This window comes from Cuculus canorus, chromosome 19, assembly GCF_017976375.1.
Source record: "Cuculus canorus isolate bCucCan1 chromosome 19, bCucCan1.pri, whole genome shotgun sequence".
In the NCBI taxonomy this organism is placed as follows: domain Eukaryota; kingdom Metazoa; phylum Chordata; class Aves; order Cuculiformes; family Cuculidae; genus Cuculus; species Cuculus canorus.
In genome coordinates, this window is record NC_071419.1 from 8,297,201 (window position 1) to 8,421,900 (window position 124,700).

Genomic DNA, 124,700 nt, shown 5'->3' on the forward strand with positions numbered 1-124,700 from the left:
TACCTACTAGCCACACATTCCCCTCAGTGCACTCCTTGCAGTGAGCTGCCACATCTCCCATCAACCTAGTGTCCTTGAAACCAGTCCTGCCCATCATCTTCCTTTGCATTTTATCACGTTCAGCAACCTCTCCTTTCCCTCCTCCCTCCCAGCCCAGCTTATATCATCAAAAAAATCACTTTGGCACCTTCATTGTCAGCAAGCGGCTGTTTATCTGCTATATCATTGGAAAGATCTCTAAAGCCAGGCTTGGAAAACAGCCTCTCTTTTTATTTGATGCAGGATCATCTGAAAGGAGGATGAGAAGCTGCGAGACTATGTTTTCCTTGTCCAGATCAATATGGCTTTAGCCTTCCTCCACAGCAGGGCCTGCCTGCCCAGCTCCTTAGCTCACGTATTTCTCCTTTCCTCCCTCTTTGCTCACCCTTCCTGCATTTTTGGTGTTCGCGGCACTTCTGACACACGGACCTCTCAGTCCTATATGCATCGGGGCAGAATTTCTGCCTTGCTGGAGCAGTTCCCTTCAGTCCAGGGAAAGGTTTCCTGGTCAGTCAATTCACAGACTCAGTCACTCCACAGATTTCAGGCCCTTTTTGCCTTCTCCTTGCTCCACTCTCTTTTACTGCTCATATTATATGCTGTAGAGAACCCCATTTTTGATCTCTTCAATTTCTCCTCCCCTCCTGGGACAGAAACAATAGTTTCCCTTCTCTTGTGCACCCTTCACCTCTGCCAGTGGCAGATTTACTCCTGCCTGGCTTCCTGGCAGCTGCTGCAGCTGCAACCCTAAAGAGGGGCTCCAGCATCTTTTGGTCCAGCTCTCACTGTGCTGCTTCCCCAGAGAGATCAGAAACAGAGAGGGCAGTTGTTCAGGTCCTACAATGCATCTCTGAAGACCGGTCAGAGAACAGCAAGCTCACTCTTAGGCAACCTTCAAAATAGACCAATATTATAATTTCATACACAAGGAAATTGAGGAATTGCTCGGTGGAAGGACCCAGACCTGTCCAGATGACCCAGATGTCTTCGTTAAAGGGGGAAAAAGGCTGAGACACGTCGAGCAGGCAGTTCACGAGGGTGGTCTGGGCTGCTTGTGTTTGATAAGCATCTGCTATATGAGCAGGAAGCTATCACCATACACCAGGGTTCAGCCTGTTGTTGGCAACCAGTGCCAAACTCATTTTTAAAAAAGGAAAAGTCTGAGTCCTTTCTCCAAGAAAACTCCAGCAGCCAATGCCAACCTGCTATTCATACTCAGAGACAGAGAAGCACTTCTTTCTTCTCAGATGGTGATGGGAGAGGGGGAGACAGGTTGTTATTATAATAGCAGTAAAGACGCCCACCACTGTGCTAAGTGATATATTTATATGCACGTATGTAAAGAGAGACTGTTCTTGTTCCCAAGGCACTGACAGCCTAAAGGAGAAATGCAAGCACCTTCTCCAAGGTCATTGAGTAGGAGGGACTGGCATCATGGTTTCAGATGGCACAGGTAAAAGTTTCACTCACTGTTCCTCTCCACCTTCTCTTCAGATGTAAAGTTCTTAGCTGACATCCTGAGCCCCTTGGTTAGGTAACCCAGACTTAGAGGGTTTATCCAGACAAACAGACACTGGGAACCAACACACATACAATCTGGTCCTTCACCCTCCATGCACGACCCTCTTCCTGCAAGAAACGAGCTGCAAAAGCATTGCTTCAAAGTTAAAAAAAGGAGCGAGAGGGATCCCAAGAGCAAAAAGGCAGTTTAAATTCTCACATAAAAAAAAAAATATGAAAAATAGAGCTGATGTGTTCTGTCCACGTCCAGCCAAACACCAGGTGCTGTCAGAGATTAGACGCTTTTCCAGATAAAAGCAGGTAATAGGGCCTTACTAGATAAGAACAATGAGAGGAGAATTAAGGGAGGGGGGGTAAGAGAGGTGAAAAAGAGGTGAAAAGACAAACAACAGAACAGATCGCAGCAGATCACACTGACAGATCCATGTCTGAGGCTGTGGAGAATCAGGGCTTTGGACCCAGGAGCTATGGGGAGGCACTTGCTACCCTGTAGGCACATGCCCTGACCTCCACAGCTCATGGGTTGTGCCTCTGTGCCTTCCACTCTTGCTGCTCCAGCATGGGACACATATGATACCAGACTCAGGATTGCTGCTGTCCTGATAAGTAAGGTGAACAAGCATCACTTTCTCTGGGTGATCCCCCTCTCCAAAAGGCCCAGCACGATGGCCACACTGGAACCACAGAAAGCAGCGGATGCCAAAAGCAGCCAGGGAGACAAGTGCCTCTAGCTGTTCGGCTGGGAGATATCCATCTCCTCACCGCCGAGAAACAACCATCAGTCAAGGGCGTTGTTCTGCACTGACTGCAGCAGAGTTTCATCAAGGATGACTCCGGCCTTAAAAGTCAAGTGCGATCTAAAGAGTTTACTGCTCTCCTCCAACTCCCCTTCTGCTCCCGCCTGTTCCTTTGCTCTCCACAGCCTCAGCTCGTTCTGCGCAGAATAAATGTTGCTCGCCTGCACTTCCAGGCACTGCAAAACAGCTTTGAGTCTCAGAAGCTGTGATTAGTGCCTAAGGGCAGCTGAAATGCCTGAGGGAATTTGCTGTACAGCAAGAACACGGGCAGCGGGTAAAGCTACAGGATTGCCGTCCCTCTGAGAGGCCTGCATCTTTTTGTTTGAAATGCTGTATGGAAATCCATCACAGCACTTTTGATACATCACTTTCTGGTCCCCAGGCTGTCTGTGATGATGTATCACCCCTCCATCCCTTCCCGTGCCAAGGGGGTCTCTGCAGGAACACACTGAACGTTCCTCTGCAGAGGGGATCTTAATGCTCTTACTTTGTTGAAACCTCATAACTACAACGACAGGCTTGGAGAAGGGTTGCCAACATGTCATTCCTTTGCAAGATCAGTCTCCCCACGTGAAGAAAGGACGAGGGCACTCGACTGCTCCCCAGGGCACACTGTGCTGCTTGAGAGCCAGGGCCCTGATATGAAATCCTCTGAATAAAAACAGGAGAGTGAGGAAGAAAGGAAAAACAAAACTGCAACATCATCCTCTCTCTCCTCACCTCCAAAGCTTCCCTGATCTGCCACAGGATGAACCAAGGCCTCTGCTCACCTTGCATTAGAGGTGGACCAGATCTGTAGCAATTGGGCTCCCAGACTCCTCACTGCGTGGTGCATCAGCACAGGGAGGCAGTTTAACTGCCACTCATTGCCGAGAGAAAGGGGTGTGTTCAAGTTGGCCATTTATCTCTCTGTTTCAAATGCCTGACACCTGGATGGGGTGCAGAAACTCAGCTGCATCCTGCAAGCTGCATAATAAACCCCAGGCTTGAGGCATAGCAAAGTGCCTATAGGGAATGCTCCCATGAAGGAGACAAGGGTTTAACTCCTTGAATACCCTGACTGTTGGTTCGTCTTCCTTAGCAGCTATCAATCAATTCACTTTAATTCTCCTTCTGCAACAGGCTGCCTTGAATTCGTAGAATCATAGAACCACCAGGTTGGCAAGGACCCATTGGATCATCGAGTCCAACCATTCCTAACACTCCCTTAAACCATGTCCCTAAGCATTTCATCTACCCCCTCCTTAAATACCTCCAGGGAAGGCAACTCGACCACCTCCCTGGGCAGCCTCTGCCAGTGTCCGATGACTCTTTCCATGAAAAATTTTTATCCCCTGATAAAGTGCCCTGATGAAGGATTCAGCAGGGAGCTTAAACTATTTATGACTGGCCTAAAAAGCTTCGGTGCTATTTGTGGAGGCACCATCCCTCCCTTGGACATGATGGGAGCTGAGAGCCCAGCACCTCTCACCGATTCTCCAGCATGGTACAGGATCAAGCTGTAAGCCCTGGCACTTCATTATGCCCATCATTCCCCCTGTATGTAACTGCGACTGCTTGGGAGTGTGATCTGTTGCTAATAGAGAAATATACGCCTCTTTCTGTGATTTATCTTTTGTTTGAGTAGCCTGGTAATTCCCAAATCTACTATTCTTCCTAATAAATGTAGAGTCCTCCTCACTTACCAGCCTCCTTGTTGACAACTTAATATCTGAGGCTCTGAAGAAGATATTGAAAACCTGGAAAGATCTTGAAAACCTGGAGTCTCGCAGCAAGCTGCAAGTGGAGAAAACCACTTTCAGAGGAGGTTTAAAACCCAGTCCTGGCCATTCATGGCTAATAAATCTTCTTTTGCAGTTTTTAGGAGGCTGATGCTGATGTCTCTGCCCCAGTAAAGTTTCTTGTTTTCTTTACTACCTTTTTGGTGGGAAGAAGGACTCAACAATATGAATCTGAAGGATGCTTTGCACAAGATGTCCTTTTACTGATGCTTAAACCCCACTGTAACCTAGAAATAACTGGGTTGGTACTTTGAGTGATATCCCTCACATGAGCTAGTGAATAATGTGAAAGAGAAAACTATCCCTGTATATGTCGCAGAGTACTAAGAGGTTTTCCCTTCACAGCCTCAAGGATAGGAGGTAGGTGAGAGGATGGTAGTGGCCACCAGGGGAGTAAGGAAGAAAACCTATAGGTCTACGAACTGAGCAAAGGCTACAGCTTCCAAAGTGCCATGGTCACAGCCTCCTCAACACAGCCCAACCCCTGCAGTTCGGGTGTGAGGATACGGGAGAGGGATATTGGCTGATGCCAAACCACATCCAAAGCAAACCTACTTTTGTCACTCCTTTAAGCATTCACACCTCAGTACTCAGAAGCTGATGCTGTACACAGGAAGAATTTCCTCTTTTGTCCCAGCAAATTCTCACACACTTCAGAGCAATTAGGGTCCTTGTTCCGTAGCTGGAGTCATGAACAAAAGGAAGGAGGAGGTAAAAAAGACTTCCAGGACTGTCATTAACCATCCCAAATCTACCAAGGGGTCAACACCATTCCAAGTCCATATGGGCCACAAGCACGGCTGGAGCCAGAGTCTGGGTTTTAAATGACTTTCATCTTCCCATGTTCACATAGAGGCTTTTCTCTAGCTGGGAAAGACAGAGGCCACCGGCACGTGCAGCATTTGACAGGAGACCCAGGTTATTGATTCACAGCTCTACTTCCCTGAACTTTTCTGGAGGAAAACGGGGCTGCTTTGCATAAGGCAGGCATATGTTGCAGCTTTGGCACAAGGAGAGCCGGTTGGCATTTCCTTGCCAGACTTTTCTCACCCTCCTCTGATACCATCTGCCTCCGTGAAATGCTGAAACTCCCATCTGTCAATTTTACTGTAAACACACAATTATCCAGGCTGCTGGGGAAGAAGAGCAGTACGGTCAAACCTTGTCCATCCGTGGAAGGGACTGAGTTGAGATGCGTGGCCCCCTCATTGTCCCACCAGATATCTTGGTGGAGGAAGCCATGCCTTGCGTTTTCATCACTGCAGCACTGGTTCTCTTCTCCCAGTGAGGGATGAGCTGTTGATGCCAATCCATCCGTGCTCTGGGCATCCAAGAGCAGCATGCAGATCTGGAGCTCAACTGGAGGCTGGTGTGGATCTCCAGCTGTTTTCAGCCGGCAGGTGATTGTAGGCAAGTCATCATGTTTCCACCGTTTTCCTTTTCTACTATGCCACACCAGGGAGGACAGCCCAGGCACAGCCATTAATGATCCCTACCTAGATCCATGCTGTATGAAATATCAGCCTTGCAAACATCGCAGGAACAACATCCATCCCAAAAACAAGGTCAGCACTGGAGGAAAAGTCTTGTTTTGCCAGTTGATGTCAGCAGTTGTGACCAACTCTGCCTGTTCCTCGCCTCTGGGTTTCATCACAACAGTGCCCAGATCCTTCAAGCTTAGATGCCAGAACTGCAAGGATTTTGCTGTGTTCTTGCTGGAAATTTCCCTCTTTGTGGCTGGGGGCAGCTTTCTCTGACCACAGCAAACAGCAAAGTGCTGACAGCAGCTCGTGGCATGAGCTGAGCCCTGCCAGCCCAGCCATCAGCAGTCAAAATAACTCCATATCATTGCCCTGAGTTACTTTCAACCCTTCCAGGGACAGAAAAACTGAAAGAGTGTTTGAGCTGAGACACACTGTAGGATGAGAGCAAAGCGTGGGAGCTGATTTGGGGCGGGTAGGAGGTGGCTATGTTTTGTTTTATTCAAGATTGGTCCCTGTGTGGTGTCACCAGCCCAGAAACCATCTCCACCACATGATTTATTTAGCTGGGAAGAAGGAGGGGGCCATCGGGTGGCGGGGGAGCTGGCAGATGGCATGTGTTGCCGGAGATAACGTAGGGCTAGTTCAGAGGTTACTAATTGGGTTTCTGCTTGCTTTTCATACTCAATGCGAATCAAAATGAGAACATGTGGTTCAACACACACGCGCCACCCTCCTTCCCTGAGGATGCTGCCCTCCACCCCGTTCCCCCGCCTGCTCCCAGCATGTCCTCACCCAGAAAGCCTGAATCAAGGAGGTGTTTACCATTCATTCACAAGCCAAGGCAAAACAGAAAGTGGAAAAATAGAAATTAGGTTAGTGAAGAAGCAATTAACATATTTCTCACTAAGGGTGGACCCTCAGGCCTGCAACCAGCCCTTCCACTCATGCAAGGCTGTTAGCAAGATGCTACTTCATGTAACCAGTGCGTGAACACTACACGTGTTAAGTGAGGTGGCAGCAAAGCCACCTTGCAGAAAAGAGCATCATGTGCACAGGAGGCCAGACTGATGGATCCTGCTTCCAGGATCCATCCTGTACACCACAGGTTCCTCTCAGTGCCCCATGCATCTCCGTTTGTTGGCTGACCCCGTGCGCTCATCTTGTTGTCAAGGTCCTCTTCCCACTGTGGTGTGGAATGGGCTTCAAGGGCAACATCTAGAGATGATGGCAGAGCTGCAAAGGAGAATCCAACCAAGGCACTTCCAGACAAAGCACGTGACCCTGTCATTACCATTGTCCATCCCAAACCTTCACCTCTGGCATAGAGACACCCGAGAAGGGCCGGTTTGAGGATAACAAGCTCAAAACCCTTAAAGGTAGCGTGTCTCGAGACATGCTTCAACCTTGAGCGAGGGAGAAAGGCTCACACTCACAGAGCTGAACTGTTACCCTAGTAGTACTCTGGGAAAGTTCTTCTTATCCTGCAGCCTCCTGAGTTTATGGGGTGTCTCATGTATATTTTGTGCTGAGATGCAATCTCAGCGTCAGAGGCAGGGAGAATCAGGAATAGAAAGCAGGAAGTGCGCACATGTTCTTGGAAGGGGGAGGAAGATGGAAGTTAACTGAGAAAAACAGAACCTTCTTCGGAAAGGAAAAGAGAAAAAAAAAACCCACTCTTTTTCAAAGCTTTTTGCAAATATTGCTTTTTCTCCCCTCCCTCATTTTCTGACAAGCTGCAATCAGCATTCAATATTGTCGCTCAGTGCCCAATTTCACAGGGGATAGGTATCCACAGAGCTCTTTAAATGAAATAAATAAATACATCTGGCCACGTATCGCAGGGGTTTAGCTGGGAGCTGAGCTTTTCTGAAAATCTGGTCAATCAGGGTGACATTGATTTCAGGACAATTACTCCTGATTTACACTGGTGTAAATGAATGGAATGGCATTAAACTGCTGACTGGGGAGTCCATACACAGGCAGAGCTCATCAGGAAGCCGAGTTCCTATTCTGTGAAAGATTGAGATCAGCTTCCCCATCCAAATCAGCACAAAAATGGTCTATTTTTCTTAAAATGGAACAGAAAGAGGGTGAAAAAAAGTCACTTGGGCTCAATACAAACTTTGGTTTTGAATGTCTGGCATTTATCAGTTTGACTTTTCAAACTGTTATTCATATATAATAAAAGTAGGCAAGCCAACTTTTCCTGGTGTCATAATGAAGCTATTGGCTTTGAGTTTTCTTTTTGCCTAACTAAAACCTAATTGGGGCTAGGGAGGACAGAAATCTGGTTTTTACTGAACAATCAGACTTTCCCTCCACCTCTTTTTCCTCCTGCATTTTCTACCGTCAGCCTCTGTTGGTGAGATTCTGTTCCCAAGCTCATTCCCACAGCAGCCGGGCTGCATCCCTTTGTGAGCACAGCCCTGCACCATCGCCCTGGCACGAGCAGGAGGCTTTGGAAGAGGCATCTTCAGCAGCGTGCAAGGCAGGGTGGAGAGAGGGAGAGGCAGGAAAAGAAGTGTCAGAAACCTTTAAAAGTATTTTTTTTTAGGGATAGAGGGGCTTCTCAAATGAAGCAACTGCCTGTTGTAGCACTGAGGCAGTGAGGACAGATGTGGAAAGGAGGGAAGGCTCCCTCCCACTGTGTCACCCCTGCATATTTTTAACCGTGATTAGTTTATGATGAAGGAAAGGAGCGGAAGAGGCTAAAGCTCTTGGAGAGCCCCTTCCTTACTTTTTAAAATACTTTTTACCTGGATATATGCCCCAGACATAAATCACTGTTGCTCAGGATAAATTGAAGCCCATAAGTGCCATGAACACTAATGACAACATTCATCAAACACTGAACCGCTCCATATTGCACCAGTCTCCAGGATGCCTGCGGACATATGGACCGAGCTCATTCCAACAGCCCCCGCTCCCCCCTGTACCCCTTCGCTCTTCGGCAACAGGCAAAGAGCTTCAGCCTCTCCGCAGCCAGCTTGGAGCAAAAGCAGGAGCAACCATCGGACAGTCGTGCACCATCTCCTCAAAAAAAAAATAACAGTACACAGAATAGCTCCCCTTGGATCCCCATCCCTCAGCATCTTCCCTTCCTATTGCTCCTGAGCCAGCTGCACTCCAGATTGTCCCAAATCAGGTCTCTATCTCATGAGAAAAGAAAAACTCAGCTTCTATCAAAAGTCAGCAACGCGGGGCACATTCTCTGAAGCAATCAAGTTACCAAGCTTCCACAAGACAGTCGCTTGCTGGTAATCCTGCTCCCCTGCAAAGTGAAATGCATTAGCTTAATTGACAAGGAAAGCCGGGCAAAGCTCTGAGAAGGTGGTTTGAGCTAACAAGAGCTGCTCTATAGCAGCAGCTGGCTGATACCAGGCAGAGAGTCAGTTGCTACAGCTTGGCTGGCTGATGTGAACCTATTTATCTCACTCGGTACTAAAGTGCCTCCTGTGGGATGGGGCAGTTTGGCAAAATATAGTTTTCATAGTTCAGTATCAGCACTGGGGCTCTGAGGAGACATTTAGAGTCCTGTAGATTTAATTCAGGACAATCCCATAACTAGTGATTAAAAAAAAAGAGAGGGAAAAAGGGGCTGTCTCTGAAAATGTGGGTGGGGGGAGTGTTTTTGCACGTGAAATGTATTCCATGGTTCTTGCATGACAAGCCTGGAGGGAAACACAAAGTTCATAGGTCCAACATTTCACAGCACAGCCTGAATCATAGAATCATAGAATGTTTTGGGTTGGAAAGGACCTTAAAGACTGTCCAGTTCCACCCCCCTGCCATGGGCAGGGACACCTCCCACTGGATCAGGTTGCTCCAAGCCCCATCCAACCTGGCCTGGAACACCTTCAAGGATGGGGCAGCCACCACTGCTCTGGGCAACCTGGGCCAGGGCCTCCCCACTGTCACAGGAAAACCTTTTTTCCTAAGATCTCATCTAAATCTCCCATCTTTCAGGTTAAAACCATTCCCCCTCATCCTATCCCTGCAGTCCCTGACCAAGAGCCCTTCCCCAGCTTTCCAAATCATTGAATAGGCCACTCTGCAATTACTTACATTTACCGAGAAATTTATTAAACTGAGATCTTTCTGCAGACAGGTTTCAGGTTCAAGAGACAATTTTCTCAAGGTGGAATTACTGCTGAAAACTCAGAAGGACGAGCAGAAACCTTACAGGATGAGGGAAGCCAGGTAATATCCGCAGCGTGATTCACAGCAGGTATCTAAAACTGGGTCTCTCTCACACCCTCAGCTGAGGTGATTTCTTGCTAGACCGCACTCTTTCCCTCTGAACAAGTTCTTATTTCAGCTCTGGATAAAAAAAAAAAAGAAAAGAAAAGGAGATCTGTAGCCTCCTCATTTCCCAGCTTTGAGCTTTAAGAACAAGGTGTACAAGTGATTTCCTCCGTTTCCTAATTTAGTTAAGTAAGTTGCAAAACCTGGGTTCGGTTTAAACACAGAATAGACGGCTACATCTGCAAATGACATAGTTTCTCTAGAAAAGAGGGTAAAATGTACCGCTGAAATAGCGTCCTAAGGAGGGAGTAGGAGATTTTGTTTTCTTGTTCACTTTTTCTCTTAAAACCTATCAAAAAAAAAAAGTTAATTTTGTGTTCGAGCTAAAGCAATTGTAACTGAAGCTGTTTTTTATAGCTATCTTGCTGCTTTCCCATGGGCACGGAGGAAGGCACATCAGTATAGACGGAGAGGGAATGCGGTTTTACCCTAGTGAAAATCAGCATTAGTTTTGGACGGTGCTCTGAATCCCTCAAAATATTCATGAACAGGAACATTCACTCAAATGGAAATAAATAAAAGTTTATTGAAATATGAAATTGCAAATAGAAATGGCTGGTTTAGGCCCTTTGCAGCAATTATGGGGGAGATATTCATTTCCTAGCTTTTAGACGCAACTAAAAAAGATGCTTTAACATAATTTTATAATTTATTTACTCAGGGAAATCCCAGCTTAGATGCAGCATCTGTTTTCTTTTTCCTCCTCTCTCCAAATCCCAATGCAGAAGATTTTTCTTGTTTCTTACTCAGTTTCTAGTTATGAGCTAGAAGAAAGGCAGATGATGCTCCTGAGGTCATGGTGGCAGCCAAAATCACCCACTGACTTAGGAGAACCTCATTGCTAAGGCTACATTAAAGTGATCTCTTCATATTATATTGCCTTTAGAGCTGTCAGATGTAGGATAGGGTTGGTAAGGGGATGGTACGTGGTGGCCAAAGGTCTGTTTGAGGAAGGCAGGATGGAGTAGAGAACTCCTCTGGAAGCCAGGGGGGTCAGGGATGCAGGAGGGAGGAAAAAGCTGTGGCCTGACAGGACAGGATTGGGAATTAAGGGCCACCTTTTGCCAAGTGTTGGGCAGACACCATATCTGTCTGGAAGAGATTGCATTTTAAACAGGCAGAGAGAAGCAAAAGGAAGCAAAAGCAATACTAAAGGCTGGTCCAGGACAATGCACATCACTGGCAGAGCTTGAAAAGTGGCCTTGAAACCCTAACGCAGCAGCAACTGCAGCTTCCATGGGATATGGAAGGAGGAGCTGTAACAGCCATGTATTGCCTGGGGACCAGACACCAAAAATCAATCTTCTGAGCACAGTCAGTGGGGAGAGATGAATCCTGCTCTCACGCACTGACTCCTGAGCTGTGCTGCTTTTCCAAGCCAGAGATTTGGGTTGACAAAAAAGGAGTTATTGGGATACATGCCTTCTTGAATCAGAACTGCTGCTGAGGGAGGAGTTAGAGAAGTAAGAGATGCAACATAAAAGTCCTTCAGACTTCAGTCCAGCTGCACCACACAGATAGTTTTAAAATGTACATATAGGTGCCTACCGTGTACCTTCATCTTATTAGACTGAGCCAAGTCAAGCTGAGTTCTCAAGACAGTAAATTTCATAATTCCCTCATTTCATGGGTGAATTTCATGCACAGAAAAGCGAAGAATTAGCAGTATGAGTGTGCTTTGCAGGTATAAGACCAATCAGATCTCAATGGAAGACACCTTCTTCCATGAAAAATGTCAAGTTATTTTTAAATTTTTAAGGGGAAAAATAATTCATTCCTTCATCCTGGAAGGTCAAATATTTTATTAAAAAGTCAGGAGAATAAATTCTTAGAAAAAGAGTGGGTTTATGTTTCTACTTCAGGGAAAGTTTAATAACTTTTTAGCCATGCTCTTCTCCCGCCCCTCTGAGTCCCCTGTTCAGGGATTAGAGTCTGTCTGTCCCCAGGCCCGCTCTCTGCAGAAAAGCATTACCTCCAAAGGGGTCTGGGCTTGCAAACTGCTTAGCAAGCCAGTCCCAACAGGCATCCCCAAGGTGGTTTTGCAGGTATGTAGGAAGAGTGAACATTGCGAAGATTAAAGTACAGCTAGTTAGCCATATGGGGGGTGGCCAATGTCACTTGGTCGGTTCAGCCTGGAGGAGACCTCATTGCGCTCTGCAGCTTCCTCACAAAGGAGGAGGAGGAGAGGGTGCTGAGCTCTTCTCTCTGGTGACAAATGATAGGACCCGAGGGAATGGCAGGAAGACTTGCCAGCAGAGAGTTAGGCTGGATATCAGGAAAAGATTCTTCACCCAGAGGGTGGTGGAACACTGGAACAGCTCCCAGGGAAGGAGTCACGGCACCAAGCCTGACAATATTCCATAATCATTTGGACAACATCATCAGACACAGGGTGTGAATGTTGGGGTCATCCTATGCAGGGACAGGAGCTGGACTAGATATTTGTTGTGGATTCCTTCCACCTCAGGACATTCTATGATTCCACGATAGCCATGAGGTCTTGTCCTCGGTGCAGGGATCCTGCTCCCATGCCACTCACCTCCACCTGCACTCTATTTATCTGTTTGTGGCCACTGTGGTGTGAAATGGCTGTCGAGCTGCAAAAAATAATCCAGCTAACTACATTCAGTGCAAATTTCAAACAAGCAGCCTTTCAAACTCGATAATATTTCAGGGGCCATTAATCATACACACAGCTCACTGCTACAGCAGGTGACTACAGGTTAATAAAAAGGGACTGGAAATCAAACCTAAAAGTGATGTGTGATCGGAAGCAAATGTTCCCTCTCCTCCTTGGGCAGCAGGAGCTGAGCAGTTCTGTTGGGGCAGACTATGGAGCTTTATTCCTTCAAACATGTGCCCTTCTGACCACCAAAGCATCCAACCTCCTATCCCCTCCCACCAGACTGGATGAGGCTGTCACCATGCCCTGGGCACCCTTCACTACTGTCTCTGCTCTCAAACCTCTTCGCATCAAAAGGAGATAACTCCCCAGGATGCAGGCTTCCTTTTCCTGTTTTGCAGGTTTTTCCTGTGTCCAGAGGTCTGTTTTATGCTTCCCTGCCTTACATGGTCATCTCTTTCCATCTAGAAGATCTCCTTCCAGTGTTCAAGATCCTCAAGCCTGCATCTAGCTAGACGGGGTTGTCCTCTTCTCCATGCCTCTCCCTCCAGCTGCAAACCTGTTCTTCTCCCAGTTACCACGGCTTTACCTATTTATTCCATTTCAAGCAGCTCTTTGTCTTATTTCATATTCATATGGAAAGGGTTCAGCAGGGGAAAGTCTTAGCTTTTCCGTAGGGGGCACGACCCGAGTGGGAGCCATCCCTGTCCCCCAGCTGATGCTCTCTGGCTGACCAGCCTGTAGGAGAAGCTGGGGAGAGATGACAAACGGGGGACAGGGGTGGTGACGCTGTGTGTGTGTATGTGTCAGCTCACATTTGTTTCATTGAGAACTGAGGAAAAGAGGAATTGGAAGGAAGGGAATAAATACATCAGTGGGAGGAAAAAAACCAGATAATAAAGAAATAAGTGCAAGTGACTGAGAGAGCACATGCAGGAGAGATGGCACTTCTGAACAGCTTGGACTCTAATCTCGTTGCTGCCTTCAGTTCAGGAGGCTTATATACCCCTGAGGACAGGTTGACATTTTGATGCTCCTAGTTAGGGAAAGCATGAACTAGGGTAAGCTACATTAACAAGCAAATAAATTTATGGTCGGCTGGCACCAAAATGAATCTTGCTGTTTGTTGGTGGATTTTTCTCAGTGATATATGAACAGAGTGAGCTCCCAGCAAAGCTTCCCTCCCAGCTCCCCCTCAGAGCCAATGCTTGGTAGCGAGGGAGAGGGAAGGTCATGGGATTTCCAGTGTTCCCATCATGCCAGGGAATGGGGCTTATTAAAACTAATTAAAAGTGAAAACTTAGGCCAGAGACAAGAGTATTTTGCAAAGGGCAATGCTGCTGACCTGGCACCCAGGGCAGCCCGAGCCAGGTGTGATGTACCTATCATGGAAGTGTCATAATCACCAAAATGAGACATCTTTGATTTATAGCAATAGTCTGCAATTTCAGGCAGACACCTCATTCACAGACAAAAGAAAGTCTCCCAGCATTTGTACTGATGCTGATCAGTACGAGTCTTACGAGGAGCGGCTGAGAGAGCTGGGGTTGTTTAGCCTGGAGAAGAGGAGGCTGAGGGGAGACCTTATTGCTCTCTACAACTACCTGAAAGGAGGTTGTGGAGAGAAGAGAGCTGGGCTCTTCTCCCAAGTGACTGAGGACAGGACAAGGGGGAATGGCCTGAAGCTCCACCAGGGGAAGTTCAGGCTGGATATCAGAAAAAATTTCTTCACAGAAAGAGTCATTGGGCAGTGGCAGAGGCTGCCCAGGGAGGGCGTCGACTCACCTTCCCTGGAGGTGTTTAAGGAATGAGTGGATAAAGTGCTGAGGGACATGGTTTAAGGGAGTGATAGGAACATTTGGACTCGATGATCCAGTGGGTCCTTTCCAACCTGGTGATTCTATGATGCTTGGAGGAGCATCCTGGGAAGCAGGCACGATGGGTTCCTGGCAGACCTTGAGGGGGCACTTGGGCTCATTCTGCCATCATTTTTCAGGCTCAGACACCTCACAGCGGGCTGGGAGGGGTTTGGGTGCTTTGGGTTCTCTCAGGGAAGGGGGTCCTCCAGGGAGTGTCTTTTCAAGAGGGGAATCAGTGGTCAGAAGGGAACACAGTGTTGGCTTGTAAATCCCTGTTCTTCTGCTGAGGTGGGCTGCTTTCTCCTCGAAAAATACCGCTTCAGAGGTTCTCACATCTTTACACAGCGGACAGGGGAAGAAAAACCCAAAGAGAACCAAAAAGCTGTGAAACCTGGACTTTCTCCACTCCCCCTCCAGCAAAGGAAACCTTTTGCTCTGAAAGCTTCCTCCAAGGCACCTTGTGCAGAACAAGGGTGTCAATCACAGGGTTTTGTCTTCCTCTTTTAGGATCCAGATCAAAACTCTCTGAAAACAAAATTCTTTTCGCAGGCATCTGTGTATTTTCTTTTCATTGCACTTTTATTTTCCATTTAGAAATATGATTGAATTAAACCTTCCAACCTCTCCACAAGGGAGAAAGAGAGGAACAGTGAGTACTGAACTGTCTCCCGCGTGCTTCAGGGAGAGAGACTAGCAGTAATTTCACACTACTCATTAGTACAGGAAAAAAAAGAGACTATGGGGTCTGATTCTCTTCCCACTTGCGTTGATGCTTATCTGGTGTAACTCCACGGACGCGATGGCAGTCCCATGGGCTAAGGGGAGAGTAGGGCCGCTCTATTCTTTCTACCTTCATAGGCATCGCTAAACACTCTCTGTTTTTCAACCAAGCTGTAGTGGGAATTTATAGAAATAATAATAATGATTAATCATGATTTGCACTTCTTGAGCATTTTTCTTCTCGGGAACTCAAAGCTCCTCTGAAACTGAAATTAATTATTCTTCATAACCCCTCTCTTGAGGTCAGTCAAGGACAGTTAGGGGCTGTTTCCACCTCCAACTGAAGCAAAGGGAATGCGTGAGCAGCTCAGAGCCGCTGGTCCCTCCAGCACAGGCTGAGACGAAGGACGTAGCACCAAGCAGAGACTGCGAGGGGCTCTGGGGAACAGCAAAGCATCATGAGCTGAGGCTGGCATGACCCTGAGATTCCCACTCTTATTCTAGCAAAAGGAGCCCTGGACTATAGTTGGAAGTGAATCATTTCTCTTGTGAGAAGCATAAAGTAATTACATTAACAATAATAATATTTATTTGTTGCCAGCTTGGATTTTAATGAGACCTTTTTAATTTTCTCATAACACTTAAGGAGGAGTTTTCTCCGCTACTGACCCAGTGTACTGGTGATAAAGAGGGATAGGCTGAATTGTGAAAGATTCAGATTCATTTCCACTCCTCTTCTAATTAAGACCAAAAATCTGAAGCCTATTCTCTTAAGTACCAGGTCAGCATCTCCCTCCAGAGCTTCTCAGCTGTTCTGCTCCCTCTTTCTCTCTTCTCCTTTAAAAGAAATTTAACCATAGAGATGAGAATTCTTTCCCAATAAAAAATCATCAAATCAGGCAGTCCTCCACAAGGTTTGGATCTTGGAGCCTGCATTTCACACCAGCACAGGAACGCTGAGCCTTTTCCCAGTCATTCCTCCTTATCAGGCCCCAAGTTACTTACCCTGAAGGAGCTGAAAATACACTACAAAACAGTAGCTTATTCAACAAGTGCTCAATTAATTCAGACTAAAAACAGCAGAAACCTCAAATATCACTGATCCTGTTGGCTGTGAAGGAAAACAACGCTATGAAACCAAGGCACGAAAGCTAGAAAGTTACCAGCGGGCTGAATCACTGCAGGAAGTCTTTGTGCCACAGAAGCTCAGCAAACCCCAACTTCTCTTCTCATCCCAGTTTCTATCTCCTCCCTCCTCATCCTGCCTCCTCAATTGCAGCTTGCAACACATGAATCCTTGGCAATTTTATTCAATTTGAGTTCATTTTCCCCGCTCGCTGGAAGCACAAGGAACGGGTGAGGTGTTGAATTCCAGGTTTCTCAATATCAAAGCCCTGGTGAGTTCAGCTGGGTCACAATCTTTTTGAGCATGAGAAGTACAGGAGAGAGAGCAGAGAAACACGGAGAGAGGAGGGAGTTGTAGTCCCAGGGAAGTCCCTGTGCAGTCTGTGAGGTTGCTGATGGTGGCATTGAGGTCCCTATCATCCTTCCCTGAGGAATCAGCCAGCAGCAACAGCAGCTCTATGAATTAATGGCATTGTACGGTGAAAAACTCTCATGGCACTCATAGTGTTACACCCCAAATCACATACAGACAATAAAGCTCCCCTTGGCAGCCTCACCAACAGCTCAGCACACCCACCTGGCCAAGGAGCTAGGGTTTGAATTGGGTAAACAAAGAAAGAAGCACGCTGAGCCTGCTCAAACTAAAGATGGACCAAACCTATGTGATAAGGAAGGATGCACTCCCATCGAGGTGCCGTGGATGTGCAAAACCAACTCCCAGACAGCTGCACAAGCAGGATCACACTGTAAACGTACACCTTTGCATGCACACTCTCAATCAGTCTTGCTTCGGAACACACCGATGGAGAGAGTTGGGGCACACTGTGTGTCTTTCTGGTGTCAGGGAGCCCTGGGAAGGGAAGGGAAGGGTGAGAGAGCCAGCAGAGTTGGAGGTGGCAGGTGTGGCAGAGCAACTTTCTTGATAAAATTAAGTTGATGGATGTTAGGGGACAAACCTTCATTTGGTTCATTATCAAGATCCTTCATATCTCTTGCCAGCAGTGCCAGTGCTGCAAAACTCCTTCAAAGAACTGTTCCTTGGGAAGACTCAGGCAGCTCCTTATCCAGTCTTATCAGCATGTCTCAGACCAACATACTTGCCTAGTGGCATCACTGTGTCAGCCAAGAGACCATGCCATGTACCTGAAAGAAGCAACCAGGGCTGAGCAAGGGCTCCCTTCTCTCCTTGCCTTACATAACAAAGCCCAAGAACATCCCTTTGCGTCCCTTTCTGCCTCCCACTTCTCCACTCCATCCAGTGTTGATGTCTTCTAGGGGAAGGAATGGGGTAAAAGAGCCCACGTAACAATTGACCAGCAGGGTATCTCACAGACATTATATCTGTTAAATCCGAAGTGGGCAGCTGAAATAATTAAGCTATACATCAATCTATAAATACATGCATGTTTATATGCAAATATTAACATATAAATATACATCAACTTATAAGTAATACTATAAATTACAATTCATTCTGACCTGAAAATTACGTACGCCTGCTGCTATTCCCATTGCAAATGAAAATCTAAGTACAGCTGGGTCAAAAGTTACTCCAGAGAAGATATTTCAGGCAGTGAATGGTATTCAATGAATGCAAAGTGGCTTTCAGAATTATGACAATTCCACTTATATCTTATTACTTCGATACAGTTCTACTTTGCCCTTTATTTTGGCTTCTCTTTTTGGACTCTCACCACATTATCACTTGTAAAAGACTCCAAAAGTCAAGATGGAAGTGTCAGAGTGAGCTTATAAGTGACCAAAGCCAAAACAGTTCGGTGCTGACAATAATCATTCTAAATGCAAATATTTCTCTCCAGATTGTTCTGTTTTAACACAGAAAAAATAAAAATAAAAAAGTTTTATTCTGCTTTGGAATGAAATAAGCTCTGGGAATTTCACAGGACATAAAATCTGAGTTCAGTTCTTTCCTACTTGCAAACTCCTGATGCAAACTTACCCCACACATTTCAAAACACCAGCCCCAAGTGCCATCCACATCTATTCCTGGGAACATTCAACTCCACACAGAGCCAGTGCTGTGAGGAAAACACTGAGGCTTCTGCCAAAATGCACCCAAGCCTGTATTTCATCCAAAATTTCATTTCTATATTTAGTTGTAGTGCAATTCTTATTGCAGCGGTTCTGGCAAAGTCCCTGCAGCTTTTCTGAAGTTGGAAATTAAACAGTGTTTTAAAAGCACCAGAAAGAAGAAAGAAGAGACACACAGGGCATTGCTACAACACCCCAGGACCTCTCTGTGTGAATGCTGCACAAAGCCAGGGACAGAGTTAAGGTGTGGGGGTGATACAGGGAGGAAACTTAATGCGCATTGCAGGAGGCTTTTATATTTTAGAAGCAGGATGCTTTCTCAGTCCGCTTCTGATGATTTTCCAGAATACAGATCGATTTAGCTGAAATAATATCCAACAGCTTTGTCTGCGTGAAAGGAGGACTGAAAGGGGGGAAAGGATAGCACCCCTAGGGCTTCCAGCTAGGGCAGTGCAAGAAATCCCAAGTGCTGGAGGAGCTGAGCCTCGGGTGCGGTGCAGAGCATCCCTGCATAGAGCATCCCTGCACGGAGCATCCCTGCACGGAGCATCCGTGCATAGAGCATCCCTGCACGGAGCATCCCTGCACAGAGCATCCCTGCACAGAGCATCCCTGCACGGAGCATCCCTCGGCCGCACATCCCTTCGCTGCTGCCGTGGAGCTGGGACGCCCCCTGCCGCGCACGGGGCTCGTTGAAAAACCTTCTCCGAAGGGCACCCAGCTCCGAGCAGCAGCACCCAAACCCCCACCCCAGCTCCTCTTTCAGGCAGTGCCGATGATGTGGTAGAGCTGTGGGGGTGAGGATGCAGCCCGTCTGCTCCTGGGGAGCAATGGGAAAGCATCGCAACCTTCCATTTCATACATCTGTGCATACCTACGTATACATATCAAGGAATCACAGAACAGTTTGGGTTGGAAAGGACCTTAAAGATCATCCAGTTCCAACCCCCTTGTGATGAGCAGGGACACCTCCCACTGGATCAGGCTGCCCAAGGCCCATCCAACCTGGCCTTGAACACCTCCAGGGATGGGGCAGCCACAGCTTCTCTGGGCAACCTGGGCCAGGGCCTCACCAGTCTCATGGTGAAGAAATTCTTCCTGATGTCTAATATAAATCTGCCCCTCTCCAGTTTATACCCATAGCCCCCAATCCTATCACTACAAACCTTTGTAAACAGCCCCTCCCCAGCTTTCTTGTACCCCCTTCAGGCACTGGAAGTTCGCTGTAAGGTCTCCTCAGAGCCTTCTCTTCTCCAGGCTGAACAACCCCAACTCTCTCAGCCTGTCCTCGTAGGGAAGGTGCTCCAGCCCTCGCATCATCTTTGTAGCCTCCTCTGGATCCATTCCAACAGCTCCATCTCCTTCTTATGCTGAGGATTCCAGAACTGGACACAATGCTCCAGATGAGGTCTCACAGGAGAGGAATAGAGGGGCAGAATCACCACCCTCAACCTGCTGGCCGTGTTTCTTTTGATGCAGCCCATATACATTATTTTTTTAGGGATCCAAAGGATTTCATTGACATCCTCAAGGAAATCAGTGGGAAGAGCAGATGGAGATCAGAAAACTATTCCGAACGCCCAAAGGCAAGGCTGGGTCTCAATTGAGGTGTGGGAAAACTCTTCTTGTGGGGAGCTCTCTCACTCTGCCAACCCATCTGCCCCCACACAGGGACAGTGGTCACTGCAGTGTGCAGGGTTATCCCTGTGCCACTCATGGTGTTGGTGCTGGGGCCAAGGGAGTCCCACAAGGAGAACCAGAGAGGCTGTGTCCGTGCAGGTGTTTTAGTCCATATGGGAAAGCAAGGGTTTCTTTATGGAGAGGCCTTTCCTTGTGATTTCTGCGCATTTGCTAGGCCTGGGTGGTTTGTGCACTTCTCTAAACTTTATTGCAAAGCTCTCAGCTTGGACAAGCCCATGACATGAGCACAAGTCTTAGAAGGAACAGCTGAGGGACCTGGGATTGTTCAGGCTGGAGAGGAGGCTGAGGGGAGGCCCTGTTGCTCTCTACAACTACCTAAAAGGAGGTTGTAGCAAGGCAGGTGCTGGTCTCTCCTCCTCCCATCTAACAAGTAATAGGATGGGAGGAAATGGCCTCTAGTTGCACCAGCGGAGGGTTAGATTGGGTATTAGGAAAAATGTCTTTACTGAGAGAGTGGTGAAGCACTGGAAGAGGCTGCCCAGGGTGGCATCACCATCCCTGGAGGTGTTCAAAAAAAGCATAGCTGTGTCACTTTGGGACAGTGGTGTTGGGCTGGCAGACGAACTGCTTGAGCTTGTAGGTCTTTTCCAACCTTAATGATTCTGTGACAGCCCATGGCACCACACTGATGTCTTCTGCTCATCCCCACACTGAAAAAATGAGCCAGTGAGAGCCTGGCAAGGGTTACTCTTCAAACTGGACAGGGAAAAACAGAGAAGCAGGATACATGTCTAACCCGCTTCATCCATTTTATTGGTGTAATATAGGCTATCTTGGGCTCCCACCTGAAAAACGTTGGGCAGCTTAAGTTGTCTGTACCCCATACACACTAGATGTGGGCAGCAGGACTTAAACACTTAAACAAAGCCATGGGGAGAGCCAGGGGTGGAGGCGGGAAGGACACAGGGAGCTGCTCAGCCCAGCCAGTGCCATGTGTGCGGTTACGCTGCAGCAGCAGGGATTAAAAATACAGAGAGGGCAAGTTTTAAACAGGTTTTCCCTGCAAAGAACAAGGGCCCTTTTGAAAGGTGCTGATTGAAATAGTTTGAGGTCAGCGTGTTTGAGCACCAGGCTCACTGCTCCGTGGTGCATCTCGCTCCAGCAAGGGCTGGCAGGGAGCAGCAACGCACAGAAAGTTTGCATTTGGCCAGTTTGTGCTAGGTTAAAGTTACAGCATGGTCCTGGCCATAGGTACCAAGAAATGGAGGGATCTTCACCACCATCAGCGTGATAAGCTTTGCAGGATCAGATCCTGACACACAGGGCACCTGGACATCCTGGCTGTGCTGCAGGACAAGTCTGGGATGTAGGGACTGTCTCCAGGGCAGCGGGTCAATTAGTTCACTGCATGGGTTTTAGAAGTCGTTTAGTTCTCATATTTGATGCAGCATTGATTTGACAGCTCTGAGGGGCTGCTCAGGACCCTCTGAATACAGAGGACCTCTCCTCTGGGGGTTCTGCTGCTTTCAGAGGAGGTAGAAAAGCTGGGTCAGATTGCATGAAAAATCCCTGCAGAGGCAAAAAATTCATTTCAAACCCAGAATTTGTTTGCAGTTTCTTTAGGAAGCCAGAGTTGGGGGAAATCCTGTATCCAAAGAAAAACCCTCACTGAAAAAGATTTCTTTTGCTAAGACGAGCCATTTTGTGCTTCATGATTAGTTTTGAAGGGGAAAACAACCCTAACCCAAGCCACACAGCAACCTGCCCAGCTCTCTGCACAACCTCTGTAAAACAGGGGATAATAAACACTCCTTTATCCGGCAGGCACATTAGTGAGGCTTCATTAATGCCAAAGCTCAATTAAAGTCTCTAAAAGGCTTTGAGCTGCTTGACCGAAAGGCTCTATGAAAATTAATTTAGTGCTTTTGTATCTGCTCAGCACCAGGGCAGCAGCGGGATGCTCTGTCCCCCAGAATGGGTACGAGGAGGATGTTGGGGGCGAGGGGATGCAACAGGCAGCTTGTCTGACTGCACGATGTGGCCGGCGGGTACGGGTTGACCGCAGCGAGGAGGGAAGAGCTCTGATTTTTAAACACCGGTTTTCCTCGGGTAGCTGGCTTGCAGCTGCAGGCTGAAACCAGCATGCTCATCTCTTCACAGCTGCAACGTTTGCCTAGCTTGGGAGCCTGATGAGACAGTTAGAAGTAGGAAGGGGGGGTTAATTGCACATTTTATGGTTGCTAAGAGTCCCCCTGAGCCAAACAGACTGCCTGCTGTACGGGCAGAGAGTCACGTCCAGGCTGAGTGGTGCACGGAGAATCCCCAGCCGAGCAAAGGGACTCTCAGATAAATGCTACTCCGCTGCTTCGGAGGCAGATTTACCAGGCTGTTTAGATCTCTGGTGTAAATCCAGTCACTTAGAGATAAACTGGGTCCATTGCAAGGAATTGTTTCAACAAAACGGGGCCTGTCAGGAGCAGGGTTATGTTGACAGAGTGGCAGTCCCTGCCGTGCCAGCTCTTGGCATCCCTCAGCTGGAGCCTTTATTTACACAGCTCTCTGCAAGGAGCACCATTCATCGGAGCATGTGTTGCGCCTTCCCAAAGGCAGCAGGAGATGTGGGAGAGCAGCAGCATCCTCAGGCTTTCCCAGAGAGCCCAGAGGAGCGCGGACACATCTGGAAAACCAAGGCCATCAGAGTGTGGTCATTTCCTCAGTTTCCCCATCTACAGCTAAACCTTGGAGTCCACCCAGAAAGTGAAGAGTCTGGTACCTCCACATACAAATAGGGCATTCACCAAAAAAATGGAAAAATGGAGGAGAATGAGGGAAAGGGAAAACACAAAGGGGAAATGAAAAAGAAAAAATGGGCACTGCTGAGACAATCCACTCTGAATTTAAATAAACTCCCATCTCTCTTCTCCTGCTCCCTGACAGCTCTGTCTAGAGGTTTGCATTCAGCATAGGCTCCTCGGTAAACAAATACAAGAGTTTTATGCAACAGAATAATTGTTTAGTATTAAATAATTCTCTCCATTTGTACACTTCAAGCCTCAGACACCTGGCAGAGCCGACAATTTCAGTCAGAAAAGGAAAAAAGCATTCAGCTACAGGGATAGCTGAGCTAAAGCCCTGTGGAGGAGCTCACAGCAGAGGCCAGAGCTTTGCTTTCTCTCCAGTTCCAACATAACAACCTCAGCGAACTGCTGAGGCTGGCAGGGAGCTCTGCGCATCGCCTTGTCCAGCCACTGCTGGAGCAGGCTGTGGATCCACCACCCAGCTGTGTCTTGAGGGGCAGCACCTCCTCCCTCTGCCTGCCGGCCAAGCTCTGCTCGATGTCCCCAGGTGCCTGTTAGATGTCACAAGGGTACATTGGTGGTTCATGGTCAGCCTGGTGCTCATCAGGACTCCTATGTCCTTCTTTGCAAAGTTACTCTGCAGCATGTGCTGGTACCTGGGGTCATTGCTCCCCAGGTAAGGAGCTATTCCTTTCCCGTTTAGCTTCATGGGATTCCTGCTGGCCCATCTTTTCAGCTCATCAAGATCCTTCTAAATGGTGCTGCAACCGCCTGGCTTATCAACCACTCCTTACAGTTTTGCATCATTTCCAACCTTGCTGAGGTGCCCTCTGTGCCCTCGTCCTCGTCATTGATGAAGATGTGAAGCAGCGCTGACCCCAGTGTTAACCTGTGGGGTGCAGGACCACTGACTGGCCTCCTCTCAGCCACCTCTGGGGGTTCACAGTGCCACTCCCCGAGCTTCTCACATCCATCCCCGGGCATCACCCGGCCAAAGCACTTGAGACCTTCCAGGTCAGATTGGTTTTATCCTCCCTGTTCTTAAAATGGGGGGGACTGGGACCAAAACTTTCCAAAGCAGTCATTCAGAACAAATAATCAGGGTAGTTCCCACCAGTCTTGGAGCCCCTGTCTCAGAGAACTAAGAATGGACAGTGCTTGACTCTAAACATCCCGCCTGGAAGAAGTTTCTCGTGCATTTTCCCAAACGCCAGCAGTGTATTAGTTGCGGAGCCAAGAAGTCTCTGCTTGTAGCTCATGGTTTAAACCAGCAGACAGAGACAGCAGCTCTTGAGACTTTAGCACTGTCTTAATAGAAGACACTGCAGTAAGGGAAATATTATATTAAATCTCTATATTTATATGTGTAACAAAAGTGGTATCAGCAAAATCCTACAGCATCAAAGCAAATCACTTACCTATTTTTAGCTGTTCGATTTAGTCATAGGCTCTGAGGAAATAAGGTCAGGTTCTTTGCAGTGTATCCCTTTCTCCCTGTCTCTCGCTATTTTTTTCCTGTCCTTATTAAAATTCTCCACCCTGCAGCAGAGCTTTACGACACGGAGACTTTGCGAGATCGTTACCATCTGCAGGGTCAAGCTGTAGCACTGTCCCAGTAGGAGCCTGTCCTGCTGTCAACGTCTCTGGATTAGAGGTAATGAAGGCAGGAGAGGCAGAGGCAGAATTTGCATCTCAGCATCTCCAACACTGCTGGGGGGCTCTCCAAGCTGGTACCTGGCTGGTCCCACAGTGGTGAACGGGAGCCACTGGCAAATGGCACCACTGATGCCATCAGGGACCTGGCGTGGGTGTGGGTGCGCAGAGGTGACAACGCTGCCTCCCTCTGCAGCCTTCAGCTGGTAAGAACTCACGCCCTGCCTCAGTTTCCCCACCTCCTGTTTCTTGGAATCTTCAGTTTCCCAAGCCCTTTTCCTACCCACCTGTGCAGCACCTCAACGTTATTAGCAGTAACAAAGAGGTGTGGGAAGTTAAAGAAATAAGAATGGCTCTTGTTATCTTCTTTTCAGTGAGATTTTATTTGTTCTGTTAGCAGCTACAAAATGATCTCATCTGGGAAGCAATAATATATTCATCTCACGATGCAGCTGAACTTTGAACTTCTGGGTCTGGCACACAATAACCTTATTACTGCTTCTTTTTCTGTTTGATAATTCACTATTATTTATAACTTCAACATTGACTGCTCTCTAATATATTTTTATTTTTGACCTGTTGAGCTGTGCCCATGATTTATACTCCTACTGTCCTATCAGTACAGCTCCTGAACCCCAAAAACCCTATTTTTGCTTTGCAAGTTGCTGTAACACACATAGAAAAGGTAAAATTCGCTCAAACTTGATTTCTGGACCATGTGAAACCAAGCTTTCAAATAAGGACATTTAAAAAAACCTTCATAAAATCAGTTTTTCAGTCAATCTGAAGTCAACTGAAATTTCCTTCATGTTAATAGTCTAAAATTAAGAATAATCAAAAAATAACTTTTAATTGAGAAATATTTGCAGTTGCGAATATTTGTTTTAATTCTGAGAATTTAACATAGAGGACCGTGATGCCACAATTTTTTTTTTTATTCAATTCCTCTGAGCAAAATGACATCAAAGACAATAGTGTCAATAAAAGAAATACTAATAAATAAAATAATTTAACTGGAAATATGAATATTATCAATAATGTCTTCAGAAAAGAAATGCCTCAAACACTATGTCCGGTTTTATATGTGCGATATGGTCTCTACCCCTTAAAACAAGCTATTTTACAGCTATGTGCTGATATTTGTTCACAACTCTAGATGCTGTTTTCTGTGTTTACCTCTTGGAGAATGTATTTTGTTTGCATAAATTACGTTGTTTTGGGTTCTGGGGCAGAGTTAAGGTTGTTGTTGAAACTTCAATCAATACCTTTGATGCTTTTTGGCCCGTGGGTTTTTTGACCTGCTGATGCTATATTTATTTTAAATCTTGCCATTGAATAACAACAAAAGGAATCCTACTGTTTTCATGAATAACTGCAAGGTACTAATTATACTCCTGTAAATTAATGGTCTATTTACTGCCTTAACCTATCTTAACGAAGAATTTGTTTGGGGATATATTACTAATGAAAAAGTCTTGACATCTTAACACTCTCCCGGGTAAATCGTTAGAATAGATTCCAAATGCAATTAAAGAAAGCCTTTTTTTAAACCACTGTATTAAGAGATAAATAGGCACATTCGCCCCTCTGAATGCTTGTTTGTAAATTCAGGGAATTTCCATTAACTCCATGCTTCTTGCCTCAAAATTGCTCTGCTGCAGGTGGACTGAGAGCGGCGGTTGAGACAGGAGTAGGTTTTTGGATTGCTTTTGTTTTCGCACACGAGGTGAAAAAATGAAATGAAGGAAATCCCCAGAGGTGGCAGCAAAGGAGGAACCTCTGGGGAAAACTGGAGGCAGAAATCTTGAGTCTTCTCCAGGAGAGCAAGGAGGACCCTTTTTCCATGGTCTTCAGCAGGGCTTTCTCCAAGCTAAGGTGTCCACATACCTGATTCAGTTCCTCACTCAAATTTGTAAAATATATTTTCAAAGATTGTGGCCAACTCTATGATCTTTTTTATAGTCTTGAGATCAGGGGAGAGAAGGAGGATTTTCTAGCAGTTTCTAATGGCTCACACCATGCTGTTTCGTTATGTTTCTTATGAAAAAGGAATTTTCAAATATTTGGAGTCTCCAAGAGATGTTGTAGAAAGCCAATCCTAAAATTACAGCAGTTTGAGAGAAGCCATGGTTTATTATTTAATCAATCTTAAATATTTTCTGACAAAGACACGGCTTAGGGAGGATCCAGCCCTTGAATTTGCAATGAAGGGAAATTGCTGGTTTTCCTTTTGAGGTGTCTGGATCTTTTCCTGACAGGTTTTGAGTCTGTACATCTCTCAAACATCTATCTTTTCTTTTCCTTTCACTGCATTTGTGGAGACAGGAAATATTTTGAGGGGCGAGGGTGTGAAAGGGAGGGGAACAGATGGGCATAGTCCATAATCCCGCTGAAAAGCCCAAGAGCTGTTCTACGTGCACACCCGGACGTGGGAAACGATCCTGTGCAGACAAGCTCCTGCACATCCCCACAGCCTGAACCACCAAGAAGAGGCTTCTTAGCATGGGGGGAAAACACTGAGACTATCAGGGCCGGGCAGGCCAGCTCTTCACAGGATGAACACACTGAAGCCATTTCTCATGTCTTCTCTCCACCTTCGTGCTCCTTTCCCCGTTTTGGTCATTTCCAAAACATGAACCTTTTCAAGGCAGGGTGGGGAAGACGGCAGTTGCTGCCTCTTTGCCACAGACTGGCATTCAGGCAGCTGAATTAATCCATAGTTTCATGCTTGCTGGTCTCTCTGATTGGACTTTTATAATTAGAACAATCTTGTCCCCAAGTGTTTATGAAAGGACTCCAGTGCAGATTCCCAGCTTTTTATTACAGCTGAATTTAAGGATATTTATTCAGCTTATTGCTACCATTCCCCCATCCTTATTTGCTAACAAGGGCTTTGTTCCATGCTGGGGATTTAAGAGGGACACAGGATTATTGCAGCCCACCACCCCTCCTCTCTCCGTCCCAGTTCTGTCTCTCCAGTGTGCACTGGCTCCACTGGATTACGGCATTGTGCCATGCTGCATCTCTCTTTTTATAAAGAGGATTGATTTACCCCTCTCAGCCCACTCGCTTTTCTCCCCACCTTCCTCCAAAAGAACAAACAGCATCGGATATGCCAGAGCTTCTCATGTCTCCATTAAGATTTAACTGTACTTTGCTAAACAAAAGCATGTAACTCGTGGCCGGAAAGCAAGAGTGACAAGCAGGAGGTTAAAATTCTTTCTGAACAAGAAAGAAGGGAAAACGAATTACAAGGGATGACTTTGCTTCGGGGCTTCAAAATGAAGCACAGCAACACCCAGGACTCCCTACTCTCACATCCAGAAGAGGGAAAGATGGGACACTCTCTCCTGCAAGTGTGTTTCTAGGGTAGATGTGGGTTTCCCATACGCAGGGGACCATCTTCCAGCTATTCAGCCCCCTCAGATCTCCCGAGTTGAACCTATCCTGTGTCAGTGGTCCTTAAAGCAGACAAGGATACCGCAGATGCAATAGCCCGGATCTTGCACCAAGCATATGCTGCCTGACTATGTTTTTGTCCTAATGTTTGCAGTTTCAACCCTCTGCAGGTTTTGAGTAGAGGAGGTGGTTGTTTTTTCTTTAAAAAGACAGTTTCAGCCTTGAAGAGGGCATTAGAAATCTCCATGTTTAGTCGTTGACTTTCTTCTTCTCGATTTGGTTTTGGTTTTGTAGATTTATTCCCCCCCTGGTGATTTTCCTGCAATTTAAATATGTGCCAGCAGTTTACAAGCCTTTTTCAACGCTGCCGTAGGCAGTATCGTGTGTTTTCACCTTCTCTGCCTTCAAGATTTAGCTCGAGGGTCCAGCCTCTGTGGTAAAATACCTGGCCCTTAAAATTCCAGCCTGCTGCCATCGATTGCAATGAATCGTCTTGGGCTTACTAGTCAAACTGAACAAACTCGAATCTTTAAGACACAAAATGCCAGGCCTATGAGTGTGTGGGTTCAGAGAGCTGAGGGGCAGGGGAGGAGAGAAAGAGAGGGGAGAAACTGGAGGGCAGAGCTGTGAGCACGTGCGCAGCCCCGTGAAGGGGCTGCTGGCTTGGCCACACGTGCACGCTGGGTGTTGATCGCCCCCACTGTGTTCACCCCACACAATAGATGAAGCCAGCTATTTCCAGCAGGTAGGTCATAAATCCCTCATTTATTGCCTTTTATTATGTTGTTTCAACAGCTCTTAAAGCTGGAACAGCGAGCGATTGATAGCTGCTTTAAATCTCTTTCATTTTCTACCCATATTTCTTTATTTTTCAGTGTGGGGGGGTATCCATCTTTTTTTCACCTTTCCACCATCTCTTTCCGTTCATGAGTCAAATCCCATCTCTTTCCCTTTACGAGTCAATTTTATAGATCCCCCTCTGCGGTGGAAGACAGCAGCGGCATAGAAACGCTGCGAGTGATTGGGAAACAGCAGTCAGGAACACGCATGGAAGAGGACACGGTGTTCATATTCACCAGGAAATGCATGTTGATCGAATTCTAAATCAAGAGAGAGGAGAAGAGGTGGCCAACTCAACAGGGAATGATAAACTGCAGTGGAATTAGGAGGGAGAGACCCACAATTAAAATACTGTAAGGTGATTATAGCCAAGATCAATTTTCATGTGTTCATTTGCAATTGTGTTCCTTCCTCTCCAATGACTGTCTTGTCCTACCAAGGAGACAGCAGCAAACACAACTTTGTGACAGTGTCTAAGGGTGCCAGCAGATCTTTATAGAGATGCCAGAGGAAAGTTATGGATTAAATCTCAGTATTTTAAGCAGCCCCTGTGCAGCCTCTAGCACAAACCCTAAGCTTTAGGGGCACCAGGGAGCTTTGAGTCACACCAGCAGCAACAGCGATGCCAGGGATCGTTGGGCCAGTGAGCCTGGAGGAAGGGATGTGATTGATGGCAGTGTTAGAGAATCTCAAGCATCGCGCATCTGAAGTCTGTATTTTTCCAAGAGTTGATCAAATGCTTATTATTTTGGTCAGGGTAGCTATCTACTCGCAAAACAGAGTTTTCTCATGAAAACATTTCATAAGGATATGTCCACAGCACTGAAATTTATGGCTGGGGAAAAAAAACCCGAGTGAAATATTTCAACAGTGTTTGCTCCAGTTCCCATTTTGATTACCTTCATTTTGACACGTATTTTAATATATTCATATTTTCATGCTTTGACCTTATCAGAACGAAATGCTTCATTCCATCTAAATGAAGGGATTACAAATGGGCTGGATGAAAACTCTTGGCTGTTCTGAATCTTGAAAATGTGACAACTTCTGTTCCAGAAGGAAGTTCCAAATTTCAGTGTCGCATACGCATTCAAAGCGAACTCCCCAAAGAGTGAAAAGGTCTTAAATAAACACCAATTAAAAGTCCAGGACCACTCACCAAACAGTAGCCTCTTTAGGCAGGTTTCCAGCCTTCATTAAGGCATCTAAGCTAAGCAGCTAATTTTTGTGCTGGATTCAGACTGGTCACGTCTGAGAACTTGCTTTAATTGTGTTTCTTACACATCTGGAAATTCAGTCCCAGGTTCTCCAGGCACATTTGATCCCTCAGCCCTCAGGACATCTTTCAAAACTCCTTTTCTAGCTGGAGGTGAGGGGTTTTAGGAGACCATTAGCTGTAAGCAGTCCCTTTGCAGAGGTTTAAGAAAAACACTGAATGAAAAAAAACCAAACCCTGTGCTTAAAAACCAAGAAAACAACCCGTCACAGCAATTAGCATCCCTTCCAGTGAGAGTCTCTCAGGGCTGTGGCTATGTGCTGTGAAAGAAGCCAGCCAGCAAGGTAACACACACCATCTGGGAAGCCAGCAAAATGTATCTCCAGGCTTCAAGGTTTGTGTATTTCCACACAGTGCAAAGGGATTTCCACCAATAATTCTCAAAGGCCAAGTGTGAAATAACTAAACCATTTGCACGTGCCAAATAGCGGGGGAGGGAATCTCCAGCCGCTTCAACCCACTGAACAGATTTCTCCCCATCCAAAATGAGAATTAACTGCCTTATTTTCTTTTGAAAATACCGTGAGGGCACATAAACCAGAAATTTTCGGCATGTGACTCCTAGTTTTACAAAAAATGCAGATAGATCTCATGTCTCGACTGGCTCCACCTCTTCTGATTTATGTGACAATTTGTTCTACTGGGAACTGTGACAAAATCTCAGCTTCTCTGATGGATGGGGTGTCACCAGTGAACAAGTTCTTACCTGGCAGCTTTTGAAGCAAGGAGCACTACTACTGTCCAACATCTTCATTTCAACAGTCCGTTATTGTATTTTTAAAGCATTCCTAGATAAAGGCCAAGTGTACACTTAACAGTTTGGCCAGCAGGAGCTGTATCAGTTAAAGAGGTGAATAGCTTTTTTAGTATTCTTTTGGGTTTTATGACTTAAATATGGCAATAAAACTCTTGGCCAATTATCCAGAGTTTACTTGCTGAACTGAGAGCAAATTAAACTGAGAAAGCATGGGTTTTTTTCTTCCAGGGGCAGAAGTTGGTGAAAGACCTGCTTTCTAGGAGAGCTGCCCAGGCAAAACTTTGAGCTTTGTCATAGATTCATAGAATCATGGAATGGTTTGGGTTGGAAGGGAGTTTAAAGATTTTCCAGTTCCGCGTCCCCTGGCATGGGCAGGGACTCTTCTCACTGGATCAGGTTGCTCCAAGCCCCATCCAACCTGGCCCTGAACACCTCCAGGGATGGGGCAGCCACCACTTCTCTGGGCAACCTGCACCCTGAGGTAGAGCTGGGATATGTAAAACTGCTTTTCTTGCCCTTAGAGAGACATCAATGAAGGTGCTCCCTTCTGAGCACTGTGGAGAAAAAGTCATCCCTGTCTGAAATGTCTCATTGCAAAGAATTTAACAGATGAGCTGAACAAATAAGAGTTAGAAAAGTTAGAATCTAATCTAAAGTAAATCTGTGGCCAAACAGGAATAAGGGAGGCACAGAACACCCAGCAGTTTCAGACTAAAACAGTCCAGCTGGACATTAAGTGTAGACTTCTGAACAAGTGAAAATTCAGTATAAAATGCCAATTCCACCTTTGTCTCCCCATCAGAATTAGTAATTATAAAATTATTGTCCTCAGCTAGGGAAATCTCACAGGGCTCTGCTTGCACTGAGCTGTACAAGTATGCTTCTAATCACAGTTGGCTCAGCAGGATTTTTTTGTTTAAGGCACAAGAATTCAAGTCCTCTCCATCTTGTTCCTGCCTGCAGTCTCATTTACACTTGAAAACAAGAGTTGGGCTGAGGGGTGTGTGAAGTAGGACAGCTGGCATGGCCCTGTGTGGCCAGGCCAGCCAATACCCAGCTGTGGGCAGCTGCATCCCAATCAAATCCCAAACCTCCTCTACATCCCATTCAAGGCACTAAAAAATAAGCAGTCCCAAGGTTTTGGGGGCTTTGGGTGTTTTTTCAGTACCATTAGCAGCAGGAGGAAAGCACTCTGAAAATGCTTGCTGTAAATCGTACAAGGAAAAGAAAAATACATGTGCTGGAATAAAACACATCTCAGTCAAGGGACAATCTCTGGAGTGCATCTGCAGATCCGCTTGCCTAAGGCAATGCCTGCATCACAGACTGTCTGAGCGACTTTACAGCAATGGTTTGAAGCCCTGTGCCTCAGTTTCCTCACTTGTGTGTTTGAGGAAGCAATATTCCCTGACTGCACAAACCTGTCTGCATTTGGAAGGTGGCACAGAGACCACTGGGACTGGAACCCTTGCAAAACTCAGACTATAGGATCCAGGAATACTGCTGTTTCGCATTGGCAAACTGTTATTAATAACCTCTGTCATGACAATCTAATATTGTCCACAGCAGCTTCTGCGGGTCTCCACAAACGATGACAACCTCTCAAAAAACTTCTCTCTTAATCCAAGTGCCAAACTGCCTGCACTGGTGACTCGGTTTCTTACTATTTCTGCCTTTAATAGCCGCAGCCCTGATTAGATTGCTTGGAGTAGCCCATGTTCAGCAGTTTAATGGGTGCCAGCCCAGACAGACTAATGGATCTGGAGACCAGGAAAGAGCAGGAAGGTGAGCTGAGTGGAGAATATCGAGGCTTTTAAAGCAGAAAAGTAGCAGCTAGACATGGGTTAGCTGACTCACGGAGCCTCGGTGGAGACAGATATCCTCGCTGATCATCCTCAGTCATTCATCACACTGCGACATGCCCATGAAAACCCGCTGCTTCTAGAAACAATTCACAAAATGCAAAGCAGATCTGGGAAGGGTTCCTGGGGCTCAGGGCCAGACACACAGTCAGGTGAATTACTGTAGAGTCTGAGCTCACAGGCTTTTTCCTCTCCTAAAGAAGTGCATTTCCTTTCCTGACATCTTATGTCACCACCTAGAAGATGTCAGTGCCTCAGAGAATAAAAACACCCTTGCTCCATCCAATATGTTCCATTTTTCTGGCTCTGAGAAGTCCAGAGATGAGATACCTGCTCCTCCTTCTCATAAGTACCAGTCCCTAATAAACAAGATCTTCCAGGGAGAGAGAGGTCCTGGATTCAGTCCTGTGCAGAGACTCACAAAAGAGTACTCCACCCAAGAGTATTGAAGGAACTGGCGGATGTCCTTTCCAAACCCCTATCCATCATCTTCCAGAGGTCCTGGCTGACTGGGGAAGTTCCACTAGACTGGAGGCTGGCTGATGTTGTGCCCATATACAAGAAGGGTTGCAGAGAGGATCCGGGGAACTACAGGCCTGTCAGTCTCACCTCAGTGCCAGGGAAAGTCATGGAACAGGTAATCTTGAGTGCTATCATGAAGCACACGCAAGAGAACCGGGTGATCAGGCCCAGTCAACATGGGTTTACAAAAGGCAGATCTTGCCAAACTAACCTGATCACCTTCTATGACAAAATCACTCAACTACTGGATGGGGGAAAGGCTGTGGATGTAGTCTTCTTGGACTTCAGTAAAGCCTTTGACACAGTTTCTCACAGCATTCTGCTTCAGAAACTGTCAGCCTCTGGCCTGGACAGGCGCACACTCTCCTGGGTTGAAAACTGGTTGGATGGCCGGGCCCAGAGAGTGGTGGTCAATGGAGTTAACTCCAGCTGGAGGCCAGTCACAAGTGGAGTTCCTCAGGGCTCAGTACTGGGTCCAGCTCTGTTCAATGTCTTTATCAATGACCTGGATGAAGGCATTGAGTGCACCCTCAGCAAGTTTGCAGATGACACTAAGCTGGGAGGAAGTGTCGACCTGCTGGAGGGTAGGGAGGCTCTGCAAAGGGATCTGAACAGGCTGGACTGCTGGGCCGAGACCAATGGGATGAGGTTTAACAAGACCAAATGCCGGGTCCTGCACTTGGGGCACAACAACCCTATGCAGCGCTACAGACTGGGGGAAGAATGGCTGGAGAGCTGCACAGAAGAGAAGGACCTGGGGGTGCTGGTTGACAGCCGACTGAACATGAGCCAGCAGTGTGCCCAGGTGGCCAAGAAGGCCAATGGCATCTTGGCTTGTATCAGAAATGGGGTCACCAGCAGGTCCAGGGAGGTTATTCTCCCTCTGTACTCGGCACTGGTGAGACCGCACCTCGAATACTGTGTTCAGTTCTGGGCCCCTCACCACAAGAAGGATGTTGAGGCTCTGGAGCGTGTCCAGAGAAGAGCAACAAAGCTGGTGAGGGGGCTGGAGAACAAGTCTTATGAGGAGCGGCTGAGAGAGCTGGGGTTGTTTAGCCTGGAGAAGAGGAGGCTGAGGGGAGACCTTATTACTCTCTACAACTACCTGAAAGGAGGTTGTGGAGAGGAGGGAGCTGGCCTCTTCTCCCAAGTGACAGGGGACAGGACTAGAGGGAATGGCCTGAAGCTCCGTCAGGGGAGGTTCAGGTTGGATATCAGAAAAAAATTCTTCACAGTAAGAGTCATTGGGTACTGGAACAGGCTGCCCAGGGAGGTGGTCGAGTCGCCTTCCCTGGAGGTGTTTAAGGAACGGGTGGATGAAGTACTTAGGGACATGGTTTAGGGAGTGTTAGGAACGGTTGGACTCGATGATCCAATGGGTCCTTTCCAACCTTGTGTGATTCTGTGATTCTGTGATTCTGTGAAAAGCTGGTTTTACCTCTATGTCATCCTTGGTATGTGACTGTTAGGTGACTTATCAGGGTCAGAGCCACAAAAGACAATCTTCGGTCTACTTGAAGATGCATTTCCAGACTATGCTGTCTGGGTTTGGGAAAAAAAAGACTGTTTGAGGCATGTGCCATAGAAGAAATAGACCAAATATGGAAGGATTTGCTAAAAATTGTTCTCATGCTCATTCAGTGAAACCTTTAGGGTCTTCATTTTGCTTTTTAATAAAAGAAAATCCTGATTACATAGGAAGGGAAGAAAATAGAAATCAGGGACACTGTGTGTCCTTTTGCAAAAATATTCATAGAATAATATTTATTGTTCCCGAACTGACTGTTAAGCAGATGACCTTTTGCCCTCTCCTCCCAGGTATTAAGTATTTGGAGCAATAAAGATGAGTTTGCATCAACAGGAATACGAACAGAGAACACCTAGAAATGGTTTGAGTAAACCATCAGTCGCCAGCAGAGAATGAAGTACCTCCTGGACTTCTCACTGCTATGATGCAAGGGAGGCCAGGAGGGGCAAGAGAGTGGAGAGAACATGAGTGATCCCATAATTAAACAAAAGGCTTTCTCTAAAGTCCTCACTGATGGATATCCTCCTACAGCCTGGGAAACAGCTTGTGTTGTTTGGTTTTGTTCCACCAGCCATAAATAACAGCTCTCCTGGGACTTGCGAGGAGGGTAAAAATGGCGTTTGGCAGAAAAATTGCAACAAGGACAAGGATGCAATGTAGACCTCGAGTAGGGGAAGCAGAAGCCAAGGTGGAGACAAATTGCCAATTTATCCTGACCTTCCCTTGGGGCATCCCTCCCCCTTTCCCAAATCTACAAAATGAGAAAGGCAGAAATCGATAGCACAGCACAGTCACAGGGACAATGAGGAAAGCAGCAGACGGACAGGATGGTAGATCAGAAAAGAAAACCTTGTAGGGAAACAGGCTTCCAGGGCATCGGATGTCACAAAGGATGCCATCCTTGTGGCAATACCTGGCTGGTTTTAAACCAGAAGATTTCTGTGCACAGTGCAGGGGGTGGCAAATCATCCTCTTGCTACTGGAAACCAACACACGGGGAAGGAAATATGTGCCTGAATCAGACAGAAAAATGCCGGGAGAATTTGGGTGCCCTGGTGATCCTTGACATCTTCACTCGTGCTGCTTAGTGCGCTGGTTTTGAGAGTTGAGCCCCAGAAGGCACAGGGCAAGTGATACCATTTAAGGAGTCCTCAGAGCCCTGGAAATCCACCAGCCCAACCAGCAGGGATGAAGATTTGCTGCTTTGGGCTTAGAGGAGGACAAGCGTGGTCTGTAGGGACATCTGTGGATCACAAACAGCCCAATATCAGAGATTTGCCAGGAAGACATCAACCAAGGTCCAGTCTGTGGAGGCTTCTCATACAGCAGCTCCACAGCAAAGTGGTCACAAGGCCAGTACAAGAGACCCTCAGACACTTCTCATCCCCCTTTATCACCCTTCCTGATTATGCCAACGTGTTTATTTCTGAGGCTATGCAATAAAACAGGAACTGGGTTTAAATCATGACCTGGATTAAGAATCTTTATCTCAACCTAGATGAAAAACCTTCATGAACACTGCTTCCCCCTACAACCCACAAGAAAAGGGGGGACCAAATGAGCAGCAATATTTCAGACACCAGGGAATAGTATCACGCTTTGTTGTCACTTTTCTGTCCAGTGAGAAGGTGGATTTTCCAGAAAATCTCTCTCTTGGGGTTTAAGTATTAAGATCTTATCTGCAAATGTGAACTCAGGCTTGCTGATTGCATTCCTCTGCATTTGAGTGATGTTGTTTTGGACAGAGATGTGCCCCTTCTCCTACAGATCTGAATCTCAGCAGCTAATGTCCTACAACAACTTTGTGCACCTTTTCACTTTAGTTACTTAAACCAAATTGCAAATTTAGAAGAGAGTCAGGTCTGCAAACCCTCCGAAGAAAAGCCATGATAGAATTCAATTTGTGTCAACTCCAACCTGGCAAGGATTTACAGCCGTGCTCGATCCAACACAATGCACTTTATTCTTTTTATAGTGTAGCCTGAACGCAACAGGGTAACAGTCACGTTAGAGGGAGTCCAGCAGAAACTAAAGAACAGGAAGGGGGTTATAGGTACAATAAGGTTTATATAGAGAGATGTTTCTCCTGAGTGGGAAGCAAGCGAATTTCCAAAAGCAACAGAATACCTCTGCTCTTCCCCCATTGCTTTTCACAGTGAGAGGAGTCTGCCATGTCCTTGAGGGTTCTTTTTATCATAAAACAGAAAGGAAAAGGAAGCAGCATTGCATTCCAGTGACTCAATGGCACAGGAGGTGGCCAGTGGTGCAGGCACTTTCATATGCCCAAATTCCCCACACATTGTCTTCTTTCATGGGATACAACTACCTGCTAACTTCAGGGATGATGAGGAGAAAGAGTTTAGATCTAGAAGGGTATGGTGGGAAACCAAGACCATGTCTGGATTTAGGACACCATGCCATGGAAACGTTGCTGCTCCTGTAACTGGTCCCATTAGAATATTAGAGCCTAGGGTGAGTCATTAACTGTCTGACCGTGACTGATTACAGAGACTGGTTGTCATCTCAGCCATTAACATGAGTTAGCAGGTGAGGAAAATGTCAGCTGAGCGTGTCCGCTCTTCCTGGGCATCACCACACAGCCAAGAATGACTTTTGCATCCAGTGCATAAACTGTTATTTTAACTGGAGTTAAATTTTCGCTTGGCTGCAGACGATGTCTGTGCAAAGTCTGGGGTGTCAAGGCGCTTCTTGCATGTCACTCAGATTCCTGTGGAGTCAAGATGCTGATATTTACCTATGAAATCCGTAAAGCATTTGGAGACTCTCAGATGTAAAGATATGTGCAGTAATGGTTCTCTGCTAACAACTGTACGTGAGAGCTGCTGTCCCACTCCAAAAGGCAGAGAAGCCTTGCAAGACCTCCACCATGGTGGGTCAGCGGAATATCCACAAAGCCACAGCTGGTTCAAAGTCAATTTTGGAGACTATAAGGGAACTCCTAGGTAGCAAGATATATTCCCAAGTCCTCTAAGTACTTTTGAGGTCCCCTGACTTATCGTGTGCCCCTCTGCACTGGCACAGACCCCTTGCGATGTCTCAATGGCCAAAGGTGTTGCACGTCTGTTAATTCCTTGCTGCCATTCTCCTTCCACAGCCGCCAGCTCAGTAGCTCCACTAGCTCCAGCCATGATTAATTGGAAGATCTCCTACAGATTCCTGATTAGCTGCTTTTGATTAGGGTTTAATGACTTCACTCGGCCCCTAATTCACAGGAACACATTTTGAAATGCCTGCGCACTTCTCAAACTGAATTACTTTTTCTCCCATCCTGGGGCCACTACTTAAGCTCTGTAGACACCAGCCCTGCTCCTGCCAACCCTGAACAACCTGCCACCTCCAGTTCTCCTCCTCTTGGCAGGATCAGGCAAGCCAGCAGCCATGGATGCCAAACTGTGACTCCTAATAGCTAGGGAAGAAGCTGGAGTGAAGTGTGAACAGAGGAATAGATATTTTAAAGCCACCGTGGAACTCAAGTAATCTATATAAAATTCTTATTTTTAATCTGGCTTATCCTCATAGCTAAAGCATGCCTGGAAAATTCAGGCTAGAGTAAGAATCATGAACCCTTGGGTGTCTACCCTAATGCATTATGGGAAGGATGTTCAGGGATGACCAAAGTAGACCTATAGTCCTGAATAACTTTGGCTCTCTCTCTCTCCAACTCCATCTTCCCTCTCTCTTTCCTCCCCATCCCCAAATGCTTCTTCAATGCCTGAAGAATATAGTAGACGATGGTGAGGGGGTTCTCTCTCGCAGAGAATAGAGGTAAGATCAAATATGGTCCAGCCATGTTACTCAGAGCTCTGGTACCCACTCTACTCCTTGGGACTAGGATTTGCATCTCAGCTTGACATTGGAGGCTCAGAAGAAGGTCATGTCATGCTGCCTGCCTGCCTTGTCACCAGCCAAAGAGGTTGTAAACACTGGTTTCAGAGGCTGCCTTGCCTTTTGAAGATCTGAAAGTGCATTTATCTTCTCAAGGCATGCATTAATCTATTAACTACCGGTGAAGATAAGGGGATGAAAAGAGGCTTGGGGGCAGGCAGAAAAAAAAAAAAAAAAAAAAAGAAAAGAAATGAAATTAAATGGAATGAAATAAAATGAAATGAAATAATATAAAATAAACCAAAATGAAACAAAATAAAAGGTCTATTTTCATCAGTAAGAAAAGGTTTGCAGGCCCTTTCGCAGTGCCTTAGGCACAACGTCCCATCACGCTGCTGCCTTATCACAGCTCTCCTCTGCACCAGACTCACCTCAACAGTGTGAGGTGGCAGCTCAAAAAGTGTCTGTTTCCCCTCACTGTGCCCCAAGCCCTGCAGCTGATCTCTTTAATCGCCACATCTTGGTGACAAGGCAAAAAAAGAAAGTCAACTCCCAGCAAGACAAATTCAAAGCAAGTTGTTTATTTTCTCCGCAGGCAGCTTCAACTCTGTGCCTGGGAAGAGCGAAGCAGGGTCAGATGTTGGAGCTTTGCAGAAATAACTCCTTGGTGTTGCTGGACCTCAGGTCCAGCTGTGGAGACAGGGGTGTTTAATAGAAAATATGCCTGGGTTATAATCCTGGCTATGCCAAGCAAGTCACCTCCTTGCTCCATTTCCCCAGCTGAGAGAGAAAGAAGAGAAGAGAAGAGAAGAGAAGAGAAGAGAAGAGAAGAGAAGAGAAGAGAAGAGAAGAGAAGAGAAGAGAAGAGAAGAGAAGAGAAGAGAAGAGAAGAGAAGAGAAGAGAAGAGAAGAGAAGAGAAGAGAAGAGAAGAAAATTAATGTTGCCCACCAGTGCAAAGGAAGTTGGAGGTAAAGGACCATTTGGGGTTTGGTTTGCATTGTTCTCTGTAGTCTGCTCCTCTGCTGAATTGCCTGCCCTTTGTGGCAGAAGCCTTGTGGATTCAAGTGCTGAAGGGTTGCTAATAAAGAGAACATAAGGGCACAAAATTGACTCATTTTGGAAGAAGGCACATTACAACTGATGGGAGGGGAAGACGGATCCAGCTGCCACCTTAACCTGGGAGAGAGACCTCCAAACTTTGTGAAAGAAGAACAGTGGGCTCCTCCATCGTGCATTGTAGAGATGATTTCATCAACAACACAATCTGGGGAGAGCTGGTTTAGGGGCTGTGTTTGCCCTCAGCTACATCTCGACAGCCTCAGGGTAGTGCCACCCCTTTACACCCAAGGTCTCCCCAGCTGCAGGGCTGGGGATCTTCAGCCAAACCTGGCCCTGAGGTGCTGGGTTACTTGTCTCACTAAGGCTGAAGATGAAGGAGAAATTAGGGAAAGAGAAGGGGAGGGGGGAAACGCCACGGAACTGATAAACAGCTTTGAAGAAGATGGGGAATTGAGTCAGGTCCACATTAAAGGGCAAGGAAATGAATGCTGAGATGAAGGCTTCTGCGATTTCAAATGTATCAAGCCAATAAATAAATAAAGTTAAAAGAATGACTTTCGATTACACTTAAATGAGAAAAATTCGGAGAGCTAGAGGGAACAACATACAAAAAAAACAGAGACAAACCCAACATTCTCTAGCATTGCACTTGCCTTGCTCCTCTCCCCTCTTGGGCCAGCCCAAGGCAGCCGGCAGCAACGGTACGGCTGCGGGTCCCAGGAAGATCAAACGAACATGTTTTTAATGTCTCAATTAAGGTTCATTCTGTTCAGCTTTAAAAAGTGATTTAGCCTTGCTAAGCTGCACCAGGTCAGAAGCAGGGATAGACAGCAAGTCTCATTTGAAAACCAAACACATGTGTTCCCATCATTAACAGTCCCTTCCTATTAATGAGAGTAATATTGTTGGCTTGTAATGTTGCTTTCATTTAACAACTCGGAGAAGAATGAAATGCTTCCCTCTGATTCTGGCCTGGCGCCAGGAGCTGCCTGTAAAATCCAGATAAGAGTTCTCAGCACAAAGTTCTGATAAGGGAATTAACAGGTAAACTTTAAACTTCGTGGAAGGAGAAGGCGAGGAGGAAAGTGGAAGCATTTATGATCTCTTCGTTGCTGTTGGCCCATCAGACTGAATCTCTCTAGTCCTGGCTGCCTTGCTCCCTGGATCGTCATCCCTCATATTATCTGTCTATACTGGGAAATAAGCCTTTTTCATAGCTAAGGCTAAGGCCTCATCTCCTTAGGGTCCTCTTTTCTTCTCTCCTTTATATTTTCTTACCCTCCTAGAGACCATACTATGCATAGCATAGCTCTTCTCTTAAGTGGAAACTAATTCCCAGTCAAATCTTTTTAGGTTTCTTTCATTATTTCATGCAATTTTTTATTTTTTTTTTTAAATCACTTTGCCTGAATGATCTACAAATTCAACCAGAGCTAAAAATGAATGTATTGACTCCAGATACAGCTCCACTTTGCAGATGCTGTGAAGGATACGCTGTCATGGTCAGGACAAAACACCTGGATGGAATGCCCTCTGGGGAAAGAGTCTTTCACCCTACTTGCTCACTTTGGCAGGGCTCAAGCTGGTAAATGCTAAAGGTGAGCCACCACATCTAGGAAATCCTGGGACATCCAAAACTTGGAAGAATAGGATAATACAGAGATCCATCAGTTCCTACTAGCAGTTCAAAGCTGTACATCCAGAGGACTCTTGGTTTAAGAGTGATAAATTTCATTCATCTATGGCCACCGTTTGGCTGGACAGGTTAACTTCAGTGATATTTCTTCCAGATCTCCTCTACAACAAAACGCTCATTCCACTCCCTGCGAACCTATGCCCAAGGGAGATTACACGAACAGCTCATGATCACAGAGCAAATTAAGGTCAGAAGAAGAGCAAAGATTAGAGCATCAAGTCATTTCTCTGTCTAGCACTGAATCTTCAGAGTGGCTCCTATCCAGGCCACTCCGTGCTTAAGACTTTTAAAAATAAAGTGGTGATACAATCAGCTGATAGGCAAGACAATTTCTATGATCCTCCTAACACTGAACGTGTGATTTTGCCTATATATCCCTGTTACCCTCTGTTGATGAAAAGGTGAGTAAAGCACAAGAGCAGAATGTCTCTTGACAGAAGCACCAAGGTTTAGCAAAATGTTTCTTCTTTCTACTCAAATACTAGAGTTTCCCTTCAGGATCTGCTGCCCGAGCCAAGAAAACCAGCTTTGGGAAAATAAGAGACAAATCCAGGCAGCTCAAATAGAAATATCTGAGTTTTTCAGAGCCTAAAAGGAATTTGATTAGTTTGCCCAATATTGCTGTTTCTGGGGTTTTATATCCTGAGAGGAAACACCAAAATAACATGTCAAAGGCCATTCACAACAAATTTCCTGCTTGCACTGGAGCAGGCAAGCTGGGAATCCCAGAGCTTCCATATGATCAGCAGCACTGACACAGTCTAAGTTTTAGGACCGATTAGGACCTCCAGGTCCTCAAAGTTGATAGAAATATAGAATCATAGAATGTCCTGAGTTGGAAGCAACCCACAACGACCATTGAGTCCAACTCCTGTCCCTGCACGGGACAATCCCAACATTCACACCATGTGTCTGAGGGTGTTGTTCAAATGCTTCTGGAATACTGCCAGGTTTGGTGCCGTGGCTGCTTCCCTGGGAACTGTTCCAGTGTTCCACCAACCTCTGGGTGAAGAACCTTTTCCCAATATCCAACCTAACCCTCTCCTGGCACATCATCTTGCCATTCCATTGGTTACCAGAATGAAGAGCTCAGTGCCTGCTCCTCCTCGCCCTGTGAGGATGCAATAAACTGCAACGAAGTTTTCTCAGTCTCCTCTTTTCCAGGATGAACAGACCAAGAGACTTCAGGTGCTCCTCATACACCTTCTTCTCTAAACCCTTCACCAACTTCATGTCCTCCTCTGGACCCTCTCCAGTAGCTTTATATCCTTTTTAAACTGTGGTGCCCATTTGGGAAACGCTGAAATCCTTATCACTCTTGGATATGGCTCCTTAAGGTTTACATTCTCCTTTTCTAACCACAGCTTAATATTGCCCCAAAACTTCTGTCCTCTGCACTGCCCATCATCATGCACGCCTGTCCCAAGAAACTCACTATTTCTGGAACAGCAAAAGCTGGGCGGGAAGATCTTGTTAAGACATCTATTATAGTTTGAAAAAGGCTGATTCATCTCAATTGAAATGCTTCACAGAAAAAGAGCCAGTTTGATGAATTTCTTCTGTCGGGAAAAAAATTGAGACTGAGACAACCTGTTTTAACTTATTATTCAAAGTCACTTTGTTTTGAAATTTAAGCTGATTATAACAAAAACATTTTTTTAAATGAAAAAGAGGTCACACATGAAACACTTTGATATCATCAAAACGCGGTATTGCAGGCAATTTTTTTATTTTTTTGTCAGCTCACGAAAGTCTTAGCGATTTTGACTTTTCATCCAGGACAAGGAATTTTAAGCCTCTCTGTTTCTTTCTGGGATGAGAAATCATTCATTGCTCATTTCTAATAAAAACAAAAAACAAAAACCACCAAGACCAGCCTTTCAGTTCCTGGTTCTGCTTTGAACTGAGACTGAGAGTTAACTAGAGTGATCCAAAGTTGTTAAAAACGAAGAGAAAAGCTTTCATATTTCAGACTTCAATCTCCCTCTGCTCCCAGCGGCCAAAGAAAATGCCATTAGCCTTGTAGGTGCTTTTGGTAAATAGAAAGAAGGGGGGAAAGGAAAGAAAAAAATATAAAATAGAAGAAGACAAGAAAGGATAGAGGAGAGAACAGTCTTTATCCTTTCTTTTTCTCTCGAATGCGTATTATAAACCATTTTCTCAAAGGCGTGAAAGTGTCTCACTTCTGCCCACAGAGTCAAGGGAGTCTGAGTTTTCAAAGCAGCATTTTGAAAGGGCCGAGTGGCTTTAAAGCCCGTCTCAAATGTCGTTTGCTAATACGGGGCGGTTCACACGGGTTCATGTAAATGCGGTGCTCCCTGCAGAGATCCCTTCAGCTCTTCTTATTAAGATTGTGTGAGAGGCTGAGGGAAAACAGCCCAACTCTGAGCCGGTTGGAAATCTCAGACGCTATTTGCACATCAATACCCAGAAGGAGGGGACAAATGCTTGCTTATCAGATCTCCCAGGCTTTAAGTTTCTTGCTACTTAGCTATTTATTTGAAAGTATTCCGGAGAGGGAGTTGTTCCAAGGAGGTGGGTAGATCCCAGGGTCATCCCTGCTGTCCTTCACTGAAGGGATCAGGGATTTGAGGAACTCACTGATGACTTTTGCTTTTATAAAGCCAGAGCTGCTGATGACATTTTCTACTTCCAGCTTTGCTGTCTAGACCACAGTGACAGAATTGGGAGCTCTACAGAAGCTGCTGTTGTATGGATTGGGAAAAAGCTATTTTGAGAAGCGTTGCCTGTAAATGAAGTTACGTGAGGAGTTCTCATCCGGGTCTCTAAATTTCTTGTGGATGACTGAATCCGTGCACTTAGAAGAAGCTGCCCTTTCACTTTGTTCTTAGCTGCCTCCTTGCCCCAAGGTGGGGTCAGTTACAGCTTCTCGGCAGAGATTTCTTTACCCTATGCCTTTATTGCCGCAAGCATCCCTTTGCCTCCACAGTGGTACCTGCCAAACCCAGAAAAAATAAACAAACGAACAAAAAAACCCTGAAAATCATCAACAAAACCAAGCCATTAATCAGCAGCCAGGCTAGACTGCTAGAAAATTCTATTTCAGGATAAGCGTGTCTCTGAAGGATCAGCCTCAGGACCAACACTGCAGGGCTGGGACTCCAGTCAACTTGGAAATGATTGCTTCCAACAGAGATGCCCACCCATCTCTGTGCTTCTCCCTGTGAGAAAACTCTCAAACTACAATGTATTCCATGAGACAACGTGGGCACTCGCATGATTTGGCGTGACCACGTGTCAGATTTCTTCAGTACTGAGACCCTAATGGACTTCTGATGGCAGTATATATATTTTAAATCAGTTATAAATTTCTGCCAGTCACACTATCCATTTGAATGTCAGTCTGCGAAGTCTATTCCCCTTGGGGAAATATATTCTCCATGACTGTTCTGCTAAACCATCTGCTGCCTAATATCTGCCTTGATATGCAACGAAATGCAGCTCCGGGAGGGATGGGAGCACATTTGGGACCAAAAGCATCATGAAACTGCGGAGTGCATTGCTGACAAATTGCACACAGGTACTTGCACCTTGAAGATTTTTGACAATGCTTTTGCATTGTGTGCTTGGAAAGTCACCTGTTTGCCCAAACCAGAAACTCTGTCTCCATACTGAAAGCATGGATAATTGTGCACTGTAGATTTCAGACTGAGAGGGAGAGGAGAGGAGAGGAGAGGAGAGGAGAGGAGAGGAGAGGAGAGGAGAGGAGAGGAGAGGAGAGGAGAGGAGAGGAGAGGAGAGGAGAGGAGAGGAGAGGAGAGGGAGAGGAGAGAAAAAAATCTGTCCTCTGAGTAATTATGAAGTGTTGCAAGTTTTATATCAAAATAAATTTGCTTCCTGATTGCAAAAAGAAAAGCAAGAACTCTGATTTTGAGTATTTTCCCCTATCAACCCTTATAAAAATTCCACTCTTAAGAAAAAGCTCCCTGGTCTCTTGCAGGTCCTGGTAGACACGAAAGTCTTTCCCAAGTCACACATGGGCTCACGTCTCAGTAACAGCTATGTCTAGGATCCCTTTCCAGAAGAGCTGGTCAGAGGCATTTAAAGTCACTTTAGGTAGCAATGATTTGGGAATAAGCACGTGTTCCACTGGAAAGTAACATTTACTACAAGGATGCTCCATTACCAGTCCAGGAGAAGCCCTCATGCATGGCAAGTGAAGGTCATAGTCACTCCACTTTGTGCCACGGTGCACAGAGGAAAAGGGAAGGTGTTGCGGTCTTCTTGCTATGTTGGAGAAGATCTGTGAAATAGCACCACAACTGAAACGTAACAAGATCATTTAGATGCTTCCAAATAAATGATTCCCAGAGTGAGGCATCTGCTTCTGACTCTCCCTGCTGAGTTCCTTAAAATGCTGGCTACACAGCATTCGGATTTGAAATCCCTGGGAATTTTGCAACTATGTTGAATTCAGCCTGGGATTTCACCCTTTCGGGGAAACTATTTGAAATAGCCAACCATTGCAGCGTGAGGGGAGCACGAGGGAGAACGGAAACCACAGAGCACACTTGCGCAGTGGTGCAGGAAGTTAGTTAACGTTATGGCTGGTTTTGCTGGTTAAGAAGGGGATTCACCTTCAGTGAGTTGCCTCCAGAAACCCAGCACTGGCAGCGCCACCAGAATCCTTTTTAAATGGAGGAAGCAATACAACTATGCTTCTCCTCCAAAAGAAATGTGCAGGAAAAGCATCTCAGAAAGGGCATAATGATTCTACATCTATCTGGTAGAACTGAAACACTGGTAAGTGTCAAGTTATGGCAAAGGTTCCACTGAAAATTAAGGTGGTTCTAGTGGTAAATGCTGTTTGCACCAGAGAAGACATTCCCAACCTCCAGAGACTCATCTGCATGCAGCTGCACAACAACTGGGCCCGGTAAGGTGGCCATGACTACTTCACACATCAGCAGCAGAGATGGGATGGATCTGTCCCACTGCAGCCATGCAGTAATTCCATCCATTTCTTCCTTTTCCTGCTATGGAGCATGAGCCTTGATAATAGACCTCCTGCAAAACACTGCTGATTTTGAGCCCTTGGGGATTCTCAGCCCCTTTCATGAATAAAGACAACTGCTCAGAAGCAAAGCAGCTCTGGAGTTACCGATGCTCCCGCACTGCAGTGCTCGGGCGGCATTTCTGTAGATATTTACAGTTCCACTCCTAGGGAGTCTAATAGTTCCATCTGGAAACATCAGAGCACAGAGGGGGCTGGAAGTGGTTGTGGCAATTTCAAGCAGCAGGAGATGGATGTATGGGGCTTCTTAAAAGCCACTGCGAGGGTATGACACAGTCCTCAGCCCTCCTTGCATCAGAAATGGGGGGAGAACGCAGGGTGGCTCCTGGAGGAGCGTGCAGGAATGGAGTTTTTGCACTGTGCCTGTGGAGCAGACTTAGTGTGCACATCCTCTGAACACATGTGTACACATACAAGTGTGTATGCAGAACACTCCGGGCAGAGCAGCTGCATCTGATCTTCCCGAGTCCCTGAAGGCCCCTACACTGGAAATGACATGGAGGTTTTTTTAGCAGGTGTGTTAGAAGTGCAAAGAAGTGCACTACAGGCATCGCAGAACTTCTCTGCTTGCTGTTTGTGCCAGGGGAGGGTGGAGGGTGGGCACTCGGCTGCTGCTGCTCTGGGCACCCCGAGGGCTTGGGATTGCACTTTGGAAAGGGCACAGGAGTGAGATGGCAACACTTCCACAATTTTTCTAGTCTCCTCTCTAAGGTCAGGTTGCTTGAAGCCATTACTTAGGCTGAGGGTGACCTTGGCTACATCGATCAAGTATTTCACATCCCTGTCAAGTAAAAGCTTCTCTGTCAGCAGCCTCCTCATGATCTCCAGGAGTACTTGCATAAACATGCTGCTTTACATCCTCGTTAGGCACAAGTGGATACCTCTCGGCACATTTAAGAGAGAGTCTTGACTATTAACTCCACCAGCCCACATCGACCAAGAGCCACAGTTCAATCCTTCACTTGCACCATTGCACCATAATGGGAGCACATAATGGTCACTGGAAACCACATCTGCATCCCACAGCACAAAAATGACATCTTTCCACACAACCAGCCATATCTGACCTTGCTGGTGGCATGCCAGACCAGGTCAAACTCCTAGTCATCCTATGAGAAGTCAGGATGATTATTGTGCTCTATTTGCAAGAATTTGCTGGCATGGGTGGAAAAGGGAAAGTAAAATCTTTGGAGAGTGACCCATATCTTAAGACACAGATTTTATCATCTCCGTTGGAGAGTGTCTAGTCCTCGCTGCTGTGCAGAGAGCCACCAAAGTTAAGACTGTAGTGGCTTTGTCAAGCCTTCTTGCACAAAAAAAACCCACACCAACTTTTAAATTGGGACTGTTCCCCAGGGCTGGTTGAGGTCAACCACAGCTCCCAGTTCTGCATAACAGGCTTAGGCTTTCAAAGTTTTAGGAGAACCACGAGACAGGTTTGAGCTGAAAAATTCTACCACCCTCTCATGGCTTTATTTTGGTTTGCAATCAGTCCAATCCGGAGGCAAATTATGATTAATAAAAGGAAAGGAGATGAAGGTGGCCTTTCCTTCTCAGCAAAGTGTGTGATAGGGAGCACCCTGGTGTGCCTGCTTAGCGGAAAGAAGCTGTGTTTCCCAGGGAGAAAATTGCAAGTGTTCTTTTAGGATAAGGCAGCCTAGTAAAGTACAGACTCCAAGTGGTCACTACTCCACCATGTTCCCCCAGAAGGCCTGCTCTTTCTGGGGCTCTTCCTTGTGCTTTCAGACAGCAGAAGACCTAGGACCTCTGACATAGGCTGATAGCCAGGACTCTGCTTTCCATTCCTTCTGCAGCGCTTCGGTTTTCCCATTCTGAGGATGTTGTGAAGGTGAATGCAATATCAGCTGAGAAGGGTTCTCAGATCCTCAGGACTGAGGACAAATATAATGTAAAAAGAAAATAAATTTAAAGCACAGAAATAGTAGGAGCAAAGCAAAAGAGGCTGTGCTATTCTGAGCAGGAACACGGAGCTGGTTTGGGACGCAGTACCAGCGGTGGGAACCCAGCAGCATCCTCCCCTGGCAAGATCAGGTAGATCAGAGCATCTGCAGGTGGAAAGCGGCAGGAGTATGGGACTAACAGCCAAGGGAAACAGGCTACTGTTGTGGCCTATAAGAATAGAAGTGCTAGATTCTTACTGCTCATCTGCATTGCAAAGGGCTGTCAAGATAGTGCTGATAACTTCTCCTAATAGGGACACAAAACCTGGGGAAAAAGAGATTCTTTTGCTGAAATGCATGACACATCACCTCTCCTCTGTGTCTGGCACTAGTGTAAGCAATAAAAGAGACTTTCTCTCCTTCCAGCTGCCAGTGCTTGTTCTTGCCTTCCCCCCATTCCCACAGTTCAGCACCTCCAGTCTGTTCCAGAACTACCAGGACACCAGTTCCTTGCTCCTCTTGGAGACCACCTACCTGCCAGCCCTGAGCATCCTTAGAGGGAGGAGCTGGATGTATCCAAGACCAGTTGTGCTATGAAGCAGCTCAAGTTCTGTGATTCGACAGAGACTTTTGGAGGCCTTACTCGTCTGTCAGCAAGGGACGCAGATTTTGTGATAGCAAAGAACAGGGTGTGGAGACACAGCCCTTGCTAGCAGAGCCAAATCACTCTTATCAGGAGATGGTTTGCTCCCTTCCAACACCAGCTTTGTTCACTAGGTTGTGCCAGGAGCAAACAAGGGCAAACCAGCAGGGAAACCCACAGCCCCCCACTGCCTTCATTCAGCCTGAAAAGCACTCGGAACTGGCGGGTTTGGCTGTTTCTTGATGGAAAATAAAATGAACAAAAAAAAAAAAAAGCGTCAGCAAATTGGAGGGGCTCCAGGAAAAGGAGATAAAGATGATTAAGGGTTTAGAAGGATTGACCTATGAGGAAAGATTAAAGGAACTAATTATGTACAGCTCAGATAAAGGATGAGTAAAGAGGTGATTTAATAACGGCCTGCAAATACTCAGAAAGGTGTCAACAGTGAGGAAGGGGGAGGAATGATTTAGAGTCCTTCACTGAGGAACAACACAAGTGGTGGAATGAAGGGGGAAGGTGACATGGGGCATTGGCATTGTGCAGACAAATCAAGGGATTGCTTTAGGGTGCAGGAAGTCAGTTAGGGGTACAAACCCTCTGGAAACACTCTGGCTTTCCATTCTTAAGTGATCAAAGAACGCATTTTCAAAGGTTTTAGGTATTTAAAGGTGCAGGGAAGTGCTTTAATAGGATTTTCAGATGCATCTAAGCAGGCTAGGTTTCAACGGGAATTAGGAACTTAAATAGTTTCATCAGTTCCATCAGTTGCTTACTTACATCTTTGCACAAGACAACTTGAAGGTCTGGCTTTAGGACTCATCAGAAATCCTCCAGCTGGAGAAGATTAGAACTGAATCCCAAGCTGCTGGAGCAGCGTAAAAGTGGACTGGCTGATGTGCAAGAGGAAGTTCTGTAAGAAACCATCTTGCCTTGTCAGGTCATTGTGCATTGATCTGCACAGTTGATTTGAAAGTCAATGAGATTTAGATGCCCAGGCCCATTAAAATAAAAATTTAAAAATGCCTTTGGCACTTAAGCACCTTGGTCAGACCGGAAGGTCTTTGCTGCAGAGACTGTGGAGTTACAAGAGCCCAAGGTGAACCCAGTCACAGTGAAAAAGCCTACTCAAAGCAGCATGTTCTCCCTTGTGCTCCAGTGGAGTTTGTACCCAGATCTCCAGGGAATCATATCCCATATTTCTCTGTGCTGCAATACATAATCTCATAGAATGGTTTGGAATGCAAGGGAAGCTAAAGATCACCCAGTTCCAAGCCCCCAGACATGGGCAGGGGCACCTTCCACTAGGAGTCAATTAAATCACCCATTGCTTTCGTGGGCACAGGGGACATCCTTGCCCAGTACATGGCAGGAATAATCATCTGGGTGGAGGATGGGTTGGGAAGGCATTAAAGGAGAAGCAGCATTGACAATGTAAATTGAAAGTCAAGAAGTTGCCAGAATGGATGCCCCACCAGAGTTTCCAGCTAAAAGCACTGATACCTATATGGAGGAAATGGCAAGTGTGGACTTATAAGACGATTACTGATCTGAAAGCTGTCTTCCAAGTGTGCCCCATGCAGGCATCACCCAAGACCAAGATTAATCCACTTCCCAAGGAGCTCAGCCAACAATACCTACTTGGTGGCACTCTCCAGTGTCATGCATGGAGATTCCCCATTGTGCCCGAGTCTATCCCCTTGGCTTACTGCACCTACCTACCCTGTCCTGGACAGCAAGGTCTCTGAGGACATTACTGTATTCCCACCAAACCTCCTCCAGATTGTTGGTTGGAATTCTACCCCTGCACGGGAGATAGTCATGGTGCCCAGAAGCACAAAAAGTTATGAAGTGCACTTGCTTTCTCACTGTTCCCAAACACACATGTAAATATTTAAGATAGGGAAGGGAAGGGAAGGGAAGGGAAGGGAAGGGAAGGGAAGGGAAGGGAAGGGAAGGGAAGGGAAGGGAAGGGAAGGGAAGGGAAGGGAAGGGAAGGGAAGGGAAGGGAAGGGAAGGGAAGGGAAGGGAAGGGAAGGGAAGGGAAGGGAAGGGAAGGGAAGGGAAGGGAAGGGAAGGGAAGGGAAGGGAAGGGAAGGGAAGGGAAGGGAAGGGAAGGGAAGGGCACAAGAATGCCAAAGTGTGAGCTCACCCAATACTGTCACAGCTGTCGCAGCTGCAAGTTTAGATTCCATATGAGAATTTCAAACACAATAATAATAGAAGGCAAGGTGAGAGGAGAGCATAGTGGTTGTGACTTGTTCTTGTTATCGCCCTGAAGGGTTTTTCAGGGCAAACACTCTTGAGACGGTTTTCATTAAACCACAAACTTGTCAATTTAGCCTAAAATACCTATCTGTATTTTGAAGTAATTTCTTAAAACTAGGGAGATGTTTGAAAGACTATTTTAACCCTTTCACAGCACTCAAGTCCACTTGAAATGATATGAAAGTTAAATACAAAGATAAATGCATAAATGGCCAGAGTTGCTATGGAAATGTAAGAGGATAGAAATTGAAAGTCAATAGAGGACTAAGTTACTGTTCAATTTTAAAAATAGTCTTTCTATACAGAAACGGAACATTCTTCAAATCTCTGTTGGCCTGTATTAGACGAAATGGGAAGTGGTTTTGTGGCTGGGTACATCTATTTAACGCTGCATGCTCAATCTGCAAACTGTGTGCTCAATGGCTCAGACTAAGCAGGACCTTTTTCTCAGGTTAATGCTAACCTCCATCACTGCTACAGAGCCCTGGTGATAAATGTCAGCCATGAAAAGCACAAGTATATGGGTCAAACTCCGTGGGATATAATGACAAATAATTTGTAGGGATTTCAGGTCGGGTCTGTTTGGTCTTTTTACACAGTTTCCCAACAAAACCAGGCTTATCTAACTGGGCTAGTTGGCCCACAGGCACTGCGTAATAGCTTACTAAACCTGCTGGCCTGCAATCAGATTTAATGGAACGAGAGGCATTTCAGAGGAATTAAGTTCTAACAGGCTTTATAAGGGAGGACATACTCAAATTAACACTTCTTCCCACGGCCCTTTCACTTTCCACCCCACTCCCAGGATGTATACAAGGTCAGCCACTCTATCAGACATCAGAGAACCCACATGGGGGACGACCAGAGGAAACCAAGCTTCCTATGTTCTACCACTTGCAAAGCGACTTGCTTTATTAAGTTAAATGTAATACACTTCTCTGGTTCTGTTCAGAGAGGGAGAGTGGATTATGTTTGAACAGTGTAAAACTCCATCCATGAGCAGCATATCAAGTGGCAAGTGGGGCTTTGCTTCAAACTATCTGCATTTATGCTCCCTCTCTATTGCCAGATGCTACTGAGGCTTGGTGATAGTTTTATTCAACTACAAGATGTCCGGTGCTGTTTTGGCATTGGCAGCCCAAAATTCACAGCTCATTGTGTCCTACATCCCAAGAGTGTGACTCTTTTAGCTCCTTGGTGTTCTCTATCCACTTGTAGTGGCTTTCCCCACATCTCACTCTGCAGCACCCAGAAGCTGTAGGCAAGCAGCTCGGCATGCAGCCCTGAATGAGAGAGCAGAGCATCATTGGGGCATGCTCCTGCCCACATTTCCCCTGGGATGAACCCATGTGCTCCTCTCATGTGTGTGGACATGTATTCAAAGCACACAAGTCTCACAGAGCAAGTTTCCGACAGCTGGAGGCATCTCATTGACTTTGGTACAGCGAGCCTAAAAAAATACTAACAGACGTAGAAGATGCTGAAATCAGCTTTCCAATGCGAAGAGCTGGCACAAGCTTCAGACTTGGCAAAATAATTCTGCCACTTCCTTTTTTCACCAAGTCTGGCTCCATCCTATTCTGCAAGGGGTTTGAAAGAAATCCACAGCACCAGCAGGATCTTTACCAGCCCCATCTCCCAACCCCGTTAGAAAAAGGCCTTTAAAAATAGTTACATGCTGCTGGGTGGGATTTTCTTCGGGAGGTGCTGTGCAATAAAGAACAAGATGAAATTCTAATCATAGCTCCTTCGCAGAGGGAAGGGTTCAGAGTTTAGCTGTGTGGCAGCAGCCTCATTTTCACAGCAATATCGTTATATTCGCTGGGTGTCAGGGGGACACATATTGCTGTCATTTCCCCGCACAGTGTTTGGATATCAGATACAAAGAGCAGAAGCAAAGCACGCAGCTATCACCACTTCATCTCACTAAGGCAGAGGAGAGCAGCCTGTTTGGTGCATCTGCCCCAAAACTCAGCTCTAACGACAACCATGGAACTCTTGGCCAGCTCAGCCCAATGGGGAGAAGGTCCCTCTAAAGGAGTGGGGAGAGAACGCTCCCCATCCAAACAGGGACTGCCAGAGAAATGGGAGCTCTAGGCTGCATATCCCCAACATCCCACCATGTGTCATAAGCACACTGACGCAGCTCTGAGCTCACTGCTGAGCACTGTCTCTTCCTCACCACATCCCCATGTTGTCTCATTAAAAATCCCCCACACCATAAGACAAATGGTTTTCCCCCAAATTAGTCAAATCCACTAAATTTCTCTTACAGCAATTTGCCACCACCCTGCTCAAGGTGTATGACCTGCATGTGAGTGCTCGTTTTCTCTAGCTCTATCTCACTGGGGTGCCAGCAGATGTCCCTGCTGAATGGGCTGTTCACCTTCTGCCAGGTCCCTTCACAAAAGAGCTGCCAATCCCCAGGAGGGTCAGGTCCCCACCAGAGCCTCAGCATTTGGATCTCTTCAATGGAGCAGCCTGGAAGCCTCACGGTATGGAGGGAGGATTTCTGACAAGGTGTCCCAACCTAGTCCAGCAAACATGTCCACCATCTTCTGGAGTTCACCTGACTTAAATACATGTAGGAATTGCATCGTCACTGCACAGCACAGACAATAGCTCCTTGTCTTTTTATTTTCCTCTTTATTTGGCACCATCTCTGCTGAGCTATGCCTACTGGCTTCTGCCAGCTCCTGCAATGAAGGCTGCAGCAGCTCTGTGACTGTGCTGTCTTCCTTTCTTCTCCATTGCCATGTTTTCAGCAGTTTAATTCTAGACAGTTACAATGTCCTGGAGGGGCATAAAAACTCAAGAAGGGATGTACTTTGGCCCAGCATTCATCTCCTTTCGTTCTTTTGCCTGTTGTTCCTTCCTCTCCAATATACAGTTTCTTCCCATGCCTCAGATTTTATGAGGATGCTTCACTTTTAGCCTTTCGCTACAGTATTAAGGTAACTAGTCTCCATGTTTTGCTCTAATGATGTGGAATCAGCCTCGGCACACTCAGTCCAACAGACTAGCATGACTTAGGGAAGGATGTGAACTTTTCGGGAAGCTTGGACCCATTCCAGGTCAATCTTGTGCTGGTTGGAGGGGTTCCCACTCTGGAGCATCTTTCAAGTTAGCACCTGCCCTGGGGTCCTGGCAAATCCATCCACGCTAAAATGTGCCTGCTGGGTGCAGGATCCCATCGAAAAGTCCAGTAAAATCATGGTGAGAGAGGTGACATTTGTCACCTGGACTGCAGTAGCCACCACATCATCCTTGAGAGAAAGTTTTCAGAAACCACAATTACCACTACGTCACTACACCTTCATGTGACCTACATCTTACCCACAGCCAGAAAACCAGAGATGACAGCAAAGTCACACCAGCGTGAGCACGTTGTTGTGACATAGCCTCAAATATGCACCTCCACACGCACAGATGTTTCCCCAAACGCATGACAGGGCTGGCAAACCCTGTTTCAGAGCTGTTGTGTAGTTACCGGCAGCAAAATGATTAAGCTCCCCTTGCAGCCCCATATGCATTCACTTCATGACCTTAATTGTGACAGCCCTGGTAAATTCTTCCTGAAAAGAAAAGAAACCTCTTGTTTCCCCTCCCCCTGAGCTACCTCTTCTTGTTAAATGCCATTAAAAGCAGAACCCACAGTAACATCAGTCCTTGCTGAAGGTTGAAACCACCTTGACTGTAATCCTGGTGTGGCACTGGATGGAAAAAAAAAGACAAAACAACAGATACTTCCTTCCACTTCTCTGTCAGCTCTACTTTGCATCAAAATCTCCTTTGTATGTCACACAGTTATTAAAGTTGTGGATTGCGGCTCGGTGTGAGTACGCGTGAACGTGTGTGTGTCTGTGTCTTGGAAACTGGGTCACCCAAGGAGCGCTCTGTGAAAACTCTGCCCTGACAAATCCAGGCTGGTAAGACTCAAAGATACCCCTTATAATGTTTTTCTGTCTCTCGTCATGCTTTGAAAGAAGCAAATAACACTACTTTCTCCTGTATTTTTGTATCTTTTATTCAGCAGCTTCCTGAGGTAAATAACCTCCGGCAGGCAAATCTAAGGGGATGCTCCTATCTTGCTTGCTGTCTGCTCACACCGAAATCATGATATTCTTTGCTTTCATGAGGCTTTTATAAAACATTCCCTCTTTTTCAAGAGGAACAACTATCAAGAGGGGCCAGCAACTTCCCAGATTTGTCTCAGGCTCCAATCCCAGTGGCTTGTCTCCAATCTCTTTGCTCTCCCTCACAGTCCCAGGGATGCCAGGAGGCCACTCTCCAACACACCACACACCCCCAGAACACAGGGAACCTCCGTGGGCATCTCCTCAGTCAGGGCAGGGAGCTGCTTTTCAGCCAGATAACTTTTCAGCAGTGAGTCATGCTTTTATTTCCATCAGGGCTCTGAAAAACACAGTTCAGGCAGTTTCTGTCTGAGGCTGAGGGTTGAATTCTGTCACCTACCTGCCGTCAGCTGCTGTTGGCAGTGAGAGGTGGGAGGAAACCAGCAAAGCATAGAGTGGGGCTGGCCCAGCTCAGCACCGGGCAAGCAAGGGGCTGCTAAAGAAGCCAAGGACAAGGAACTGAAACTTGCTGAGTCTGTGCAGGGCAGAAAGATGTGGGCTGCAGTCTCAGGAGCAGCAGAGAGGGGGAAGACTATGGGTTTTCTTATTACAAGTTTATTTTAATATTTACAGTGTGAGCGAAAGGTTGGCAGAAAGAAATACGTTGGCAGGAAGGGCTTTACTAGCAAGTCAGAACTGCAGAGGGTCCTGGGCACTAAATGCTGTTTTTTTCTTGTGCTACTGTCAGTGCACTTATTTCCCTTAAAGAAAGCAAAACTTCAATCACCAAGGAAAGGATTGGTGATAGGGAAGGTGTTGGAAGGATCTGGCTTCAGGCACACATTTACCGGCCTTAGGAGAGAGCTGGGGAGAGGATTTCAAACCCCCAGGATGGAGGAAATGGAGTTGAAGAACAGAAAGTGAAGGTTTCACAGGCTCTGATCCAGACTCCGTGTACTTCTTAGTGATTCACTCTAGAAAATCCCAGTGTGCAGGTTGTGATTCCTATTTTACAGGCAGAGAAAACAAGGCAGGACAAAGAAAACAGGCAGCACTTCTCATCAAAAGGGGCTCAGTAACATTCAAAGCCAGGTAGAGATCATAGTTTCTCCTTCCCAGAAGAATACACTGCTTGGAAAAGAGACTAGAGGGACTGCTTCCCCAGAGCAGGGAAGGGGACACAGGCTCCCACCAGATCTGTCACTGAGACAGAGCCTGTGAGAGAGGAAAGGAGAGCAACTTTCAGACATTGCCTTCTGAATCCCACAGTGTGGGAGCTGAACAACGGCACAGCATCCCAGCGCTGCCACATCGGGCAAATTTGGGTTTGTTTTGGGTTACTGAAAGAAGTGTTCACCCAGTAGAAGTGCTCTGGTAGATACGTTAAACTTGACAGCCAGGCTGGAGGGAGCAGGGACACGGGATAACAGTGTCCTCAATCTGCTCCATGTCCTCTGGCTAATGTATTCATCAGTGAGTTTAGGGGATCTCAGGAGAATGAATTGTCAGAGCGTTGGAAGCCAGCGATGGCAGGGGAATTATTGCTAATCCCTCTTGTGGGCCAAAACACTCCAAAGGATTTAAAGACTGTTTAAAAAAAGTTAAATAAAGGACACCCTTATCAGCCTCCCTTCTTTCATACATTTTGGGCTGGTCACTGGCTGCTGGCTCAGGGCTGAAAGTGAAGAGAAACTTTAGGAGAGGGAAAAGATGAGACAGAGAGAAGAAAATGATAAAGCCTGGAGATTAGATCTAGAGAAAAGCCTATCTTACCCTCTCTGGGAGTGTAGGCTGCAATTAAATCTCTTTTGCCTAATAATATCCCATTGTTATTTGCATAGTACTCAAGATGTGGTGATAAGAGAAGAAGGAGTTGCAGGCAGGGGAGGCTGCAGTTCTCTTATCACCTAGCTGCCAGCAGTGCTTGAAATCCTCTGGCTGGAGGGATATGGGCCTGAGCCCTAGAGGAAAGGATGATCCTTTACCTCTGCTGAGGATTTGGCCCACCACCAGTAATGAATGCTCTTTGAGCAGCTCTGGTGGGAGGATTTTGGTAGTGTGGATGTTGTATACCCTCTCCTTGCTACACATCTGATTTGTAGGCTTTCAACACTCTTCTTCATGTACTATCTCAGCCGTAGCTCAGTGAAGGATGCTGTTGAAGAGAAGAAAGGACACAGCAGAGTGCTGCAGGATACCTAAAGCCTTTTAGTAAGCAGAACCCCCAATTTACCCATCAATTCACAGCACAGAAACCCTGACTGAGAGGGGGGCTCAGCCAGGCCAGGAGGATGGGGGGGTACACGCTGTTGCTGGGAGGACTTAGATACATTGGTTAGATATGGCAAGCAGATGTCTGTTCCCTCTGGACTGTCTCTCCTTCTGTAACTTGTGTCCTGTAATTGAGAATGACTAGAAGCAGAATGATGAACAACAAATCATGACCTGGAGGATTTTCTGCATGTGCTGGTTCAATCCCACTATATACTGGGCAGCCAGCCAGGCACAAAAGGAGATCTGGGCTTTCATTCCACCACCTGCCCCAGTCAGCTCCCCAAGGACTGCCAGGCTCTGTGTCACCTGCAGAACAAGGCTGGTACCCATACGATGCTCATTCCCATCCCTTCCACACACAGTCCCAGGTCTTAAACCAACACCCGCTTGGGGGTACTGCAAGGACAGAAGACAAATTAATACCATAGCTAAAACAGCCCAAAGATACAATGTGAGCAGCTGGGAAATCGTGTTTTCAGGTGCAGATGTTTCATTTGCTAAAGCAGGAGAGTGTGGGGCAAAGTAATGCAAAAGGAATGTTAAGGGAAGTGCTGTCATGCTTCTCTGATAGAGCAACCAGTGACAGTAATAGCTAAAATTACACTTGTTGCAGACTGAGGTCATAGAAAGGATTGCAGAATTGCTTTAAGGCTCCCTTAATGTACACATGGAGACACGTACATAACAGGCTTCAAGGCCAGAGTTTCATCTGTATTTAAATATATTTAAATAGTGACACAGTCCCTGTCCCCCACATGGGTATGAACATGACTAATGCCAGTGGTGAATAAACTAGCCCAGTCTGAGCTAACCTCCAGGAACCACTCATCCTGGGAAAATATAGAGAGAAACATGCAAAGCACTGTTTTCATTCAGGATGCTTCAGAACGATGTTTCGAGAGGGCAAACCAGGCTCCCCCAGCAAGGAAGCACCAGGGTGAGAACCTCTCAGATCCAGAATCTGGGCTTTCACTAGCAGGGCTTGCTGAACAGAGTAGAATGATCTCTCTCTTCTGAGGAGCAGTTGAAAACACCCCACTGCTGCCTTGGTTGTTGTCTGTATTGGCACCAATATGCAAAAACTTGATTTAAAGCAACTTCTCAGAGGTACTGGTTTCAAAATGTTTTTTTATCACCATTATGCAAAAAGGTAACGCCTATAGACTCATTACAAAACTTCTGCCTTGTAGATGCTTTCGGCTGCTCGTTCTCAGCCTAAAGAAAAGAAGGCTCTCAGGACACCTTAGAGCAGCCTTCCAACACCAGAAGGGGCTCCAGGAAAGCTGGGGAGGGGCTCTTGATCAGGGAGTGCAGGGAGAGGATGAGGGGGAATAGTTTTAAGTTTAAAGAGGAGAGATTTAAATTAGATATTAGGAAGAAATGTATTGCTGTGAGAGTGGGGAGGCCCTGACCTAGAATGCCCAGAGAAGTCGTGGTTGCCCCATCCCTGGAGGTGTTCAAGGCCAGGTTGGATGAGGCTTTGAGCAACCTGATCCAGTGGGAGGTGTCCCTGCCCATGGCCAGGCGTTGGAACAGGATGGGCTTTAAACTCCCTTCCAACTTAAACTATTCTATGATTCTATGAAGCACTGGGACCAAGGCACCTCCAGCAGATGAGATTCACCCAGCATCTAAATTGTGGCTACTTCCCCCGAGACCCTGCACCACTCTCTTCCCTACTGTTTTTATTCCTTTTTTCTTGATTTTCAAGGCTTTAAATAGAGCTGTTCTCAATTATGCAATGTTCCTCTCTCTGTTCTTGTAGCAGCACAGGGAGATCCAGGCTGGCAGATTATTGACTTTGCCCTCTGCGTGACCTTGAAGCTGGGAAAGGTTCGTGCTGCTGCCAGATGGGCTTTTCGTCTGTAAATCATGCTTTGGTGTCATTTGTCTCAATTCACAGCATGAGCTGCGATGGCAAAGAACAACTTGTTAAGGAATTCCTTCTTCCCTACCATGTTCAGTTGCTCTCAGTCCAGGCAGTTATGTGTTGGTTGACTGCACACACTCATCATGTTTTGCAAAAGGCACTCAGTGAAATCCACTCTGGGGGTACTTCAATGTGTTTTCCTGCACGTAACTGCATGTATGCTGCAGCCAGGTGAGGGGTTTAACTTTCAGAGGGTCAGTGTAAGCGCTTTCATGGAAGTGGATTTTCCATTTTGTCAAAAGTTCTGCTTTTCAGCATGGTACCAAACTGAAAAATCATTAATTTTCTAACCAAATGAAATTTGTGGGTTTTAACTTGGGTAGGGAGAAACATTTTTACATTTTGGTCTTTTTTTGGATGCCAGTCAGATTATATAAACAGAAAGAAATGTCAAGACAATAATAGAATAATAGAATAGTTTGGGTTGGAAGGGACCAGCTTTCCCCAGTTTTCTTATAGGCCCCTTTCAGGTACTGGAAGGTTGCTATAAGATCTCCTCAGAGCCTTCTCTTCTCCAGGCTGAACAAGAACAACTCTCTCAGCCTGTCCTCATATGAAAAAGTATCCCATGAAACAACAGCATAAGCCTAAATCAAGAGGTTTTTGAGGTGATGTTGTGGACCAATTTAACTTTTACTTGAAATTCTTTTCTTCCAGCCTCTCCAAAACATTGCAGAAAATCACTGTTTCCATGCAAAGTGACTGCTCCGAGATTACAACCCCATGGAATACTAAACCAGAAACCCTGCTATGACAATTTCTGTTCCATAGATTCACTACGCTCCCTCATTAAATTACATAAACCACCTACAAAATAGCATTTCCCAAAGGACAAACAATCTTCCAGAAAAGTTTCAACTTGTTTCTGTCAAGTATCAGTTGGTACAGAGAAACCAGCTGTTTTTTCTTGTTTTGTTGATTTTTTTAACTGATATTGGAAGTCTGTGCTAATACTTGGAGAGGCCAAGGGAGCTTTCATGTGGTGCTGTTCCTGCAGCCAGCAAGATCCAGACAGGCATCAATGCAAATGGCTCTGGTTTTCAGCTTGTACATAATGGCTCTGCTACAGTGTGGAGACCACAAATGCGATCATGCTAATGAGGGCTTGCTCTGTTCAGAGCCTTCACTGCAAACCACATCTTGGCAATGATGCCGGCACATCATGACAGCCTGCCTTGAGACATCACCCTCTGCTACGCAAGTAAGACCAAAGCTTCATCTGCCCTGGCATTTTGCATGGGTGAAATTAAGTATAGAGTGAAATCAGGGCGCATCCCCATTACAAACGAAATGAAATAGCTTGGATGCAACAGCCCTTTGGAGCTTCATATCCATCTGTTTTTTATGACCTGGGCAAAGCAGATGCTTTAATAACTGGAACACATTCAGTGATTTACAGGAGGGCTAAATGCAGATCTGTATGAATGTTTGGTTGGCTGCTCATTTGTTCACCCAAATGAGTAAATAATATCACAGCTACCTGCTGTACAGTGAGCACTTTCAAACAACAATGAATGCCAACATGTTTGGAGAGATGAGAACATTCAGAGTTTTCCTTTGAAAATTTACTTCCTATAACAAAGGCAAAAAGATGTGTGTGTTCCTATTTGAACAATATTTTCCAGATTTAAAGTATTTGGGAAATTTGCTTTGTATCTTTCAGAAACAAATCTACCTTTTTTTTTCTGCTGGGTAAATGGTGGAAATATAATAGATTACCCAGACTTTTCCCTCCTAGACTCATAAACCATAAAATATGGAAGATGGGCACTTCCAGGACAGGTTAATGTACCCTTGGGCTGTGCAGAGGGGAGAGCTGGTAGCTTCTCACCCAGCAGAGCTCATGGCTGTGTGTGTGGCTATTTACACCACGCGGCTGTGCCTGGCATTTCAGATTCCATTAAGGGCTGTTCGTGTCACCAGTCACACTGTCCTCCTAAGCCTCATCGTGCCACACAGCAGAAAACAACCCATTGTCGTTCAGTCCCTGAGGATCTTGGCCATAAAAGAAATCAACTTGTGTCTTCAAAGTACCAACAGCAGCTGAGATCAAGTGAAATCTCTAAATGCATAGAGGGAAGCAGGAGGGATAGTGACTGAGAGGCTTGGAGAGGATGACCCTCTTCCGAACTCTCTTTTACTCTGAACATCGCAGCCTCCAGTCTCTGTCTCGTTGCAGCATCTCACCCTAACTTCCAGGAGCTATGATGGGTTTTGTGCTTTCTCTCAGGCAGTAAGAAAGTCTGGGGCGACTCATCTCTGTTGTGAAGACTGAATAAGAAGAGAAGAACAAGTGACTGATTTCTTTTCAAATTGTACAAGTGGGAACCTCCTCTCAGCATCACCCCAGCTCTTCTCCTAAAATTGCTTTGATGTTCAACAAACACTCACTTTTTAAACAATACTGTCCTAACCTCTTATTATAATGCCCAGAACCACTTGCTGGCTTTCTAAAACTCATTATTATAATCACAATCAAGAATAGGACACATTGTTTTGTGCCAGAAATATATATACACTGAATTGTTTGTAGAGGAGCCACAGTGAGAAAGAGTGAGGGAGAAATGCTGCTTCAGTGCTGCTCAATTCAGGAGCAAGAAGTCACACCCCATTTAATTTTTCTTCTTTTGTTTTCCAACTTAACTTGTAGTTTCTGAAATCCAGGCTAATATTTCCTTTGTCCTTCATGCTTTCCTTTGGCCTCAATCCAGAGAACCCCAGGCTGTGTCCTGGTTTACTGTGTCCTCCCCAGCTCCAGCAGCCCCTGCTCCTGGGTGAGGAGAAAAGTCTGCTGGCAAGATGCAGCACTCAGGACCCGTCAATCACAGCAGAGATAAGGAGCAACACACTTTGGAAACTGCTGCATCAGTACTGAACAGATGTAAAACAAACTCTCTGGGCAAGTGAACACAGCACTGAGCTTCGTTTTATTAAAGTTTCATCTCATGGGTCACAAAAAGCCTTACAGAGCGCTGAGAGGGGTGGGGGTGGTAGTGTTATCCCAATGTGCTACTGACACAACAGATAGAGAGGGAACTGTGATTCAGCTTTTGCCAGCACAAGCCCTGGAACTAGTTCTCCCTCTTTCTCAAGCAGTATCTGATGTTGATCTCACTTATCACTGGCTTCCACTGAGATGTCGCTGGCTGGTGCTTAGAAAAGTGAGATGGATCAGGTCCTTTCTTCTGAATAAATATCAGATCTGATTCACCACTCAATTGCTTCTGTTTCATCTCTGTAGAATGTCATTGATTATAAAAGGATTTGCAAGTTTAAAACTGGACTAATTCAGTGATTAATCCCAACCAAAGCTTTCCGTAAATAGAGAGCGATACTCCAGCAGTGTTCAATATTCGACACATCGACGGAGTGCTCTCTAATATGATGCAGTGGCATTTAGACTTCCCTTCCCTTTATTCAGGGCAGTGCTGGGATACATTTAATTTAGGTAACTCAGACTTTTCTCCTCTACATCTTCTCCTTCCTAAATGTCAGGCACATTCTCAGTGAAACAAAGGCAAAACTCTCCCATCCTGTCACTATTCTGTTCAAGGTAGCAGCTGGTCCCAGGGCCAGGCTGACCATACATGTTGAGATGCCACAGCGTGGCACCAGAGGCTGCCACAGCGTGATGGGAGGAAAGTAGAGGGATTTGCCCCCATTGCTAGGTCCAAACATATCTCAATTCCTTTGCAGCCCATGAGCAGGAGGCTCCTACTGCACCTTCCAACAGTGAATTAAGGCTGGTCCAGACAGTGGAAAAGTTTATTCTATAACTGAGTGGCTGTAAACATGAAAATACTTTGCTCAGGCTCAGTCTTGCTCATAGAGGGCAGTCCCACACAACCCATTCAGAAACACTGGATAAGGAAAAGCAGTTGGAGCAAAGAATTAACTTGATTTTAGAGGTGTAAAGTGTTTCTACAGATTTTTCTAGTCCCACTGATTTTTGGATCCCACCAGGAAACCTCACACCACTCTCCCAAAAGCCACATAATCTGGATATAAATAAGAGTTACAGCTGATGGAAGTAATTGGGGGGTTCAATATTTGGCCTTGGTCTAAAGAAAATTGAAAGAAACATGTAGGGGAAATTTTGTACCAAGAACAAACTCTTTCCACACTGATGCCAGAACCATTCAGCTTCACAGAGTAGCTGCCAGCTGGTCTGTGGCTGTAGAGTAGCCCATCTTCTTCTGTAGGGTTTTCCCCCTGAATCGTGGTGCCTAAGGAAGAGGACCCAAGAAATTTAGGATCTAAATCTTGTTTCTGTTACCTATCTCTTTTAGAGCCAAGAATTCTGTACCTTTTCTCTCCCCTGGAGATCCTGGGGTCCACTCGAAGAAACAGACCATGATGCTCCACTGGGTAAATAGCTCCAGAACCCAAATCCAGTTTCAGAGGCAGATAAATGATGGTAAGAACAGTCCATCTATTCACCAACCCACTAGCCTTGTGTGAATTCTGGACCAGCTTCAGTTGACAGCTACAGACAAGCACAGACCTCAGGCATGTGCAGCTTTTCTAGCTAATGTCTCTCCTTAGCTTGCAAGTTCTCTTGAGAAAGGTTGACCAGCAAGGCAGGTATTTCTGTAGTGCTTTTACAGTGCATACATCCCCTTCCTTCAACTCTGAACAGTCACAGAAGAACAAACTTCTGAGCACCAGACAACAGCCAAGTCCAGGATTGGAGATAGGAGAGAAGTGATCTCTCTCTTCACATAAGCTTCACCTCCTCATGATTCCATTTTTTGCCTTCTAGCAGGACTCCTGTTAGCTGCCTCCAAAAGACATGCCTGCTTATTTCATTGTTTTTCCACTCCAAATAGGTGTTCCTTCTCAGGTATCGAGACAGGCCAAGCTTCTGCCTCAGCAAGGACTTATTCACTTCTTCTAGTACAATCATGATGATTCCAGCCTTTCCCTCAACAAGCTGCCAGGACTGGGCAATGTCAAACTCAAAACTACACCACTTGCTCTCCAGAAAGTTAGTAGAGATGACTGCAATGACATTTCTGCTACTCAGAAAACCTTCTTGGATTATATTAGTGACAATGGGTACCCCTGGTATGAAATCTCTGTAGTAAAGACAAAGCTGGAAGGGAGGTGTTCCTCTTTCTAAGGGTTCCACCAGCTCTTTTATCACCCATTCTTGGTCTTTACTGGAGTGGATGACAAATGCATCATAGGTGTCACCCCTTTCTGCAGAGTGTTTACATCCACTGAGCAGTACCAATGAGTAGTATAGCTGGAAGTAGTACCTGTAAATCAGGAAAAGGAACAGTACTGCAGCGAGAAACACGATCACTGAGAATGCCACTGTGCTTGGATTGAGTTGACAGAAGGATGGATAGAGGACTGATAGGCTCGTGTTCTTCACGTATGCAGGCGTGTGGCATTTCATCAGCTCCCTGTTCTGCAGTAGCTCCTGATTTTCTTTGACCCATTTCAGAAAGTTCAGGTGTACACAAGAGCATTCAAACAGGTTCTGAGAGATATCTAACATGACCAGACTATCAGGCAGGATTTCCAGGGCGGAGTCCAACAGAACACTCAGTTGGTTATTGCTAAAATCCAGGGCTGTAAGGGCTTGGAGTGGCTTGTAGACTACAGGATCAAAGATCAGTAGCTTATTGTTGCTGATGTTTAGTTCTTTTAGTTCAGAGAGGGCATCAAATGTACTTTGATCCACCTGTACTAGTTTGCAGCTTGAAATATCCAAGGTGTGGAGGTGACTTAGGTTTTTGAAGTTGTTGGCTAGTTTATTGTTCTCAAAGGAATTGCCTGACATCTTGAGCACTTGCAAAGAGTTCAAGCCACAAAATGTACACTGGGATTTAACATGAGTACTGGTATAGGAAATATCAAGATAAATGAGTTTCTGAAGAGATAGAAAGACGGGGTAGGAGCCAGGGCCAAATAACTTTGTGTGCTGAAAGTCCAAATACAACAAATTCTTCATATTAGTGAAATCTCCAGTCACGCTGACGTCAGAATTAAAGCTTAAGTTCAAGTGTTTCAGATTTGGACACTTGTGAAACCTAGGGGAACAGCAGCTAGTGAAGGAAAGGCGATTCTGACTCAAATCTACAACCTCCAGTTTCGTTAGACTCTCAAAATTCTGTCGGAAGCTGTTGAGGTATTTGCTCTGGATAATACGAAGCACTCTCAACTCCTTGAAAAGAGACAGTTTCATGGCAGGCACTTCCTTAAACTTGCATTTCTTGCATTCTAGCTGTTTCACTTGAGAGTACATAGGAACCTCTGACACCTCTTTAAGTTGTATGTCCACCAACCGAATACTTGAGACATTCCCTATGCAGTTAAAAAGAGTGTCTGTGTTATTCTCAAATTCCTTGAAACAGATTAAGACAAACTCTTGCATCTGTACCTGACACAGTCCACTCAATAGTCCATTCTGAAAGTCTACCAGTCTCCGAGCATCGCTGAATTCTCCAACTACTAGTCTGTTGACCTGTAAACCAGCCAGGCCTTGAAGAGAAGTATGCATCACATTGAAGTTCTCAAAAGAGGACCTTAAAAGCAGCTCACCAAGGTAAATCTTCACAAAAGACCCTGGCTGTATGTATTTTATATTATTGAACGAAAGCACCAGTGTGAGGTTGAGCCTGTTTGCTTCCCTCAGGGCATCAAGGTCTCCTTTGGAGATATAGGTGATCTTGTTAGAGAGAAAGCTCAGGTGCCTGAGAGAGGTCATATTGGTGAAATACTTGGGAAGTTTTAGTGAAGCAATGTTGTTGTGGCCCAAATTCAACTCCTGTAAGGTGTGCAAATGTCCAATGGGTAAGTCAGTTAGAGAAGCTATGTTGGTTTCCACCAATACTAGTTTTTTCAGAGATGTTAAGCCACAGAAGGCTGCTGTCCCCAGGTACTGGATGGAATTGGCAGTTAAAATTAAGGTGGAAAGTTTATGAAGATCCTTAAAAGAGTTATCTTCTAGTGTATGCAGGTGGCACCTGTTAGGCAGGAAAAGGGCATAAATGTCCATGAAACACTGTCTCTTTCATTATACATTCACTAATGCTCTTCCTCCCTCTCAAAATCTGAAGTTCAACTACAAAGCAAGAGACTTTGAACTACAGTGAACATGGAAAATTCATGCAGACAGCAGGGCAGACGCATTTTAGCTTTCTGTTTAGGCCAAAGTAACATCATGACCATCACACCTTGCACCCTCGCAGCCTTCAGCCTTTCACCCCAGCCACATCTGGGCAGTCCTACAGGCACCAGCATGATGCAGCAGTGGCAAAGCTTGCAACTCTCTCAGCAGTTTTGCTGGTGATATCTGAGAGGGAACAGACTCCAGGCCATGCTGGCTTTAGAGGAGAAAAGAGAAGAAAAAGAGGGTGGCCACCTAAAGATGGTTTCATATAGAAAGATCCAGAATTTGCGACCCAAATCCATTCTGCTATGAAGTCAAGAAAACTCCTTTTCCTAATCCAGCTACTGCCTTAATGGCAAACCTGCTCTGCCACTCAGCCACTCTGGAGCTGTAACTGTGATGGGACTGAGTGACATTTTTCAGTGAAACAATTTACCCAGAGAAACTGTTGTCTCAAGTCAATGGAAATTATACATCAATTCAAATTTGCTAATAAGCCTCCCCCATCTCTTCCCCCAGATATGTGAGGAGAAAGGAAACGAGAATATGTTGATATTTTAAACAGCCTTTTAGAAAATGGATGTACTTTCATTTTAATTTTTTTTAAAACTGTGATTAGAAAAACAGCTCACCCAAGATGTTCCACTTCAGAGTTTCTGTAACAGTGAAAAGTCTGACATTTTTTTTTGTTCAGAGAGAAGTAAAACATCTTCTTCCTCCTTCTCACATCCTAACATACAAGATCAGATTGACAGACCCAGCCCTGCGCAGAGGGTGTGCACTCAGTAACTGGACTAAAAGCTGCACATCACTTGGCCATGGACACATGCACAGAGACAGACACAGGGATAAAGTCACAAGCGAAAGAATAAATGAACAGCCAAGACCAACAGACCCCAAAATAAGCAACTGTGGCAGCCCAGCTGGTGAAGCAAGATTAACTAGTATCTACTTAAAAGAGTTCATTACCTTGTAAGATCCAGAAGCTGCAGCTCAGGGACTGATGAAAAATAATTTGACCCCAGTGATTTCAGATTGTTAAAACTCAGATCCAAGCTCTGGGTAGTGTTTGGGACTTCAGCGGGAACTCCAGAGATATTCAGTCCTGTGCATCTGAAAGCTTTGTTAGGGATGACCTGTAACAGTGGAAGATCCAATCATGGTCAACACCTGCTCTTCATGAAATGCGAAAAAATTCCACTGTCAGGAAGGCAGGAACAGAATGACTCGTCTTGTAGTTAAGTTCTAAGTGAGCTTCCCTGAGTTTTGGGAAACAATCTTATGTGTCCTAAACATCCTTCTCACTTCTAATAGAACAAATCCTCCCCAGGAAGAGCTACATTTCGTGCTGATTAATGCAGGTGCAAAACCACAGGACAGTGATCCTTGAGGCTATGAGTGAACCCTCAGCAACCTTTGAGAAAGCTGGCAAAACAAGCACTCGAGATACATTGTGTGTCCAGGATCAGCTCTCAGCTTCGTTAGGTTGCCGATAGGCAGGCAGCTCTAACCAAAGTTATTCTGTAAGTAACAATTCTTGGTGAAAGTTTGTAAGAGGCAGTTGATCAGTGTCAGGTATTTGCCATACTGGTGAAATCACTCTACAGTACAAATCATTCAAAAATACTGTATTTTGCAGAAAATATAGACAAGCACTGGCTGCCTTCCTGAAGGGAAACATAATCAATTAGATTAACGGTACTGCAGTAACCTCAGAGGTACAGAAAGCCAAAGAGAAGAAATGGTTCATGCTGCTAGTTCTGTTTCTCAGATGTTTTTAAGACCAATGTTTAGTTAAAATAATTCAACTGCCTTGGTAACAACCCTGGAAAAAAAGATGGGCTTTCATAAGACCTCTAACACACAAAGGACTTGATGAACAATTCTTCCAAGCAGAGGGAGAAGTTGCACCAGAGAAACAGAAGGATTTCTTGCTCGCTTAGAGATTGCATACCTCCAAACAAGGATTGAGGAGACAGTCTGACAGCTGTGATGGGACAAGTGCCAGCTGCAGCAGCACCATGAGTGTCCTCGGAGGTAGAAGTCCTCTCCTGGGCATCTTCAGGAGTCTAGGCATGCAGGAAAAAGCAGCATGGGTATCACTCAAGGACCTTGATCGAGAAAGCTGAAAAGCTAAGAGTTGTGTTTCACCACTCCTGCTTCTTACTGCTCGTCACTGAGAGTTGCAGAGAATGGAGAAGGGAAGTGAAACTGGTAGCTGCCTGGTTTTGAGACATCTCTGAGTGAGCTGCTCTTCTTGCAATTGTTTTTAAAAAAAAAAAAGAAAAAGAAAAAAGGAAGTAATAAAAGGAATCGTTCGGACTAGGAATTAAAGAGGAATGCGGGCTGTATCAGTGTGTCACTTGATTGCCTCAGATTAGCTCAAGTCAAACAGGCAAAAAAAAAGGGAAACCTTTTTAAATCCTAAAGCCAGTTTCTGGACGCTTCACACCCTGTAATTCAAATGCACTGGACAGAGTGAGTGACTCTCCGCCTCTGTACCTCTGCCACAAGTTATTTATCACAAGAAGTTTATCTGTAGCTGAGCTCTTATGAACGAGCATCTTGGAGGGTGGGGAGGCCCTGGCACAGATTGCCCAGAGAAGTCATGGATGCCCCTTCCCTGGAGATGTTCAAGGCTCCTAGTGGGGCTTGGAGCAACCTGATCCAGTGGGAGGTGTCACTGCCTATGGCAGGGAGGGGTGGAGCTGGATGAACTTCAAGGTTTCTTCCAACCTAAACCATTCTATGATTCTATGATTTATCCACCTGGCTGGCCCTCTATATTGCAATTATCACAGGAACAAGCTGCACATAGTCAGGCACAAGGAATAAATGCTGGAGATTCATAAAGCAGTCAGAGCCCAGGATCTTACATCTCTCCACACCCTTCTCTTGGGTGAGGAGGGTGCTGGGAACAGCAAGCTTGGAGAGGCACAAACACCCCAACTGGGCTCACAGCTGCTATCTGCTTTGGTCATGCCTGAATCTGTGTTTGATGCCTTGCTACAAAAGTGAGTACATCTGAATAGCATTCTTAATTTACAGTGCAGACACGGCTATTGTTTCTGGAAGAGGCTTTGTAAAACCTTACAGTTAGCAATATTAATTTAAATCAGCTGTGGGGCTTCTAATAAAGCTCCCTGCCTTCATTTACTCTGATAAATGGTACTGCATTCATATATCTACTCCTGTCTCTCTGTAGATAACTAAAAAGCGTTATTGGGGATCCAGCCATAGGATTGCTGGGTATTATTAACACCATGTAGACTGAGAAGTTGCAAAAATGTGAGATGAGGATGGGATACCAGTCTAGCAGCAGGTGGAACAAGGATTGACTACTCATGAAAGTCTGTGAAAATCGATATTAAATAGAAGTTGTAATGTCAGGCCAGCTAGCAATCCACTGATAAAGAAAATTTTAAGGTGTGTGGGGGCGGGAAATTGGACTTCTTTGGCAGGTCAATAGAGGGGCACTGACAGACAGGGAAATCCTAAAATAACAGATGATCTCTGCAATGAAAAACACGTGGCAGCACAATGGGCACTAAAAACGACACTGTGATGTGCAGCCAGATAGTGCCCATTAACCAGCCGTCAAAAAAGTTTGTTGAAATTGAGCTAGTTCTACAAACTCCCTGTTCTAAAAAACCTCTTGTGATTGCAGGTATTGCCTTTTACAGATGGAATCAAAAGTGAACAGAAACAATCGCTGACTGCTTCTGTGCCTGGATTAAGGAAACTGGCAGAGCATCGTGCGTCTGAGGACAAATGAGTGCATCTTTTAGTATTCAATATGCAGAATGAAGCAATCCACATTTAATTTTTTTCTGAAGCTGAGATGAGCCTGAAGTATGCTCTAGAAATTACCATTTCAATGGAGACTCACTGAAGATGCTGGAGAGTTTGAGAGCATCACAAAATCCATCCAACAGCCATGCTCAGGGATCAAGTGGAAAGTACAGCTTGAAGGATGTTCAAAGAATATGCTGCTTCTATCAGAAGGGACAGTTTCGCAATACACATTGTCATTTGTTCAAGGACAAATTCACACAGAAACTGCAAGGGATGGAGCACGAGCAGAAAACTTGCAAGCCATCAAATCAAACTCAGCCACCAGTTTAGAAAGTCAATGTTGATTAACTTCATATTCTTCAGCTTGCATACAACAATGTGCAATGTCTGTAGAAAACCATAATGTCTATGTAATTGCCTCTTTTGGTTCACAAAAAACAAAAGTATTATTTGGAATCCTTTAAAGTGACAAGAATAACATCTAAAATGAAACATGATTCACTGTGCTGGCAATGTGATGTTGGGATCATCAAAGATCTCTTAGAAATAAGATATTGCAGAAAATCATTGTTTCTAAAAACACATGCCCAAGTAATCTTTGTTCTCCTGACCGTTACTATAATAGAAGTAACATGACAGCAGAGGGTATATGTTCAACGTCTGTGATCTCAAGCAAGGTATTACACAGCACAAGATGGCCACAATGTAGCTGGACTGAAAAAACATCTTGTACTTGCTTACATGAAAAGAAAATAATTTGTGAACTCTGGCCAAGAAGAAAAGTTAGCTAAAGCCTTGGACAAGACATCCGGTGACAGCCATGAAACCAGATAGGGCTGTCTGTATGGTGATTTCAAGGTCATGGCTAACGCACTGTCACAGATACAGCAATAGCTATTACCCAAACGATAGGATGTATATGCTCTAGTAGTCATCCTAAGCAGGTCCCCAAGGCTATCTGCAAATGGAGGCCGAGGAACACGGCAAGAACTAGTTCAATATTAACCAAGCCAGGTCTTATTTTAAGCAAATGGACCATCTGCAACAACTATTTTGTTGGGAGTCATGGATTAGATGGGAGAGAGCATTGCTAAAAAACTGCACTTACACAGCATAGTATTGTTGGAGCTAGAGATGGGGAGCACCACAAAAACTTCCAAAATGACTGGAGAAGCCCAGGCATGTTGTCGGGCTACACCAGCTGATCCAGTATTGCTCTTGGGTGGGTTGCAGTACTGACCATATGTGCCTTCCTAAATAGCACAGTATCAGCTAAAACAACATGCCTTAACACTCATCTGTGGTGAATCAAGTTTAAATCATGTCATGTTACAGCTGGGGTCTATGATAGGGTGTGTAGGCAGTTACGACTCCTTGAAGTTCAGCTAACACATCACCACTCCTTATACTCAGTAAGTCAGTCATCTACCCAAGTCTGAAAGTTTGTCTGAATGGATAGAAAAATCAAATGGAAATGACTCAAAACTTCACCAGCATTCTGAGTTTTCCCAGCCATTCTGCTGGAAAATAACAATTTATAGAAACCATAAAGAAAAATAGGGAAAAAAGTCTGAAAATGGCTTTAAGATCTTTTGCTGCAAATTCCACAAATACATTACTCCTGGAACTGGTGCATTGCCACCTCACAGCAACCCCTGGCTGACCTGGCAGACACTGGATAGAGACCGCACTGACTCACACACATCCTGTACAAAGGGTGGTGAGGAACTGAGAAACTGGTGTCATCAGAAGAGGTCCTTCCTAGAGTGTCTCGACACCTACAGCTCTCACTTGTGATTCTTTCCCATATGAAGTATGTGTAATAATCTCTCACTTGATGGAAGATCAGGCTGGAAGATCTATTTCTTCCGCTTCTGGATCTCGTATCTTTGAAGAAGAAAACAATGTCCAGATTGAGAGAGAAACTCTGCATTTAGTCTGGGGTGTTCAATAGTTTCACTGCTATCGGTCTGAGCAATGGCTGACTCTAGTTACAGACCATTTAACTGCTAGTTTCAAAGCAAGGAGCATCAGTAACGCAGGTTGCTTGTCATGGCTCTGACTGTAATTGACAGGTAAGGACATGAAGGTGGAATCAAGACAGTGTCTACACGCTATATAGCACAGACCAAGCCCCAGCCCATTGCAAAAGGTGTCTCCTAAACCAAACAGAATCCACCACAGGTAAGATGTTTCCCTTTGCAGAAAAGGACAGATACTGGTGTAGGTAAGGTAAATTAAAAACCACAAAACTAGTGTCCAAGTTAGTTGATGAAAAGCAGCCAAGCCTGCACTGAAGCAGGTAATGTGTGTCATCAGATGGGCTATTCCCCAAAGCCAAGGTCATACGAATATCCCAGAACTATTCAAAAGCTATTAGGGAAGAACTGTGTCAAGTAACCAGGGACAAGTACACAACTAGAAGAAGTGATTAATCAGTGTCAAGACAGTGACTATCTGTGGCAGCTACTCCATATGGACTATGTCGGGTCAGTTAGGAGCCCTGCATTGTACTGAAGGCAATGTTCAATCTAAATGGTTGGAAGGATTTCACACAGATGGTGGAGGCATCCAGACTCACTTGCCAAGAATTTGTGGGCAGGCAGAGAGGGACAGTGGAGCTGCCTTGACCTATGCTGGCACCAAATGACTCCTGCAGCTCCCTACCCTTCTGCCTCGGATACACGATGGTAGCCCCTCAGCTGGCCACAGAGCCGGGGATTCACTGTCCCCATTGATGCGAGGTTCTTTGCAGTGCCTTGGTAGGAAATGTGCTGTGCTTAGGAGAATGATTGCCTTTCTGCAGCCCTGAGAAAGGTGGATTTACCACCTCAGACCAATGCTAGCTTTTACTGCTGTAGTAACTGTAGGACTCATTTTCTTTTTCTTTCCCCCTCCATTACATCCTTATTATGGTATCTCATACTCTAATTTACATACGTTTTGTATTACTGTGGCTTTGCCTTATCCTACTTATTCCACTTTCTTTCCCCCAGATCTCTTGTTAATAATGAGTGTGCTGTAGGGCAAGGATTTATTCTGACTATCAAACACGAAGGGTGTGCAGGGCATGGAGGACTGCAGATCTCAGACCTCTTAAATTGGACACAAGGAAAGGTTGATTTGGGGATTCAGTGCCACCACCAAAGCATGGTTAAATACTAAGCCCCTACTGCATTGCTCCAACACTCTGGGAAGGTTTGAAACAAGAGGCATCTCTGAGGAGTCGTGGTTACCTGGAGAGATTACAGAATCCTGTTTTAAGGGAAAGACAGCTAGCTCCTAAGCATAAGAGCAAAGAGCTGTGTAGCAGACCTGCTTGCTGCAAGTACCAAGAGCACTGCTACAAGCAGTGACCAATGCTAAGCCTCTTGAGCCTCATATTTATGGTTTCACTGCTGTGACTTGACAATACACAATGGAAAAATGTTGCAAGAACTGTGGTGGAAAGTGCAAACACAGCTCTTGGAGCCTGCCACAAAGTTCCTGTATGTGCATTACCCAGAGAGAAAATGTAAACCATCTCCTGGGGTTAGTTCATAGCATGCTTTATACATCAGGTTTTAGGCATGATAATTTTTATGCCATTTTACTTCACCAGAAGAACACAGAATACTAATTGTACACATAGCTGGGAGCTCTCTTCCATTACTTACAAAGCAATAAATTCCAAAAGAGTGGTAGAGCCAGATCCAAATGTGTATTTGTGCGCATTTGGAACACTGTATCTTTAGAATCTTCAGAACCTGTGCGACTATTATGTGTTATTTAGAGAGTGAAGACTTATTTATGTGCAGAGTAAAACTGAAAGCCAGTGCTCAGCTGATAAATAGGAATTTATTAAAATAACCTTTTTCTCCCAAGGTCAGTTCAGTTCTGTCTGCCTGTGCAAGATTAGGTCATCCCCTTTCAGCCTTCAAGCAACCTTTCTCAGTCTGAGCTTGACCAAGGCCTCCAGTTCTTCCACCAAGAAGAACACATGCATGAATTGCATGCACCAACCACAACAAAGCCATCTCAGCTCTAATAGAGGAGGAACCATGAAGGCCAAAAGGGAATGTCAGTGGGAGCAACACAGAGGGTGTTAACACTTTCCAGATCATAAGAGACAAGAGATTACAGAAAGTCTTTAGGAGGCAGAGCTGAGCTGAGAGACTAGAAGAAAAGTTACCCAGAGAAAGCAGAGACGCAAACAGCACAGCACGTGCCCTGAAAGCATGACCCCAGTGAAGGGGAAGGAGGAAGGAAATGGGAGGGAAAGCAGAAGTGTTGTCTCCCATTGAAATAGCTTGCAGTTATATAGGTACTGTACTAATGCTCCCACACTCCAAATGCTGCTGCTGGACAACACACGCAGCCTGATGTAAGTTAAACTACCCCACTTTTAGAGTTTGCCCTCAAACAGCTATGCAGGAGGAGCCACCTTCCCAGTGAGCAGCAAGCTAAAGAGGCTGCAGCAAAGTGGTCATCCCAACATAGGCATCACCTTGTGGGTTTGTCATTGTAGGTTCTTTATTGTGGTAAAGGCAGCATTTTAGCGAGGCAGCAACTGAAGTGAACTTGTGATAATAACAGGCCAGGAAGAAAGTAGCTATGAAGGAAGTGAAGAAGGGAAATATGACATAGTTGCATTGTGGAAGGAAGCAGCAGAGAATGAGAAGATGTGGTTCCAGAGGTGCAATGTGGACACGAGCCAGCCACAGATAAGAGGGTGTTTGAGGTGGCTTCTTAAATGTGGAAGACCTTCAGCACACAAAGTAGATTTGGCAGGGTGGCTCCATGTTTAGAACAAGCTAGAAGAGACATTGAAAGTTCTTGACAGCATGCTGAGGGGAAAAAGAAAAAAAAAAATAAAAGGAGGGGATTACATGGGGTCATAAAGCCATGAGATCTCAGAGGAGCTGTTAACGTTACTCTCACCTGTCCTGACAAGAAATCCTCCTCCCACGATTCCTTGAAACCAGAACTGCATTTATTCTCAGGCAGAACAATAAAAGAAACCTTTCCTGTTTCCTGCAGACAGTAACATTCCCCAACAATTAGCAAGACACCGAAGTCTCTTTGTTCAACCTGGCCATTTGCCAAAGTGACGGGTATGACTCTCTCACTCCAATCTGCTCAGGAAGGCGCCTGAAATCCCATGGCAGGTATCACATCCTCACCCCTTCCCTTTCTCAGGGGCTGAGGACCAGCTTGGCGTCTCAGTTTGGTGCTTTTCACAAGTAACTGATGAGCACAGGGTAGCTGTTGACAAAACAGGAGGGAATTAACCAAGGCAGAAGGGTTGTGCAACAATCCACCCTCCACCACAGGAGTCAGCAGTAGAAACCAGAGCCCAACAGAAAAAAGGGCAAGTGGTCTGAATCTCAGGGACCCATCTCCCAGCCCACATACAAAAGGGCATGCTGTGACCTGCTCAAAACAACCTGGAACAAGGGCAAAGCCCAGCTGGGATCATCAGTAGTATCTAGAGAGGACAGCAAATAGCACAGCCCCCACTCAACAGTTCTAGGCCTGGAAGAAAGGGCTAGCTGTGTCAGCAATCACCTGCAGCTCCGTAATTTTCATCACCCAATTTCTCTCAGCAGTGATATTGTGCTGAAAGAGCTGCAAGGATAAGCAAGGCAAAGTTATAGATCATTCTTTACAATGCCCCTCATCCTGCCCAAAATGCACTAGATCCTGCCCAATACAATTTTACCTGCAGCTCCTTGCAGGACTTCACTGTACAGGACCCTCATCAACACACTAGGACAGATGAAAGGCACCCTGAAGGTGACAGCATCTGTGCCCAAGCTGCTGTCTGAGAATAAAGCATGTCCCAGCACGTCACCCTGGTATGTCCCATAGGTGACTCCAGTGATAGCCAGTAGATCCCTCAGCCGGTTGACTCCCAGCTTTGACTGGTAAGTTGCCCTGTGGAGAGCACATTAGTTTAAAGAAGAGGCATTTTCTACCTCTTCTTTTTTTTTTTTTAGCGTGAGTGACCCATATTGTAATAACGTATTGGTGTCGTATTGTCATGGTTGCCAGGGTAACCAAAGCCTGCAAGATGGACCTCTTGGCACATATGGAGGGCTAAGTTCAAAGCAATGATTCCCGTGGTGGCCTATCTCTGGGAAGAGAAAAGAGAGAACATCTGTTTAGGATTTCAAGCTCATATTTTTACAACTCTGACACCAGAAACACCTTTGTAGCTGGGACCAGTAGCTTTTTCCACACTCAATACAGGAAAATAAAAGTGTAAATAAAAGAGGGCAGGTGCATGAAAAGCACTCCCAAAACTCCAACAAGGAGCATGTTATGAAAAGGTGCTGCAGAAGATGAGAGCTCAAGAATGTATAAACTCCGGGTTGATAAAACAGTGCTCCATGGAAATTGAAAAGCTTTGACTGGAAGAAATCAGTACACTTTTTAATAAGTCCACATCCATGATAGAGGCTATAAAAGGTCTCTGTATCTCTCTCTTTTCCATGTGCCTCTGTGTATGTATTCCCTGCTGGCAGCCCTTGTGTGATACCTCGCTTTTAATCCACACATTAAATTCCTGTCCCTGGCCTGTGTGCTACAAAACGGCCTTCTGCTCACGTAAAGCTAACATGGCCAAGTACAAACTCAAACACTGCCTTAAAAGCCTTGTGATGGAGCAGCACGGCCACCGTGCTTGCGAGCAGCTGAACATGCTTTCTGGTCCCCCAAGCCTAACCGAGCACTTTGCACTCCACTCCTGAATTGTCCCACTTCACACTTTCCAAACATTTTAGCAGGGAAATGTGTTTTTTACGGCATTGCTTCAGCAGTCAGGAGACTTGGCATCGAATCTCAACCCCAGTCAGGAGTCAGTGCATGACCTTGGACAAGGTTATGCTACCACATCAGGCTTTCAAGCTTCTCCTGCATTTGTCTCAGATTATAAACATCCTAGTTGTGCCTGGCAGGCTTAAAGTTAATTAAAGATTGCACAGCACCACCACAAAGATCGTCAGGACCAAAGACAAAGTATCATTACATTCATTAATGAAATAATCCTCCATCGTGCAGCGAAGGGGAAATCTTTGCTCCAGAAGCAGTGGGTATGACAGCCAGCCTCGGGCCAGAGATCTGTGAGAATGGAGTGTTTCAAGGAATGCCAACAAAAATTCCTCCCATTTTATGCTAACTAATTATCAGTAATGATCTTCAGACAGAGAAATCACAGGAACATGTAAGAAAGAGCTTATATAGCACAGCTGCTCACCGCTGGAGAACCAGGTTTTCTGAGGCCTAGAACTACAGACAGAATTACAACTCTAAAAAGAGATTTGAGTGCAAAATGGCAGGTGGCGATGGGGCAGATGGGACTAAGAGTAACACTACAGTGCTGTGTAGGGAAAAGCCTTCCTTTTCTGAATAAGAGCAGGACTCCAAACCTGAAGCACCACGCTATAGCAAAAGACTGCATTTACTAGAGGAGGGGACTAGCTGATCTAATTAAAAGTGCCCTTACATGGCACTGAAGCAGTAAAGTATAAGATGAGATACAGAACACTTACAGTCATCTGTCTGCTCTCCAGTGCAGTATTATACCCTACATAACATGTTCAGCTGCAGCAGTTTGCATGTCACTTCATAGGTGACATACAGGCTGAGAACACATAGCTGAGAGATGTTCTAGTTCCACTCCTGGGGGATCTGGCACCAAAACTCCACCTTCATCTGCAGTAGAGAGATACCCAAGGCATGCTTGTGCACACCAGACAGTGCCATGATAGGTTTCTGTGTTAGCTGTGCTCTGGCTGGGTTCTCAGAAGGACCCTGAGGAACAAAATGTCTCTTGGTCTTTTCCACTTATTCCCGTAAACCTGTCTCCAGTCTGACTGGGACTGGGGTCTTTCTAATTAGTGAAAAAGAAGGTCTTGGGTGCATTATGCAGCTCATTAAATATTTGAAAGGTATATAATTATTAGAGCTATTGGATATGACACTACAAATAACCTGGTTTCAGCCTTCCCTCGTTAAAGACACTTCATCTTGTTTCTTGTTTTCAGCAATACTCCCCTCAGCCAGAGGAAATCCATGGACTTGACAGGGACAACCACCATCAGTGTATTGTTATTGTTTCCCGGAGAGTTGGGGAGAGCTGATTCAGGGAAGAAGAGACAGATGTTGGTTCTCTCGCCCACATCTTTCTTGTGTTCTTTTACTGGAGAACCGTTTAATGTGAGAATCAAAGCCAGAATTTGTCCAGTTTCAGTATCACTTGTTCCCAGCCATGGAGCAGCTGTGTGTTCTTAGATCCATGACTGTTGTGTGAACTCACTTGAGGGCACCAATACACATTATGGTATAACCTGGCAGCCTGGTTCCATGGCATGGGGAATCTCACACAGACATACCAATAGTTCCTCCCTTGTAATAAAAAGACAGACAGCAATTGTAGACCACCACTACTTTTTAGATAGAGAAGTCAGGCGCAAATAAATAAATATATTTCCTCAAGTCAGAGTAAAAATGTGTGTAGTCCTGTCGCACTGAGCTGAAGACTGCTACCTATACATCAGTACAGCTGCCCAGTACAGCATCTGTGAACGATGGTAATGCAGTGCCATCAACATACCAGTAAAGCTGTGAAGGATCTCTAGTCAGCCAGAGGATGCAAGATGCTAAAGAGACAGAGAGAAAGTCAGGTGTATACCCAGCTGACCAGTAACTGGGATGGGGGAAACTTCTGCTTAAGGCATGCAGCATATTGTAGACAGGAAGAATGAGAGGCCACAGAATAATTCCTCTAGTGAATTAGAGGAAAGAAGGGCCAAAATGAAGGTGTTTCCCAGCAGCTGCTACAGTCTACTTCACTTTCTGCTCTCCATGAATGTGCGCAGGCAGAATTGAGAGAGGCACCCAACTTTCCAAGTCCTGGACTGTCTCACTTGGGATGGAGTTAGAGCAAGAGAAAAGCAGATGGGATGGGCAATGCTGAGAACAGAGATCACGGTATGACAGAAGTTAAAGGGAGGGAGGTGTGATATAGCAGCTCAAGTTCACCAATATGAGAGCTGCATAAAAGGGCATGTTTAAAAGGGAGAGAATGAGAAACCTACTGAGAGAGGAGATGAACAGTGACAGGAGTGAGAGGCAGAGAGGGTGAAGGTGAGCACTAAGAGAAAGAACTTTGAGTTGCTGCAGAAACCAGGGCTCTACTCAGCATTCACTTCCCTCACACCAATACCCATCCCCAGTCCAGCCTCATATCAGGCAAAGGATCCAGGCAACTTCTGCTGTGGAAGAAGCTGCAATGTGGTAAAAGCAGAGAGAACTGGAAGACAAGAACCTGAGGAGTCAACTTCAGGGAAGAAACATGGCCCCACCACTGCCAGTGGACCAATTCTCCTTTTAGTTCTGCTGTAAAGAGATAGGTTTCATCCTTTCATAAAATGCCAGGACACTTTAAGAGGGAGAGCCCGCTCAAACACCACTCTTGTCACATCCATTTGCCCAACCCTGTCCAAATTGAGGTATCTTTCCAGGTAAAAAGCATGCACTTTATAACCAGTGCTACCAACAACCAAAGGCGGTCTGTAGTACCTCACACTGAAAAAGGCAAAAGATATTGACCCGTTCACTATCTTCTTTCCACTGGCATTTGGTAATTTCTGCAACAGTTCTTGCTTCATCCACAAGAACAATGCTATCAGTCTTCCCTTTTTTTTCCCTCTTGGCACAGCGAGAGCCTGGAGTTGAAGCACCACCCTCTTCCCCCATCACCACCATCATGGCCTGTGTATGACCTTTACTCAAGGACATGCCATCCAGTCAGTCTAGATTTCCCCTGCCGGACTCCACTGCCCAGCTGTATTTCCATCTCCTCTGCAGTTCTCAAGGATGCCTCACAAGAGGAAGGCTCTCCAGCTCTACAGTGTCTGTCCAACACACCACACCACTGAGGGAAGAGCACTGCAGTGCCTGAGCTCTGCAGCCCAAAAGGCAGTTTACAGAACCACAAAACTTTTTCAAGCTCTCTTCTAAAAGGTCTGTCCAGAAGCAAGTATAAGGATTTACAGGTCAGGAAAAGCTTCCAGTGAAAGTCAAACCTATCAAGAGAGAGTCAGAGAGACAACAGTTTAGGATGAGTGGTGCAGTCACAACAGTATGAGATACAAGGACTAGGACAGCTGAAGCAGGCTGCATAGTGAAGACCTAGAATGAAAGCTACTGAGCTATCCTGAAGCACTTTCAGAAATGACCCACATCTTTTAAATACTGTCCTTACTGCTGTTGCTAATCTACTTTCTGAGCAGTAGTGACAGCAAAATTTCATTTCCCTCCAGTTCTAGGGGCCCAGTTCCCCCCCTTTTCGGTCATTCCTCTTTCTGTACACATTATCTACAGGAGGAGAGAGGGGTTGAATTCCAGTTACGTTTCCAAATTCATTTATTTGTTCATTTCATGACAAAGCTCATGACATCCATAACAAAACCTCACTGCACAATGACAGTTCAGCAGTGCATGTTTTCTTCTCTGATTGTCCTTCAAAGGACATTTTCCACACAAATCTCTATTGCATCATTCTGCTGGCCTGTTGACTCACTCGTCATGGTGTCAAGATGCCATTAGGCAACAGTTAGGTGAACTATTTCTTATTTCCCTTCCCATGTATCTAGACATAAACCCCCAGCTGGCAGTCTTCACTCATCAGTAGCCACTGATCCTGACTCATCTCTCAACAAAATTCCCCAGACAAATGAGGCATGGCTGATAAACCTTCCCAGAAAAAGCTTTCTTCAAAGAAAGCATCTCTGGCAAGCATCAAGATGCTTCCTGTGATAGAAATAAGCTTCATTTCTCACTAACCCTTCCTAAAGGCTTTCAGATTGTGACCTGAGAATCTGCAATAGTTCAGGTCTATTAAAGAGGTCCACAAATGCATCGAGCTTGATAACACATTGTCCTGTCTCAGCTCCTGACCACTTCAGCCTCATCAACAGTCATCCCTCCCTCAATCCCGGGCACATAAAGCCTCTTTTACACACGAAAAATTAGGTGGAAACAGATTGAGGGCTACTGCCAAATTTATGTCCGGTCCTTGAACATCTTGAGTTTTGGAAAATTGTTGGCCTCAGGTAAGTCTCATTCGTTCCTCTAGATAGAGGCAGCAATGACCATGCTGTGGGATGTCCACAAGGCACTCTGTCAGTGACCATCAGCACCAGAGAACCTCTGCTGCTGTCTTGCTAAGGCATATCCGGGCTCACCGGAGCCTGGAGATGCCTTAGCTGCTTAGATGCTCTTCATCCTGCTGCTTTACAGTCTGCCCTGCCCTCAAGTCACATTATTGGGTGAGTTGCTTCTCACCTAGGTTTTATCCCGGCAGAGTGTTTGCCTCTTTCTACAATAATGAATTGTTCCCTATCTCTAACCCAGACCACAAAAGCACTAAGACCAGAAAAGGGAAGAAGAAAAGGTAACTTAGTGTGACTTTCATGCGAGTTCATCACAAAGCAGTACAGGCTTTGCAAGCACAGACTTGCAGAATGCAAGGAGAGGCTGACACAGGCACAGCAGCCACAGCACTACAGCTACCACCACCCCACTGCACAGCTCACAGGACCTTTCCCCATGACAGCATCTCCCCACCTCCTGCAGCCGTCAGACCTGCAGACAAGCAGACCCTGTTTCAGAGTTTGGAGCCTCCAAGTGGCTGTATTGCAGTTAGCCCCTTGCTAGACAAAATTAAACTGGGCCTTCTGGTGACGAACCTTAGCAAATGCAGCATCCTTTTTCTCAGCAGCTAAGCTCAAGGCTCACAGCGCTCCAGCAGTCACTCACATCAATCTATAAAATGACACGGTGACAGTGCAGAGAGAGAGGAAGGGAATGACCTTGGCACTTCTTGAGCCCATGAAGCCCTCGGCTCCTTGGCACACTCCCCATGGGGCTGGGCTGGCCCCAAAGCCTGGCTCCTCTTTGCTGGCACCCATAGCCCTCCTGGCTGTGCCCACTGTTAGGGTGAGCTGCAGATCCCCACACTGTCAGCAGCTGGCTGCTCCTCAGGATTTAACAGGGGACTGAGGGGGCCTTCAAACAGCCCCTGTCTCAAAAAGTGATGCATTATCCCATAGAACAAGCAGTAAGATACAGTGCTTGGGTGAGGACAAAGCCTTTGCTGAGGACAGCAAAGTCTCACAGCAATAAGAAGAAATGGACATGCAGGAAAATTCCTCCTGTCCTGACTGGGGCTGCTTCCCAGGCTTGAAATCCAGAGATTTGTACCTGAGAACAGATTTGCCCAAAGCAGTTCAGTAACATGGACTATAGCTTGTCTGAGCAGCTCTTCACCTTGAGCAAGGCACTCTGCTGATTCAGAGCATGAGCCCAGGTTGCCTGAAGCGCCCCCCTTCGCATGGATGAATTTGGGACTGCAGATGCAGAAGGGAAAAGGTTTCTTATCGTTTGCACCCACCTAACAAAAATGACAGTGGTTACACCCTGGTCATTCATCAGCAGTGATTTTTTTTTTTCTGTGACCAACCAGTCTTTCCATGATGGTATCAAAACAGAATTGTGCTTCTTTTACTCTTGGAGGGAGATCACAAGCAGTTGCACCAGCTCACACAGGTACTGTATCAGAGGGTCTCTCCTGGACCTCCTACGCACACCACACAAAGGCTTTCATCAGCCAGTGACTTCTGGGCTGCTACACACATACACACAATGCAGGTTAAACCTACCTCCGGACCCTAATCCTGCAAAGGTCATAGCAGCATTTATCAGAGGATGACTGCTGGACCTCCCCCCAACACAGAGGAATTTAATCTGTGTATCACAAAGGCCCATTAACCCTGTTCTAGCCTCCTGAAGTCTGTGCACACACATCACACAGGATGCAGGCCTTGCATAGATGTTTGCAAATATTAACACTTTTGTAATCAGTTATTCCTCATTTGCTCTGGCTGCAAAAGCAGCATATTGGGTGGGTATGGGAGAAAACTCAATTTACAATTGTGCAAAAATACATAAAGGTTTTTATACTTTGGCAAATAAATCATCTTTTAGATGCTTTTCTACTCTCCACACCCCCAAAGATATCCAAGATGATTTGGTTTTCTAAAAATACACCCAAACCAGGCAGTTAGAGACTTTCTGGAGAAGCCCAGCTTTGCTGGTTACAAATGTGAGTGCAAGGCAATACACAGAAGAGCTGTGTGTGGCGGGGCCATTTGCAGAATGGGGCTGGAAACATTGTCCCCATGCAGAGGGGACACAGTGACAAGGCTGTACTGATGCACATGTGTTGGGAGCACGTGTAAATCCCCCCCATATCAGCCTGCAGAGACATCCAGGACTGCATGTGTGATTTACAGAAACACATCTCCTCCTTCCCTGCTTCTGCCACTTCCCATTTTTGAGGCCTCTCCAGCTAATAAATCGGTGGGCAGGAGGGTCCCCTCCTTCATACAGTCCAACAAGTCCTTAGGGCATGGGGACACAGTGGTGACTGCTGCCCGGGAGAGAGCAGGGCTCAGCACGCAGAGGTTTACTTACTCATGCAGAACCAGGTCACCAGCCGTTTCCACTGGAAGACAGAAAAGAAGAGTCTCTTCACTATGAGCATTCATGCTGTCCCTGTGTGCATCCTGCAAAACAGCAGAGAAGACACTAGTCAAAAACAGGGCTGATAAGCTTTTCTATAGCATTTACACAGAGACAGACAGGCTGAGTGTCCGTGCCACAAGCCTAGACTTCCCAATGCCATGCCTTCATCCCTACAGTATCGGTCTCCCCTATGCACTGCCTGCTGACCTGTAAGACCCCCATGAACAGAGAAGCACAGCTGCACTAGGTCAAGCCGTTCTCTGTTTTGTTGGGTGCTCCCACTGGTCAAGGCAGTAGATAAGCACTCAAATTCCCTGCCGGCATAGACAGGTCCCATCCATACCCTGAGCCACAGAAACAGGCTCTGAAACAGAACCAATAACCAGGATTAGTATAGCTCATCCTTATGACCTGCACAGGACCCATGATCACAGCTAGCACATCCAATAAGTACTGGAGGCACCTAGCTGCTTTCCCAGGGACGTTTCCTTCTCACAGCCCCACAATTTGTTTCTCCAACAAGGGAAAAGAGAGACCACAAATTGCTGCTTTGACTGCCAAGCAATAAAGTCCTGTGATCAATCCTTGTAAGCCATGGAGTTTGTAGTGTTTAGGTGTCTGAGTTTGACTGACAGCCTTAATTATATAGGGACAGCATCACAGCTCAAAGAAATGATTGCTGGTTCAGGCTGGTGAAAAACAGGAATAATATGCTCCTCTCTTCAAGGGATGGTGCAAAAAGTGAGAGCTCAGCTTACCCATCTGATGGTGATCATCTAATTATCCTCAAGGAACTAGATGCAAATCCAGTTCAGCAGGGGAAAGTGCTTTCTGATTGCTCCCAATACACCCTCTTCCCACTATACCCTGGTGTGGAATAAGACCTTTGCAAGGCTGATAAATCCACTCAAGGAGATCCTTTTGTTCACTACCACCCAGCTGGAGCACAAATGCCCTCCTTACAACTTCTCATCCCTCTCATCTGCCCCTGGAGTTACTATCAGCCTGGCACATACAGGAGTCTCTTGCTTTTTCTGCTGCTGAGCTTTGGGGGCAAGCTAAAGCCAAGGGAGGGAGAGCAGGTACAAGGAATGTCATGATCAAATACTGCAACCACAGAGTATTAATTTAGCATTTTGCTCTTGAAAGAAATAAGTCAGGGCCAAGGCAGGTAGAAGATCCTGTTTCCTTCTTGTTCTCAAAACACCATCATCTGAAATCAAGCTACCACCTCTGTCCCACACGCAAACTGGAGCAGAAGCTGTAGGAAGTGGAGAGCAAGCAGCTTGAGAAAAGATGTCTCATTGCTAGACAGAAAAGCATCTGGGTTTCTTCATGCAGCCAGGGCTTCCATTGGCATCTCCTTCCTTGCATCGAGCAAAATCCCCAGAGCCTGCATGAATATATGCACTCGTTCATACAAAATGCATCCTGGCTGCCAAGGGCTTCATGTACCCATTTCTACTTCTCTCAAATCTTTTAGGATTCTTTTCATAGAGGCATTTTCTTTTTCTGTGTGATTCTTTTTTTTTTATTATTCCCTTCCATTTTAATTGAAGTATTTGTCCCCACAGCAGGAAATGTAAACTGTGCAGCAGACAATCTTGATGTATATTTTAAAAGAAGAAAAATTACTTAGAGACGCTATTATCTTCAGACATGCACAGTAGTAAGCATTAGCCTAGTTCCAGAAGGCAGAAAAAAATGAAAGAAAAAAGGGGAAGGAGGGATGCTACCCCTCTAAAAACTAGAAAAAAGTAATGAACAAGTTTTCAATTCTGTACCTGGAGAAGAAGGGTCAGATTTTTGGCAAAAACAACCCCAATCCTTACCAAAAGCAGGAGTCTTTTCCCTAAGAAACTGCAAGAGCTGACAAGTAGCTGAACTCTTCTGAAAATCTGCTGCTCGATATTATTACTGAAGAAGGGCTGGCTGCTAAGCACTAATGGAAACCTCGTTTTGTCTCAGTTTAATTGGGAGTTAAGTGCTGCTGAAGATGAGATCTGGGTTGTGTGTGCTGACTATATCCTGGATCTGGCAATCAGCCCTTAGTGCCTGTGCTGTACGCTGTTCTTAGCTGCACGGGTGATCTGAAAGGGAAGGAGACAATTTACTCCTCTGTTCCTCAGTTTCCCCACTTGCAAAATGGAGATTATCACAGTTCAGGCTACAAGCCTAAAATCACTGGCACAGAGCAGCTACAATGAGTCACTACGTCAGACCAAGAATAACACAAAAGTAGCTAAAGAGGCATTCTCCATTCTTCAGAGAGCAATTGATCAGTTGAGCTATACTGTGATTTTTGTCCATCAGGGATTGCAAACTTAAAGAAAAAAAAATGCTTAGTAAAGGAGAGCGCATTCTTTCTGATTCTCTCTTTCCACACCACTCCCAGCTCTTCACAAAAAAAAAAAAAAGAACAGAATTAAAAAACCACTTCTCTAAATATTTTTTCTCTCACATCAGCCCAACAGAGGCAGAAATCAAATTATAACCACTGAAATAACCATCCCTGCTTAGTGCCAAGAGGGTGGGTGGAGACATTGGAACATTTTGCTTTAGGTTTCAAGAAAAAAATATCTAGCTTTATTAAAATAAACAAGTGCAAAAAAAAAAAAAGAAACAGAACGAAAATCAATTGGCTGTGTTTACAATGGGGAGATATCAAGCAAAGAGTGCTTCATACAGAGAGATGGACGAGAGCTGCAGGAACCAGACCCCCTCTGTCCTTTTTTTACCCTCATCTCCTGATTCTATGCTTTCTCTCCTGAATATATGTCTTGTTGCTTATGGATAAGTCCTAGAGAGAACTTTTTCCTACAGGGACAACAGGAGGAAAAGCAGAGCCATCCACCTTGAGTCCACCAGATATTTCAAGACAACCTCTATGAAGAGGATCACGCTATTTTCGATACCTACTGGATCTGGCAATAATTTGGGCAGAACCTGCTGGTTTTATAAGTCTTCAATTCTTTGTAGCTGGGAACAGATAAATACCAGGATTGTCACTTCCAGATATTTTTACAGAGTTTCTCTCCTGCAGGGATTATTTCAGAAAAAAGCGTGTGCTATATGGAAATGCTGTTGCAGCCTTTCTCTTCATCTCCACAGCTCTCCCTGGTTTTTGGCTAGAGGATCAGTAACTTCAGGAACCCGCAAACTAACAGATTTGCTCACTCTCTTCCAAAACACAGCTGCCAGCCAGCAAGATGTTATCATGCAAGACCTGCACCAGGGCTTGATTCCAGCTGGTGTTTATTTGAAGACCATCTCCCTGCCTCTGTGAGCTCAGGAGGTGAAGCCAGGCAATATGGCACTAAGGGATCTGAGTGGGGCCAGGGCATGAGCAGCTCTCCTCAGTGCACACAGGCAGAACTATTTGGGGTACACTGCCTTACAGGTGCTACTGCCCAAATTAGCCTAGACCTACCTGTCTTACTGCCTGGCTGAGCGCAGCTACATGCTTTGGGGAAAGATTACTTGTTTCCATGCAGACAGGGAAATTGCTTCAGGCATGTCATGACCAGGGATTCTGCCACACACAGTGGAGGAGCCATTGCAAAAACATCCACCCTGCATTCTGGAAGATGCCAGCTCACACACACGCTCAGGCCCACGCTGCAGCATAATATGTATTTTTGTCTCCTCTAATCCCAAGGAAATGGGGCAATCCTGCAGGGGCAGCCAACAGCTTGGACTCAAGGCTTTGCCCTAGTTAAAGACAGCAGAGCACTGGGCATCGCCTTGCCCCAAACCTCTCTGCACACCTTGTCCCTGGAAAAGCTCCTGTACCTGTAGCAGTTTTGCTTCTACAGAGGGGTTAAAAATCCACTTGAGTTGCAGAGGAGGCTGAGGCAGTTTTGCGCTCCTGCAGTGCCATCCTGTGCTTTAGGCACGCACTGCAGAGATAACCCTGGCTGCCAAAACTTGCAGGAGACAAGGAGGCAGAAGAATGGGGAAACAAAACCTCAGTGTCCCCGAGTGTCCCTGGAGGTGGCATGTCCCAATCCTGGCACTGACCACCCAGGAAAGGAAAGTCCTGCAGCCACCAATGCCACATGCACACAGAGAGATGACCTCAGGGCACCTCTGTGCTGTGATGCTCTGTGGGTGACTAAATGTTTCAGCAATCTCCACGTCCTTCAGCGCCGGACTGAAATCAGCCCTGTATCTTGCAGGGCTGTTAAAGGCTATGGAGATCTCAGAACAGCAAAAGATGCTTCAGCAAAGGAGCTATGGAGTGGAAAATAGGGATTTTGCCCTCTATTTCACCTGGAAAATTCCTCATCCTGGAGATTTCCCAGCAGGCCCTTCTTGCTACTTACTAAACACTCTTCCAGCCACGGCAGGTCCTCAGCTCCTGTCAGCAGGATTTGTGCCATGTTGTTAAATGAATCCAAAGGAGAGAGTGCTCATTAACGATGCCAGCAAATGATGTCACGATGCCTTGACATCACATCAGTGATGGCAGCAGTGACTGGCAAGTGCAACATGGTTTTCTGTCACGTTGGGGTCTTGGGATGGGGATATCCAGCAGCAAAAGCTGGGGATGGAGGAGTCCTGGACCTTACACAGTGTGGGGAGGTCAGGGCACATGGCTGGCAGCACTGGGGGCCACTGGTGTCACTGCATTCCCTTTGCTTGCGGCTGGCTCCCCAGTGGGTAAAGGCACCTTGGCATGCTGCAATCATGTTTTTTGGAGGCAGATCTGTTTGCACCTCCTCTGCAGTCAGCATGGGTCCAGCCTCTCCACAGGGCCATCACTGTCATTGCACGGCCTGTAACCTCTTCCCATTCTCCTAGTCCGGTCCAAAGAACAACTTCAAATGAAACCTTCCTCCAGCACTCATATTTTCTCCCATTGCTGTGATGCCAGCTTTCCAGCCCAAAGCTTTGCAATTCATCCTGCTCTCCACAGCTCCGGCCTTTCTTCTCTCTAAGCCTCAGACAAGAAGCAAGACATGCGAGAAACCCTGGAGCCTAACCAAGCCCTAGACTATACTGCAAAGAAAAAAATGAGATATCACATGGGAAAAATGAGTGAATGCAAGTCAAAAATGAGCTAATCCAAGAAAACCCCAACCATTCAGGGCAGAAGCCCTGCAGGGCAGGTAGAAGTATGCATCCACATGCACTGTCAGGCTCAGGGAGAAATGATGGCTCCCACAGTCCTTGGAAATGCACATGCTTTCCCACATCTCCCCAGCTTGTAGTCCAAAGCCTGCCACAAGCAGAGGTGAAGATGTGCACATCACGAGGCCCCAGTTTCCACCCCAATGCCTTCTGTTCTGATCTGGACCCAAAAGCCCTCGCGGGTCTCCCTGACTGCCTGTCCGCTCCACATCCCCGGGCAGAGACTGTCCCAGAGAGCATTAAGCCCCAGGGAGAACAGCCCAGGAGGAAACAGTCGGAGAGTAAGAAGAGGAAAAGCCTTTCGGGCCTTGTTCTCCTTGTGCCTCGCAATGGAGGCTGCAGCCAAGTCCAGCCCTGCACTCTTGGAGCCAAAAAGCAGACGCCATGAACAGCATCACTGTGAGGACAGACATTGTGTCATCACAGGGCACTCTGGGCTTCACAGGCCTTGTTTATGGCTCTTGTACTCACCAAGAAATTAAAAATAAAGGACATATAGTAAAAAAAAATTAAAAAGCACCAGAGGGAAGGAAGTGGAAGAGTCGTACACAGTGCAGGGCGCACAGCCGGACAGCCGTGCCAGGGCTCTGGGATGTGACCCCAACTGCTAAAACAGCCGTGGCCTGAAGTAGCTCTTCTGGGATGAAGAGGAGGAAAATAAGGTCTGGTGTTAGGCAGGAGCACAGGGGCTGCCCGCAGTGTGTGGTGGCTCCTCTTCCAGGCCTCGGTGTTTTCCTCCTGCCCTGCCACCTCAGCAGCCATGTGGAGGGGACCACTGCCCAGATGCCAGCCTGCCCTGTCCCCCCACACTGCAGAGGCTCTCCTCCCTGACACCCTGGCTTCCTGGCCATTGCCTTCCCTGCCAGCCCAGCTCTGGCCTTCCTGGCCATTGCCTTCCCTGCCAGCCCAGCTCTGGCCTTCCTGGCCATTGCCTTCCCCTGCCAGCCCAGCTCTGGCCTTCCTGGCCATTGCCTTCCCTGCCAGCCCAGCTCTGGCCTTCCTGGCCATTGCCTTCCCCTGCCAGTCCAGCTCTGGCCTCCCTGGCCATTGCCTTCCCCTGCCAGCCCGGCTCTGGCCTCCCTGGCCATTGCCTTCCCCTGCCAGCCCAGCTCTGGCCTCCCTGGCCATTGCCTTCCCCTGCCAGCCCGGCTCTGGCCTTCCCAGCCATTATCTTTCCCTGCCAGCCTGGCTCTGGCTTCCCTGGCCATCACCCTCCCCACACCAAGTGGCCCCTTCAGCAGCTCCCAGAGAGACCTTTGTGTTCGAGGCCAACCAGCAGCAGCTTTAATACCTCGGGGCTAGCAGGGGGGATTGTCCTTCTCTGCCAGCCAGTTTGTGCCCAGTTGGCCTTAGCCCTGGCGGCCTTTGTGTCCCCAGAACAACTGGTGCCCCAAGTGTGTTGCACCTGGGAGGCACCAAGCACCCATTTTAGCCCCATATCATGCTGGCCTGTCCCCATTTCCCTGCTCTCCTCGGGCACTGCAGACCACGAAGGGATGAACCAGGACCACCACCATGGTTTTAATCCCAGCGCCCATATGCTGGTCATCCTCATCCTGTGCTGAGCCAGCAGCACCTATCTCTGCCATGGACCCCCACACATTCCCAGGGAGAATGGAATTGGTCCATGGAGGAGGGTGGCTCCAGGGGTTGTTTCTTGAAGCTGCTTTTTCAGGCTGTGTACCCTTTGCAGCCTCAGCGAGGGGTTCCCTGGAAAGGGGAGGGTGTAGGAGTGAATCTCTGCATTGGTGGAGAAGCAGAGGAATGAGGTGGGATAGTGGGTGACAGCGTTCCCATGGAAAAACTCAGCCAAAACCTTGCCTCTGTCAAAGCTTTTTTTTTCACTGAAATATTGACTTCTTAATCCAGCCAACAAAGGTCCAAACTACTTAGGCTGGAAGTGTTATAATTAGCTTTAATGATGCTCCCACCTCAGTGCCCAGTATATTCCTGGTTCCCTCTCACACTACAGTTCTCTAGCTAGACAAACTTCACTGCAATAAGTGGCTTTGGCTGGCCATGTTCAGTTCTTACTTTTTAATGAAAAAAAAAAAAAAGATATTTGGGAGAAAGTAGGTTCTTTGCAATCAAATAATAAAATAAAGTATCTTCCCCAACCAGATTCTGACAAAAATTTCTACTCAGAGGGAATTTATGCCAATGTAAATGGATGAAAAATATTATTAGAGTGGAATCACAATATTTTACTTTTGTTTTACAGCAGTCTAAATGACAGCAGAAGCATAGGCAAAATTAGAGGCATTCATACATGTTCATTTCTCTCCTTTTTGCATTTCCTTACCATTCTTAGCCTGCTCCATTTGGAAAAAGGTTTCTGAACAGGTATGTCTGGCAAGGAGTCAGAGGCAGAAAGACACCCTTAGACCAGTGTGTCCTGAGCTGATTTGGGGTAACAAGAGAGAAAGAAAAACAGGATCTATGCAACCTCACGCTCTTTGTTAAAGCTCTACAGAAAAGCACTGTGCTAGAGAGGATTCTGACACTGTCCATCCCATGGACACCCTTAACCTGTACCTTCTGCCACTGCAAGACAAAAACTTCCTACAGCCAACTATTTTCTCTGTCCCTTCTCTCCTTAAGCATATGTTTAATTTGAAATCACGTTGATAACAGTAGGATTCAAGCAGTTTTGCTTAGATGCTCTCCTGATGTGGGTGTCTAGCTACCGTTCATCCTTATCCCTTTTCCTTCCCCCACTTTGAGTCACACTTCCCAATTTTTTTTGCTGGCAGTGGTGTCTATTTTAATAGATGGGAAAGAGGTGCCTCTTCAGAGTTACTGTGCTGCGATCCCCAACCACCCAGCTAGGAGCTGCTGGATTGCTGCTTTCTAATTACCTCTTGAATACCCAAAAACCTCACAGCGGGTGGCACAGAGGAAGAGGCTGGTTTTCAGGCTCTCCCCATGCCTGGAAAGGCAGCAGGCAGCCTGTATCTGCCCAGCATCCCCTGCTCCCACAAGGGCCAAGCCTGTTGCAGTTTTTTGGCCCAGAGGCAGAGAAAAAACAGCTTTGATTAGAGATAAGCAGGATGTTTTCCATTCAGAACTTCCAAGGAAATATTAGACAGGATCAATGGAGCAAACTTCTCTTTACACACCATCTGCAGAAGACAGATCCAGAGTTAACAGGGAAATGAGCTGTCTGACATGAAAGTACTGTCCTTTGATTTCATCTTATCCCTATGCCAAAGCAACCAGCCCTTAGGAGTGCAATGTGCTTTGGTGCGTATGGAAACAGCTTCTGCAGTCCAGAGCCTTTGCACAGGAGCTGGGAGAAAACTTGTTTTGCCCTAGAGCAGACCCATGCCATCAGGGAGGGGAAGAAGTCTGAAGTGGCAGTTTGCCATCATGTACCAGCTTCTGGCGGTGATGAGCGCTGCTCCTAATTTCACTGACCCCTCTTGAAAGCAGATTAAGTCCTTCTGTACAAGCAGGAGCTTTGGTTTCACACGTTTACACAGGTTGTCTGCAGGAAGGCTAAAATAAGTCACCAGAGCAGAAAGAGCTTGAGGGCTCTGCCAAATATCTCCCCGTAAATTGAGCTAAAAGATGCTGCATGAGCCTCGTTATCTGCTGCACACTGCCATCCCACCACAACCGGCCGATCCCACTGTAGATGTCTGCTGGAGCCCTAGCTCCCCACATGCTGCCAGGAGAGGCAGAGGAGGGAGCACGAAGGCACTGCATCCGAGCTGCCAGCCACCCACTTGCGTCTGCCAAACTTCCCAGCGCACTCCCCCAGCCCAGATGAATAGTGTAGGTTTGGTCACGCTACTGAGGAGCGTCACCACTTCAAATCATGAGACCAACTTAAAAATAATAAGTGGTGATAAGTGAAAAATACTCGCTTCCTCTTCATTTCTCTTAGGTTCAAGGGGATTGTGTAAGCCTTTAGAATGCCAGTTTTCAGGGTTTTTTGTGATAGCTAAAAGTTTGTATTTGCTTTAGTGAAACCTTATGACTCTTGTAATTAAAAGGTCCCAAGAACAGGAGTTAGAAGTTGATCAAAGAAAAAAAAAATCAAATATCACTGAATTTGCAATAAAGCCCACCAGAACAGACTACAGTAAAAGGAGCTCTTTGGTCAGGCAAATTGCATGCCTATGTATTTGCAGGATTTACCGAGGTGTGAAAGGACTGGCTACAAATTGACACGAGGACAGGGAAGAGATTTTTAAGTTTTGTAAGTAATTCATACAAGCAAAGTGGAAGGTCCTGCTAGCTGAGCCATCCCCTTTCCACAGCAGCTGCATCAGCTGAATTGGTGGCTGCCACCAGCATTGCTTTACGCATTGACAAACAGAAAGGTAAGGAGTCTGGCTCCCCTCCAAGCTCACAACTGTAGGTACCGGAGACAGGAGGTATCCGTGGGCAAACATAAGCTGCCATACCCTGTGAAATCAGACTGTCCACTGCAGATTTAGAATCCTGGTATCCATTAGCACAAGCATCTCTATGCCATTCCCTGTTTTGTGAGACAAACATGTCCAAGGGATGGGAGGTGAAGAAAGAATGATTTTTCACTGTCGTCTTAATGCTAGAACTGGGAACATCAAGTTAAATTAGCAGACGATGTGCTGAAAACAAAATAAGGTATATGGCTTCATGCAGGAGAACTGTGGGACTACTGGAGTGAAGATTTTGTGAATGCTCAAAGTTTGCATAACTTTAGAAAATGACTAGGCAAGCGTATGGAAGAAAATTCCAGTTGGAGCTAGAAACCACAAAGATCTCCCTGGGCTGCAGACTGCTGGAAGCTGCTAAGGAAATAGCACTGCATGACGGACCTATTCCTATATATTTCCTTAAGCAAATACTGGTGGTCACTGCTGGAGGCAGAATACTTGGCTGGATGTGCTTGTGTTCTGACTTAGCCTGGTCATTCTTTTTTTCTTAATTATACCAGTGCATCAGCACTTGAAGGAGGGAAGATCTGTGCCATTGAGAAGCAGTTTTCCTATTTTGTGAAAAAAATCCTCCTCTGAAAGCTGAGTCTCATCAGGAATCAGTGGAGAGACTTTAGGATGGCAAGGCAAGGGTCTGACAACTGTCTGAGCAGGAACATCGCCAAAACAACTAGCAAGGCTTTATTACTAGACAGCACTGTCAGGTAGCTTGGAGGGAAAAACACATTCCTGCTATCAGCTCCAAAGTCTCAGCCTGGCAAAGAGTGTGACTGCAGATTGTGAGTGTCTGTTTCCTTCTCTTTGTTTTCTTGTTGTCTTTTTTTAAACAATCTGCCAATTCATCATTAAGAAATTAAATATTTTATAGCTGCTGTGATGCTGATGACAGGTGCCAGATTGATTGGTTCTGGCAGAGGAAATTTGCTGCTCATTTCTTCCCTTTGCAGCAATAAGTTATGTGCACAGGGGTAGGAAGAAGGAAGAGCTGAAGTCTCCAAGCTGTCCAGATCTGACCCAATAAAGAGTTTAAAAATAGGTACAATCTGGAAACATTTTGATGCCAACAACAACAACACACTCTAGCCCAGCTAGAATGGCTGCATTTGTTAGTCCTTTACATAGCAGGTGGAAGGGGAAAGTCCTTGGCACGGCTAGCAGAGATGTCAAGGTTGCCCTGACTTACAGGACCCCTAGGATCGTGCTGCTTCAAACCAACCACAGTGCTCCAAAAGGAATAATCACATAATTGAGCCACTGGCTTTAGAGCCAGAGACCTTGACCTCTGTTCTACACTCTGAGTTACCCTGCGTAACTTCATCTCTGTTCCGGGGAAGTTAATACACTGCTCTTTTCAGGCAGTCTCTGATGAGGAATGAGTTTATCTGTACAGTGTCTGGTACATCAGAGAGGTATCAGCTGATGTGGCTCAGTCTCGCCATCCCACCTACAAACTACCTGCTCTCTCCTCAGCCCCATCCTGAATAGACCCTATCTCATCTCCTGGGAGAAAGGGGATTTGGGAAACCTGTGCCCATTTTTGGTCACCTCCGCCTCCTGCTTCTCCACTGCCTCCCGTAAGCCAAACTCCCCTGGGGCAACCTGGTTTATGCAGCACTTGGCTGAGGAGACAGATGAGACACGTTCCCAGAGATGACACTAACAAGATTTACTACGTGACTAAGGCTTGCAATCGGTGGTGATAACTAGAGAATTACCCTGATAAATATTTGATATGATTTGGAGAGTAATAATAGATTTTTCTTGCCCACGATTTCCATCAGGAAGAAGCAAGGGCTGCTGAAAAGGGGAACGTAATTGTGGCATCCGTCTTTCTGGCTGAGGTTACCTGTCCTTTGTAATAGATCAGTGGGGAATGCGGCAGGGGGGTGTAGAGGGGCAGGAGGTGACAGGGCATTCCTCAGCCCTATTGCATTCAAGATCTGCAGGCAAGTCTGCAGGTCTGGCAGGATTGAGTGTGTGAGTCTGTGTGTGTGAGAAAAGCCAAACTGAAAGATGGACAGGGGGAAAAGATAGAGAGGCCAGAGAAAGAAAACGGAATGGAAAGATTCAGGGCAGCAATGGAAAAAGGGCTAGGCTGGTGATGGGAAGGGAGAGCTGGGATGAAAAGGGAGATATCGCTGTGCCGTTGGATGTGGAAGGACAGAAGGGCTAGCTCCCAATGCAAAGGCAGAGCATCCTTCTGTAAGCCATCTCAGGGTGCACGTCTGCAGGTGTAAGCAGTCTCCCTGTAACTCCACGATGCTCCCAGCCAGCCTTGTACCAGCCACTCCTGGGCCACAGGAGGATCTGGGCTGTGTCAATCAACCCTGGTCTACCACTGCCGGGAAACCTGATCACCTGTAACCTGTACCCTTTCTTTAATGAGAGCACTCCAACACTACCACACCCCAATCGGTTTTCAACACATGAAAGCTAAGATATTTTATTTTAATGTAGCTCAGAGCAACAAATTTCTCTGTTGGAGAACATCAGTGCAGCCAGTGACACACTGCACAGCCTTGAAAAGCGTGAAAGCAAACCTTCCCTTTCTCCCACTGGTACAGGATGGCTTTAGAGACCCTGCGGTTTTACTGTCATTTGGTATCATGAGTAGCAGGACCACAGTGCTGTCCCATTGTCACACGTCTCCCAGCACACCCTTAGCAAAGGCCAGTTACTGCCATGTAAGGGTTTGGTTTCCATTTTCCGGCATCCAATACAAAGCCAAATTTAAGACTGTAAGTAAGTTTCCATTTCTGAAAAATCATATTTTTCTCACACGGTAATTCACACAAGAGGACAACCCTGCCAGGACTCTCCAGCTAAGGATCTGGGATATCCAATACAGCCGTCCAGTACAGGCAGCTCTTTTTCCTGGCTCCACCACCAACACACTGTGTCTGAGAAAGCAAGTCACTTCATCCCTCCACGCCTTCCTTTTCCTTGTAGTGTTTCGTCTGCCTAAGGTAGCTGTTCCCTTTGGAGCAGAGGTTCGACAGTGCCTAGCACAGGGGCACCTGGATCTTTGGTTTCCAAACAGGATATAAATCGCTGTGTCCTGATTTCCAGAGAAGCTGTCATTGGTGGAAATAGCAGAAGCTCTCTGCCTCTGGAGCAGTGGGTCTCCTTTCACTTTGGTGCCCGATTTGAGACCTCTGACAGTTAAGTGTTCACCTCATTCTTTATTCCCGTCCTTATTTTGCACTTAAGTCATTACTCAGGCTGCATCCAGTGGCATCAGCTAAAGGAGATTTTAAGCTAATGGAGAGAAAGCAAGTGAGAACAAAGATCGCAGCAAGGAAAGTGGTGGTTTGGCATGTTCACATAACGGGTACTCTGTCAGGTGGAACATGACAGTTATTGTAGGAATCTCTTCATAAACGCTAGTACACACTCAATTATATACTCTTAATATTCCCTTTTTGTTCGATGTCATTCGTCTAAAAAAGTGTCAGATGGAGAAAGGCAATAATCCACAGAGACCCCAATTCATTTTATCCACATGCTCAGGAATAGTTATTAATAGCAGAGCTGCTGGTTAATTGCACGTGTCCTGTTACAGGAGATCAATCACTTACAGAAGAGCTTGAAAACAACTTAGTGTCATTTTACACAGAACTGTTTAGTCAGGGCTACACTTGTGTCCTTGCTGGACTCACAACACCTTTTGCATGGGTTAAGATTTGCTGTGGATGAACTGTCCTAGAAACCTTGTGTCCCACCCTGAGTTTCTAACTGCAACTGGTCTGTTCAATATTGTTATGCACAACCTTGATGTCTTCTGTATTGAAAGATAACAGGAAGAAAAAGCTAAAGGGTTTTTCTTCTGCAAGAAACCATGGACAACGTGGTTGTCTCTTCTGCAAGCCAGCAGCAGGAGGAGGAAAGGTAATGTGCAGCACATAACAAACAAAACTGAAGATTCTGCTATTGATAAATCACCCACCTTTTATTTAGTATCACATAAAGGTCCTAGGCAGGGATAGGGATATTGTTGGGTGAGATCCTGCACATACATACTAATAAGAGTCCAGGCACTTCTAAATCTCTCTCTCTTTTTTTTTTAATATACATATGAATAACTCCACAATGAAATCAAATGTGAAAAAGCGGATGAGAGGAGCTCCATCAAAGACAAACTCCATTTCCACCTCTCATCTGTGTCACCAAATCCTAGTCCAGTTTCCATCACTTCCAGCTCCCAACAATCTTCACAGGCTCTTGAAATGAACAACAACTTCCATCATCACATCATAAAGGTTAATTTCCCCTTCAAGCAATCATCTTTATAAGAATGAAGAGTTTAATTTTAAGGGATAGTTCCTAGACAATAAAGCTACAACTTACAGTGCCAGGCTGAAAAGATTCATACAAACAAGGCTTTGTCTCTGATGATGGACTCATTCAAATCCAGAGAGCTGGAGTTGAAAGAAAAATTCAATAAAACCTTCTTAATTTTTTCCTTTTCTGCCCATTAAGCTGTCACCAGATGCCTTAATTAGATATTGTTATTAACAAGAAAGTAACACAGATATTAAACTTACTCCATGCTTCATCTCATTTGGTCAATAAGGTAATTTAACCCAACTGTGTTCTCTAGAGGACATAGAGGGTCTGCTTTGTCCATTCTCTTCATCTCTGAAATAGCTCCAGATCTTGGCCCCAGCTCTACTGTGCGTTGGAGCATGAGCCTTGTCCTAAATCTGTGAGGTGGTAAGATAGATGTTTCACAGAGTTCAGGCAGTTAGAAAGACTTTTGTGTCTTTTCCTGAAACCAAAGCATCCAAAATAACGTGGAAAATGTAGCTGCTGGGACCTTGAACTAAGTGATTTTCTTCTTTTTTCTGAGCCATACACCTGCAACCCGTTTTTGCAATACTGATCCAAGGGGGAGGTAATTCTTCCAACACAGTGAGATATATACAGGCTCTGAAATGTAAGTATAGTTTAGCTTTATTTATGGAAATATGTTAGCAAAGCATTTTTCTGAGTGGGGCACCACTGCACATCACCTGCAAGTTCAGTCCCAATCTCTCTTCATACTCCGCAGCAGTGGTCCCATGCATAGCACTTAGCAGGCAGGCAGCTAAAGACTATCCCCTCGGCTTTACAGCTTTGTGCCTGAGTTGGCTTCTGTGCAGCATGGATAATAAGACTGGATGGCCCAGCTGGAGAAGTCAGATGTGGCTCCATTTCTTACCCCTCCTGAGTGGACATAAACAACTCTCTAAGCACCAGAGAAAGTAAATCCAGACCCTTGGAGCATGATGAGAATATGAGTTGAGTGGTCTCACAGTGTATGGAGGAACTAGAGAAGCATCATGCGAATAGAAGGAACGATTGAACACTGGTTCAAGCACTACAGCACAACTGAAGTCACTGGATCTAAACCAATCCAGAGTAGCTGAGGCGCTGCCCGTAAATGTGTATGCGTTTGGGAGACTTGCATGTTCTTTCACTAAAACAAACTCCTAGGAAAGCTGCCAGCTGCCCTCCTGCCCTGCCCTTTCTCCACAGAGCCACTTCCATCTGTCTGTACTTTGAAAAGGTCATGGTGACACAGTCCTGAAAAACTGGGCATTGACCTTTTCTGGGGGGAACAAATACTGACGCTCAGAGGTTCACCATCAACCTGCCAACACGGTGATCCTGCAGGAGTGGATGGAGGGCTTCCTAACCTGGTAGCTCAGCACAGACAGGGTGATTAAGCCTGACACTATACATATGTATCTGAAAAAGGACACAAACCTTAGCAGAACTGCCTTTCTCATATTGACCTGCTCTAGGGAGAGCTCCTGTGCTGCCAGAGCAAGGAGAGGGGCAGGGGCAGGAATGGGTGACACAGAAGCCAGCAGGCACATACCTGTGTGCTGGGCTGAGACACCTCTGAGGGACTGGAAGAAGGATGCTCCTATCATTCAGACACAGGGACTGAAGATCTCAAATCTCACACCACATTGAATGAATCACTAAATGTTAAAAAATCCTGAATACTTTTTACAGCTGTAAACATTGACTTTGGACCACTTTCACTCCCTGTGCCTCAGTATCTTGCTCTGACAAATGCATATTATGGAAAGGGTGGATCCAGGAGAGCATGTGAGCCACTCTGGGGATACAGAAGCATCACCAGCTGGGACAATTGGCCTGGCGTGAGAACGTAGCATAGTAGCAAAGGTGCCACTTGCTGCCTTAACCACATGTTTCCATTCCCTCTGAATGAAATTCATCACGCTCCAAGCTGAATCCTGCCCACCAGCCTCCCTCGTGAGCTGTGTATGAAAAGAACTTGGAATGAAAGTCTAGAGCTGCAGACAGGAAAAATAATGGTGATAACTACAATTCAGCAGAGTTCCCAATATACAGGGGAACATGTACATTGAAAGGACAAGCTGCCCTGTATATATGTTAAAGAGATGGGGCAGACAGACAGGCAGAGCCCATGTACAAGTCATGATGCAATCCTCCATCCCCTCGTATACTGGTGGGTTTGCATTTTTTTAAGAGGTGACAAGTCACTGGCAATCCCTAATCCACAGCTTGTGCTTCTCCATTCCTCAAGGCCCAGCAGGTTCCCCAATGCCTGGCACCTGCTAACATAATCATCACAGCAGGGGAAAAAACTTAGCAAAAATATCTTTAAATAGGTAGCTCCCCACCATGCTAGCATCTACGTGTAATTACAACACGTGTGCTGCTGGTCCAAAGCTGAGAAGGAAACCTGCAGGCTCACCCATGCCTTCCCCTCTCTACCACCAAGCCCCTTCCAGGAACATATCACCTTGATTGCTCGAATCTGACTGTTTCCCAATCTTCTTTCATCTCACATTGACCCCCCAGCATGGCAGACAGCAATAATCAAAGCTGTGACATGTGTGATAGCCCTGTGCCAGACAAGGCATTAACAGTTCCTTTAGATTTAAGCCTGGTTCATACCCACCCAGTAAATAGCCTTCCCAGCGAGCTCCTCAAATCCATAGTCAGCTCATCAGTAAGCACTTGTCCCAGTTTCACAAAAGGCCTGAAAATGAGGCAAATACAAAGCAGAAGAAAAAAGCATATGCTGCTTAAAATGACTCTAATGCATGAGCAATAGACAGGAGGGGAAAACATGCACTGCGACAATTGTATCAGCACGTCTGATTCCAATTGCCAGCTTACCCTCTTTAGGTGTCTTTAGCCAGCAAAATGCAGAGGTGATTGTCTCAGATGTTGCTGTAAGTTAGGAAGAAAGTGGTAAAAAATGCTAACACAGAGCAGCAAATATGTGATAGCACAGGATAGAAAGCAGACCGCTGGGAGCTCGGGCAGATAGCTTGCATTCTTACACCATGCTAACTCTTCTGTTGGCTTTTTCCCCCCTGATTTTGTTATCTGTCCTGTCTATATTAGACTTCAGATTTCCCTGTGTGTGCTGCAATCATCACTTCAGTTTCCCATGCAAATGTACCGACTCTCTGGCAGGAGCCTGGAGTGATTCTCAGGAGCATCAGGAATGAGAAAGCTGTCCAGAATACTAGGAAAGACTCAAAGGAGAGATGCCCTGCCTAGAAGCACATGAGTGTTAGGGAACTCCTGGGTCAGTGGGGCTATTCTTTGCCATTTCAGGTGTAAAAGGAAAAGCTCAGACCTCAAAACCTTCCCTGTATCTTCCACCAATAGGCAGGGTACCTTTCCTCCTAACTCTAGTATGACTGCATTCATGCCCTACTTGCTTCAGGAGCTGCATCATATCAGCTTATGGAGCTATTTTACCTCTCTGGAACTTCTCCCATGTCAGCCTGTGTTTTACTAAATTAAATATGCTGCTCCAAACACTTTTCCTCTCCTTTCTGTGATCTGTTTTCCATTTTCTATGTCATCTTCCAGCCTTCCTCTGCATCCACACAAGGTTAAGCTCATCCATCTTGACCTTAAGAAGTCAGACCCACAGTCAACGACACCATTTTTTGTCTGTATTTGCTGAAATATCCCTCCTGATACATCCAAGAATAGCATTTGCCTTTCTGTGCCTGACATCTCAGTCACTCTGCAGTCACTTAGAGCACATAGATCTCCTTGATCATTTGCAGCCCATCATCTCCTATATCATATCTGAGCTATCACAAGTCATTAGATTTGTGACCTGTCATCTCAACCTTTTTGTTTTCCATCTCATTTCAATTATTCTTTTTCTCAAGGTCACTTAGTTCTTTCAGACTCGTACTCTCATTCTCTGCTGCATTGCCAAAACTTCCTGTTCTGTGTCAGTGGGTGATTTTAGCCTCAGGATCCTGCTTTTACTGCCAAGATTATCCACAAGAAGAAAAGATCAGTTCCAAAACTGCTCTGTGAGAAACTCTTTGGTTAAATTCCCCCCAGAGAGTTGCACCTCACCTTACATTTTACTAATCCTCCTTTCCTCTAGCTCCACTAATGATTTCCCACATGGCACCTATCAGATACCTTACTGAAGTCTAGATAAAGGAGATCAGCAGCATTTCCTTTGTCTGGAAAATCAGGTATCTTATCAAAACAAAGCTATCATGTTCGTCTGACACAATCTGCATTTCGTAAACCCATGTTGCATCTTATCTCATTTCCCCTTTATCTCTGGGTATTAATTGTTCTTTCCTTCAAAATTCACTTTGAAATCTCAAGTCAAGGTTAGACTAAGAGGCTCGTAGTTAAATGGGGAACTTTTTCTCCACATCTTACTACTTATATTGTTCTCCGCTTACATGGCATAACCCCTACAAGACATTATTAAGCACCTTTTCCGCTGGACCTACACTTCAATTTGCTGATTCTTTCCAACCTGCATCTCCTTTCACTCAGGTGCAGTCCAGTGTTAAAGCTTGGTTGGGGTTATCACAGAATCATAGAATAGTTGCAGGAGAAAGGAGTTGCCTAGGTAAATACAAGAGAAGCAGTGGGATGTGAGGGACAAAGGCAGAGGTCTGTGGAAGAAGTATTTTGGGACCTGGGCTCTGCTGAGATCCATCATAAATGTAAATAGAATGGAGCCTGGCTCTATTGCTCATGCAAACAAGGAGCATAGGGTATTAACAGGGAACAACTGGACTCTTTGTTTGTGAGCAGCCTTAAAAATCTTAGACTTATTAGCGACGGTTGTCAAAGTGCCGCTTGCAAAGTTGCAAGTGACTGCTAAAGCTTTAATGTTAATTGGACAGATTGTCTCTGGGTTTGAAGAGAAAGCTGTGATTAATGGAACAACTGTTAATGAGGCTGGAGGAAAGCAGACCCTTCACCTTCCTTCTTTTGAAAGGAGGTGAACAACAACTGTCTCTGGATGCCCTTAAGAAGTAGCTGATTGAGGGCCTTCCTTAAGATCAAGGCAAAACCAATCTGCAGAGATGAATTCAAGGAACTGAGAGGCATGAAGGTGTTTTATGGCTCCAGGTGGAGGCAGGATATCCACAGCCTCTTCTGTAGCTTAATTCCTGGGCAAACCTTCCCAGGTTTATCCGAGATTCAGAACTGATTGGAAAACATGATCCTGGACCTTAGGTATCTTTGGTCCCACATTGGTTCTCCATGGTCTTTTGCACTCTATGCCTTTGTGCTGGTCTAGCATGGGCAGAGTTTTCTCTCCTAATTCAGAAGTGCCTTTTATGTTTATACTGGCTGCTGGGTTCCATATTTACACTCACACCAGAGGAATAGGTATAGTTCCTCCTGGAATATAAAGGCTGAAGGGGATGAGTGCTTTCCTTAGTCTTTCTTCTTAGGCTTTCCCTATCCACAGACCCCTGACCTCTGCCTGCCAGCCCGCTCGCTTTACCACAATTATACCATTTCAGATCTACTTCCTACAGATTTCTGAAGATGCCCATCACAGGACGCAGAGCTCAAAACAGACAGGACCTTCCCTTCTAATATACACCCTTCCCTACCATTTAGGAATGCAATGCTTTAACACACACACAGAGGCTAAAATATTTCCTGTTGGTTTCAGAGGGAAAGCACATGATTGTGCACAGGGGTATCCAGTTTTGCTTCATTTTTTATTTCCAACTCATCCTCTCCTGAAGGGAAGGGTTGGAGCATTCGGTGTCTGAGCCCTACCAGGGTCTTCCTGCTCGATCTCTATGCAGCCACTCAGCCCCATTACTAGTACTTAGGTCTTAATCTTCCTCTCTCTTGTAGTCAGCAGCAAAACTCCAGGCTGACTTACAGGGGACAAAGATCAGGCCTCAAATGTCTGCCTCGAGCGGTGAACTAAGAGTTCTCCCCCCTCTCTCATGATGTGCTCGCACTCTGAGGTCTCTGGTCATTACTCTCCTTGCTGCCTCATTACCAGAATGTGCCATTAAAGTTTCGCTCACTTGAAAATGATCTCTTATTATCTCTCCATGGAAATTGCCCCGGCAACAAGCTTCCTTCAATATCTATCAAGCCAAAGAAAGCCATTAGAGAAATTACAGTGAGCTGCATGGATGCTCACACCCCTTCCCTGGCAGGTAGGCCCCCCTGGCACCTGATGCCACCTTTGCATGCTGCTCTGGCTCCATCATGAGGCCAGTGGAAGAGCAGCCAAGTGTCTCTGTAAATGTCCCTGAGAGGATGGGGAGAAAGACACCTGGAACCCAAACCAAAGATGGTATCATTCGAGGCAAGACTACTCCCCACAGAAAAGGTGCTGGGATCCTGCCCAGCACAAGTGGTGTTTACTAGCTAAAGAGGAGAAGAATGGCTCAGACTATCTGTGCGACGATGGGTAAAGGTTCCTGAATTATCCTTTCTGGTTGCTTTCATTCTAGGGTGTCTCCTATGAAATGCTGGAGAGTCTCCTCTCTTCATTCTAGATGCCTATAGTGCTGTTTGTCTAGCTTCAACATCCTAGGCTGCCTTTCCAGTCCATGGAGACCAGAGGTTTGCCAAGGGTATGATTCATTTCATCTGTTTCAGACATCAGCATGGGATGAATTGCACCCCAGAGGTATCTGTTTCTCTCCCTTGTCTACGAAAGAAGATGAAACATTTCACCGCTGTCGGTATCTGTGTTGCCAGATGAAGCAAATTCTCAGAGGTACGGAAGTATTGGAATAAAGATCTTGAAAGAGCCTTAATGAAAGATCAGGAGCACCACGCGATTACCCATTTCCAAAATATAGCCCAAACCTTTGCAGAGGAAGGTCTCTGTCTTGTGATATCTAGGTGTTTCAAAGGGGAACTATCAAAGTCCATCAGATAAATGAGGCTGTATACGATATTTAAAATGTTACAAAGTCCTCTGAATTCACACGGAGTGGCAGCAGACCAGGTCCCAGATCCTTCTTTATTCTGTACTCCCTCCCAGGACTCCAAGACAGTGAAGGCACCCAATTATTATTTTTATTGCTGTTTCTCTCCCTCAGCAGAATAGCAGCACTGGCTTGTCTGCCACCTTCGACAACAGCATAGGTATAAAACACTCAAGGCATTTTCAGAGAAACAAACTGGAAACAGACTGCAGGAGTAGGGCTCTGCTCTGCTCTGCCCTTTCTATCACCAAACTGCAGTTTGAATTTCTGCACTTGGGAAAAGGTTTGTTTTGCTGTTTGCAGCCCTGAAAATGGTGAAATGAAAAAGAACAGGAGCTTGTCTTCATTTCCAGTCAGAGACTTGTTTTTATACTACAAGCTGCATCATAGCATCTCCTTACCACACACTGGATAGCCTAAGTGCAACGTTTCTCTGCTACCAGGGTTACATCTTGCCTCTAGCTAAGACATACTAGAAGGGAGGATGGCAAGAGGTTATCTTCCAGGCTAGTGCAGGAGCACTGGGTTTGAGTGATCATTATGCTAGAAGCATAAAATAATCCCTAAGGGTGTTGCATGTTGGATATCTGCTTTCCCTCAGTCAGTATCGTAGATCCTTCCTGTGCTACACAGCCCTCTGCTGCGTGTGTACTCTCCTACGTCTCTGTACAGCTCTCTATCATGATGGCTTGTGCCCCCACCCCCAAAATAACTAGAGCTTCCTTGTCCCTTTTGTCACCGCCTGTTGCAAATACAGGCCATTTGGCTCTGCATTAAGCAAGGGCTGACACATATTTGTGTGGCAACTGGCTGCAGGGAGATCTTCTCTATCCTGCCAGCTGTTTTTCTAGATCTTATCCTGACTCTATTGTCACCAGTGTCAGACATTCACTCTTGTACCCACAGCCTCCCTCTGAACTGCAGCACCTTCTCTGCTTGGTGATGGACCCCAGCACTCAACTCAGGTCCCCAAGGGCTGTGATTACATCACTAAAACGTAGCTCAAACTCTTTCACCCCACCTTATTCCATTTGTACAGCTCCCCTTGCCATGCTGCCTGGGCAAAGTGGTGTCGTATCTCTGCCCAGGAGGGAAGGGGAGAGTGAGAAAGGGAGAAAAGGCAGTATTAAAACAAAAGCAGGAAATCAATAAACAAAGTCAAAGTGATGACAGAACTGAGAAGCAAATGGGAGAGATGGGCAAAGAGAAGTAAGCCATAAGTATGTGTCATGTTCTTGGTCAAATCTGTTAGGGGACAGTAAGGGTCTTGATAGAGCTTCTCAGATCCTGCCTGGTACGTAGGTCTCCAGAGAGCCTCATTTTCGGTGCTGGAGCTGACTGTACTTAAGTGGAAGGTATATGCAGTGGGAGTGTTGGAAAAAACTTCACATTTACCCTCCCAGAAGGCATGCAGCCCCAACAAATCTCATGTTCGCAGCTACCCTTGCCAATGCCACTGAGATAAGTTCATTGTGGAGAAAAAAAAAGCCAATCTCATGCAAGAAGGGCCAGGTTTTCCTAAGCACAAACCAGAAAGAGGGTCTCTGGAGGCTCAAGTGCTCTTTATGTGACTCGGTTTGGACTTTGCAGCCTGCTCAGCTGCAAGAAAGGCATATGGCCCCAGATTTTTGTTAGCTTCCTTGGTCATAAAACAGCCAATTAGGTCTGAAACTCCCATGAGAGGATGTCATTTATTTCAGCTGGACCCCATATGTGCTCTCTTTCTCTGGCTGGCCAGCAGCCAGGTCTGCTAGAGCCGCCTTGGTGTTTCCTGTACCTGAGAGGCTTGTAAGCACTCAGTTGGCTTCCATTTACACTTTACAATGTAACTGGAAGTCAGGACTCCTGCATCTATCTCTGCCTTGAGGTATGACTTCAAATAAATCATTCCCCTTCCGTGTGTTTGCCATCTGTGAAACATAGCTGGTGATACTCTCCTACCTTTTCAGATTTCTCTGAGATTCTCAGTAATCGCAGGGCAGTGTTATTCTAACAACTATCCTGGATTTTCCCAGGTCAAAATTAATTCTGAGATCTGATTGTGTTGAAGGCTGATGTGCGCTGATTGGAGACAGAGCAGTGGCCAGAGGGTAAAAGATCAAGAGACAGGATATGAGAGGTCTGAGATCAGCAAAGATTATAGCATCCAAGGAAAGGTATGATGATCAAAAGGATAGGTCAAACTTAGAATCATAAAATCGTTAAGGCTGGAAAAGACCTCTAAGATCATCAAGTCCAACCATCAGCACAATATAACTTGCCTACTAAACCATGTGCCAAAGCTCCACATCTACACTTTTTTTTTAATACCTCCAGGATAGAGACTCCACTGCTTCCCTGGCCAGCCTCTTCCAGTGCTTCACCACTCTTTCCGTAAAGATATTTTTCCTGATATCTAATCAAAACCTCACCCCTGGCACAACTTGAGGCCGTTTCCTCTCATCCTATCACTTGTTACTTGGGAGAAGAGACCAACACCCACCTCGCTGTAACCTCCTTTCAGGGAGCTGCAGAGAGCAGTAAAGTCTCTCTTCAGCCTCCTGTTGTCCAGACTAAACAGCCCCAGCTTCCTCAGCAGCTCCTCATAAGACTTATTCTCCATTCCTTCACCAGCCTCATTGCCTTCCTCTGGACGTGCTCCAGCAGCAAAATGGTTTTGTTGTACTGAGGGTCCTAAAACTGAACAGAGGATTCAAGGCACAGCCTCACCGGTGCTGAATACAGGGGCATCATCAGTTCCCCGCTCATCCTGGTCACACCATTTTCATAAATGGTGGTTAATATTATGTCAGAAATGGTCTTTCCAATGTGTTATTCACCAACAAGGGGGTGGGGTCATTTTCAAACCTGTTAGGAATTCTTGGTTCATACTTCAGTGTGGTGACACATCCACAATAGTACCTGGGCCCCTAATTTGTAAAGACAGCAACATGTTCAACTCAGAGTAGACATTTACTGATGGATCACATTATATTATCACAGTCATAACAGCAAAGGGCCTTTCAAATGTTTCTCAGGCATGGGGATGTCAAGTAGACAGTCACAGTACACTCTACCACTTCACAGGACAGAGCGAAATTCGGTCTTTGGGAATAGGGATTTGAATTTTCAGCATTACATAAAGACCCACTGCCCATGTCTCCTGGCTGTTGAAGAAAAGATTTGGCCAAATTTAGCCTGGATATACTTAAATTCCAGCACATTATGTTCTGGGTCACTTCACACTGGGGAATGTGTCAATGTTTAATTGAGATTGAAAAATTGAAGGGAAACAAAGGTGACTGAAGGCCTAAATAGGATTTGCTTGTGACTACCTCATGTGGTCAGAATTCTCCCAAGGAATTTAGCCTGGGGAGGAATGTTAATGGCAGGAGTATTTTAGAATTATATGAGTTATAGCGAAATGCAATTTATTGCTCTTCTTGCCTTATCTTATAAAATGAAAACTATGGTCTTATTCCATTAGATCAATGGTTAGGCAAATTTAATACAGGTTAAGAGAAGAAAAAAAAAATCCCCACCACACCTGATGTACTGTGTAGTCAGTTCATGTAATTCACTGCTGCAGGAGGTCAGAGAGTGATATGCTGTAGTTACATTTAAAAAAGAGCTCTGTAATTTTACAGCCATTAAAAGCATGTCATTATAGCTGTGAAAGGGGGAATGGAAATCTCAAAGTTCAGAATGCAGAGAAAGAATAGCCTTAGGAAAGAAATTTTCCCATCTTCTCCCATCACCTTTCACACCACCAGGGAGTTATATTAGCCTGGGTTATTGCTATTACCCTTGGAATTGCCTGCTGGCAGCCACTGTAATGTATGCAAGTGTCCACCGGTACAGCGAGGCACATCAACACACATGGTCTTGTTCAGTTTACGGAACAACACTATGTTTCCTTGCAGGATCTTACAGCCCACTTGTTTATTGGCTTAAGGGAATACACTCTGCCTGCACCCTGAAATGCAGCATCCACACCAGCCCCCACAGCCAGATCCCCTCCGTCTCCAATGGATCTGGCCAGAAGCAGACAAGAAGAAAGGCAGTGCAGTTTTGCCAACACTAGGTGCCCTTCAACTGATAATCCCTCTTCTTGTAGAGGTAGTTGACATCAAAGACTGGAGCTCAGGGTTTGAGTGGAAAGTGGTGAGTATTCAGCAAGGCACTTTGCCCATGGCAAGTCAGTTCCACACAAAGCAATACCTACTGGGCTTCTTAAAAGCAAGCTGAACTGTATTTCTATGGAGGCAAAGAGCATCAGGAGCAGCTAAAAGTCTCCACATAAGTCATTTCACCCTCTAGATATTCATAGATCCATAAGATCAGACGAGCTGGGAAACCTGGAGCTTCTTTCACAGTTTTCTCAGGGAGAACCATGGCATTTGATTCCCAACATCTACAAAAATAGCTCCTCAAGTTTAGGTGAGGAAGGCTATCATAGAAGGGCATCCTGGGTCAGGGAAAAGTGTCACAGATGTGGCAAGAACAATGTGATCAAATGGGACACTCTCTTGGGTGATGTATCTCCATCTCCCTTAGTTCATTGTTCATCTACACCTTAAGATGCCAAACTACACCATCCACCCCGGCAGCTGAACAGAAACTGTGTTGTTTGTCACTTTCCTTAGTAGCCACATGTGGGGACTCAGTGCCTGCTCCACCTGCCTTTACCATCCAAAATTAAATTAATCTGACTTTAAACTGGCTTTGCTTCCCGTGTTGAATGAGGAACTGGGGATTAGATTTGTGTTTTAGTCAGGTTCTCATTTGTTGGAGAATTAAAACCTCATAAATAAGGCACGGTATTTATCCAGCAGGTTTGATGAAGACATCCTTCCTTATAGCTCCAATACAATCCTTTTTCTTTTTACAAGCAGAACACAGTGAAATGCAAAACATTTTGTACGCCATCAGCACACAAAATTCAGGGCCCAAGTGCTCAGCTGGTGCAAACTGGCACAGACCAGTGGCTGGCAATGCAAATGCATTCTCTGATACTGCACAAAAAGGTGTCAGAGCTGACCTTGCTTTGCTCTCACACATCTCTCTAACGTTGCTCCCAACTTGTGCAATCGCACTTGCATCTCCCTACAGCTTCCCTGTCTCCATGTGGAAGCCTTTGCCAGAATGCAGGCTGTGGGGAAGTGGGTTCACAGCATTGCAATAGTGCAGTGTGAGTTATTACCTCCTCTGTGTGGCTGAAAACTTGCTGTGCCACCCTATTGCCTACACTCACACGGAACCCCAGTTGGATGCTAAGTAGTGGAAATGTGCTGGAGAGCATTTCCTCAGTTTAGATGAGAGATTAGCCTTCAAATCACCAAAAAGACTTTATATAGGGGCAAGCTAGCTCAGGACCTGAAGTAAAATGTGTTTTATCCAGCCCCATGGCTCAAGTCTCCCTCTTGCTCCCCTGGGCTTTCTGGCTCCTCTGAGATTACAAGAGGAACGTGCACCTCTCTGCTCCATGCACTCCTGCTGCTGGCTGTTGGATTCCTGCCGGCCTCACCAGCATCCCAGGGTCCAAATGGCCTTTCTCCAGCTCAACTAATCTATCACTGCTGAATCTGTCAGCTGGCTGATAATGTATGTGCACTGGCTCTGAAGTGGGCAGGGAGGAATGGCACAGACCCAGGATTTACAATGTACGTGTTCAGGGAAGGGAGGGGGTGTGTAAAAGCTGCAAACCTGACACTTTCTCTGCCCATTTATAGCAGGCTCCCCAGCCCTTTGCAGGGGGAGTAGCCCACGGGAGGTTGGTGGTTTTATAGAAGCTTCTGCTGACATCGAATTAATCCCAGATTTTTGCTGTCTCCCTGCAAAGCGCCCCTGCCCCCTGAGCAACCTGCATGGTCGACACCTGCCAGAGAATTAAAAGCAGGGTGTTTGAGACAAAGCCAGCTTTTCAGGAATGTATCTCAGGCTCTCCTAGGTTGATTTAGATAGTGCTTCCTCCCAGCTCTCAGTGCCTGCCACTGCGGATGAGCGGCTCTGCAGTCACGGGGTTCCCTTGTCAGATTGATCCGGTGTTGTAAATCCACAAGCTGTGCATGTGTGCACCCCAGAGTCCCCAGCTAAACCCCATCTGCGCAGCGCAGAGGAGCTGCAAGACTGGACCTTGTGTGGCAGGCACCCAAGTTGGCATTGCTTCAGCTGGAGACCATCCACCAGTGACAGGCTTTGTTTCACAGCTTGTGAATCCCTGTCAGTGCTTGGCTTTTTCTGGACTCTACATGGCAACCAACACCTCGCTCAGACCTCTAGCCTCCCTGTTAAGCAAAGCTCCTTATAATTAACCGTCTCCAAAAGACCTGTCCCTTCACATGAGGTCACCATCCCCACCCTGCAGAGCAACCTGTCCATTTCAAAAGACCAGGGTCAAACATCAGGCAGGACTTCCAGTAAAACATATTCAGAATGATGCTATAGCAAATAATTATGATGATCCTTGCCTCAGAAATCAGCGACCAGACTCACAAAGCAGTAAAGCTACTCTTTTTATGTCAGTAGTAGGAAGAATCTGAACTCTTGCATCCACGTCTGGTTGCCTGGGTCATGTTTCACACCAAAGTGCACAGACCAACACCTGCTCCTAGAAAGCCCAGGGGGCTTTCCTGGCTGTGTGTTGGAGCAGGTACTGCCTAGTGCACAGAGGCAGACAGCTGAAAGGCTTGATATTGAGCTGATGAACCAAACACCACTCAGCGTCGCTGCAAGTACCCTGTCGCCCAGGAAGATGGAGCGTGCCTTTGTAAGGCACACTCTAATTGCACAGAGCCGTGACAGCTCTTGTGGTGCCACCTGAATTACTATGTCAGCTGGACACTTATCACCAAGAAAATAATAAACACTTAGAACTGGGTACATCAATGCTGTGGATGGCCTTCCAAACACGCTCGGTTCCCCCACCAAAGGAGCAGGTGTTTCTACTCGATGCTCTTGTTGTGAAGCCAAAGAGGCAGAATCCCGCTGCATGTTTCTGGTGACACAGCAAGTAAACAGTAATTTACCACCCACTCTGCTCTCAAGTCCCTGCTAAAGAAGTGGGACCTGACATTACCTCCCTGAGACTGATAGAAATCAGGGATGCTCTATGGCAGTCTAGGAGCTGTATAGGTAGCCTGAGGACTTTCCATCTTCTCTGGTGGCCCCAAAAGCTGTCAACATTAGTGTCTGGACTGGAGGGGCAGGGCTTTTTGCTGTTCTATACCTGCAGATATATAAAAGATTTTAATATGATAATTACAGAAAATGCAAAATTTCCTGTCCTTTACATGGCTTCCCCACGCACACTCTCTCTCTCTCCAATCCAAGCTCTTTGGAGCAATTTATCTGTGCATCTTCTGCAGGACTGCATCCATGCAGGGTTAGATCCTTAATCAGCACAGGGAGCAGTGACCCATCTGCTCGGCATGGTGATGTTCCCTCGTGGCAGACTCGGTGGGATCCCTCCCCCCTAACTGCAGCTGGCCAGAAATCAAGAACTTTGTGGAAACCAATGGTCTGGACTTTTTCTATGGTCACGTGAGAAAAATTGGCATGTCCCGGGACAAAATATTGCTGTCACACAGTGGGTGTCTAGAGAAGGAAAGGTGGAATTACCACCTCATTCAGGCTATGCAAAACAGGAAGGACATAAAACTCTCTTGATTTAGCTGAAAAAAAAATGATCTGCCCCTGGGGTAAGTTGGTAAAGCCCTACTAAACCATGCCAATAGCACATTTGGATTGATCAAGAGACTTGGCTCAGCTATCCTTGATATGCAGTAGAGCTCATCTACAGCAATTACCTAAAAGCCTGGGAAGGGGAGGAGATAAAGTAATTTAGCAAGGGGACAGGGCCTTTGCTTTGATTAAAAATGTAATGAGAACTTTGAGATGGCTTCAAAATTGCCCCTGAGGTACTTCATCAGCTAGAGGCAGCATAACAGCACTGCTGGGGCTTTGCCTCTGTTCTCCATCCCACCAAACTATATGTAGTCAGGGGTCCCCTTTCAGGTAAAGACAGCGCTTGGCTGGGAGGGGTCGTCTCTATAGCCTGGTGACAGCAACAGTGGATCAGAAATGGAACGAGAGAGAGAAGCGTCAGAGATGTGAGAGCATCAGGCTAGAAAGAGGGGCAGGGCCAGCATGTTTAACTCCATGGAACAATCAGTCAGAGGCTAAAGCAATTTCGAGATTAGACCTCCTTTATGGAAAGCAGTGATCTCCTTTTGGTGAAAAAGCCATCCAGCCTACTGTTGTAATCTTACCTCTGCTCACACGTTTCCCTGTGTCTCGTGGCTGACCCACTTCCTTCAGCTGCTTTGCTTGTTTCCTTCAAGTGCAGTTTTAGCTCCAAACCACATAAACACCTTGTTTAAATTGCTTTAATCTCCAAGTGCTCTTTCTATTGATTTGAAACAGTTAAGCTGTCAATCAGCCCTTTCTCTTCACACTGTGGACTAGGGAGGAAGATTAAAATAACAAACAAACAAGAGGCGGATGGGCAGGGAAGTCAGTTTGAATTTCACAGTAGATGCCAGCTTTTAGGAGACTGGAAAAGAGTGGAAATAAGGTCCCTCCAGACACAGAATTCTGTAGAAAGGCTCTATTCAGAATGGAAGGCAGTGTATGAAGCCCTGCAATGCCCAGTTTTTCAGCTAATATAGACCTGGATATCTCGTCAAGCAAAGTGTTGTGCAAATACTTCCAGGAGACAACCTCAGTCTTAAGAAGAAGAAGAAGGAAGACTGTGTCCTGATGAGGATCTAGCACCTCATAAAAAATACTCAACACGCTCAGGGTAACTTCTTTGTGCAGTAGAGAGGAAGTGTATGGACCTGTGCTCTTACAGACACACACGGCATCTGAAATCCTGCCTCCTGCAGCTCTGCCCCTCAAGGCTGGGCAGAAATGCCATCAAGGAGGGATCTGAGCTGGACTGCTGAAAATGTGGATGCTCCTGCAGTCAGTGGATGCATCCCCCAGCATTTTCCCTCATTCGGATAGCATAGCAGGCCATCTGCACTCAGGACAATCCTGATGGCATGCTCGAAGCTTCAAGCTATAATTTCATCATTACAGCATGGATAATGACAGAGCCAGAGAGGTTGATTGCTGCTGGAGAGGTGAATGGTCAAGGAAATAAGGAGAATTAGGATGAGGTACAGCACATGTGGCTTTGCAAGAGGTATGCAGCTGGCTCAGCCTTACTCCAGTCAGAGTATTGATCACTAAAATGAAGCTGAGGGTCTCTAGTTAGAGGCTTCAAAGTGAAAATGCACTGAAGTCCAGTCCAGTGCTAGTCACACATTCTGAAAATCCATCAATTAATCACATTATGCAAAGCCAACATTAGACAGAGCAGCACTTGGATACTACATGGCTCGCTCTGCTATGCATGGGCTGAGGAAAAACCTTGCAGGTGACGCACTTGTTTCTGCTTTTCCTCAGGACTCACCCTTTGCTCAGCTCTCACAAGAAAGAAAATTTCCCAGGAATCTTCCCCTTACACCCAGGGCAGAAAGATTTCCAGAGAAACTCTCCTTGTGCATTGGATGCTGAAATGCTCTGAACTTTGAGGCCTGGGAAGAACAGCAGAGTAGGGAGATAACAACCCCAGAGGGGCTGGAGGAACCCAGGGGTGAGACGCTGTCCTGGTGTAGCCCAGCCCACCTCCTCGGTCAAGTCAGTAGCTAAAAGTAAGCAGCTTTTAATCTCAATTCCCCTTGCCACAGGAAAGAGAAAAGGGAAACGAGAGAGATACAGACTTGTGGGTTGGAAACTTAACACTAAACCAGCTTTAATGCAACAACAGTAACAAAAGGAAGATAAAAATATTAATAAGAAAATAGTAAAATATAGAAAAGTGTACAAACTCCAACAGCCCCTCCAATAACCACGTCACTGCTGACGCTGCAGGGCAGGCGCAGGTCCTGGATTGGGGTCAGCAGCCAGTGGGATCCACACTTGAAAATGCATGATGAGTGCAAAGGCAGACAGACCCACGAGGTCCTTCTTGATTGTTGAGGAAGACAGGGAGAAGAGAGCCCCTCCTTGTGATCCTTCCCTCCTAAGCTTTTATCCTGAGCAAGATGTGTGTGGCATGGAATACTCCATCGGCCAGGCTGGGTCATCTGCCCTATCCGCACCTTGACCCCCCACCCCGGCCAACAAATCTAGGATGGCCTTGAATTAGACAGGAATAGGTGTGAGTAGTGGCCTCTCTGCACAGCAATGGCCCATGACCTTGGTGAGAGCTGTCAGGCTGAAAAGTCAGAGAAAAATGTTCCGCTAAACCAGCAGAGAGGCAGTGTTTGCAGCAGTGCTCTGCTTTCTCCAAGGCAGAGCTTCTCAGCCGGCAGCTGGAACACACAAGGATCCCTGGAAAGGGTTTGCAGAACAAAGAGGACTGACATTGATTGGGTCATTCATCTGAATGTTTAAAATAATAATAATAAAAACCCTTCTCTTTGAATGCGTTTCTTTCCCTTCAAGCAATCCAGGCAGCTGCTCAATTTCCATTTCGCCTCAAGATCCTTTTATTGATATGTTATAAAAATTTGCATGCAGTAGAAATGCTGCTGGAGAGCTTGTGGTCGGAGGGTTGCACCTTTCCAGCTACCAGAGCTGAGGTGATTTCACCTTCTTCCTCTGCCTTTTGGGAGCAGGTGAGAGAATAAAGATTAGGGTTGAGGGGTCACAGATGAACCAGCAGAGATAAAAAGAGAAAAGATCACTATCTGCACAAAATGAAACAACTTTCCTACAGACAATAGTCTCCTACGTTGCATTTCACCAGTCCACTCACCAAAGGGTCCAGCGTCAGAAGCAGAAAAAGGTGGTGGTCCTGGGGGGAAATATTATCCTGGGTGATGAGAAGAATAAAGATGTCCTAATTTAAATAAGAGGGAGATTTAAGCTTGGATGGACAACCGACTTTTAATTTCTGGCTACACATATTCTTCCTTTCTAGATCCTTACTAATATTCTTCAGTCAAATGGGAGAAGAAGGGAAAAGAAGGAATTTGAGGGATTAATGTGATTTTTGGTGTGATAGGCAAGAGTGGGCATAAGGGGTAAACTGCTTCTGCGTGAGGGATCTTCAGAAAATCCCTAGAGGCTGGTAGAAGACAACTCCACACCAGAAGCAGTGTAATGCAGAGAAGGAAGAATATATGTCAGCACTCCCTATGTGACAATAAAGCAAAGTGTCATTCCAGGAAAACAAGTGAATTTCAAGGAGGGAAAAGAGATGCTATAAAACAAGCAGATTTTTTTTTTTTTTCATATACAAAACACACGGACTGGATTGATTTCATGTTTTTAAAAGACTTCAATCGTATGAATAAAGATGGTTTTCCCCAGCTCCCCTTTCCCAGTTGTTCGCAGCTGGTTGACAGCTATCGGACACAGCAGCAAGGGCCAGAGCACAGAACAGAGCGGCCAGAACCGACTTCGGTGGATGAAGACTACGAGAACAGGACAGAAAAAGACCCGAGGAGAGATATCAACTAAAATAGAAAAGGACAGCATAAGGGCCACAGCATAATGACTTAATTTGAGGGCTTGTTCTTCTCTGTAGGGGTGGGCTGATATGACACCCACGCACTGAGCAACAGCTGGCAACATCTGCCACAGCTCCTCCTCTTCTTCAGCTTTCAAACACTTGCTGTCCTCATCAGTTCCTCTTACTTCTCCTCCCCTTGCACTTCCTGACTGCTGCAGTTTGCTTTTTTTAATGAAGTCCCTTATCGGGGTTTCAAAGGGGAGGTGCACAGAAGTCAGGAAGAGGAGGGAGCGGCACTCTTTCAGGTTAAAAAGTCTTTCAGGTTAAAATTGTGAACACACGCATATGCATACACATTAAAAAAGCAAAGCGAGGAGGGAAATCAATAACCCTGGTCAAAACTCATTTTCAAATCGGAATGAAGCCACTGCTTCCAGTCTTGATCTGATCCTCAAATGTCAGTCTTGCAGAATCAGAGAAAATTAGGGGTGAGCAGGACTTCCAGATGACACCTAATTCATCCCCTTGCCAAACAGACCCATCTGCATGAGATTCACCGGTAACAGCAATTGCTATCTCTTTTTCATGGTTTGGTGTTGTGTTTGGACTAGAAAACTGCAACGGGCAGAACTTGCTTTCTTTACTAAGTTTACCTCACCCCTGAAGGTCAGCATGCCCCATGACCTCCAACACGAGCAGGGCTGATCACATACTCAGCCCCTTCTCTTTAGCTCTTCTGGTGGGCTTTAGCATCTTCCCCACTGTGTTCAAAAGGGGTAGGGAGAGGGACCACTGTGCACAGAGGAGGAGTAAATTCAGACAAGTCTAATCTTGTCTCCAAAATTAATGATTTATCTTTTCAAGCTGTATTTCCTCAAATGAGACCTTACCACCACAGTAAATAAGTAGTGATAGGGTGGGAGAGTGGAGGATCAAGCGGGTGTAGATGGAGATATGAGAATGGGAGAGAGAAGAAATGAGGAAAATAGGCTCTGGCCAACAGAATTCATTTCTGAAGGTGGACGTAACTAGTGATGAGCAAAGTCTGACTTACCCTCTATTATCTCCTCCCTAGCTTGCGATGTAAATGTCAGCTTCTTGCGGCAGAGAGAGGACCACTAATGGCTGCGGCAAAGCAAGGAGGGGCAAGGACCTTCCAGATGAGCTTGACATTTTCTTAACCCATAACAAACTGAGGCTGTGAAAGGCCATGGAAGAAACCCATGGGAACGTCTGAGAGGGCTGTAAATGAAGAGCAAGACCTCCCTTAAACACAGCCATTTGTAGTGGGCTGAGGAGCTGAGACAGAGGGTGATTTGTGGGAGTTTGCATTGGGAGGGGGAGCCAAGAGGGTGGGTGGAGGAGCAGATGTGTTCACACTCCCTTTTGGCAAAGAGGATAATAACATTTGCCTTATTTAAAGGGAATACTGATGAATAGTTAGTAAGCCTGGGCTGGGCTGCTTTCCACAGCTCACTATCTTCTCTGAGGGCTTCTTGTATGAGAGGATTTGAGAAGCAAGACCCTTAAGCTGAATAAAAAAAGCTACCCAGCAGGAATCACGCCCTTTCTTGCAAATCTCAAAATTCAAAGAAATTTTTCATCCTCCTTAGGCTGAAAATGTGATCTCAGAATTTTATGTGCAGAACGAGGAGGGGGAGCACAACAAACAGGTCCCCTCAGATGAGTCAAGATATCAATGATCAGCATAGTCACCAAGGACATGGCAAATGTAGGTTCAGCTCCTTGCCTGAGACTGATTCAGACCATGGTTGGTGTAAATCTTGATTTGGTCGCTCTGTGGGTGATAATCCTGTGTACTTCACCACCGTGACTCAGTTCTGCCTGTTAGAATCATAGAATAATTTGGGTTGGAAGGGACCTTAAAGATCATCTAGTTCCAGCCCTCTGCGATGGGCAGGGACACATCCCACTAGACCAGGCTGCCCAAGGCCCCGTCCAACCTGGCCTTGAAGACTTCCAGGGTGTTTAGACTCGCCCCAGTTAGAATTCACCTAACCTGGCTCATTCCCCACAGAAATAACTGATGTCAACCCACAAGCATTTTCCAATTACAATCGATTTCAGGGAAATGAGGATGTGATAAAGGACCTATGGTGCTGTGTGAAACTAAAGGTTACTTGAACCTGCAAAGAGTTTTAGAGAAGGTCTAAGATACAAAAAATTACCCTTTCAATCAACCAGTTTCCAAAAGTTACATCTCTATCTACAAGTAGTTTGTGCCACTGAGAGAATACTCGGACTTAAGATGCACCTCAACCTACTGAGCTTCCTGGAACTTTCCTTGAACCAACACAGAATCACGACATTATTTTTGCTGCACATAGGTACGTGGACGGTTTTGAAAAAGCTGCTTATTACAGTTCAGTGGAGAAGGATAGACTGTTTTTTATCACAGATCTGCTTGTAAGGTTCATTATTGATTTTAATGTACCTGTGCCAGGAGGCAACAACGGGCAAAGTTTTTTTAAAGAGAAGGAAGGAAGATTAAATATACTCAATCCTTGTCACCTTAGCAAACATTTATCCATCCAGTTGCGTGTGAGGAGAAGTCTCTATTCCAATTAAGGAATTACATTTTAATAGGACAGAATCATGTTTGTAGGGCTGTCGTAGCCCGGGATTGGAACAGACTACAGCCAAAGTTACAGTGAAAGCCAGAACACCCCAGCACGGACAGCAAGGTTTCTCACTGGTGTGTCCTCACTGCCATGGGCTTCCGCAGCGCTCATGCCTGCAGGACTGTTTTTACAAGTGAGCCGATGGACTTTGCTCCAGTTGGGGAATGTTTAATACTTCCAGGTAATGACAGCCAGGCTCAAAACTAACGACAAAGTTAAAAATCACCTTGCTTGGGCAGGGAAAGTCTAGTACAGGAGGTGAAACCTTTGCTGGGCTCTTCAGGTTACAGCCCAGGGTCCTTGGCACTAGAGTGACTTAATGTCCACTGACAAACTGGACCAGTGTAGGCTGGCAAATGGCTTGGGCAACTTGCACTCCTCTGCAATGCTCAGTACCACAGAGTGGTCACAGCAGAGGTTGCTGCTCTCCCACTGTCCTGGCGTACTCCGAGGTTCACTCCATGCTCCAGCAAAGAACCCACTTTACCTCCTGCCCTTTACCAGCCTCCACAGCTTCTTACTTCCAGTCATTACCAGCCACTGTCTGGATTTAATGAGGCCAGAGTTCACTGCATGAAATAAATGTGGGTCCCCAAACCTTCTAAACCAAAGCTAATGAAAAATATATGCTCCCTCACTCTTGCTCTCATTTTCACATCCTGCAAATTATCTGTGCTAATGCACGCAACTCTCTGCTCCTCCGTGGCTTCAGATGCTGAACTTTGAGTCTTTGTCACATCAGCCAGCACCAAGTAATTCCGTGCAGAAGTCTGACATTTTCAGTTGAAAAAAATAAATTGATTAAAATTCAACAGGCATGTAGCGTTCAGCTTTTAAAGGTCGGCAAATCTAAGGAACTATCAACTGTAAAATAATTCAGCATTTAGAGGGGTGGGGCAGCTGAGGGGGATGTTGAGAAGAAGGAGAGAGCGCAGAATGTTAGGATCATTTACTGCCTGCATTTCACTGTCAAGAACATAATTACAGGCAATTTAATTATAGTATAATGAAAAGGGTCCATCTTCCGCCAGATCCCAATTTGCCTCCCTGAGCCCTGTGCAGTGCAGAGGTGGGGAGGGGACTCTGGGAATGACCACACATTCCTGCGGGTGTCTGCAAAGGGACCGTGGAGAACAGAGGTGGGTGATGCTGTTTCTGCTGCATCTCATGCTGGAGACTGGATCAGGCTCATCTGAAGGAGAATTTCAGACTCCCAGTAGAAGGAAGAAGGATCAGGGTGTTTGGTGCAATAGGGCAGAAATCCCTACTGAGAGGACTTCATCAGCATGGGAAGTATGAATTCACCCAGGCACAGGTCCTCTTTCTAGCATATTGCCGTCTATTTGGTCCTGCGTGTCTCCTGTGACTTCTCTGTTACCAGGAGGCTCCACTGAACGTAGAAGTGAAGATTGATGAGCACAGTCCCATAACTGAGCTGCAGAGATGAATACTGATCCAAATGGAAAGCAGGTCAGGGTTTCAAGAGCTGCCCCATCCATCTCACTAGAGGTCTACCAAGACCCAAATCCCATATTTTGAAGTTCCTCCAGATCTGCCAACTGCATTCAGCTTTTTGAGGTCTGTGCTACCCAGTTTTGAGTAAGATCAGGTTAGACAAACAGGAAGCAAAGCTCTTTTACCCCAACATTAATGAACCATCAACATTTACATGAACAAGAAACCCAGACACAGAAGTCTACAACCTGAGCAGTCTTTGACAGGATGCAAGATACTAATTAGGACATTCTCCTTTCCCTTGATTGCACTGTACATGCATAACTCATGTTATCTAATGCATGGCTTCTCCTCTTCCTTCTCCCTTATCCTACCCTCTTGTTAAATCTTTGTTCTTCTCATCGTTTTGTGCATGAACTTGAGACCAGCTCTTTCCAGCCTGGAACATGGTTGGTTTCACAGTTCTGTTGAAGTCAAGAAACACATCCCGTGGGAAACATCTCCTAGAGCTTAGTGGCAGAGGAGGGTTTGGGAACTATCTGAGTGGGGTTTAGGGCAGTGAGCTGTGGGCAGTGGGCACTTGGCCTCCTGCTGGCTTTCTGACCTTTAGCTTAGAAGGAAGCTGGCAGTGGGATGCTCCAGTTGCCTTTCCCCAAGGATGGGATCACAGCCTGTTGTACAACCCAACTGTGACACCTACAGGTCTCCGAAAGGAGAGTACCGAGCTCCTCAAAGGCAGGCTCAGGGAAAGATGGAGAGAATGAGCAAGAAATCTCCTCCATCCTTACCATTCAGTACCCCTGAATATCAGGCCACACTTGAGATATCTGTGATTCGTTATTCCCTGTGATATCAGATTCTTCCCTCCCTAACACAGGTGCCACACCACTGATTTTAGTTGGGAGAGGATCACTGTGACCAAAGTGAAAAACATGGTCCATGAAGTTGCTGGTGAATCATGTTCTCCAAGCCAGAGACCACCAGAAGGACTCAGTTCCAGGAAGCAGAAATACACATCAAAGGATAGCAGGATGACTCCCATTGCAAGGTAGCTGTAAAGGAAACTTCTCCAGGGGAAACTGTGACTCAGCAACATAGCAAGCCAACCTTGAAAAATTGAAATAAGGGGAAAAGAAAGAGAAGGAGAAGGGCCAGGAGGCACTTTGCTGTTGCTCAATCCAGCCCAAATACTGCTGTGTTTCAGCACAAAGGAGAGGCAGAGGAAAGGGAACACTGTCTTTTTCATTGAAAATGCTCCCAGCATCTTTGCTAATTCACCTCCATCTCTGGGCTCCTGTCTTGTCTTGTCTCAACAGGAGTGCACTACAGTGCATCACTGAAAGTGCTTGCTACACTTTTGACCTCCCTGGATGGAAAAGTCTCCCTTTAACCTGCCTACTGAGTCCCTTTTGCAAGCAGTGGGACACCCATGCCTCCACACCATCTCCACTCATGCTATTAGGTCAATAGAGGGATTCAGCTCTTCCATCTCCGCATACAAGACCTGGGCTATCCTTCTCCAAGACCACGAACAGCCAGCTATAGTCCCCAACACACAACGTACTCACCCTGGAGCATGGTGAATCAAGCCCACCACAAGTACACAACCAGATTGCGTGGGCATCTCTCCAAAAGGTCAAGACTCTCTAGATCCTACCCCTTCTGACAGAAGAAACCTATGGCCTGAAATCAGAGGCTGGGAGAAAAGGAGGAACCTCTACAACTCCACATCCCATCATTAGGAAGCTCGCAAAGCCGGAATTTGAGAATGGTGGGTATCACAGCTCCTCAGTGAGCAGGACTTGCTGTTGGCAACACCCAGGGCTCACTCATGAATCAAGAGCAGCCAGGCTAACTGCTCTGCCTCCTTCCCCCCTCCCACTGCTACACAGCAGCCAAAAAGCACCATGTTGATTATTCAAGAGTGGACTCTTAACAGCTCTAATCAGTTGATAATCCAATAACACACTCAGCTGAGCTGCACTCTCGGGTCCCAGGTCCCTGCAGCTGAGAGAACATTTACAGCTGCATGCTGTTGATAATAACTGCCCGGCAGTCAGGGGGAAAGCACAGCAAATGATTCCCTGCTTGCTACAGCCTCCTGCTCCTTAGCCAGGTCAGGGGCAGGCAGAACTTTCTTCTCCACCCCTGCCTTCTCTCTGCCTTCAATGAGACCTGAAAGCTGCTGGGCTCCTGTCTTTTCCCTTGCATGCAGCCAAACAACAGCTGGGCTGCTGGGAATAAGTTGCTTGTTCCCTTGAGCTGCCTCCCCAGCAAAACTGCTTTAATTGAAATTAAAAAAAAAATAAACAAAAAAACACAAACCACAAAAAAAAAAAACAGGGAAGCATCAAGTGCATCATTCTGAGGGCATTTGAAATGCAAGAGGCCAAGGACTATCCAGCACAGCCTCCCACCTTCTCAGATATCCAATACCAGCACAACCTGTGAGCATTCAGCCTGGGTGGCCTGGAGCCAGCATGCAGGGAGAGATTAAAGAGAGAAATATCCCTTCTTCTGCACCACCCCAGCTTGCCATCCCCAACCCCATCCTGAGGCAGGCAGAAAACCATTCACACCTGCTTCTCACTGCTTTCACAGCCTGATTTCTCAGATAGAGCAGCTGCCTGAGTCTCCTGGCAAAGTCCTCTCTCTTTGCCTCACCATTTTCCTTAACTCCTTTGTCCACCCAGGTTCTTCTCTGACTCTTTGCCCGGGGGGTCTGTGCTCAGCCCCCTCCAGCCCCATACAGTGTGTTCCTGGCCCTGCCTCCACCTGCCTCATTAATCAATACCTCTCTTTAGCCACTTGATTACCGATGAGTGTTTGTTTCTTCCAGGTTTATTAGCAACAAAAAGGTGTGGAAAGCCATTCCTGGGCCTAAATACAGATTTTTTTCGTTATTAAACCAATTTTTCCCATGCATTGAAATGAGGGAATTGCATCTGTGTATGCATGAGTACTGCTTGCATGTGAGCAGGAGTTTGTGTGTCTATCAGTCTATGTTTCTGAAAACACTTTATTTGGTAGATTTACTAGAGAGACAAAAGGGTGTGAAGAAAGCTGTATCCCTGCTGTAACCCTTTTTTGTACCTGAAGGAAAAAAAAAGGTAAAACGAAGTAACCCAAAGAAGGAGACCTGTGCGGGTGTTTCTTCATCATTAACACTCACAGCATGCGAATGCCTCCAAAGGGTTATTTTTCATGGGCACCCCCAAGGAGCAGGAAAATATTGCTGCTAGTAATAGTAAGGTTTTTGTGTCTGATGAAAATTAAAACAGGGTTGTTGCTCACTAGGGTGTTTGAAAGAGAGGAGGGCTGGACCTGTCCTTCTCCACAGCCAGAGGACTGTGGGCACTGCACACCCCGGATCCCTACACTCAAAGTGGGGTTTTAGGCTGTTCTTTTCTCTCTTGGTGTAAAACTTTCTCCTGCCTAAACTGCATGGCCTGCTTTTCTTCCCCTTGTTCCTCTTCCTCCTAGGATGCTGCTAGTTGCCATAGCAATGCTGCCAGCCAACCTCACACCCAGCAGGAACAGGTCCAGTTGCCCATGCTCGCCACAGACTCCCTGAGCCACCCAGGATAGTTCCCAGCGGGGCTGTGGAGGCAACAGTCACCCCCAAGCACAAACCATCACTGCACTCCTTCCACCTCTGCCCAAAAGCCAGCTTGCTCCCCTCTGCCCCTTCTCCTTGCTGGCCTCATCTTCTCCACTTTCCTGAGCACTCCAGTTAATCCAGTCAGTTCCCTGGAGCTGCACCATGAATCATAGAATCACAGAATAGTTTGGGTTGGAAGTGACCTTAAAGATCATCCAGTTCCAACCCCTCTGCCATGGGCAGGGACACCTCCCATTGGATCAGGTTGCTCCAAGCCCCATCCAACCTGGCCTTGAACACCTCCAGGGATGGGGCAGCCACAGCTTCCCTGGGCAACCTGGGCCAGTGTCTCACTACTCTCATTGTGAAGAAATTCCTTCCCATGTCCGGTCTACATCTGCCCTTCTCCAGTTTATACCTGTTTCCCCACGTCCTATCCCCACAAGACTTTATGAACAGCCCCTCCCCAGCTTTCTTGTACCCCCTTCAGGCACTGGAAGGTCACTATAGGGTCTCCTATGAGCCTTCTCTTCTCCAGGCAGAACAACCCCAACTTTCTTAGCCTGTCTTCATATGGGAGGTGCTCCAGCCCTTGAATCACTTTTGTAGCCCTCCTCCGGACTCGTTCCAACAGCTCCATATCCTTCTTACGTTGAGGATTCCAGAACTGGACACAGTATTCCAGATGAGGTCTCACAAGAGAGGAATAGAGGAGCAGAATCACTTCCCTTGACCTGCTGGCCATGCTGTTTTGATGCACCCCAGGATATGAATGAACTATGCTCTCCAGATTTGTCAGGTACTTTTTCCATTTCCAACCTTCCCTCGCTCTCTGCAAGGTTTTTCCTTCAACAGACCCCAACCAGAAGTTCTTTTTCTCCTGGTACTTTTGCTTCCTGCCCTCTTTGCA

General features: G+C 46.0%; 1 protein-coding gene across 2 annotated transcripts; it reads right to left on the reverse strand.

The window, feature by feature from the left end:
- Positions 1–62,924: 62,924 nt before the first annotated feature.
- On the reverse strand, positions 62,925–117,364 carry TLR4 (toll like receptor 4). Of its 2 annotated transcripts, XR_008453038.1 has the most exons (6): positions 117,147–117,364; positions 83,748–83,839; positions 68,386–68,500; positions 67,401–67,567; positions 63,615–66,285; positions 62,925–63,534 (listed from the first exon to the last, which is right to left on the reverse strand). XR_008453038.1 is itself a non-coding variant. In XM_054084570.1 (5 exons), the coding sequence occupies exons 2-5, from the start codon at positions 83,819–83,821 to the stop codon at positions 64,026–64,028; spliced, it is 2,616 nt and encodes an 871-aa protein (XP_053940545.1). In that variant the 5' UTR covers positions 83,822–83,839; positions 117,147–117,364; the 3' UTR covers positions 62,925–64,025. The 2 variants fall into 2 exon arrangements, 1 of the variants encoding a protein (XP_053940545.1); XM_054084570.1 differs by having other exon boundaries at positions 62,925–66,285.
- Positions 117,365–124,700: the final 7,336 nt, after the last annotated feature.

Coding starts and splice junctions, on each gene's coding strand:
- TLR4 (XM_054084570.1), bottom strand. CDS start 83,821: ATGAATGCTCATAGTGAAGAGACTCTTCTTTTCTGTCTTCCAGTGGAA. Junction 68,501..83,747: donor GGTGACCTGGTTCTGCATGA/GTAAGTAAACCT, acceptor CTGCATGCCTAG/ACTCCTGAAGATGCCCAGGA. Junction 66,286..67,400: donor CAGCTTCTGGATCTTACAAG/GTAATGAACTCT, acceptor CCTGCCTAACAG/GTGCCACCTGCATACACTAG.